We start from the raw sequence: 104,257 nt of genomic DNA on the forward strand, positions 1-104,257 counted from the left end.
AGAATTTAAATACACATTTCCCCGAGGATGATATATAAGATTTTATTTTATTTATTTTAGAGAGCGAGCGAGCCCGCGAGTTGGGGGAGGGGCCGAGGGACAAGCAGACTCTCCACTGAGTGCGGAGCCTGACACGGGGCTCAGCTCTGGGCTCCTCCATCCCAGGGACACGGAGATCATGACCTGAGCCAAAACCAAGAGTCAGATGCTTAGCTGACTGAGCCTCCCAGGTGCCCCTGGGTGACGATAGGTAAACAGGATGATAAGACAAATAGCAAGTCACAGAGAAAAGATGTTCAGTATCATCAGTCCTTAGGGAAATGCAAATCAAAACCAAAATAAGATACCACACGGCTAGAATAAGAAAGAAAGAAAAGAACACAGATCGATGAGGGTGTAGAGAAATTGGAGCCCCTGTACTTTGCCGGACGGATATAAAATGGTGCTGCTGCTGTGGGAAACAGTCTGACAGTTTCTCAAAAGAAGTTAAACATAGAGTTACTACACAACCTAGCAATTCTAAAAGAATGGAAAATGGACGTTCGTACAAAACGTTCATACAAAAATGTATCCAATACTCATAGCAGCCTTATTCCTGTTCCGATGAACAGATCAAGAAAATGGACTCTATCCACACGATGGATTATTGTTCAACCATAAAAAGGAATGAAGCACTGATTCATGCCTTAAAGGGGACAAACCTTGAAAACCTTACACTAAGCACATACTGTGTGATTCCATTTAAGTGAAATGTCCAGAATGGGTAGATCTACAGAGACAAAAAATAGATGAATGGAGGAGTGCCTGGGTGGCTCAGTGGGTTAAAGCCTCTGCCTTCGGCTCAGGTCGTGATCCCAGGGTCCTGGGATCGAGCCCCGCATCGGGCTCTCTGCTCAGCGAGAAGCCTCCTCCCCGTCTCTCTCTGCCTGCCTCTCTGCCTACTTGTGATCTCTGTCTGTCAAATAAATAAAATCTTGAAAAAAAATAGATTAATGGTTGCCAGGATGGGTGGGGGGAGTGGGGAATGAGGAGTGGCTGCTAATAGGATGACTTGTATCTAGAATACACAAAGAACTCTCGTAACTCAATAGGTAAAGGTTCCTTCTTGGGGTGGTGAAATGTTCTGTAATTAGTGGTGATGATTGTGCAACTTTATGAATATATTAAAAACCACTGAATGGGGCGCCTGGCTGGCTCAGTCGGAAGAGCATTTGACTCTTGATCTTGGGGTTGTGATTTTGAGCTCCATGTGGGGGGGTAGAGATTACTTGAAATTTTAAAAAAATCCTTAAAAACCACTGACTTGTACACTTATTTTTAAATGGCAAAGTTTTGGGCACCTGGGTGGCTCAGTCAGTTGAGCGGCTGCCTTCAGCTCAGGTCATGATCTCAGGGTCCTGGGATTGAGCCCCACATCGGGCTCTCCGCTCAGTGCTGAGTCCGCTTCTTCCTCTGCCTCTGTGATCTCTCTTGATTTCGCTCTCTCTAATAAATAAATAAATAAAATCTTTAAAATGGCAAAGTTTATGGTAGGTGAATTCTATCTTAAGGGGCGTCTGGGTGGCGCAGCGGGTTAAAGCCTCTGCCTTCGACCCAGGTCATGATCTCAGGGTCCTGGGATCAAGCCCCGCATCAGGCTCTGTGCTCAGCGGGAAGCCTGCTTCCTCCTCTCTCTGCTGCCTCTCTGCCTGCTTGTGATCTCTGTCTGTCAAATAAATAAATAAAATCTTAAAAAAAAAAAAGAGAGAGAGAGAGAGAAAGAAAATCAAAAAGGAAGTGGCTCAGTCCCTTAGGCATCCGAAGCTTGGTCAGGGCTCGGGTCTTGATCTCAAGGTTGTGAGTTCAAGCCCCACAATGGCCTCCACACTGGGTGTGGAACCTACTTTAAAAAACGAAAGAAAAAAAAAGAAAAGAAAAATAGGAGTTGAAACTGTGTGTGTGTGTGTGTGTGTGCGCCTGTGTGTGTAAAATCCGAAAGGACACACAACCAAACTCCGAACAGTGGTTATTTCTAAAAGAATAAGGTTTTCATGTTTCTGTATTGCCTGAATTTTTTTTTAACAATGAGGATGTATAACTTACGTAAGTTTAGAAAATAAAAATAATTAAAAACACAACAGAATAGAGGAACTTGTATTTGTTTCTGGGAAAGTGGGAACCCCTTCAGATTCTCCCTGTGTTGTGAGGAAGTCCTGTTTAGCTCGCAAGGCCCCTTCTAGTGTCATGGTCCGTGGGCTGATTTTGCAGACACATTATCTCTCATCTGCTGGTAGGTGGCTGCAGTGTGAGAAGTTGCATCCTGATACTTAGATAATATCAGGTAGTCTTTTTCAAATTCAGCTAAAATCAGATAATTCAGGCTGGCTGCTTTGATCCTCTGTATGACAGTTACGGTTTGTATCTAATCAAATTCTTTTGTGTCCTTCTGAAACTACAAAAAAAGAATACACATTTAAAAATTCAGACACAGGGGTGCCTGGGTGGCTCAGTGGGTTAAAGCCTATGCCCTCAGCTCAGGTCGTGATCCCAGGGTCCTGGGATTGAGCCCCACATCCGGCTCTCTGCTCAGCGGGGATCCTGCTTCCTCCTCTCTCTCTCTCTGCCTGCCTCTTTGCCTGCTTGTGATCTCTGTCAAATCAATAAATAAAATCTTTTAAAAAATAATTCAGACACCACAGGAATGTGTAAAGTAAAAGGATGAACACTCTCTTTTAATATCCACCCCCCCCACACGCATACCCTAAATCTCAAAAATAACCACCGGCAACAATTTGGAGCTATACCTTCTTCGTGACAGAAAAAAAATTGTTAGTTCTAGTAATCAACCATACAGGTTGAACCTGTTTGGAGAAACTGTTAATTATCTCGCCACAGAACATCCAACTAGAATTAATAGTCAAATTGGCCCCTTCCAGAGTGAAGGTTTTCCTTTGGACTGTCTTCAAAATTTAAATTCTTTTTTTTTATGGTTTTATTTATTTATTTGACAGACAGAGATCACAAGTAGGCAGAGAGGCAGGCAGAGAGAGAGGAGGAAGCAGGCTCCCCACTGAACAGAAAGCCCGACGCGGGGCTCGATCCCAGGACCCTGGGATGATGACCTGAGCCGAAGGCAGCGGCTTAACCCACTGAGCCACCCAGGCACCCCTTAAATTCTTTTTTTAAAAAGATTTTTATTGGGTGGAGTTATGGACATTGGGGAGGGTATGTGCTTTGGTGAGTGCTGTGAAGTGTGTAAACCTGGCAATTCACAGACCTGTACCCCTGGGGATAACAATATATGTTTATAAAAATAAAAAATTAAAAAAAGATTTTTATTTATTTATTGGACAGAGAGAGAGATTACAAGTCGGCAGAGAGACAGGCGGGATGGGTGGGAGCAGGCTCCCTGCTGAGCAGAGCCTGGAGCAGGACTCGATTCCAGGACCCTGAGAGAGATTATGACCTGAGCCAAAGGCAGAGGCTTAACCTGCTGAGCCACCCAGGCATCCCAAAATTTAAATTCTTAAATTAGGGTGTAAGTGTATAGAATCTTCAGATGTATCAGTCATAACACCTGGAATAGAAGGAATTCGGGGGGGGCGCCTGGGTGGTTCAGTGGGTTAAAGCCTCTGCCTTCAGCTCAGGTTGTGATTTCAGGGTCCTGGGATCGAGGCCCACATCAGGCTCTCTGGGAGCCTGCTTTCCCCTCTCTCTCTGCCTGCCTCTCTGCCTACTTGTGATCTCTGTCAAATAAATAAAAAGAAATCTTTTAAAAATATAAAAAATATTTTTTTTAAAAAAAAAGGAATGCAGGAAATGATCTCAAGGTCACCACTGCTTGGGTTGTAGCTTAGCTTATGCTTCAGTAGGCAAACGCGCTCATTTACATATTTATCAGATTCTGGTTTTCAGCTTAAAAGAACAGAAGAATGGTTTTTTTCCCCTTCTCCTTGAGGACTGTAAGGTTGAGGAAGCTATAAAAGCGTAAGGAGGCCCCCAAGGATTCTAGGGTGTCATGGCTCCAGGTTGGAGAGAGAAGGTGACTTCGCTGAGGAGCCGGGGTGCAGAGATCTCAGGCTGGGGCCCGGTGGGGAAGTGCTGAGGCAAGATTTTCCTTACACACACACACACACATACACACACACACACACTTCATTAGTCCTGGGCCCTCATCAACCGTCACTTCTCCGAGGACCCACTCAGGTCTCTCTAGTCCGTGTGTTCAAATCCCCACCAGTTCCCATAGGAACAATTTACAACCACGACAGCTCTTTCTTCCTTCACTCTCCTGCCTCTAGAGAAGGTTCTACCTCCTGGGGAATTCCAAATTAACCTCAAGAAACCTGAGCATGTCTCTCTTAGGCTTTCAAAACTCAGAGGAGTGCCCCTTTTGCATACACAAGATCACGTCCAAGTTTATCGGCATGGCTTTCAAGGGCCTCACTGTCTCTCCGGACTCTGTGCTCCAACTTAGCTAGCCAATGACTCATCAGGGTTTAAACAGACCAAGTATCTAGAGAGGATTCTATGAAACTCAGAGCGTCGGCCATACTGCCAGCCCGTCTTGAGGAAATGGGCTTCAGTAGGTGCTTTCTGCTTGATGTTATCTCGCCTGCGTCAAATGAACAGTATGAAACCGACTGTGCTGGGGCGCCTGGCTGGCTCAGTTAGTGGAGTGTGTGCGACTTTTGACCTTGGGGGTGTGAGTTTGAGACCCACGCTGGGTGTAGAGATTAGTTAAAAATAAAATTACTTAAAAATTTTTAAAAATAAAATAAATAAAAGGAAAAGAAACTGCTGGTGCTGGCATGGCAAAGAGACAGCTGGCCATCCCCAAGGTCAGTGCTCAGGGTGAAGGTCGCCTCAGATAGATTTAACCCAAGAGATGCCAGCTCTCTTTGGGATGGCTTGATTGTTCCACTTACCTAACAGTTCCAGTGTTCCATGGAAGCGGACTCAAACATATCATCTCATGGCGGAGTGACAAATGAGACTCTCAACTGGGAGGTTCTGGAGAATCTGTGCATCTAAGATGCTCTCAGCATCCTGGATGGCTCAGGTCTTTTGTGTCCTTTGTCAGGTACAATGATTTCAGTTATGCCTTAGTTTTCTAAGTGTTCATCTGAAAACAATGAGGATTTTCTCTTGCTCCACTCAAGAGAGGAAACAAGACTGTGTGTCCAGTCATCTCTCGTCTTCATCACTGCTCATCCCCTGGCCCGAGCGACCATCCGCTTGTGCCTAGACTTTGTGGCAGTCCCCTAAATGGTCCCTCTGCTTCTAAGTTTGTCTCTGCTATAGTCTGCTCTCCACACCGTAGCCAGAGAGATCCTTTAAAAATATAGACCAGATCATTTTATTCTCTTGCTCAAAACCCTCCAGCTTCTGTTCTGAAGGGAGCCAACTGATTGCTAACCTGCCACCAACTTATTATTTAATTTCATACATTAAGTTAAATCTATTATTTAATTTGGGCCTCCACTTTCAACTCCCCAACCTCTCTTTCTTGGACAATACAGCTTTTTGCTCCGAAGAGTCTAGACCCTGGAAAGCAAAAGCCTCTTCATTGTCTTTAGCAGCAAGAGGAGCCCCAAGCAGTCACTCATCAGTAAATATTTGCTGACTACATATTTGTCTACTAGGCTCCACGCACTGTTCTAGGTACTGGGGATACAGCAGTGAATAGCGACGACAAATAATAAAGCTGTCCTGGCAGAGTTTATATTGTAATAGGGAAGATGGACAATAACCCAGGTGGATAAGTAAATTGGATAGTATAAGTAGAAGCCCACAAGTGCTAAGGAGCAAAATTAAAAGGAGATGATGCAGGAATGAGCCATGAGGCTTTCTTGGGAAAGCCAAGCAAAAGAATGGCAAGTGAAAAGGCCCTGAGGCAGAGGTATGATGGAATGAGCAGAGAGCCACGACAGCAGTGTAGTTGAAAAGGAGTGAGCAAGAGGGGGACTGAGTTTCAGAGAGACAGTGAGATGACTGATAGGTTAAGGCTTTCTGGGCTACAGTGAGAACTCTGGCTCGTATTTTGAGTGAAATGGAGCAGCACTGGAGGGTTTTGGTCTATATTTTTAAAGGATCTCTCTGGCTGCGGTGTGGAGAGCAGACTATAGCAGAGACAAGCTTAGAAGCAGAGGGACCATTTAGGGGACTGCCACAAAGTCTAGGCACAAGCGGATGGTCGCTCGGGCCAGGGGATGAGCAGTGATGAAGACGAGAGATGGCTGGACACACAGTCTTGTTTCCTCTCTTGAGTGGAGCAAGAGAAAATCCTCATTGTTTTCAGATGAACACTTAGAAAAATACAGAAACTGGAGGACGCAGAGGGGACGGGCCAGAGAAGGGCGCAGACATACAGAGAGATGGATGCCGTGAGACGGAACCGTGAGGTCTATGAACGAGGCGTGGGATGGCTTGGAGGGCTAAGGCCTTAGTTCCAGTGCGGCCATGCTGAGCCCTTTCCCTTGTGGTGCTTAAATGAATTCAAGGTTGCATGACGTAAGGGCGTGGCAGCGGGGAGCCTCTGAGCTTGCTTGGGGACCAGGGGGCTCCCGGCTGATGTAGATGGCAGCGGGAAAAGCAAGCCGGGGCGTCCCCCGTACCCCACGGCCCCCAGCCCACCAGCCCCGACTGCCTACGAACCCAGGACAAACCAGGGCAAGGTTCTCTTTTCAGATCCACCCCGAGGACTTGCTGGTGCAAAGCAGCTGGTTGCCATCCACAGCAGCCTGCTAGCCGCGGCTCCCCACCCACCACTTCCTCCTGGGTAAGTGATATAGGCCACTTTGGTCAGGATGGTTCTCTTTCCCCTGCTTCCCACCTGCCAGGAAGTTAGAGGGAGAAGCGACCCGTCGAAGGAGACTGGGCCGGGGGGGGGGTGTCACAAAGTCCCCGAGGGCCCCAGAGTGGGTGGGGCTGGGAGGCCACCCCCCTATTCCGTGGCTCTTGTGATCTCATGGCTAGGGGCACCAGGGCATTCTAAAGTTCTAGAAACTCTACTTGGGATTTTCTGAGGGAGGGCTGAGCTGCATGCACCACAGGCAGGGGTGCTCTGCCAGATGGCTCTCTTGAGTACTCACGGGCAGGCCATGGAGCTGACGGAAAGCAAACAAATACATTTGTCTGAAGGGTATCACGAAGCCCTTAGAAAAACCCAAATACCACCAGGTCTTCCAGGTGGCTGCAAGAGAGCCCCTTCTCCACCTCTTCAACAAAGGCTGAAGAAGGTTGTCCTCCGGCGCCGACCTCAGCCCAACTTTCCACATACTCCAAATTTCTCAGCAAAGAGAACTCGGCCGAGCTGGGGTGAAACGTCCAGCCTGTGGGAACCAGCTACTGCCAAGGGAACAGGGTCCTAAACACAAACCAGCCTCTGGCCACCTCACCCCCAACCTTGGAAGTTCTTCGTTACCTGGGGCCAGCTCAAATCTCACTCGACAACTTTCTTTAGCTTCATGCCCTGCTTTCCTCCCCACAGTCTCCACCAGCCTTTGCCTGGACCGTGCATTCCCCTCGCCGCGAACCGAAACCGTCCCGAAACCGTCCCAGCCCGGAGGCCTCCGGCCAACTTTTGTGCCATCCTTTAGGATACCTTGGGTTAGAAGTGTTGTCCTAGGGGCCTGGGGAGCGCAGTCAGGTAAGTTCCGACTCTCGGTTTCAGCCCCGGTCATGACCTTGGAGTCATGGTCTTGGGATGGTGACCTGGGGGTGGTGAGAGGGAGCCCAGCGTCAGGCTCCGCACTCGGCAGGGAGTCTGCTCGGGAACCTGTCTCTCCCCCTCCCTCTGCCCCTCCTTTCTCTCTCTCAAGTAAGTAAATAAATAAATAAGTGAAAATCTTTTGAAAACAATAGTAACAAAATTTCAGATTTGAAAGGACTCTCAAATATCACCTAATTCAACTTTGGCCTACTGCACTCAAGTCCCTGATGTCATGCTTCCTAGTAAATCTTCGACCAGGTTCTCCTGCCAGCCCTCCAGAGTCAGGATGCTCACGACTTCCCAAGGAGGTCCACTGCGTCTCCGTCAGCTCTGCTCATAGGAAAATGCTTTCTTGTATTACATGTGAGCTTGCCTCTCTGTGACTTCCATGCTTTAGACCTGGTTCTCTCCAGCTGAAACGCCCGCGACAAATTCGTTCTCTTTCCCCTCTGGAAGCCTCTTCAGAAGTGTGGATGCAGCTTATCAGTCTCTCTTCCAGGCTGAACAAGTATATCTAATATTCCCCTTAAGACAAAGTCTCAAGTCCTCTGACCATCCCAGGAGGAACACCTGTTAAAGCGATCCTCCTAAAATCGGGTGCCTTGAAATAAATGCAACGAAGATACTCAAGGAAATACTTTTTTTTTTTTTTAAGATTTTATTTATTTATTTGACAGACAGAGACCACAACTAGGCAGAGAGGCAGGCAGAGAGAGAGGGGGAAGTGTAAAGTTTTTTTCCGGCGAGATAACCACCACACCAGGCAAAGCGGGTGCAAGGCAAGATTTATTAAAAACACTCTCGGGCGAAGTTTCAGGGCTCAGGGGAAGGGGAGCCGGGAAAGTTGCACCGGGAGGAGGTGGGCACCCTCGGGCGAGGTCCCGCGACTCTGGAAAGCAGAGTGGGGGAAGTCGCGCCCAAGGCAGGGAGGAGGGGGCTTTTAGGGGGTCTCGGGGAAAGCTCAGGGGTCTTTTGGCAAGTTTCCCTTATTCGGATATCCCGCTGCTCATCGGGATCCCATTGGTCCACAGGAGCCCGGGGCGGGGGGTCTCAGGGTCCTGCTTGGGCCTTTGTTCTCCTGTCCGAGCTCAGGTCTTGTGGCGGGAACTTTCTGCCCCTTCCTGCCAGCCCAACAGGAAGCAGGCTCCCCGCTGAGCAGAGAGCCCGATGTGGGGCTTGATCCCAGGACCCTGAGATCATGACCTGAGCCGAAGGCAGAGGCTTTAACCCACTGAGCCACCCAGGCGCCCCTCAAGGAAATACTTTAATTAAAAAAGGGAAAAATAGGGACATGTGTGTGGCTCAGTCCGTTAAGCATCTGCCTTCGGCTCAAGTTATTATCCCAGGATCCTGGGATCGAGCCCCGCAGAGGGCTCCCTGCTCAGTGGAGAGCCTGCTTCTCCCTCTCCTCCTGCCTGCTACTCTCCCTGCTTGTTCTATCTCTCTCTGTGTCGAGTAAATAAACAAAATCTTTTTTTTAAAAGGTTTTATTTATTTTGACACAGAGAGACACAGAGAGAGGGAACACAGCAAGGGAGAGGGAGAAGCAGGCTTCCTGCTGAGCAGAGCGCCCAACGCAGGGCTGGAACCCAGGACCCTGGGATCATGACCTGAGCCAAAGGCAGACGCCCAACAACTGAGGCCCAAATAAAATCTTTTAAAAAATATAAAAGGAAAAAATAAATTGAATATCTAACAATAATAAGAAGTTGGTTATACCAGTTAAGTAAACCCGTTTTATGAAATACTACTCAGCCTTTAGCAAAATATGGTAGATTGACATGTACTGGCACAGAAAGATTGTCATGCGGATGTGAGGAGGAGAAAAGCAAATTACTGGTGTGTGTCACATCTTTTTTTTATTATTATTAAGATTTTATTTATTTGAGAGAGCACAGAGGTGAGCTCCAAATATCAAGGCATCAATCTCTCACCTTATCACATTCTTTCCACATATTCATTCAACAAAGTTCCCTACGGCCTTCTCTGCACCAGAGCCCAAGCTGGGCGTTGAGCTCCTGGAATCTAGTGAGGTGTGGTCCTAGGTATGAGGACCTCACAGATGTCAGAGAAAATCTAGTGTGATAATTGCTAAAACAAGGAAATTTCAGGGTTATAGGGTCACAGGGGAGGGATTTCCTGAAGTCTTAAAGATAATGGGCTTTGTTGGGCATGAAGCGTTGTTGAGTAATTAACAGTGACTGGTGCAAAGGCCCTGAGGCAGAGAGAACTGTGCTGTGTTCTGTCCATCCCATACCCTACTCTACCCTAGTCCAAGTCGCCACCATCCTCTGCCACAGCATTCCTTTCCTGTCTGTTCTTGATATAGCAGCCAGAGTGATCTTTCAAAACCACAAATACAACCATGCCACCTCCCTGCTTAAAACCAATCCTGTGACTTCCCCTTTCTCTTAGGAAAAAAATTACAAAATTCCTTCACATGGCCCATTGGATCTTTTTAAAAAAAATATTTTACTTATTTATTTGATAGAACGAATACATGAGAGAGAGAGAGAGAGAGAGAGAGAGAAAGGGTGTAGACAAGCAGCAGGGGAGGCAGAGGAGAAGAAGCAGGTTCTCTGCTGAGCCCAATGGAGGGCTCGATCCTAGGACTCTGGGATCATGACCTGAGCTGAAGGCAGATGTCTTTACTGACTGAGCCACCCAGGCATCCCAACCTTGGGGGATCAGATCTTCCATCTAATCCATCAGGAAATCTGTTGGTTCCAGAATTCCCCAAATATGAGCACTTATCATTATCTCCGACGCAACCAAGTCACCATGGTCTCTCCCCTGGGTTTTTGCCAACCCAGTCCACTCTCACCCCAGCCAGAGTGACCATGTAACCCTTCTGGTCTCAACCATCCCATGGCTCCCGTCTTACCCAGAGCCAAAGCTGAAGGCCCTACCATTGTCCAGGGGCCCTGCACACCCGGCCTTTCTTTGCCACTGTGATGTCACCTCCTCCTCCCTCACCCCGTTGTCACCAGCCACACTGGTCTCCACCCAACTCACAAGGCTTGCTCATCTTGGGGCCTTTGCCATGGGTGCTTTTCTGCCAAGAATGCTGTTTTGCCAGGTTATGCCATGAGTGCCTTCCTCAGCACCTTCCAAATCACCTTCTCACTCTTTATCTCCCTCTCCGAACCTTCCATTCTCTGAGCTCTGCCATCACTCTGAGTCTCTCTCTGTCCTGCGTCTCTCTTGTTATTAGCAGTAACTCAGTATGGCTTCTCACATTTACCCCAAAGGCAAAGATGAAACTTCCTGCCCCATAAGGTGATGGAAGATGGTTAATAGTGTGAGGGGCCGTGAACATGGGTGTCAGTTCTGAAGTTTCCCAAGGTACAGCCTATTGCTGGCAGCCCCACAGAGCAAGCCCAGGGGAGGTGGGATTGGGAGCTGAGGCTGTGCCTGGCCTGGGTCTGGCTCAGGGTCGGGGGCCGGCGATAGGAACACTGACCTGGATGTTGGGCCAGGGTGGTGGGGGGCTGAGACCAATGGGGAATATTTTTTTTTTTTTTGTTATTTGTGGAGAGATTTTTTAATAAAAATTCACTTCTTTAATAGTTAAAACTCTAGACTACCAATGTCATCTGTTTTGTCAAATGCATCTACCTAAACATTTTTTTAATATAATTTTTTATTTTTTATAAACATATATTTTTATCCCCAGGGGTACAGGTCTGTGAATCACCAGGTTTACACACTTCACAGCACTCACCAAAACACACACCCTCCCCAATGTCCATAATCCCACCCCCCTCTCCCAAACCCCCTCCCCCCAACAACCCTCAGTTTGTTCTGTGAGATTAAGAGTCACTTATGGTTTGTCTCCCTCCCAATCCCATCTTCTTTCATTTATTCTTCTCATACCCAATGGGGAATATTTTGACCTCTGGGGTTTTACTGCAGAGTAAAGTCAGATTACATCAGTCCTACAAAGACCTGTAAGGTGCTATGTCCTGTGCCATCTTCACCAATCTTGTGACGCACCTGTATGACCTCATTCCGTTCAGTTCTCTCCACTCAATGTGTACCAGTCATCCTGGCTGCCTTGTTGCTCCTAGAATGCCCCAGGTATATTCCTGCCTCAGGGCCTTTGCACTTGCCATTCTCTGCCTGAAACACTCTTTCCCAGATATCTGCATGCCATTCTTCCCTTTATTCAGATCTTTACTTCAAAGTCACATCCACATACCGGATTTCCTTTCCTCCCTCTCTGCAGACTTCATCACTCCCTCCTCGGTATCTGTTCCCAACTAATCATTGATCTTACGCATTGCGATCTCTTTCCGTTAGTATGTCAGCTCCGTGAGGACAGGGACTTCTGCCTGGAATTCACTGTGACAGCTTCAGTATCTAGTGCACCAAAGTTTTCAATAAATAGGGGGCACCTGGGTGGTTCAGTCCATAAAATGTCCAACTCCTGGTTTCAGCTCAGGTCATGATCTCAGGGTCATGTGATCAAACCCCACGTCAGGCTCCACATTCAGCACAGAGTCTGCTTCAGATTCTTTCTCCCTCCTCCTCTGCCCCTCCCTGCCTGTGCTCTCTGTCAAATACATAAAATCTTTTTTAAAAAAGTTTTCAATAGGTATTTATGAATGATCCCAGCGGGGGTGTTGACATCTATTAATGATGGATTATTTTCACCCATTATGTCATTTCTTACTAGAAATACTAGGAATGATCCCGTTTTTGTTTTAAAAAGTTAAGAAGTATAAGCAAGAAGACAGCACACAGCCCCACTTGACCTGGAGGGGTGACAGGGCGCCCCCTGGAGTTCAGTGCGAGGTAGTGGCTCCCCTCACACCTTGAAGGAAAATGTCTAAAATTCACCCTACTAAGTGTTGCGAACACCTTCTCTCTGAGAGGAGGGATTTCGAGTTATTTAACTTTATTCCTTTTTACTAAGCTACATTTTGTGATTTTTCTCCAATGACAGCATAATGATTGTGTAATAAGTTTTTTGGCTTAGTCTACAGAGTATGCAACTCTTTGATTTCAGGATTGTAAGTTCGAGCCCCACTTTGAGTGCAGAGATTACTTAAAAATAAAGACTTTAGAAAAATTAAAAAATAGAAATAAAATAAAATGTTTTTTAAGTGCACTAAACAAAAAAAAAGAAAATGTTTACTAAACTAATTGAAGTATTTTCAGTATACTAGAAAAACACTGAGTGTATAGTTTACCACAATTTAAAAACTCTTTAAAGTGTGCTGAACCTGGGGCACCTGATTGGCTCAGTCAATAGAGCATACAGCTCCTGACCTTGGGGTTGTGAGTTTGAGCTCCACGTTGGGTGTTGAGATGACTTAAAAATAAAATCTTAGGGGCACCTGGGTGGCTCAGTGGGTTAAAGCCTCTGCTTTCAGCTCTGGTCATGATCCCAGGTTCCTGGGATCGAGCCCAACATCTGGCTCTCTGTTCAGCAGGAAGCCTGCTTCCCTCTCTCTCTCTCTGCCTGCCTCTCTGCCTACTTATGATCTCTGTCTGTCAAATAAATAAAATCTTTTAAAAAATAAAATAAAATCTTAAAAAATAAAAACATAAAGTGTACTGAACCTTAAAGTGTAGTGTTATAACTGGAAACTATCATAATGCGAAAAAACTAACGAGCATTAGCCCCATTGCTTTTGTTGTATGTGAAAACCAAATGAAAGGCTCCATTCAAACCGTCTTATTCTTTAAAACCTCTCTCCTTCGTCTGCTTTCCCACCTCCAGGTCTGTACTCTTGCCATCTCTGACCCGTAAGTTTTAACCCAAGCCATAAACGTGGTTCACTGGCTCTCTCAGTGAAAAACAAGAACAAGATAAAAGGAATGCTTTCAGATGCTCATGACACAGTCACAAGGATCAACCTCGAGAGGCACAAGCGTCTGCTGTCTGCTCAGGTCATGATCCCGGGGTCCTGGGACTGAGCCCGGAACTGGGCTCCCTGCTAGCAGGGAGTCTGCTTCTCCCTCTCCCTCTGCAGCTCCCCCTGCTTGTGCTCTCTTGCTTGCTCTCTCTTCCTCTCTGTCAAATAAATAAATAAAATCTTGAAAAAAAAATCCAAACTGTCATAAATGCCAAGAGGAGAAAGTTCAAAGAACAAAGAGAGCATATTAACAGGGGCACCTGATCTAATCACATTCTGACCCAGGTGAGGTGACTACACATGTAAGCAGAGTGTTTTCATTTTACCCTTAGTAATAAGATCGGTCACAGGTACAATGTACTGAACACTTGATTTTTTTTTTTAAGATTTTATTTATTTGACAGAGAGAGATCACAAGTAGGCAGAGAGGCAGGCAGAGAGGGGGGGAAGCAGGCTCCCCGCCAAGCAGAGAGAGCCTGATGTGGGGCTCCATCCCAGGACCCTGAGATCATGACCTGAGCCGAAGGCAGAGGCTTTAACCCACTGAACCACCCAGGTGCCCCCTACACTGAACATTTTACAAAGAAGGTTTCATAGTGGAGATTTTCATATGATCCTTATACCAGATCCTAAGCCGAGATGACCCTCATTTTACAGAAGGGGAAACTAAGATGTACAAAGGTTGTATCTCTTCTTTAAGGGCAGACAGCTCACTGACAGCTAATCCAACGTTCAGAAAAAATCCAGAGGTCTCTTGCTTCCATATATCTTGTTTTTTCATTATTTCGTTTACCTTTTAGTATTTTTAATTCTGAAATATAGCATCTTTTCCTTTTTTAAAAAATGTTGACATGCACTTTACAAAAAGAGCATGGGAGGGGCGCCTGGGTGGCTCAGTGGATTAAGCCGCTGCCTTCGGCTCGGGTCATGATCTCAGGGTCCTGGGATCCAGTCCCGCATCGGGCTCTCTGCTTGGCAGGGAGCCTGCTTCCCTCTCTCTCTCTCTCTCTGCCTGCCTCTCCATCTACTTGTGATTTCTCTCTGTCAAATAAATAAATAAATCTTTAAAAAAAAAAAAAAAACAAAAACAAAAAAAAAAAAAAAAAAAGAGCATGGGAAAAATAGATGTGCATGGTTTAAAGAACATCATGCAACTACACCCCGGACAAAGAACAGAAAACAGAACCCTAGGCCCCCTTCCCCAGAGATAATCCCTATGCTAAATTTTGTTAATCATCCACACTCTTACTCTTTTTTTTTTAATTTTTAATTTTTTAACATATAATGTAGTATTAGCCCCAGGGGTACAGGTCTGTGAATCGCCAGGTTTACACACTTCACAGCACTCACCATAGCACATACCTTCCATAATCCAACCACCCTCTCCCTACCCACCCCCACCCCGGCAACCCTCAGTTTGTTTTGTGAGATTAAGAGTCTCTTATGGTTTGTCTCCCTCCCGATCCCAACTCTCTTACTCTTAAAAACGTTTTTTTTTTTAAATCATTTTGCATCTCTTATCAATATATTATTGCTTTGCCTGGTGTTAAACTTTGTATAAATGGCATCTTAGTTTATGGATTCTTCTGCAACGGGCTTCTTGCTCCCAACATTTTATCTTTGAGATTATCCATATTGATGATGTCTAGACCTATCATTCATTTTCACAGATAAACAATGTCCCATTGGGTAGTTATACAATGATTTGTTTATATTTATATATTTATATTTATATTTTATATTTTATATTTATAATGCGTTCCCTGTTAACAGACACACGGAAGACCACTGTTCTGGTCTTCCAGTCTTCTTTTTCTTTAGGAAGACAAAGGGACTTGTTTTTATTTTTTTTTAAAAATTCCAAGATGTTATAAGTTTTGTGAATTTAAATTCCAGCCCCTACTACATCCACACTAACAGTGGTGTACAATACTAGGTTCTGTCATTTATGTTAAGCTTACCAACGGCCAGGAACCATGTTAGGAGCTTCACACATATTTTAAAAATTTAATTCTCATTAAACACTCCATCTGGTGTCTATCATTATCTTCAGGTGAAAGGACTATTTTATAGGTACTGAAAGTGGGGTTCCTAAAGGTTAGACAATTCGCCCAAGGTCATTAGGAGAGCCTAGACTGCAACTCAGTCTAATTTTAATGTTTGAGTTTCTTCCAGTTTACTCCATGCCTTCACACTGTACTGGAGAATAATAAAAGCTAAATGTAATGACTTACGAGAAGAGCTATAAGTATCTCCTATATTTTTACATTTTTTAAAAGATTTTATTTATTTATTTGACAGAGAGAGAGATCACAAGTAGGCAGAGAGGCAGGCAGAGAGAGAGGAGGAAGCAGGCTCCCTGCTGAGCAGAGAGCCCGATGCAGGGCTCGATCCCAGGACCCTGAGATCATGACTTGAGCCGAAAGCAGAGTCTTAACCCACTGAGCCAACCAGGTGCCCCATTTTTACATTTTTAATTGTGGTAAAATACACATAACATAAAATTTACCGTCTTACCTCTTTTAAGTGTATAGTTCAGTAGTGTTCATTCCTCACATTGTTGTGTAATCAATCTCCAGAGCTCCTACATTCTTGCACGTGTCTCCCGAGGCACCTTTGCAGGAGTTTCTCTAGGGCATGTTTTATGGCTAGAACTGACCGGGGGTGGGTTTGCACATGTCTGATTTAATCAGTTAAAGCCAAGCTCTTTTACAAAATGGTTGTACCAATTTATAGTCTCATAGGCAGGTTGTTGTTGTTTTAAGTATGTAATGCACTTAAATAGCAGGGAGCCTGCATCTCCCTCTGCCTGCTGCTCCCCTTGCTTGTGCTCATTAGCTCTCTCTCTCTGACAAATATATAAGTAAAATCTTTTTTAAAAATTAAAAAAAAAAAAAAAAGGGCACCTGGGTGACTCAGTGGGTTAAAGCCTCTGCCTTCGGCTCAGGTCGTGATCCCAGGATCCTGGGATCGAGCCCCGCATCGGGCTCTCTGCTTAGCAGGGAACCTGCTTCCTCCTCTCTCTCTGTCTGCCTCTCGGCCTACTTGTGATCTCTGTCTGTTAAATAAATAAAATCTTTAAAAAAATTTTTTCAAAAAAATTTAAGGTCCAAATGTTAAAGGAACAAGAAGATAATTCAGTGAAGAATCTCCCATCCAAAATCACCTCATTCCCTCCCCAGAGGCAATCAATTCACCAGTTTCTCGTGATTCTCCTCCCAGAAATATGCCACTGCATACATTTCCTCCTTTTACAACAAATAATAGTATCCTATAAATACTGCTCAGAAGTTTGCTTGTTTCTCTTAACAAACATCATAGATGATATAACCTGGTGGTCTTTGGAACAGATTTGCTTGGATTCATATCCAGCTCCATTCTAAACTGGCTATGACCTTGAGTGGGTCATTTAATCTCTCTGTGCATTATATTCCTTATCTGTAAAACATGGAAAGAATCCTAACTCAAAGGTTTTTGTAAGAACTAAGTTAGTTAATATACTAAAGCATTTAGAAAGATACCTCTTAGAATTGTAACTATTATCAATATAATTATATCAATGTTTTCTCCTTCTGTTTTAGAGTTGCTTGGGTAGTCTATTATATAAATGTACCACGATTTATTTTAATCACAATTGATAAACATTTAAGTTCTTTCCAGTATGTTAATATTACAAGCAGCACAGAAATAACAAAACAAAATAAAAGAACTCTATCATTTCCCACTCACAGCTCCTGAGTACATCTGGAGGATAAAGTCCTAGAACTGGAACTGCTGAGTCAAAGGTGTTATATAAAGTTGTGTTCTTAATAGACATTGGCAAATTGCTCTCAATGGACACATTACAGATTATCATATATACTGACTTAAAGATCTCTAGCCACTTTAGAACAGAACAAGATAAGCCACTTTGTTGCCCAGAAGTCAACTGATGCCCGAGAGGGAAAGTGACTCAGAGTTAGTGGTGGACTTAAGAGTCTTAGAGGACTTTAAGATCTTATTCTTTAAGCGTCATTTCGACCCCCCAGTGCGGGGCTGGCACTCAGACCCCGAGGTCAAGAGGCCCATGTTCTTCGGACTGAACCTGCCAGGCGCCCCTGAGACTCGGAATTCTCTGAAGCCCATTTTAACATTTCATTATTTTGTGGCTAGTGCTTGCTTGCTTCAGGGTAGTAGCTTCCTATCGAATTTCTCATTATTTCCGAATTTTTCCCTGGGCTGTTTTCCTGTCCCGGGCTGGTCCCGTGACCCCCGGACCACTGCGACCTGCGTGAGCTCTGCCAAGGGACCGATCTGCCCCAGCTTCGGAATCGCGGCCCCTGGGCAACGGTCTCCGGGGGAGCAAAGTCCCGCCGGCCGCGGCCCGGAGAGCGTTTAACCGGCCGCGGGCAGCGGGCCGCGGCGCCGGCGGGGAGGGTCCCCGGGACCTCCCGCTGTAACTGCCCTGCGGACGGGAGGAAGCCCGCCTCTCGGGGGCGGAGTCCTCATTGGGCGGCGCGGCTGTCAATCACCGGGACCCTAAGCAGCGGAGCCGGCGGCCCCGCCCCCGGGACGGCGAGGAGCGCGCGGCGCGGCGGGAGTGCGGCGGCGCGGGCCGGGCGGGCGCGGCGGGGACGTCTGCGGTCGGCGGTGGCCGGCGCGGGGAGGAGGGCCGCGCTCCGCTGCGCTCCGTGTCCCCCCGCACCGGCAGGCGCCATGGCGGAGGCCGCGGGCACCGGCGCCGGCGGAGAGGCGGCGGCCGCGGCCGGCGCGGGCCCCGCGGGCTTGTCCCCGGGCCGGGGCTTCGCGAGCTACCGGCCCTTCGAGCCCCAGGCGCTGGGCCTGAGCCCGAGCTGGCGGCTGACGGGCTTCTCCGGCATGAAGGGCTGAGGCTGCAAGGTCCCCCAGGAGACGCTGCTCAAGCTCCTGGCGGGACTGACGCGGCCCGACGTGCGGCCGGCGCGGGGCCCGGGCCCGGGCCTGGGCCTGGGGGCGGCCCGCGAAGAGCCGGCGCAGGAGGGAGGCCTGGCGGCCGGGGCCGAGCCCAGCGCCCCGTCTCCGGCCCTGGGCATTGGGATGGACTCGTGCGTCGTCCCGCTGAGGCACGGGGGCCTGTCGCTGGTGCAGACCACGGACTTCTTTTACCCCCTGGTGGAGGATCCCTACATGATGGGGCGCATAGCCTGCGCCAACGTGCTGAGCGACCTGTACGCCATGGGCATCACCGAGTGTGACAACATGCTGATGCTGCTCAGCGTCAGCCAGAGCATGACGGACGAGGAGCGGGAGAAGGTCACGCCGCTGCTGATCCGGGGCTTCCGCGACGCCGCCGAGGAGGGAGGCACCGCCGTGACCGGGGGGCAGACGGTGGTAAACCCTTGGGTTATCGTCGGGGGGGTTGCCACTGTGGTGTGCCAGCCCAGCGAGCTCATCATGCCCGACAGCGCGGTCGTGGGGGACGTGCTCGTGCTGACCAAACCCTTAGGAACGCAGGTCGCGGTCAACGCCCACCAGTGGCTGGACAGCCCCGAGCGATGGAGTAAAGTCAGTATGGTGGTGTCCAGGGAGGAGGTGGAGCTGGCCTACCAGGAGGCCATGTTCAGCATGGCGACGCTGAACAGGACGGCCGCCGCCTTGATGCACACGTTTAACGCGCACGCGGCCACCGATGTCACCGGCTTCGGCATCCTGGGACACTCTCAGAACCTGGCCAAGCAGCAGAGAAACGAGGTGTCGTTTGTGATTCATAATCTGCCCATTATTGCCAAGATGGCAGCCATCAGCAAGGCCAGCGGGCGCTTCGGGCTCCTTCAGGGGACCTCGGCGGAAACCTCCGGGGGATTGCTGATTTGTCTGCCAAGAGAACAGGCAGCTCGCTTTTGCTCCGAAATCAAATCTTCCAAGTACGGAGAGGGCCACCAGGCATGGATCGTCGGGATTGTGGAGAAGGGAAACCGGACAGCCCGGATCATTGACAAGCCTCGAGTTATTGAGGTCCTACCTCGGGGGGCTACTGCTACTGCTCTGGCTCCTGACAATTCCAGTGCCGCCTCTGAGCCGAGTTCATGAGATGGAATAGCACAAGCTGTTTGGACCTTAGAGCCTTTGTACACAATCATGAACAATTCTCAGAACTTTATTTTAAGAAGAAATTTCCAAAGAAGGCCTCCTGCACAGTAGTTCCAGTGGCCCTTTCGAGGTCATTTGAATCCGCCCATCATAAGCTGCACATTCCAAGGCCAGAAGTAACATTTTGGACTTCAGGGGGGAGGTTTGTTCATCTCATATGTGGAAGAAAAGCAGAAAAACCTCTGTTAGTTCTTTCCAAGAGCAAGATAAAGCTATTCTGGTTTGAGGGATTTTTTTTTTTTTTCTTTCTTGGCACTGGGTTGATTCATGCCTGCACAGGGAGTGAGGTTATTTGTTAGAATTACATACACACCAAAAAAAAAAAAAAAAAAAGTAAATTGCAAAATTATTTAGATCAGAAGCAAATAAGTTTGGACCAATACTGTTGATAAATCTAAATTGTTAAGAGAGATCTTACATTGCATTGTCAAATTCTTCATTAGATTTTTCTGAAGTACTGGCTCTTTCCTGCTTTGGACAAGAATTGAGCAGCTTGTCCAATGACTGGGAAAGGAGGACCTGCGACCATCTCATTTGGTCTCTGTTAATGACGTCTCTCTCTCTAAACCCCTTTAAGGACTGGGAGAGGCAGAACAAGCCCCAGAGCCCAAACCTTGGTGGTCATTAAGATATTCAATCTTGTGTTGAAAATTCCTGGTGATTTAATCAATAAAGTAATTTTTAGCGAAATAAATAAAAAGGACTTTGTGGAAAAATTCTTGTGGCTAATGTTTGGATTCTTGGAATTCTGACTCTTTTACAGTCTTACAAAATGAACCAATTGATATATTTAGAGTCTGGCAAGTGGCGAGCGCAAATGTTTTCCCGGATTCTGGACACAGGATTTAACACCTAGATTTAGGTTTGCACCCCTCTCCCTGTGTTGATAGCAAAGGACTCAAAACGGGCATAAAACCCAAGGGCTAGCAGATGGGAGAGGAAAAGAAAGGGCCCAACACTTCTTGGAAGATTTGGGTAAGTGACTTAGCAGAAGAGAGGAAGCCAAAGGAAATTCCTTCAGAGTTGGGGAATACTAACAGGAAGCAAGATGTGCTTTGGAGGTACTAACGGGTCAAGGGTGGGGGTAAAGACAGATACTGTTTGAAAGCTTCTATACAGGGTAATTATAATTAGATCTCTGAAGTTCACAAACCTGTCCCCCATGTCACATAACCAGATGACTGCCTCTTACGTCTGTTGGTAAAGGGAGGTTTAGTTTCTAGAAAATGAATTTTAAAAATACTACAAAGCTGGGGACACCATAGTAAAGGACAGGGGACCAAAAATAAAAATAAAGACTGAAAGAGACTGTCCCAGCCCGCTTACCCCCCTTAAAAACACTGTCTGGGAAGTTTATACTGCCTTTGCTTCTCTGGAGAAAAATGTGCCCAGAAATAAAGACCTATATGAACATTCGGTGAGCCCCCAGCGAAAATCCCTGTGCCAGGAAGCCTCCCGGTTGAACAGTTTCACTTCGGCACATTCTTTTCAATGCCCCATACTTTTTTTTTTTTTTTTAAGATATTTATATGACAGAGATCACAAGTAGGCAAAGAGGCAATCAGATAGAGTGAGGGGGAAGCAAGCTCCCTGCTGAGCAGAGAGCCCAATGCAGGGCTCTATCCCAAGACCCTGGGATCATGACCTGAGCCAAAGTCAGAGGCTTTAACCCACTGAGCCACCCAGGTGCCCCTCCATGCCCCATTCTTAAATATAAGCGGTCAAGGATCACCAGACATTTGAGGTAAGCCTCTAACTTGAAAACAAGTCAAAGAAAGCAAAAAACTCAGTAAAGAGATAAAACAGGGAGTAGAAGAAGAAAAAAAGAGGTAAAGAAGATAGTGTTCATAAAAAGATAATGAGAACGAAGCATTTAGAATATAAAATTTAGGGATGCCTGGGTGGCTCAGTTGGTTAAGCGGCTGCCTTCAGCTCAGGTCATGATCCCAGCGTCCTGGGATCGAGTCCCACATCGGGCTCCTTGCTCAGCAGGGAGTCTGCTTCTCCCTCTGCCTCTGCCTGCCATTCTGTCTGCCTGTGTTCACGCTCTCTCTCTCTCTCTGACAAATAAATAAAAAAAAAATCTTTAAAAAAAAAAAAAAAAAGAATATAAAATTTAAAGTTTTCAAAATTCAGTACAATACTTAGAAGACAAATTTGAAGAAATTTATCAGAAAGTAGAACAACAACAAAAAGATGCACAATAGAAGGAAAAAAATATGGAAATTAGAGGAAAGCCCAGAGGTTCAACATCTAGGAGGAATTCCAAAGAGATAATAAAGGAAATGGAAGGAAAAAATACATGAAATGATATAAGAAAATTTTCTAAAATTTAAAAAAGTTGTAGATACCACATATCTCCTGACTTCCCAGCATAGTGAATGAAAAATGACATACATTAATTTTTATTAAATTATAAAATACCAGTGATAAAGAGAAATGCTTTATATGTGTGTGTATATATTTTTCTTTGAACTGCCAACAGTTCAAAGAAACTGTTGCAGGTTTTTTTGCATTTTGCAAATGAGGAAGTTGAGGTGCAAAGAGATTAAGAAATTTATCCAAAATTGCACAGGCCAACTGCTAGGCAGTGTAAGTCCAGAGTCCATTCTTCTTCTTCTTCTTCAAGATTTTACTTTTTAAATAAACTCCATACCCAGCGTGGGACTCATATTTATGATGGCGAGATCAAGAGTTGCATGCTCCTTGGGCGCCTGGGTGGCTCAGTGGGTTAAGCCTCTGCCTTCAGCTCGGGTCATGATCTCAGGGTCCTGGGATCCAGCTCCACATCGAGCTCTCTGCTCAGGGGAGAGCTCGCTTCCTCCTCTCTCTCTGCCTGCCTCTCTGCCTACTTGTGATCTCTCTCTTAAATGAATAAATAAAATCTTTAAAAAAAAAAAAGAGTTGCACGCTCCACTGACTGAGCCAGCCAGATGCCCCCATTATGCTCTCCTCAAACTATCTGGGGAGGAGAAGAGCACATAGAAAGTTCTGGCAATAAGAATGGTATCAGATTTCTCAACAGGGAAAGGGAAGCTAAAAGATAATGAGGTAATCTCTTCAAAATCCTGAGGGTAAATTATTTTCTCTGTATAATTCCATACCCAGCCACATCTTACCAATAAGCAGAATAAAGATATTTTTAGACATGCAAAGTATAAGTGGTTTCATCCCACACACTCTTTCTCAAGAAACTACTAGACAATGTGCTCGAGGAAAATAAGGGGGCAAACTGGGAAAGAGGAAACTGAGGTTCAGGAAACCCAAGCCAGCACAGGAGAAGGTGAAGGAAGGTTTCAAGGTAACAGCTCCACAGCAAGTCTAGAGAGCGAGCAGACTGGAACAGGCACATCGCTCAGGAAGAGAAGCCTGAAGGCTCCCAGGAAAGGAAAATGGGCCTGTTTGAGCACTGATACTTTTGATTTTGTGAAAAATTACACTGGAAGGTTAATGGAAGATGTAAAAAGAATCAGTGACAATTAAATAGAAAACTAGCAAATGAAAAAAAAGAGGCAGTTATCAACTCAACAAAAAATAAAACTTTGTGTGACGAATGAAATGTAATCATATATAGTATTCAGCAATGAATATTTACATAGTTGTAAATACTATCTAACTACAACAATAAATCAATTTTAAAAATTCAATCAGCTTTTCTCCTACTCAAAGTTCTGAAATCACTTTCCATACAATCCCTGCTACGTATGTCCAGCCTCATTTCATGGCACTCGCCTTCCCTCTCTCACTAAACTCTAGCCCATTAGCCTTCCTGTGGAGCTCCAAACAAACAGATATCCTTTGTACTCCGCAGCTCCCTTTATCTGGAGTCTCCCTCAGGCTCTCTACCTGGCAGGCTCACCCTCAACCCCATCTCAGCTAAAATTAAACCTCATAAAATCTTCTCTGACATCAGCCAACACCTACCAAATCTCCAACTCTTCACATCATTTATTGGCTTCACAGCTCTAACCCTAATCTGTAATTACCTTGAGAATGTGTTAGTTTACTTTCTAAGTGTCCCTTTCTGCTAGTATGTAAGCTCCAAGATGGCAGGGGATGTTCCCTACCCCCAGTACCTAGAACACCATCTGGTCCATAGTTAGTACTCGGGATATATTGAATAAATGAGTGAGAGAGTGGATCCCAAGATGGGCTGGATCCCAAGATGCTGGGATCATGACCTGAGCCAAGGCCCAGGCTTTAACCCACTGAGCCACCCAGGCGCCCCTTTCCTTGCTCTTGATGTCTCCTAGCGGTGGAGAATGGTATGACCAATCTCTCAAGGCTTTGGAGAAGAAATTTAGGCCTCAGTTCTGTTTGTCCACATACACAGCTCTGTAACTGGTTGGAGTGGACCGTACAAAAGGGGAGGAAAATGAGGGAAGCGTCCCTGGCCGGCGTCCTCTTAGTTAACCTAGAAAGAGTTAGGGGTTGACAGCAAGATAGGCATCCATCTTTTTCTTGGGGAGAAGCTGGGCAGCAAAACAGAGGCAGCAGGTGGTGAAGGGGACAGGACCTCAGGTAGAAATCAGAACAGAATCACAGATAGAAGTAAGGAAGGTGATGGAAGAAAAGAGAAAGAAAAGGAAAAGGAAGCCAAAGGCAGAAAAGAAAAAGGAGAGGACATTGAAGATAAAGGAAGAGAAAGAAGATGAAGAGACAGGACAGAAGGATAGAAGAAAAGGCAGTAGCAAGGTCACCTAAGCACATACCCAAAATATTGAGCTGCCTCTTTTACACTCTTGTGGGGGTAGGGAGATTTCTTTCACTTGTTGAGGAGCACTGGGGGGGTGCTGGTGAGCTTCAGCATTCACCTTTCTCAGATAAGTCTCTGGGCCTCAGCTTCTTCATCTGTAAAACAGGCACAGCCATACCCACCTACTGCAGAGAAGTCATGGAGGGGATCCCATGAGACACGGTGTTATAAATCAGTATTTATTAGATCTATTCAAGTATCAGGCCCTGGAGAAACAAAAGCCTGACACTGCTTCTGTTTCTCAGGAGACTCAGTCTAAAAGGAGACACCCATCATCCCAAAATCAAGACCAAGAATGCTAAGTGCCATAAGGACTAGAGTGGATTAAGTACTATAGAAGGTCAAATATTTCCTTTTTGGAGGAAGTTTAGGAAAGCTTCCCAGAGGAGGTGGCTTCAAAGCAGGCCTCTGCAGAATGAGTAGAATTTGGGTTTGGATATGCAGAGAAGGGGGAGTGGGCATTCAGTATATGAGCAAAATTAGGGAGGAGGAGAGTGGGGATCATCTGGCTGGATTTCAGCATGGGTTTAGGAAAATAAGACTGGATACATAGACTGGGGAAGGACTTCTCACTTTCTTTTTCTTAAGTAAGCTCTACACACAAAGTGGGGCTTGAACTTATGACCCTGAGATCGGGAGTCACATGCTCTACTGACTGAGCCAGCCAGGTGCCCTAACAAGGGCTCCTAAAGGTGTTAGGGATTCCCCAGCCTGAATGGGCGAATCTAGAGATTTCTCAAAGCCTCTGTCATGACTCCCCCTGAAAAACTTAGTAAGAACAAATATTTTTAATTATAGCGCATCATTCCTGCCATCCCCCAGTTCAAAACCAACAAGGTCAATGGCCCTACCTCCAATAAGAACAGCACTGTGATACAAACTAAATACACATTGTCCCAGCCCTGCCAGCACACACCTGAAGGGTCATCGGAGGCCAGCTAGGCCAGAGCCCCATTACATAGATAGGGAAACTGTGACTCAGAGAAAAGAAACAATCTTCCCAAGGACATTTGTGCTTGGGTTCCCAATCACCTGACCCTTAGTTTGCCAGGTTCCCCTACCCCAACACCACCCACTCAGCTTATGGGTCTCTGCTACTTTGTTCTCCAATCACCACAACCTCCCCCACTCTAGGGTTTCTCAAAAGCTGTCCTGGGATCAGTTGCTCATGGTTGGCTCCAGTGGTGAAGGCAGCCAAACTCTTGCATAGCAGAAGGACAGCGTGTACATGCTTATGTTTACTTGTCCCAGCCTGCCCATCCTGTCATTAAACATTTATTAGGAAATAATAGTTGGAAAATAACTGGGAAAACATCTTTGGTCGAAAAGACTAGAGCACCCAGTTCCTAAAGGGATACGCTTGTAAAGGCTAATCACAAATGTGAACCAAAAGCCAAGAGCAAGCACATTGAGGCCCTTACTAAAGCAGGGAGGTTGGGTTGCTAAAATTTGTCTGAGGAGAATGCAGAAAAGTGAACGGATGTGGGGATGAGGGTACAGAAAAAGTCTGCATGAAGGGTCCAGATCATGGGGCCAATTGTAAGTTTGGGTCTGTTCCCTCTCTAACATGAGGGTCTTCCCCACCCCTCCAACAATGTGCTGTGCTGGAGCTGGGTTTGCTTGGTCTTCCAAGGACAATGCCATGGAGTAAAAAACTGGGATGTTCTCCGGGATGCTTGACAAAAACTTAACAAACCAGTCAAGAGCCCTAAGGAGGAAGGCAGAGGCAGGCCCACAGAGAGTGTCTCCTCCTTCCTGTCAATCACCAAGGACCATCTGACCTGTGAGCTCTACAAGTCCTGGTTCCTGACTTCAAAAATCTGAGTTGCAGAGGACTCCTGAGAAAGCTGTGTTTTGCATTCCAGTAAAAGACCTTGGATTCTTGTCTGGAGAAGTTAGCAAATATCACGGTAGATGCTATGGAAAGTACTTTCAGTTCCCAGATTGAGAGGCAGCTCAATGTTCTGAACTTCAGACCTGTATGTCCATCTGCCTGCAAGACATCATCTAGATGTTCTAGGGCCATCTTAGACTCAACAGACCCTGAACTGAATTCATTATCTTCCCTCCCACCCCAACTCTTGGATCTTCTGTGTCTTCATTTCAGCAAATGACAAAATTATCCATCCATTTACTCAAGCCAGAAACCCAGGAGTTACCCAGGACTCCCTCTTTTCTCCCAACTCCCATATCCAACTTCCATGTTGCCTAATCCAACAGCAACTTCTGTGCCCTCTTCTTATCCTGCAGCTCAATAGCATCCAAATCAGATGTCCATTCATTTTGCAACACTTTCCTCTCAGCCTCTATGAAACCACACTCTCAATTTCCGTGTCATCTCACCTGCCTCTTCTCTTTTGGTCAACTACTAAACATTAATCTAATCTTAGTCTTAGTCTAGTCTATCTAGATTCTTGTAGTAGTCATTCTTCTCCAAGTCCACGACTTTAAGCACTGTCTGATGACGGAAACTACCCACTGTGAATCTCTAGCTCTCGTCTTTCCTCTAAACCTTCATCTCATAAATCCACCTGCCAAATTGATATGTAGCTTCAATGAGCTTTGTACTAAACCAAACTCCTGATGCCATGTGTGTTCAATCCTGAACCTCACTTTTCTCATCCCGTATGTGTCACCCCCACTCACCATGTTGCTCAACACTCAACACTTATAAGCCAAAAATTAAACAAAAAAACAACTTGTAAGCCAGATTTGATTCTATCCTTTCGCCCACACCTCTAATTCAAAATCAACAAAGCCTATAGATCTACCTCCAAAAATATCTCCCCAGTACACTCACTTCTCTCCATCTTCATTCACCATCGGTCTGTCCCAGAGTCAACATCGTCTTTCCCTTGGACAATTGCAGTAACTCCTTTCCTTGCTTCTGCCCTGGACCTCCTCCAATTCATTCTTAACACAGCTGCCAGAGGGCTCATAAACACAAAATACGATCATATAACTCCCCTGCCAAAGCCCTTCAAATGGTTTCCAAAATACTTAAAATGAAAAATAAAATATGAAATAAAATTCATGGTTGATCAATCTGATTTTGCCTCTTGTCACGTCCCTAATATCACATCCAACGACTCTCCCCCTTGCTCACTACATTCCCGACACACTGGAATTCCTTTTGTCTTTAGAACATGCCAAGACTTTCCTGCTTTAAGCACTGGTGCTCCCTCTACCTAGATCTCTATACCCCTTGATTTTTGCTCAGATTAAATGTTGCTTTCTCAAAGCCAAGTAACAGAAAACCCAACCAAAAGTGGTTTGACCCACAGATTTATTTTCTTACATGACCAAAGTCTTAAATTAGGACCTTTCTGGAAAATAAGCGTCGCAACGATGTTATCAAGGATCCAGGTCCTTTCTAACTTCCTGTCAACCAATCCCAGTTTGTGGGCTAGCCTCCTCACAAAGATTCGGTCACATACTAATATCTAAAGGTAGACACATCCTGTGCTTTTTTAACAAAAGAACTCAGAACCTTTCCCAGAAGTCTCCAACAGACTTCCCAACTTCGCATTGTCAAGAACTAGGCCATATACTCACCCATAGACTGATCAGGCCAGGCAATGGGGCCACATGATCAATCAAGGAGAGGAGGGTGAACACCAGAATAAAATCACTCTTGTGCAAGAATGCAGGAGATAGTTGAGCTGGTAACCAACAATGCTTGATCTTCCCTGTACCATGCAATCTAACGCTGTCCCCACCTTTCAGTGTTTAAATAATTTCTTCCATAGTATTTCTCATCATCTGAGGCATTATAATGTAGGGGTTAATAACACAGGCTCTGAAACCAAATTGCCTAGAATGGAAAGCTGGCTACCGCCTTATTAGCTGTTGAGTTAAATTCCTCAATCTCTCCGTTTCCTTACCTGTAAAATGAGGAAGAGGACGACACAATCCTCACTTTTGTAAGAATTAAATAGGTAAAATGCTTAGAATGGTCACCCTAGCTCCTAAACCCTGGAGACATCTCTGTGTCCTTCTAATAAATTCCCCTTTCTAACTTGAACTCGCCCTCTCTGGGGTTGCAGAGGGCCCCGCTCTCTCCCCCGCTCCGTCAGTTCTCTTTGGCGCCATCTGGCGCCCACAAGAGAAGAGACGCGCCTGCGCCCTCTCCGCCCCGTGTCCATTGTCTCTTGGTGGCCGAATCTGGTCTCTGTACCTTTAAGATGCTCGGCCGAGACCGAGGAATCCAAGGCCGTGGGCGTAAAGGGCGGGCTGCGCTAAAGTCCACTTCATTAATTGGCCTTTCCTGAGGCTCCGCCCCGGAAGCAGTCGTGAACCCCTGTGATTGGCCAGGAGCGCCGGAGGCGGGGCTCGTGCTCGGCGCGGTGGTGCTCGCGGTGCATCCCGAGCGCGGCGCCGTGGGCGGTATGTCTCGGGCGAATGGGGACGCGCGTGGGGGCACGGAGGGGGACGGCGCTGCGGCTACCGGCCCCTTCGGCTTCAGTCCGGAGCCCACGCTCGAGGACATGTAAGCCGTCCCTACCCAGGCTGGGGAGGTCGCATTGGGGAGGGTCCCTCCACGTGGTCTGGAAGGAGGCGAGCGGCTCTGCTGGGGTCCCGGCGCGGCCGGTCTCGGGAGAGTCCCGTAACCTCCTAATCTGCACATGGGACGTAGTGACGCGCACCAGAGGCGGGGGAACCGGTGACGCCCGGTGAGTAGTATTAGAACCGGCCCTGGGCAAATTGGGCTGCTGCTTCCGATGCTGCTTCTGCCCGGCCTCTGCCCTCCAGGAGCGGGTGGTGGGGCGAGCGCAGATGTCGGAGCTGGAAGGTGGGTGATACTATGTTTGCTGCAGGAAGTCAAGGAGGGCTTCTCGGGGGAAGTGTCCCTGGAGCTGCACTTCGGAAAATTCGATATGCAGGGAGGGGATGTTCCCGGGGGAGGGAACTGGGGAAGCAGCAGTGGAAGGCGCAGTAGCGGAAGAGCGGGTGTTGTCAGTTTTCCGTAGAGTTGAGGCCTGCGCAGCGCACCCCCTCTTTATCGATGAGAAGTCCAGGTCCCGAAGAAGAATGCTTGCTTGAGGCCATCCAAAGAATTCGTTGCAGAACCCGATACCTATGTCCCCGTTGCATATCACCGAGACGCCCGCCTGCGCTTCGCGTCTTCTCTTGGGTTCTCGAACCCACCACCAGGACCTCCACTTCTTTCTTCTATTCCAGCCGCCGCCTCCATGCTGAGTTTGCTGCTGAACGAGACTGGGGCCAGTTCCACCAGCCTCGGAACCTCCTCCTGGCCTTGGTGGGGGAAGTGGGGGAGCTGGCAGAACTCTTGTGAGTAGATGAAGTCTTCTTGGATTAGTCTGTGTGTTGCGGGGGAGGGGAACATTTATCTGATCATTAAGTATCCATGCTGGGCTCCGTACCCGCGGATAGGGATGACTCATCTGCCTCTGCCCTCTTGGGGCATCCAGTCTTCTGGGAAAGAAAGGTGTGAAAACAGCAAGTCAGGTCCAGGTCATAAGGCTGATGGTGGCGGCCTCTGGGCTGCAAAGGAGGGTATTTTCCGGAAGACCTCCCAGGGCATTCCAGCCTTGAGAATCATTGGCAAAGGTGGTGAAGTGGGAAAGGGCAAGTTGAATTCAGGGAGATTCTGAAAGTCCTTCGGGGTAAGCTTTTCAAGGACGAGCAAGGATATTGTATCCGTTTTGTGGCCTGCCATGTCCCACAGGCCTGGGGTGCCACAGTAGGTATCTACAGAACGAGTGATGGGGCTGTGGAAGAGAGGGGAGCCAATACGAACTCAGAGCGACAGAGCTGAAGTTAGGAAGGGATGGAGTTTGGACAGAAGACCTGAGCAGATTCGACTGGTAGAAAGATCCCTTTCTGCAGGGTGAATTGGGTCACCAAGAGAATTGGGGCAGGGGAAACCCATGAGGAGGCTGATACCGATCAGGCAAGAGGTGGTCAGTCAGGTCTAGACCAGGGTATTCTCTTTGGGGATGGAGACCTGAGAGCACAGAGATAGGTGTGAGGGCAAGCCATTCATTCATTACAGATGAATGAGCATCAGCGCTGTGCTAGGACTTCTAGAATGAAGCCCTGAACAAGATGGACATGGTTCCTGGGGCGCGTGGCTGGCCCAGTCAGTGGAACATGCAAGTCTTGATCCCAGGGTTGTGGGTGTAGAGAGGACTTAAAAATAAAATCTTCGGGGGGAAAAAAGGCATGGTTCTTGCCTTCACAGTACAAGGAGACTAACAATAAATAAACTTTTTTTTTTTTTTTAACATCTATTTATTAGAGAAAGCGAGCAGGAGGATGGGGAGAGGGGGAGAGAGAATCTTTTTTTTTTTTTACAAAGATTTTGTTTATTTGACAGACAGAGATCACAAGTAGGCAGAGAGGCAGGCAGAGAGAGAGGAAGCAGACTCCCCGCTGAGCAGAGAGCCTGATGTGGGGCTTGATCCCAGGACCCTGGGATCATGACCTGAGCCAAAAGTAGAGGCTTTAACCCACTGAACCACCCAGGCGTGCCATGGGAGAGAGAATCTTAAGCAGGCTTCACCACCAATACAGAGCTTAACACAGGGTTTGATCTCCCCACCCTGAGATCGTGACCTGAGCTGAAATCAAGAGTCCACACTTAACTGACTAAGCCACCCAGGCACCCCTCAACTAATTTTAAAAGGTCAGGAATTGTAATAAATTCTATGACGAAAATAACACAAGGTGATGAGAAAGAAAGTGACAGAAGGAGAAGGCTTTTCCGAGGAGGGGACATCTGTGCCGAGACCTGAAGAATGGGAAGGAGCAGCCATGGGAAGGATCTGCGGGGAGCAGGGAGAAGAGCATTTAAAGCAGAGGAAGCAGTTACGTGCAAAGGCCCTGTGACAGTTTGACCCATTAGCCAGACAGAATAAGCCAGAGTGGCTTTCTGTGAGGAGAAAGGGGGAGGGGGTGGATAATGACTTTGAAGAGAGAGCTCATGTGGACCTATACAGCATGGCCGGGGGTTTGGATTTTATTCTAAGTACAGTTGGGGGGATTATAGCAACAGATGGACAAAATGTAATTTGTGGGTTTAAAAGGTGGTACTGGGCAAGAGTAGAAGGTGAGTTAGGCAGCTTTCAGAGTGGTCCAGTTCTGGGGCTTAGTCTGGAGTCACAGTGGCTAGGGCTGGGGAGAAGTAGAATTGGGTCTTAACAAATGACATGTTCTCTTGGCCAGTCCTCAGCTCAGGTTGGGACACAGAGGTCTGGATGAATTACCTGCGGGCTCTTCTTCCCGCCCCGACTCTGCCTAGGGCCCAGGTGGGTTGAGTTGGAGGAACTTCCTAAGATGTAGGAATGCATTGCTGCAAGGACTGGGGTGCTCCTGAGAGGCGGAGCCCATCATCTTAGCTAGCATCTGTGTTTGTGTCTACCTCTGTTTTCTGCCCCCAGTCAGTGGAAGCCCGATGAAGAGCCTGGCCCCCAAGCCTGGCCCCCCAGGGAACGGGCAGCCCTTCAGGAGGAGCTTAGTGACGTCCTCATCTACCTGGTAGCGTTAGCAGCCCGCTGCCATGTGGATCTGCCCCGAGCGGTGCTCTCCAAGATGGAACTCAACCGCCGGCGCTACCCAGCACATCTGTCCCGCGGCTCTGCCCTCAAGTATACAGACTTGCCCCATGGGGCTACCTCTGAAGACCAAGCTGTCGGGGCTGGAGACCGTGACCGTGAGTCCACAGGCCAGGCCTCAACCTAGAAACATGGGCACAGGACTTTGCAACCCAGCATGGCATCTGAGAAGCAGAGTATGGCCTGGCCATGGAAATTTGTTCTAGTCCTTTCCTAATGGATCAGGGACCTGCGGACTTCCTAAGGCCTGCGGCCCAAACACCTCCAGACAGCCTCCTGTTATTTTTTTCGCTCATTAAAAGTTTTGGTTAGCAACTTCTAGATTCTTCCTGGAGTGACTGGGGAGGCTCTATCTCAGCAGGTACTAGAGAGAGGCACCAGGGATGCCTCTGAGCCCAGCTGCCGTGTTTCTCTAGGGTACCTCCCACCTACAGGGCAGAGAGATCAGATTTCCAGCAAGATCCTGGTGTGGGGTCATGCGATTCCCTTACCCCTTCCGGACCTCTACGGGGACTGGAATCCGTATGTAGTGTTGGATAAGGGCCCCGATTCTGGAGCCAGGCTGTCTGGGTTCAGATGCTGTACTTGGATACTTACGAGCTGGATGATGTTCATCAAATTACTTCATCTTTCTGCCTTGGTTTCCTCATCTAAAATGAAAATGATGGTGTCTACCTTATAGGGTTGTAAGGTCTAAGTTATTTTTAAACGTAGCGCTTAGGACAGTGCCTGACACATAGGAGGGACTTTCTCAGTGTGTGGTTCTCTGTTTGCTTTTTCAACTCAGAACTTTCAGGGGCCCCGAGCAGGAAGTGTCAACAGTTTAGAGGGGCCTGGGCCTAAAACCCATCCTTGCCTATCAGGACCCCAAGGCTGTGAGAGCCCAATGCCCCTCTCCCTGGGCCTCCTCACAAATTGGGGTCAAGTGCCGGATGTGGGGAACAGAGATCCCTCTCCCCTTGGAGAGGGCCTCTTGCCTCCTCCCCTGTCCTCTCAAGGCCAGTTTCCACTGGGATGACAGTGTGGGGTGTGTATGATTTACCCCATGTGAGACCTCAGGCACATCACTTCCCTTCTGGGGATACCCATGGCCTCCCGTACACTGTGGAGGGATGCTGGGAGGAAAAACCCTCAAACGACGTTTGCCACCCCGTGAGTCTGTTTCCACATCAGTGAAATGAGGCATTCCTCCCTACCGGCCTCACTGCTATTAACCAGCTCAGTCCCTTTTAACCAGGGACCTCTTGCTTCCCGGGGAAAACAGCCCGGACTGGAACTGCTCCAGCGTTGTATCCGCAGACCAGCTTTCCTGTCCCCACTGGGGACGGCAGGAGGTGATCCCTGCCGGTCTCTTACCGAGTGCTTCCCAGCAGTCAGGTCCCCTCTCTCCAGTGTGACCAGCTTCTCGTCCCTTCCACCATGCCGGCCAACCGCATGCACGCAGAGCAGACTCGGGTGTCCCCCCTCCGACAGACACACCCCACATGGGTTGTCTACACCCATCCACGGGCTTCCTCCTCCTCCGGTCTGTACCGCACCCACCCCCCCCCCCACCCCCCCGCCACCTTCCCGGAACTGCAGCGTCGGGGGTCACAGAGCTGACCCCCCGTGAGACCCCCTCCACACGCCCAGACAGGACGCTCGGTTTCCTTTCTAGCTGCGGCTGCTCCGTCGGCCCCTCGGGTGCCGTCCTCCAGAGGCGTCCGGTGCCCCCCGGACCCGGTGCCCCGAGCCGCGGTCTCCAGGGCTCCGACTCCCGCCTTGACCTCACACCCCGCGCGCGCAGTGCGGGGCGTGACGCGGCCGCCGCCTCCACGGTCCTCCGCAGACTGAAGTCCGGTGCTGCTCCCCGACAGCGCGGCGGCCGGAACGCGCTGTGTCTGTGCAGCCAGGAGGGCGCCCCGCACATCAAGTCGGGGAACCCCTCGGGGCTCCCGGCCCCACTTCGCTCAGAGGCCACAAGCGAGGGTGACGCGCCCGCGTTCCTCCTCCCGCGCCCGCAGCTCACTCGCACGCACGGCGGGGCAGGGACCGAACACTTTATTCACTAACAAGGGTCGGGGTGTAGGAGCGAGGGGTGGCCTGGTCCCGGGTCCCGCGTCGCGCACGCTCCCGGCCCCCCGCCAGCCCCGGGTGCTGAGCCGCGGCCGTCCTGCCCGGTGCCGCCCCGCGCAGGGTCCCCGCGCCCCCCGCGCCGACGCCCGCAGCCCCGCGGCGCCGGCAACGGCGGCTCAGCTGCCCTCGCACTCCGGGCAGCGCTCGGTGGCCGCGGCGGCCGCGGCGCCCGGCGGAAGCTTGAAGTCCCGGCCGCAGCCCGCGCAGATGTAGAGGCGGCGCCGCAGGTGCGCGCGGCGGTGGCGGATGAAGTGCGAACTGAGGCGGAAGCGCCGGCCGCACTCCGCGCACGGGTAGGGCCGCTCGCCGGTGTGCGTGCGCGCGTGCTCCGCCAGGTTGGAGCGGTGGCCGAAGCGGCGGCCGCACACGGCGCAGCGGTGCGGCTTCTCGCCCGTGTGCACGCGGCGGTGCTTGGCCAGCGCCGAGCTCTGCGCGAAGCGCGTGCCGCAGTCGGCGCATGCGTACGGCCGCTCGCCCGTGTGCGTGCGCCGGTGGCGCGCCAGGCACGAGCTGCCCCCGAAGGCGCGTCCGCAGTCCGGGCACGCGTACGGCTTCTCGCCCGTGTGCACGCGCAGGTGCTGGGCGTAGTTGGAGCTCTGCGCGAAGCGGCGGCCGCAGTGCGCGCACGCGTACGGCTTCTCGCCCGTGTGGCGCCGCCGGTGCTGCCGCAGGTTCGACGCCGCCGAGAAGCGCTTGTCGCACTCGGGGCACTCGTAGGGCCGCTCGCCCGTGTGCGTGCGGCCGTGTTTGGTCAGCGCCGACTTCTGCGAGAAGCGCCGGCCGCACTCGGTGCACGCGAAGGGCCGCTCGCCCGTGTGCGTGCGCGCGTGCTTGGCCAGCGTGGAGCGGCGCGCGAAGGCGCGGCCGCAGTCGGGGCACGCGTGTGGGCGCGCCGGGTCGGCCGACGGCGCGGGCGCCTCGCTCGTCCGGACCTGCGGGGAGAGGGGGGACGCGTCAGCCCCGACTGCCGGGCCCGCGCGCGGGAGCCGGAGCCGGAGCCGGAGCCGGGGCGTGCGCGCGCGGCAGCCTCCCCGACCCCGTGGGCGAACCGGGCGAAGCGGCGGCGCGCGCCCCGGGGCGGTTGTGCCCTTCCCGGGAGACGGAAGGTTAACGCGTGCACCGGCCTGGCGTCGGCCCGCAGTTCGTTCCCAGTCGACTTGTGCAGTGACCGCGTACCCCGTGCCCGGCCCGGGGTAGGCAATGGGGATTCGCCATCGAATTTAAAAAATCTGCTTCAGGAAAAGTGGCCGAGGAGCGGCCGCACATTTACACGGACCAGCGAGCCCTGCGGGGAGGCCGCCTGCGGGGTCCAGGACGGCTTGGGAAGGGCAGAGGCTCGAGGGCGAGGGTGGGGGGAGAGGGGGTCCTGGACGGCATCGCTCGGCTTAGGGCCACGTAACAGGCAGGAGACCGGAGCCAGCAGAGAGGTCAGGTGGCTTGGAAGCGGGATCTGAGCCACCAGACTCACTTTAAAAGTCACCCTCGGGGTCTCGCGTGGAGAAGGGAAAGGAGGCGAGAGGGCAGAAGCGGAGCCCAGAGCGGCCACCGGTTCCGCAGCCGTCTCCGAAGAGAAGACTGGCTCCGACCGAGGGCACAGGTGGAAAGTGAAGGCGGGCGATCGGCTTCTGGATATTTCCGCGGTGTGGGACCCCGGATCGGATAACAGAGCGGAGAGGGGGCGTCACGAAAGAGGGGAGTCCAAGTGACTCCAGGGGGGTTGAGTTTGGCCACTGCAAAGGTAAAACGGCCGTCTTCAGAGACGAGGGCAGTGGGGAAGCAAGGTGGTAGATGAGATCTACTTGGGAGCACATCTGCGGCTCTGGACACATCTGGAGCTGAAAGAGGCCTGCGCTTAGGGATGTTGATTGAGAAGCTGTCAGCCTATTAGTGGTCTTTGAAGCGGAGTCTGGATGAGACCCCCACAGGAATGGGCAGAGAATCTCGGGGAGCAAGACGGGCAGCCAGCAGTCAGGGAGGCAGGAGAGCCAGGAGGGCAGAGTGTCTTAGAAGCCAGGCCGGGACAGAGTCCGGGCCCTTTAATAAACTTTTCAGAACAAGCACCTATCATTTTTTACGTGGAGAAGAAAGCAAGGCCTGAAATGGAAAATTTTGAAAATGAGCCAGTTTCATGAGGTCTGAGCCTTTAGAGATAAAATCTAAAAAAGAAAAGAAGTGCTTTGTAAGAGGCAGGGGAAGAGAAAACATTTTGTACCAACAGCAGAGTGAAAAGGAATATTGGGGGCACGTTGCTCCCTTGTCAGAAAAGAGAATGCTCGTCCCAGTGGAAATGATACACTGAACACCTACCGTGAACCAGACAGGCACATTAATTCAAAACCAAATGAAGGGGCACCTGGGTGGCTCAGTGGGTTAAAGCCTCTGCCTTCAGCTCAGGTCATGGTCCCTGTGGTCCTGGGATCGAGCCCCGCATCGGGCTCTCTGTTCAGCAAGGAGCCTGCTTCCTCCTCTCTCTCTGCCTGCCTCTCTGCCTACTTGTGATCTCTGTCTGTCAAATAAAATCTTAAAAAAAAAAAAAAAATGCCTGGCACAGATTAAGGACAAGAAAGTGTTCGCTTCTCCCCATATTCAGTCTCCACAAAGCAGTTAGTACTGTTCTCATTTTATAGATCAGGAAACTGTTAAGAGAGGGTGAGTGACAAGGAACAGTAAGGCTCTTTTCTTTCTGACGTTGCAAGCAGGGCAACTTCAAGCCTTTCAAGATCCTTTGTAAAAAAGGCAGCTTTTCTGTAACCAACTCAGAAACTGGAAAGTAAGGCAGTTTGGGAAATTAGTGACCAGCCGTGGGAACTCTTGTTTAAACAGTATACATAAAGATGAACAGTGATAACATTACCTCTGTAAGGCTTTGACAACGCTATTTTATGTGCATTATCGTATTAGAGCTTCCTGTCACCTCCTTGAATAGGGTGTTATCTTTTGATAGTTGAGAAAACAAAGGCTCATTGAGTTACATTCAAAAGCCAGGGGGAGATGTGCCTGACTCTAGAGCAATCACCCTTACCCTGTAGGCTACACGACTTCCCCACCTAGAACAGCCAAGATGCGACAGAGGCTGGACTCCAAGTCCTGGGTGCCATCCAAGAGGGATTCAAGGTTAAAATACAACTTGATACTTTAAATCAAGAAACTCCCCACAGCAGGTTTGGCACAGTCTGAATTCAAGGTCATACTTTCCAATCTTGCCCTGGTTTTGACATCTATTGGATTTATTTCAACATGTCAGCCACTGTGGTGAGTATATTTACATTTTTCTGGCCCATTTTTCTTTTGCATCCGTCTGTAAGATGACTTTGACGAGCCTGCGGGCTTCCTTATGCTGGGTTCACTGCCTTATGAGAAAGGAATTCTTCACATGAGTAGCCTTTGTATCTCTAGCTTCAAGAAGAGGGGCCTTGGATGCCTCCTGGGAATTTTTTTTTTTTTTTAAGTAATCTCTACACTCAACGTGGGGCTCTAACACATGACCCTCAAACACATGAGATCAAGAGTCACATGCTCTACCAACTGAGCCAGCCAGGAACCCTCCAGGAAGAATCTTGGTGAGACAGGCAGGGTCGAGCTCATTAAGACTCCGGGCAAGTCACTCCCTTCCCCTGCCTCAGTGTCCCAAGGAAGGCAAGGTAGGCTAGGGGAGATAAAAATTTCCCAGCTTGGGCGCCTGGGTGGCTCAGTGGGTTGAAGCCGCTGCTTTCGGCTCGGGTCACGGTCTCAGGGTCCTGGGATCGAGTCCCGCAACGGGCTCTCTGCTCAGCAGGGAGCCTGCTTCCCCCACCCCTCTCTCTGCCTGCCTCTCCATCTGCTTGTGATCTGTCAAATAAATAAATAAAATCTTTAAAAAAAAAAATTTTCCCAACTTGAAGCATGCAAACCTCAAGAGGCAAGAGGACTCTAGGTGTTACGTGGGGAAACTATTTTCTTATAATCATTATGTGTCCATTTTCATGGACTTTAGAAAAAACAATAGATCACAGGAAATCCATAATTCCATCGATGTTATTGTGTAGAAGAAGGCAGGTTTATTTAACAAAACGATGTGAATCTATCTGATGAAAAGCTTTAAATAAAGGAGCGCAACAGGTGGGCAATGTACATGTCACTGAAGCTTGGCAAATACCTGGCTAGGGGATCATTAAAGGCCCTTCTGTGTCTTAAATTCTACAGCTAGTAGACTTCATCATTAGGATGGTATTTGCACTATCATGAGAGGTGCTATGAGTATATAATCAATGTTCTATCATAACGGGAAAATCCAAGTATTTGAAGTTTGTGATTTTGTCTTCCTGCTTATACTTTTGTTTGTTTGCTTAGGGTTTTTTTTGTTTGTTTGTTTGTTTGTTTGTTCTTTAAATCAGGGCAAACATATCTGTTTCCCCCAGCCATTACTTTCCTAAATTAAGAACAACAGCTGCCATCACTGATGATTCACTATGTGCCACGAACTGTGCTAAGGGCTTTTCATCCATGTTCTCGTTTTAAACTCTCACAACCCTTTGGGTTAGGTACTATCTGCTCCATTTTTGAATGAGGAAATAAGACCCACCAATAAAGCGATGACCCAAGGCCCTACCACTAATCAATGGCAGAGCCAGGGTTGGCACTGAGAGTCTGTCCTTGTCCAAAATACCTATTCTCTTAGCCATGATGCAATTCTCTCTCACTGACAAGTTGGAGATCACCTACACAGCTTGTCTCCCTGCCCTAGGCTCTTTTAGCAGTCAGGATCTCATCTCCCCTTCTTGGTACAAAGCATAAAATAATGACCCTATTCTCTTGCTCCTAGCTACAGGAATTGTGGTCCACAGGTCAGCAACATCAGCATCACCTAGGAATTTGCTAGAAATGCAGAATCTCAAGGCCAACCCCAAACCTATAGAATCAAAACCTTCATTTTTAACAAAATCACCAGGTGATTTGTATGCATGTTAAAAGTGAAGAAACCTGATCAAGAAGAGGGTTACTGCTGGAGAAAGCAGGTAGAAAGGGGGAAGAGGGCTTTACAGGCTGAAAGACCACATGGGCAAAGTCTTAGAGACGAGAAAGGGTCGGGTATGTTTGAAGTCAGGGCATGGGGTGGGGACTGAGTGATTAGAGATAGCCAGGATGGGGGGTCAGAGGGTGAGGAGCTTTGAATGCCAGGCTTAGGAGCTGAGACTTTAGTCTGAAGGAAACCGGAAACCACTCAAGGGTTTAAGCAAAAAGAGGCAGGATTGGATGTGCTCAGAGCCCTCTGAGAAAATCTCTTCTACTCATTAAAGATAGACTAGATTTTGATAGGCAGCGAGAGGGTTCTCCAGGCCCTGAGTGCGGCATAATTAAGGTCTATTCTGGACGATGAGTGGCCATGGGACTGTGTGATAGCAAGAAGTCACAGAATGTCAGCCTTGGAAAGAGCTTCCAAGATCACCATTTTTGAAAACTGAGTCTCGGGGAGACCACACAGCAAGTTAATGAGCTATGCGGTGGGTACAGCGCTAAATACTGGTCGGGTGTCTGTGTGCCATCATCAGTCCCAAACCCAGTAACCCAGATGATACTTCTCAGGCTGGTATTCGAGGACCTTAACTTTCATTACTCCTCTTTACAGAGGAGAAAGCTAAGGCCAAGCTGGTAAATGACAGAATTAGGATTTGAACCCATGCTTTTCATGGCTACATGACACCCTTTGGAGTCTAGCCCTCCATACCTTCGATGACTAGACATGCCTCCTCCCCACCTCCAGCCAGCTCAGTCGGGGTTCCCAGATATCCCCTTCTCTCCATCTCCACTGCCATCACGACCTTAGAGCAGGCTGTCAGCGCTCCCTGGCCTGGTCTTCCCCATAGCAGCCAGTGATTCTTCTCAATAGAAAATCCAGTCATGTCCCTCTCCCGATTTGATGATCTAAATTCCTATGCTGGCTTCCAATGCCATTTTACTCACTGTTTCCCCCCCGACTTCTCTGGCCTCATCTCCGCTGAACCTCTGCGTTCGCTATTCCTCCTCCTGGAATGCCCCTTCTCCTTCTGCGTTTGCCAGATCACCACGGTGTCTTCAAACACCAAGTCAAAAGTCACCTTCATGAAGCCTCCCCCCAGTCCTCTGTCTAGGGCTTCAGTCTGATTGCTCTGTTCACTCCCAACCCTGGGGTTCAGCCCAGAAGGTTCTTTGATAAAAACAAGTTGAAAAATCTCCAGAAGGATGACCTCGTGCAATGTCCTGAACCACAAGAAGAAGGACTATCAGCAGTAAATTTCTACATAGTGTTTATTATGCACCAGACACGGTTCTAACTCTTCTCAAGTACTAACTCATTTAGTCCTCACAACCTCAAGAAGTAGATGCTGTTATGGTTTCCCTTTTACAAAGAGGAAACTGAGCCACAAAGAGGGGAAGAAACCTATCCAAGGCCACACAGCTGGGAGCTGATGGAGTTGGAAGTCTACCTAAGCTCTGGAGTCTGGGTTCTTTTTTTTTTTTAAACATTTTATTTATTTATTTTTTTTAAGATTTTATTTATCTGACAGAGAGAGATCACAAGTAGGCAGAGAGGCAGGCAGAGACAGAGGAAGAAGCAGGCTCCCCGCTGAGCAGAGAGCCCGATGTGGGGCTCGATCCCAGGACTCTGGGATCATGACCTGAGCCGAAGGCAGAGGCTTAACCCGCTGAGTCACCCAGGCGCCCCAACATTTTATTTTTTTAAGTAATCTTCACACCCACCATGGGACTCAAACCCACAACCCCAAGATTAAAAGTCAGGTGTTCTACCGACTGAGCCAGCCACGTGCCCCTGGAGTCTGGGTTCTTAACTTACACGCCAAAGGTGAGATCAGGGGATCCATAGAGCCAGAAGAGGCAGGATGCGCTAGGATGACAGGCCAAGGAGGCCTCAGGAACACGGAATTCAACTGTTACTTGGACTGCAATTGGTCGCCAAAGCCGGCCCCCTTCCCCTAGGGCCCACCATGCCCACTAGGGGGCAGCAGAACCGTCTTTCCCAGAGAACGGGCCCCTCGCAGGAAGAAATCGGAGGGAGCCTGGGCCCACATACCCCGCCCAACAGGAGTCCTCCAGGTGGACAGAGGGCTCCTCGGGCAGGGGGGTGAGTCTTATACGGTTCTGGGAGGTGAAAACATGCCAGGTAGCATTTAGGATCTCCCAAAGGGAAATCTAACTCATATTCAGATCTCCTTAAAACTCCTCTCTCTAAACCTTCAAAACCCTCGGGATAAAGCCCAGAGGAACGGTCCCACCCAGCCTGCCAACCACCTTACTCTCACCCTGCGCCCCACGACTGAACCACCCGCCTCCACTTCTCCCAGTGCCCCACCCACTTCCCTGAGCGATGACTAGGGCCATTCCTTCTAAATCTCAGATCCCCACTGGTCTCAGCTAAGCCGCCCCTTTACTGACTTTGAGACCTTGGGCCAGTCACCAAACGGTCCAGTTTCCAGGGCCTCAGTTTCCTCACCTGTAAAAGGGAACAAATACTACCTACATTCCAGATCTGCAGTGCTTAGAACAGTGTCTGATGCATAGCAAATGCTACTGAGGGTCACTCGGTGCTGCTGTTGTTGCCTTCCTAACCCCCTGCCCCCACCCCGAAGCGGGCAGTCCCCAGCTCTGGGCCTCCATGCCTCCCGTGCCTGCACCCATCACACGGGGTTGCAGCCGCGTGGTTATTCATCAGTCCCATGCCGCTAGACATCAAGCTCCACAGGGAACCAAGGACAGCTAGCACAGTACGTGTGACATCTGTGTGACGGCATTATGGACAGGAGGGGAGAAGGATGAGCCACCAACCCTGAGATTCCTCGTCTTAGACTCAGAGGAAAGTAGGGGCTGGATCGCTGGTTTCTCCGGGGAAGGCTGGGCCTGACCAGATTTAAGGGGGACCAAGCCCCCAGGGGTGGGACACGTACCTCCTTGTTGTCCATGGGGATCTTGAGTTTCACCACCTCATACTTCTCCTCACCCTCATCTTCCTCACCCTTCACCAGCAGCACCATCTCCTCTTGCATTTCTTCCTCTTCCTCTTCCTCTGTCTGCTGTTCACCAGGCATCTTGGCGTCCTAGGGGGAGGCGCTGGGTCAAAAGCTCAGGACTTGCATCGCCCCCACCACCACCCTGCCCCCCGCCCCATGGCCCTGACCCCAGCAAGGCGGTGGAGGGTTTGGCTTCGCCCGCCCTGCACTGCCCCCTTCCCTCCACCCCAGGCCCAGCTCCGAAGACACTCGTTCTCCCCACTCATCCCGGCATTCAAGGCCCTGAGTAGTTCGAATCTCCAGCCCCGGCAAGTCGCCACCCTCCCCGCGCTGAGTCACTCCCCGGCGCCCGGGCCAGCGGCCCAGAGCTCCAGGGCACGGGCTGGGGGCGGGATCGGGGCGGAGACCCCGGGGGGTGCGCACTCACCAGCCGCAGATTCCGCGCTCGCGCAGCCCCTGGCCAGGGCGCCGGGCGGTTGGGCACTCGGCGAGGCCGCGGCTCCGGGGGCGGGGCGGGGCGGGGCCTCGCGAACGGCCGCTCATTGGCCAGGTCTCCTAATCCCGCCCCCGAGGGGGAGGGGCCCAGAGGACCCAGGCGTCCGGCCAGAACTGCCCCAAGAGGGTGGCGAGCCCAGGTCTGGCGCCCCTCGCTGTACCCCAACTCCCAGGAACCCCCGGGCCGCCCCTCCCGGCGTCCAAGGTCCTCGCAGACCAGATGTAACCCACCTTCAAGGCCCGTCCCCCGTGGCCGCGTCGGAGGTCTCCGCTGCGGCCGGGCGCTCCTGCTCCGCCCAAAATAGGCCACGTGCGCTCCCGCCCCGGCCTGGGCCTCTCGCTGGCGCCCCGCCTGGAGGGCGGACCCTGTTGCCTGCTCACCTCTTCGCTTCCCTCTGTTTTCCTCCCATTTTTTCTCCTTTCCCGGCGTCGCCTTCCCAGTCTCCGTGCCTGGGGGATGTGTTGCCCCTTTTGAATATGTACGTCCCAAAGCAGCCACCCAAGCTACCGCCGCTACTTACTGGGCGGTGTGCCTACTCCGCGCCAGCATTAGGCTAAACGTTTTACACACCTGATCTTTGATCCTCTAAGGGTGGGTCCATTTTACAGATGAGCTAAAGGAACTTGAGGGAGATAAAACAGATTTGCTTAAGTTACACAGTGAGGGTTGTCATAGCATTCCTGACAACTGATGGCTAAGTGGAAAATTGGTAGCCCAAATCCAGTAGCTCCAGTAGATCCAGTCCACGGAAGTATCTTGTTTGGCCTTCAGGTTATTTTTACTTTTAAAAATACGTTTTAGGGGCGCCTGGGTGGCTCAGTGGTTAAGCCTCTGCCTTCGGCTCAGGTCATGATCTCAGGGTCCTGGGATCGAGCCCCGCATCGGGCTCTCTGCTCAGCAGGGAGCCTGCTTCTCCCTCTCTCTCTGCCTGCCTCTCTGCCTGCCTCTCTGCCTGCCTCTCTGCCTACTTGTGATCTCTCTCTATGTCAGATAAATAAAATCTTTTTTAAAAAGAGATCAGGAGGGACGCCTGGGTGGCTCAGTTGGTTAAGCGGCTGCCTTCAGCTCAGGTCATGATCCCAGCGTCTTGGGATCTAGTCCCACATCTGGCTCCTTGCTAAGCAGGGAGCCTGCTTCTCCCTCTGCCTCTGCCTGCCACTCTGTCTGCATGTGCACACGCTCTCTAAATATTTTTAAAGTTTCGTTTTTAAAAAATAGTGGTCTTTTACACATTTTAATTTCCCACACTTAAATATTGGGATATTTTGTATAAAGATCTGTATTTTCCACTTCTCTTGAAAAAGGTACCCAATTCTTCCATTTTATGAATGGGGCACCTAAGATTCAGAAAGGAAAGAGGAATAACATTCAGTAAGTGCTTGCGATCCTTATGTCTATTTATAACAGCCCTGTGGAGATCAATAATATTGTCTTCCGGGGCCCCTGGGTGGCTCAGATGGTTATGCCTCTACCTTCCTCTCTGGTCGTGATCCCAGGGTTCTGAGATCGAGTCCTGCATCTGGCTCCCTACTCAGTGGGGAGCCTGCTTCTCCCTCTCCCTCTGCTGTTCCCCTTGCTTGTGCTCTCTGTTTCTGTCAAGTAAATAAATGGAATCATTTTTTTTAAGGATTTTATTTATTTATTTGACAGACAGAGATCACAAGCAGGCAGAGAGGCAGGCAGAGAGAAAGGAAGGCTCCCCGCCGAGCAGTGATCCTGATGCGGGCTCGATCCAGGATCCTGGAATCATGACCTGAGCCGAAGGCAGAGGCCTTAACCCACTGAGATACCCAGGTGCCCCTAAATGAAATCTTTAAAAAATAATAATAATATTGTCTCCCTCTGACAAATGAACTAAAGCTTAGAGAACTTAAGTAATTTGTTTGAAGTCACAAAGCTGGTAAGTAGCAGATTCCAAAGCTCATGATCTTTCTGTTGCACCAGCACCAAATTATCTTTCAGACATGAAATTACATGAAGAAATTGGTGGCAGAGCCACTTCTCAAACCTCAGTCTCAGTCTTCAGAGGCCAGGGCATAATTTGGATGTTGGGATGACATCTGGTCAAACTTTTGCTCTTCCTCAGAGCCAGGAAAAAGGGGCAGATGACTGGATACTCACACTCAAGATCTCCACTCCGGTTGTGTGGGCCCTCCTATGTGCCTGGTACCATCCTAGGTATTGGAGATGCCTAGATGGAGTAGTGAACAGAACAGACAACAAGCTTGGCAGCTACAGCACTTTTAAGAGTGTAAAAATGTAAACAAGTAAATCAACAAGGTATCTGCAGATAATGTAATTAATAGGGCAAGTTGATACGATAGAGGGGGTATGGTTAGGGGCTTTCTTATTTATTTATTTAGGAGAAGGAGAGAGAGAGAGTCAGGGGAAGGAGGGAGAGGGAAAAGGAGAGAAACTGAGGCAGACCCTTCGCTGAGCATGGAGCCCGACGCTAGGCTCGATCTCAAGACCCTGAGATCATGATCTGAACTGAAATCAGGAGTCAGACGCTTAACCAACTGAGCCACCCAGGCGCCCCTTGGAGGCTTCTTTCATGTGTGTAGGGAAGGCATCTCAGAAAATAATACTTGAGATGAATCTGGAATGATGAGAAAGGATTAGGCATTTGAAAATCTGGAGGAAAAGTGTTCTAGACAAAACTGCAAAGGCCATGGGGCACCTGCATGGCTCAGTGGGTTAAGCCTCTGCCTTCCACTCAAGTCATGGTCTCAGGGCCCTGGGGTGGAGCCCCACACTGGGCTCTCTGCTCAGCGGGGAGCCTGCTTCCTCCTCTCTCTCTACCTGCCTCTGTGCCTACTCGTGATCTCTCTCTCTCTCTCTGCCAAATAAATAAAGCCTTTAAAATTAAAAAAAAAAACAAAAAACAAAAAACCTGCAAAGGCCTAAGGTGAGAATAAGCTTGGCATATTTGAGGAACAGAAAGGAGGTTTGTGCGGCCGGAGCCAAGTGAGTTAGTAAGGGGAAGTGTAACGAGAGATGGATGAGATGTGGGAAGGGACCAGGTTATGCCTGGAACCCCAGTCCTAGCAAAAGGCTTGCCCTGATTTAATCAGTGAGAAAACTCAGCCGGGAACAGTGAAAAGTCACCCCTGGAAGGGTGTCCTGCCAGAGGAGGGCTTTGGAATAGATGCTTGGAAAAGAAAAGGACTTCTGTCCACTTGTTCTACAAACATGTGCAAGTATATACCTGAACTCAGACTCAGTTTCTGTTCTTGAGAATCTCATAGTCTAGCAAAAAAGATTGCAATTAAAATACATATTTTATATGAATAAATATAAATATGTATGTATGGAAGGAAAAGCAGTAGGCCTATAAATGTTCTGGCAGATCTTAAGATGAGTGAATGACAATAATCCCTTGGGAAGGGAGTGGTCATGGGGCGGGCTTCTCTGAGGAGAGAAATGTGAAGGACCTTCAAAGATGAGTGGGAGTTTGCCATATTGACAAGGAGGCAGCAGCTTGTGGGACGGTAAACTCTCGTGAAGACCATAACATGGTCCAAGGACACTGAGAACCAGAGTATTTAGTGAGGCCTATTGTGTTCCCGGCTCCTGCTGGGCCATTTCACTGTTTGAGTTCAGATCCGTTAGAACCTTCCTTCAGTTCTTGAATGCCCAAGGACTTGGGAGCAACCTCTTCTCTCTGCTAGACGCCTCCCGCTCCTATACCACCCCTTACTCCTCCTTTCTTGGCTTAGTCCAAGTCATCCGTGGGGTAAACATAGCTGCCACTTCTTTGGAGAGGCCCTAGGATCAGGCAGGACTCCCTTCCGTAGCGTTCTTCCTGCATAGCCCTTGCTACACTTGTAGTTATTTGGCCAACGTCTGTCTTCTGCATAGAAGCTGAGGCCAGAGACTGTGCCCCCTCGGCCCCCCGCAGCCCGCACGCAGCCGGTAACCATCCTCAAGCCGTTCCCCGTGCTTCGGGTGTTCAGAAGAAGGAGATTCTAACTCGGGCTGGAGGTCCAGGGAGGGCTCCGGGGAGCAAGCAGTGCTTGAAGTGGTCTGACTTGGAGAGCTGAACGGGCCGGGGTGGGGCGGCGGAGGGACTGAGCATCCCAAGGGAAAGAAGCGATAACCAGGAGGCACAGGGCTGAAACCACACCAACGCAAGACCCTGAATGCCAACTGGATGCCAAGGGGTTGCGTTTTCCAGAGGAGACAGACGGAGCTCGACAGGGTTTCGAATAGGGAGCGACACACGCAGATTAATTTTACGAAGATCGCTGCAGGATCGAGGGCGGGGAAACACGGAAACCGGCCGCGGCGACCTGCCAGGCGCCCCCGAAGGCCTCCGTTCAGGCCTGTGGTGCGTGCGCCCCTGAGGACCGAGGGCGCCGAGGACCCCAGGCCCGAACGCCGCGTTCCGAGCGCGCAGAGCTCGGCGGGGGCGGGGAGCGCAGCGGGCCGCGCAGCGGGCGGCCTCCGCGGCTTCTGGGGCGGCCGGGCCGTGGCTAAGATCTCGCGAGAGCTTCGGTGCGCGGACCGCACGGAGAGCAGCCCCGACGCCCAGCGCGTGAAGTTGCGGGCGGGCTTGCACTTCGTGCCTTAGATGCGTGAACGATCCGCGTCCCTGGCCAGTCGGGTCGGTTCCTCCTTCCTTCCTTCCCGACTGGCGCCCTCCTCGGAAAAAGCTGGGGAGTGGGTCTTGCTCGGGATGACGCAGGGTCGCTGGGAAAATAGGGCTGCTTTCTCCGGGACAGAAAGAGGCAGCCCCTTTGCCCTCCTTTTGGACGAAGCAAATGACCTGCTTCTCGCAAAAAAAAAAAAAAAAAAAAAAAAAAAAAAAAAAAAGGGTGTCAGGGAGGCGGGGTGTCCCCGTAGGCAGAGCCTCAGTGGGGCGACCTCCGCGCCGGAACTAGACCGCCCCCCGCGTTTCTCCCTCCCCCACCTGTCGCCATAGCAACGGCGCTCCCCGGTCGACTCCTCCCCCCACTCCCACCCCCCTCCACCCCCCGGGGCGCCGAGGGTTTTTCCTTTTAGGGGTCGCGCTCGACGTTGTGACGTAGGGGCGCCTGTGGACAGCCAGAACGCAGGTCTGGGGCATCCGCTGACAGCCCCGGTGGCCGTTTATTCCAACCCGCTGGAAAGCGGCTGACTCTTCCAGCGGCTCGAAGCGGGCAGGGGACCCTCACGAGTCTGCCCATGGCTTCAGGCGTGGTGAGGCTCTGCCACCGTCCCCTACCCCTCCCCGCACACACACACAAGCAGAGTCCACGCTTCAGACAAGAAAGTTTATTGGCGAGGAGATACACGGAGACGTGGCTGTCCCGCCTTGGAGCTTCCCTGGCCTCTCCTCCCTCCAGTCCTGCCCTCACCCAGCCGCTTTGTCTCTGCTGCCATCCACCGGGACCTGGGCTTGGCATCGAGTGTAGGACTGCTCCTCCTGCTGTTTCTGGTCTATTCGGCCAGCGTCCAGGTGTGAGGGCTGGTTGGGGTTCTCCAGGGCAGGAAGGTCTGGGCTGTCCAACAGCACCCTTCCTGGCTAAGACCGTGTCTAGTGGCCGGAGACTGCATACTGCAATCCACTTAGCAATACTCTTCCCATCAGAAGGTTCAAGATGCCCCCTGCCTATCACCCCCAAACTCCTGAAGTCTCACTGCTGTGGCTCATAAAGTCAAAACAACCCTGTTTGGTGCTGGCCAGGGTGCTGGTCACCTAGAGGCAAAGTTGGGTGGGATCAATTCTTAACAGGTTAAGAGGCAGCAGAATTCAGTTTTTTAGGGCCCTCAGGCTAAGGCCAGTTTATTCATTCAATAAGTATTGAGTGCCTACACTATTCAGAATATGAGGCAGTGTTCTAGAAGCTGGGGGTATAGACCATACCGTCAAGGTCCTGACTGAGCCCAGCCAGGACAGTTTCCTGAGCTTCAAGGTCATTGTCTCCAATCTCTATTTCTATCTATTCACTCCTTTCTCCCACTTCCTCCCCTCCTCCTCCCTCCCACCACCTCCCCGGCCCTTTAGTCTCTGCTTCAGCAGCAGACACCCTCCCTTTGGTCTCCTGGGCTTCCACCTTCCCTGGACCCCATCACTCCAGTCCCGTGGGCGGCTCCTCCTTGAGGGGCCTTGCCCGACCATCCCCTGTCCCAAAGGGCCTCAGAACCAAGTGCCCACGCTGGTGCTTGATGCGGGCAGAACTGTCCCCAAAACCTTTGCCACACTCTGCGCATTTATATGGCTTCTCCCCGGTGTGTGTTCGCCTGTGTTTGACCAGATCTGAGCTCCGGGGGAATTCCTTCCCACAGAAGCCACACACATGGGGCTGGCTGGGTCCGGAGGGCTGGGCTCGGGCTCGGGGTCGAGGGGCTGTGGGGGCCGGGCCAGGGGGGTTGTGTGGCCTCAGGAGAGTGGATGGTGGGTGTGGCCGAGCCCGTTCACCACGGTGGGTACGGAGGTGCTTGACTCGGGCTGAGCTGTCAGCAAAACCCTTGCCGCACTCGGGACAGAGGTAGGGCTTCTCCCCTGTGTGCACGCGATGGTGTTTCACTAGGTCCGAGCTTCGGCGGAAGCCCTTGCCACACTCAGGGCACTTGTGGGGCTTGTCCCCTGCCAGTGGTGGGGGAGGCTCCCCAGCTTGGGGCCCCCCGGGCTCTGGCTCCAAGCCAGGCAGGCCAAACGGCCCATCACCTGAATGTGAAGGGCTTCGAGGTGTCAGCGGGGGGCTCGTGCCAAGGGGCGGTGGGGGTGGGCTTGAGCTGGGGGGTGGGCTGGGTATCAGGGGGGCCAGGGGGTAGCCTGGGAAGCTGAAATCCTGGGGCTCCATGTGAGTGAGGCGGTGGCGGAGAAGGGTAGAGCTGAGGCTGAAGGTGCGGTCACATTCTGGGCAGGCGTGAGGCCTCTCCCCACTGTGGGTGCGGAGGTGTTTGACCCGGGCAGAGCTGTCAGCGAAGCCCTTGCCACACTCAGGGCACAGGTAGGGCTTCTCTCCTGTGTGCACCCGCAGGTGCTTCACCAGGTCTGAGCCCCGGGCAAACTCCTTTCCACACACGTCACAGCCAAAGGGTTTGGGCCCCAAGTGACTGCGCTGGTGGCTCAGAAGGCTGCAGCTGAGCACAAATCTTTTGCCACAATCGGTGCAGATATACGGCTTGTCCTGGGCCCTGGGTCCCTGGGTGGCTGCCGTGGCCGCTCGAGAAGGCTGCCGTCTGGGCACCACGGGCCGGGGAGGCTGCTCCCCCCGGTGTGTCCGCTGGTGCTTTATGCGAGCAGAACTGTCACCAAAGCCCTTGCCACAGATGCCACACTTGTAGGGCTTCTCACCCGTATGTGTCCGCTGGTGTTTCACCAGGTCAGAACTCTGCCGGAAGCTCTTGCCACACTCGCCGCAGATTGTGGGGCGTTCACCAGCTGGGATCCTGGACCGAGGAATCTTTGGGGGGCCTTGGGCTGGTGGTCGGGCTCTGTAGGACTTCTCACCACTATGAGTTCGCTGATGTTTTATACGGGCAGAGCTATCCCCAAAGCCCTTGCCACAGACCCCACACTTGTAGGGCTTCTCCCCTGTATGGGTCCGCTGGTGTTTTACCAGATCTGACATCTGCCGAAAACTCTTGCCACACTCACCACACACAGCAGCCCGATCACTAGCCTGGCCCCAACGTGGCTCTCCCAGGAGCCGGGGACCTCTGTCCCGAGCCTGAGGTTTTCCTGGTCCCTCTCTCTGGACCCACAAGTCATCCCAGGTCTGGATGCCTTCAGGTTTGAGAGAGGCATTTCCTACTTCATGACCTGGGGCCAAATCTTCCTCTTCCTTGAACCCCAAGTCATCCTCCTGTGGGGTATGTTCAAACTCATCCGGCTGAGAAATCTCCACATTCTCACTCCCTATACCTGGGGAAAGAAAAGGGACCAATAGACCCTGCCCTTTGGCTCAGCCCCTATCTTTGATATCAATTTCCCCAGCAAGGCTTCCTTGACAATCTGCGGTCACAGGATGCTTTCCCTCTCTCTCCTCTGAACTTCTGCAACACTTATTATTGCTGCCTCTCCTTAACAATGGTAATGTCCTTAACGTGTGCCAGTCACCGAACTAGGCACCCCTGAATCCTTGCAAACAATGCTACGAGATAATATGGTTACTACTCCGTTTTTATAGACAGGAAGACTCGGAGAATTTAAGTTACTTGCTCAAGGTTATAAAGGTTAGAAAGTAGCAAAGCCACGTTTCTAACTCAGTTCTGTCTAATTCCCAAGCCTGTATTAACCACATTATACTGTCTCTATTTGGAAAACCTAGTATTTGCTATTTCTATTATATCTTCTTCTATTACCCCATCCTGTAATTTATTACTTCAATCATCTTGCGTGCACCTGAGAGGACCCAGACCCATGCCTGTCCCTCAAAATGCATAGGGCTGGTAGGAGAGAGACGATGAAGCACCAATAATTAGAATTGTGGGCTCGGAATAACTGCTGTCACGGGAGAGAGAGGAACTAAGGAGACAGGGCGACGCTTTCACAACAAAAGAAAAGAGTAAACCATGGAGAGGAATGGAAGATAAAGCTGGAGAGGGATGTTGGGACTCGATTAAGCACGTAAGGCCTAGATCGAACACTAGGCTTTTGATTAGCAGGCAGACGGGAGCTAGGGAAGGTTTCTGAGAAGGGAAACAGGATTAAACCTAGACTTGATCAACGTGGCCGCTGAGTGCACCGCTCAAGAGAACAGGGATGTGGGGAGGCAGTTGCGACGGTCAGGATGAGATCGAACGAGGCCTGAAGTGGGGCAGAGGCAGTGAGGCTGGGGATGCTCGTCGAGGAGCCGGGAGAGCCCTTGAGACGGAGCCCCTCACGGTCTGGCGCACAGGAGGTGCTCAGAAACGTCGGCTCCTGGACCTCGGCTCTTGTCCCCCTCCCCCTCCCCCTGGAAGCACAGTTCAAGTCCGATTTTTCTGGGTCTCGGCCAGACACAGCCCAGCCCCCGGAGTCCCCTCCCGGCCTTGACCTGCCGCTGGCGGCGCACCCGCCCCGGCCCTCACCTGTGCGGGCGCCTCGCAGCTGCTCCCTCTCCTCTGCGCCCCGGAGATCCGGGCCCCAGGGCTCCACCGCGCGCTCCATCGCCCGCACACCGCCCTGCGCAAGGGGACAGACAATCCCGCGGTCACACAGCCATGTGCGGCCCGCGGCGCCCTGCCGCTGCCCTCTGCCGGCCACCGCGCGCCCCGGGCAGCGGCCGGGTCCGAGGTGCGGGGCGCGGCTCCCGGGGACCCCCGCCCGCGCCGCCGGCCGCCCCTGCACCTGCTGCTCCTTCCGGCCCGCAGCGCCCCCTCCGCCTCCCGGGCGCCTCCGGCCGTGTCACCCCAACACCCTCGCGGGCTCCCGGGCCGGGCTCCGCCGCCCGAGCCGCCGGCGGCCCCGGGATGCGGGCTCCGCGCCAAACGGGGAGGGGGCTCGGAGCCAGGCGTCCCGGGGGCGGCCGCCGGGGGCGGGGACGGGAAGCGGAAGCGCCGGTCCTCGCGGAGCCGCTCTAGGACCTGGGCGGGGCCGCGCGCCTGCGGGGCCGCCCGCGTCCTCCGGAGCTCGGTGGCCGGCGGGAGCCCGCGAGCCGCGGACGGGGCTACTCTAAGCCGCGGACGGCGGCCCGAACTCGGTGGTATTAACTCTGTACCTCCTGGGCTGGACCGGCGGGCGGGCCGGAGACGCCGCCTAAGGGTCGCTGGGCCGGGCCCCCGGCGCCGACCTCCGGGGCTGGCCGACGGCGCCGGCCACCCCGGCCCGGAGACACAAAGAGAGATCCGAGGACTGACCCGGGGAGAGGCCGGGGCAGAGACCGCGCCAAACAAAGGGCGGCGGCGGGCGGCGGAGACCCCAGACGGGGCGGGGGCGGGGCGCCGAGACGCAGGAAACAAAGCGGGGCCGGTCCGAGGGGCCGCGGGCCGGGGGCGGAGTGGGGAGTGGGGAGGGGCCGGGCTAGGGCCGACCGAGGCCCGAGCGGCCGCCGGGGGATGGAGGCGGGCTCCAGAGACTCGGCGGCGAGACGGTCGCGGAGCGGAGACCCTGAGCCAGAGACCCCTAAAGTCGCAGCCTAAGAGCCCCGAGTCAGAGGGGACACAAAGGCAGAGAGGGGGAGACTGCGACGGCCTAAAAATACAGGAGCAAGAGACTGGCCGCCGGAGACAAAGGGATGTAGAAACCTGAGAGATAGGTATGAAGCGCAGTCGCAGAAACTGTAAGAAATCGAAGGGAATCCGGAGAGAAGCAGGCCAAGAGGCAGAGGAACAAAAGACAGTGAAACAGGCGGAGACAAAGAGATAGGGACACAAAGAAAGAGCCCTCGGGGAGACTAGGGGACAGGTCAACAGACCTACAGAGGCCAAACCCAGGGAGAACCTAAAAACATTAAACCCTGATTCCCAGCTTGGTGCAGCCACCGGCTGCCGGCTGCCATGGCTGGGTCTGTGTTCCCCGGTATCTGCGCTCTGAGCAAGCTTGCCTTTGGGGAAGAGGGGAGTGCCTGGAAGTGTCCCTTGATGATCTGATGATAGGGAGGGGTGACTGAGGTTTGTATTATTAATTCACATTTAATTAGCACCTTAATGCTAAGCCCAGAGTGTGGGACAAAGAGATGAAACACATGTAAGATTTGTCCTTGGATGGTTCCATGTGGTAAGCACACCAATCATGAAAAAGAAAGAATTGTGAGGGGCGTCTGGGTGGCTCAGATGGTGAAGCGTCTGCCTTGGGCTCAGGTCATGATCTCCAGGTCCTGGGATCAAGCCTCCTGTTGGGTTCCCAGCTCAGGGGGGGTCGGGGGGGAGTCTGCTTCTCCTATTCCCTCTGCCTCTCCCCTGCTTGTGCTCTCTCTCTCTCCATCTGTGTCTACCTCTCTCAAATGAATAATAATAAAAGAATTGTGAGGGCACGAGAGAGTTCCATGTACTGCTACGAGATAGTGTGGGAGAGCAGGGAGAATTCTAGGCTGTGGGAATGAGTCTGCATGGTTCTGGGTGCCTGGTGTGCATGGATGTTAGACACTGACCGAAACCAGAACCACAAATCAATCAGCACATACTTAGGGATCACCAACCAATATCTAGACACGGTCTACGCGCTGAAAATACTAAGGAACTCAGGAAGCTCTTGGTCCAGTAGAATATGGAGATGTTCGGGTGATAAGCCAGATTCTCTACCAACCTGATGAGAAAAATATGATGGGAGTGGAGAGAGATGTCGAGTTGGTGGCTGTGGACTCTGTCTTTAAGGCCATTCCTGCAGTCTGATTCCTGACCTTGTCATTTTTTACTGTTTGACCCTGGGGAGATTTCTTCTGTTTCCTAACCTGTAAAATGGGGATGATAATAGCCAACTTGAGTGGTTAGGAATTCACATGTGTTCTATGTATAAAGTGCTTAGCCAAAAATATTAGCTTTTACTCTTTTGGCTGGAGCAACCAAGAAAGAAACTGGCATTTTTTCAGCTAAACCTTTCAGAACAGCTCGGATTTCTGCCAAGTCCAGAGCAGGTTGAAGCGGGGTTTGAATGAACTCCAGGCAGAGGGAATGAAATGAACCCTGCCTACACACTAATTGAAAACCTACTATGTGCCAGAAGTTTGAGATCCAAAGATGGTTAAGACCTATTCTCCGAGAGAAAGACAGAATAGTTGTGTTTTAATGTGTCATGAGTTCACATAATTGGAAAGCAGTGGAAATTGAAGATAGAACAGTACGTTTATTCATTTGTTCCACAAACATTTCCTGGAGCCCCAACAGGTGCCAGGCACTTGAGCTGGAAAACAGAGATAAGAGGGTACCAAACGACAGAGAGCTAGCCCCTCGTGGAGGAACCTTCCCCTGAAGTGTGGCCAGCCCGCACGCCACACTCCTCACAGAGCTACCTTTGACTTTGGGAAGAGAAAGCGTGGAGTTATTGGGTCCAAAGGTGCAGAAGCCCCCATCTAGAGATCTAGAGACCCCCCATCTAGAGATGCCTGCTGGAAATATAAGGTTGGTGGCAAGATGAAAAAGAACTAATCCAGATGATTAAATGCGAAGATGTCTATCTACTATATATTCCTCCATAGGACTCTCAAGGTAGGATTTTACTCTGAACAGGCCCCAAAACTTACTGCATGAATGAATGGACATAATTCACTGGAGTAGTAAGTGTGTAAATGGAATATTGTGCCCCCCGAAATTCATGTTATCTCTACAAGCCAAGAGCCTTTTCTTTTTCTTTTTTTAAAGATTTTTAAAAATTTATTTATTTGACAGACAGAGATCGCAAGTAGGCAGACAGGCAGGCAGAGAGAGAGGAGGAAACAGGCTCCCTGCTCAGCAGAGAGCCTGACTCGGGGCTCGATCTCAGGACCCTGGGATCATGACTTGAGCCTAAGGCAGAGGCTTTAATCCAGTGAGCCACCCAGGTGCTCCCAAGAGCCTTTTCTGTAGGGCAATTTGTTAACAGGCACAAACGCCTCAAATACGTGACTTCCTTTGACTCAGTAATTCCTCTTACAGAAAGGCCTAAGGAAACCATCGGACAAGTACACAATGATGGCTCCACAAACATGACCAACCCAGGCCAGCATTGTTCATCAACTGAGTAAAATCGGAGTCAATCCAAGTACCAACACCTATAGAAATGATAATGCAGGTGACCAACAGATACATGAAAAGATGCTCAACATCCCTGATCATCAGGGAAATGCAAATCTAAACTACAATGAAGGGCGCCTGGATGGCTCAGTGGATTAAAGCCTCTGCCTTTAGCGCAGGTCATGATCTCAGGGATCTAGGGTCCATGATCCCAGGGCCCTGGGATCGAGCCCCAGGGCTTGATCAGGCTCTCTGCTCAGCAGGGAGCCTGCTTCCCCCTTTCTCTCTCTTCCTACTTGTGATCGCTGTCTGTCAAATAAATAAACAAATAAAATATAAAACAAACAAACTACGAGGAGGTTTCCCCTCACACCTGTCAGAATGGCAGAAATCAACTGTACAAGAAACAGTTCTTGACGAGGATGCAGAGAAGAGGGAACCCTCGTGTACTGTTGGTGGGAAGGCAAACTGGTACCACCACTGTGGAAAACAGTATGGAGGTTCCTCAAGAGGTTAAAAATAGAGCTACCCTACAACCCAGCAATCGCATTACCAGGGATTTACCCAAAGAATACAACAACATTAGTTCAAAGGGATACATGCACCCTGACTTTCATAGCAGCGTTATCTACAATAGCCAAATCATGGAAGCAGCTCTGTCCCAGCTGGATCCAGGGATCATAACCTGAGCCAAAGGCAGATACTTGACTGAGCCACCCAGGAACCCCTGTAAATGAAGTCTCTTTAAAAATAAATTAACAATGGGGCACCTGGGTGGTTCAGTTGGTTATGCTTTGGCTCGGGTGATGATCCTGGGGTCCTGGAATGAAGCCCCGCGTTGGGCTCCCTGCTCCCCGGGGAGTCTGCTTCTCCCTCTCCCACTCCCATTGCTTGTGCTCCCTCTCTTGCTGTGTCTCTCTGTCAAATAAATAAATAAGCTCTTTATTTTATTTTTTAAAAATATTTTATTTATTTATTTGACAGAGATCACAAGTAGGCAGAGAGGCAGGCAGAGAGAGAGAGAGGAGGAAGCAGGCTCCCCACAGAGCAGAGAGCCCGATGCGGGGCTCGATCCCAGCACCCTGGGATCATGACCTGAGCTGAAGGCAGAGGCTTTAACCCACTGAGCCACCCAGGCGCCCCTAAATAAGCTCTTTAAATAAAGAAAGGAAGGAAGAAAGAAAACCATACGAGAAAATACATTTATAGGGACATATTTATAGGGGGAAAAAGTCTTCATCTAAGTTCCCCCACCTGCACAGTTTAAACCAGTGCTGGTCAAGGGTCCATCATACTTGTGTCCCCCAGAGGGGAGGAGCTCCGTGTTTTAATTAAGACCTTAGGCCTGCTCAGCTTGATAAGAAATACAGGAGGAAGGGCTGCGGTGGAGTGGGGAGGGTCATAATTATCCCTTCCCTTGGCTTCTCCAAGTCCTCTGTTTATCTCCTTGTTGCACGACATTTTTAGCACCCGCGCTCTGTGGCACTTACGGGTGGCTGTCTCCGTCTCCCCAGAGGGCCAAAACTCTGAGTCCCTGTTTGGATCCTCAGCATGGAGCAGTCACTAGGTTTGGGATGGTGACACTGTCATAGCCCTCCGCTCAAGTCATGCTCGCAGTAACTAGCATTCTGTGGGAGCTCCTCCTCACAGTGGCTTTATGTGGTCATGTGGCCTTTCGTCTGCAGAGATCACAGGTGTCTCTTCTTATAAGGACACCAGACCTATGGGATCAGGGGTCCCTACAACTTCATTTAACCTCAATTACCTTCTTCTTTTTTAGATTTTATTTATTTATTTATTTGACAGAGAACGCGAGAGAGGGAACACAAGCAGGGGGAGTGGGAGAGAGAGAAGCTGGCTTCCCGTTGAGCAGGGAGCCAGATGCAGGACTCGATCCCAGGACCCTGGGATCATGACCGGAGCTGAAGGCAGACGCTTAACAACTGACCTACCCAGGTGCCCCCTCAATTATCTTCTTAAAGGCCCTCTTTCCAAGTCACATTGAGGGTTAGAGCTCCAGCATATGAATTTGGGACTGGGGCATGGGGGGAGACACATAACTGAGCCCACAACAGTGGGTAACAGGAAAATAATAAGTAGAACCACAAGGAGTGGAGAAAGAAATGAGGTTGGAGCAGCAGACACGATGGAGCTCAAGCCAGGCCTTCGAGGCCCTAGGAGGAGACTAGCCTTAGAGGTTCAGAGAGGTGACTCAGTTCATAAAGGTTAAAGCCTGCAGTTCATAAGGGGCTCATGTATACAGCTGATCGGACTCCAAAGCTCATGTCATTCAAAACTACTCGGGAGTCCTGAAAACCAGGTGGAAATGTGTGTATTTCATTCTACCAGGAGAAAAATGGAGTTTAGAGAGGCAGTGACTCACCCAAGGTCCCATAATAAGTGGGAGAACTGAGGTTTGCAGAGCTTTCTGCCTCCAAAGCATGCTTCCTTTTACATGTTTTGCTAGCCTTGGGCCATGACCAACTTCATTCACTCATTACTTCATGCACACATTCATCTAGGACATTACTTCCCCACACCTGCTTTGTGGTAGGCCCAGGGCAAGACCCTGAGGATGTAGAAATGAAGAGAGGACATGGTCCATGACCTCAGAAAGCTCAGCCAGCAGAAAAGATAGCCAGATGAACAAATGCTAGCATTGGGGAGAGGTCTGTGGAAGGTGTTAGAGAGTTTGGAGGAGGGAAAACAACTGTTCCTGGCATAACTGGGCAAGATTTCCTAGAGGAGCAAAAAGAGATCTTGGAACCAAACCCTTGAAAGATCTGGAAGAGCAGAAGGAAAAGCTCAGTGTGGACAGAGTGAGGGAGGTGGGCGCTCTCCAAGGAGGAGTGAGGGACGGTTGATGAGGTCAGATGTGGAAAGCTCTGGCTGCCAGGCCAGAACTCGGAGTTAATTCTGAAATTACCGGGAAGGCCCTGAAGGAGCTACATCAGGGGAATGCCTTGGCCAGGATTCTAATGGAAGGTGTCTCTGGCAGTGGTGTCCAAAGACTTGAAGTCCTTTGAAGATTCAGTTGCGCAGGGGTGCCTGGGTGGCTCAGTGCATTAAGCCTCTGCCTTCAGCTCAGGTCATGGTCTCAGTGTCCTGGGATCGAGCCCCATATTGGGCTCTCTGCTCAGCGGGGAGCCTGCTTCCCGCCAACTCTCTGCCTGCCTCTCTGCCTACTTGTGATCTCTCTCTCTCTGTGTGTCAAATAAATAATTTAAAAACCTTAAAAAAAAAAAGAATCAGTTGCACAAAGGGGTGTCTGAGGGCTCAGCGGTTAAGTGTCTGCCTTTAGCTTATGTCATGATCTCAAGGTCCTGGGATCAAGCCCCAAGGTGAGCTCCCTGCTTAGCTGGGGGTCTGCTTCTCTCCCTCTGCCCCTCTCCTTTCCCATCCTCCCCTGTTCACATGTAGAGTGCTCTCTCTTTCCCCAAAGGAATAAATAAAATCTTAAAAAAAAAAAATCAATTGCATGAAAAAAAGAAAAAGAATCAGTTGCCCGAGCTAGTAAGGGAAATTGATGGCCCCCTCCATCTCTAATCCTTTTATGACTTTTGGTCCACTTAGACCCTGGGAACTTTTTTTTTTTTTTAACCATCCCAGTCCAAGCCTTCATCTCACTTGTTAGAGACACCAATCTGCTTCCTTCCTCTCTGCCTACACCCCTCCCTCCCACCAGGGTGATGGGGCTACAGTAGAGGCTCGGAATAAGGGTGTGCAGAGAACTGAGGTGCCGAAGCCTCCCATGGGGGGAGAGCCAAAGGGATCCAGGAAGTGAGAACTCCAGGTATTCTTGGTCTTGGCTTTCCCCACCCGTTTGAGCATCTCGGCTTCCTACACTGCCCGCCCCCTCATTTGCCACACTCAACTTCCTGCCCCACCAGAGGAAGTGGGGAGAGACAACAGGTGCAGCGACAGCCAGCAGGGTCATGGTGAGTCCTCCTGCCCCAGAATACAGGCATCTCTGCCCTCAGCCCCCAACCCCCAAAGTAGCCAGGCTCAGGTCAAGCCACAGTAGGCTGACTTCTCTCCCGCAAGGGCAGGTTATCCTGCGGGCCCTGCCTGCCGCTCCCAGCAGCCTCATACTGTGTGCCCTCCCACCAACAGGACAAGGAGTATGTGGGGTTCGCCGCCCTCCCCAACCAGCTGCACCGCAAGTCCGTCAAGAAGGGTTTTGACTTCACACTCATGGTAGCAGGTCTGATGGGTTTTGGACAGGGGACCAGTGGTGGGGCCTGGGAGTGGGCTTCCTCCAGAGACCCGGGCTATCCGCTCCCCTGACCAGGTGGGAGGGTCTGTCTTGTCTACAGGGGAGTCAGGCCTGGGAAAATCCACCCTCATCAACAGCCTGTTTCTCACCAATCTCTACGAGGACCGGCAACTGCCAGAGGCCAGTGGTAAGACCCTCCTGTCCTCCCCAGGGACTCTGTCTCTCCCACCCCCAGGCTGTGCTCTCTTTCTCTTCATTTGGCTCTTCCCCTGACCTTCTGGGGACTTGGGCAGCTCGTTGCTTTTCTCTGAGACTCCCCTGAAAAATGGGTGATTCTGAGAAGGGAAAAATGAAAATTTGTGATTTTCACAAATTTTTCAGGAAGATCTAAAAACTGTGATTCTGAGAAGGGACATCAGTCCCGGCTCAGACCCTTACCCGGCCCCCTGGCCTCTCCCCATCCCCACAGCTCGCTTGACACAAACGCTGACCATTGAGCGCCGGGGTGTGGAGATCGAGGAGGGGGGTATTAAGGTGAAGCTGACGGTGGTGGACACACCTGGCTTTGGGGACTCCGTGGATTGCTCAGACTGGTGAGGAGCCGGGGAAGGAGCGGGGACCAAGCTGCCTGATGTGGCTGCTCTGTGAAGACTCCAGGGCTGGTCCGCTCTGCCCTTGCCCTTTCCAGAAGGCGGGGGCTGCCACTGGGGGCCACGTGGCCCGGAGTGCCCGTGCTTCCCACATCGGCCTACACCCCGCTGATCTCTCCGATGTCTTTGGTTGGAGCCCAAGACCCTAGTGCCCACCCCCATAGTCCTGGCTTCCTTGCCCCTTCCTGGCCCTGCAGCCGCTCTTCTCTGACTGGACTCCCTCGCCCCACACCCCAGCTGGCAGCCTGTGGTGCGCTACATCGAGGAGCAATTCGAGCAGTATCTGAGGGATGAGAGCGGCCTGAACCGGAAGAACATTCAGGATTCCCGTGTTCACTGCTGCCTCTACTTCATCTCCCCCTTTGGCCGAGGGTCTGGGGGACACCCTGGGGGGTGGGGGTATTTGGGGAGGGGCATGGAGGGTTTCTGTGGCCTAAGGCTGAGCCCTGACCGATCTCTCCATGCAGGCTCCGGCCCCTAGACGTGGCCTTCCTCCGGGCAGTGCACGAAAAGGTCAACATCATCCCGGTCATTGGCAAAGCAGATGCCCTGATGCCGAAGGAAACCCAGGCCCTCAAGCAGAAGGTATGTCTGGTGACCTCTGGTTGCTTTGCCCCCATGTGAAGCCAGAAGTCATTATCACATCTGAGCTCGGCTTTGACTTCTTTGATCTTGGGATTGCCTTTGGGAAGCCTAACAGGTCAAGCTACACTGTGGGAGAAAGTTTCCAAGGAAGGCTGAAGGAGCAGTGTCCCTGGAGGCCCGAATACAATCCCCAGACTGGATACTTGGCTAAGGCCTATTTGAGGGTGGCAGCAAAGACTTAATGACTCCTGACATCCCTCCAGCCCTGGGAGAATGACTCGCCTTGTGACTTCAGAGGCCCCTCCCACTCTTTCTGCTTAGGCCTCTCTGTCCAGGGCCTTTGGTGTCTCCCTCATCTTACAATCTTTCCAGGCCTCAGTCATCCCTGTTAGGGTGTCTTTGTCTCTTTTTCACCATCTATATCTCTCTCATTGTCTGAGATTTATTTTTAAGATTATTTCTTATTTTTATTTATTTTTTTAAGTAGGCTCCATGCCGAGCGTGGAGCCCAACACGGAGCTTGAACTCACGACCCTGAGATGAAGGCGTGAGCTGAAAGCAAGCGGGATGCTTAACCCACTGAGCCAACCAAGCGCCCCAAGATTTTAAGTCATCTCTGCACCCAATGTGGGGCTCAAACTCAGAACCCTGAGATCAAGAGTCACAAGCTCTACTGACTGAGCCTGCCAGGCGCCCCTCTGAGATTTTGGTTTGGGGCATCCTGTATGTTACCATCTCTTTCATGTCTTCCTCTCTGTCTCTGACCACGGGGAACCTGTGTCTCACTGGGTCCAGCCAAGCAATGTCTGCAGCTCACCGCCTCTCTGTTTCTCACCGCCTGTGCATGTCTGCTTCTAGATCCGGGACCAGCTGAAAGAGGAGGAAATCAACATCTACCAGTTCCCTGATTGTGACTCTGATGAGGATGAAGACTTCAAGAGGCAGGATGCAGAAATGAAGGTGCAGAGGCAGAGGAGGAAGGCTCAAAGAAGCGAGGGAGGCGGATGTGGAGGTGGAGGCTGACAATAAAGTGTCCGCGGGGTGTGTGTGGGGGGTGGCGTGTTCTAACGGTGATCCCTGACTCCTGCCTTCCAGGAAAGCATCCCTTTCGCAGTGGTTGGTTCCTGTGAGGTTGTGAGAGACGGCGGGACCCGTCCGGTGAGGGGACGTCGCTACTCCTGGGGTACCGTGGAGGGTGAGTATGGTGGGCGCGACTTGTGAGGCCAACAGGGAGCCCAGAACGCCTCTGAGTCAACCGCACCCAACACATGAAGTCGGGAGTCCTAAGAGCCAAAAGAGGGGTCCTCGGACTTCAAACCCTCACCTAGAGCGGGGGTCAGGACTCGGGGCAGACCCGACCCCGGCCAGTAGGGCTGGACTCAAAGCTTCCTGACGCTCGCCGGTCCGCCCCGCAGTGGAGAACCCACATCACTGCGACTTCCTGAACCTGCGACGGATGCTGGTGCAGACCCACCTGCAGGACCTGAAGGAGGTGACCCACGATCTGCTCTACGAGGGCTACCGGGCCCGCTGCCTGCAGAGCCTGGCCCGGCCTGGGGCTCGTGATCGCGCCAGTCGTAGGTGAGAGCCCGACCTGAGTCCCAGGGGCTCCCAAGTTCCGGCCCTCACAGTCCCGGACCGGCCTTCACCCCCCAGACCACTCTCCCAGAATCCTTCCCCGCCCACGTTGCTTACGCCTCCTAGACCCCAACCTCGCCCCACGCCCCGCCCCGCTCCTGCGACCCACAGCGGAGTGTCCCGCCCTTGATTCCCTGTTCCTTCCCCCCGCCCCCCGCCCCTAGTAAGCTCTCCCGCCAGAGCGCCACAGAGATCCCGCTGCCCATGCTGCCTCTGGCAGACACCGAGAAGTTGATCCGCGAGAAAGACGAAGAGGTGAGCAAGGATCTCTCTTCCCCCCTTCCCCCAAGGCCCCAAGTCCTCTTCGAAGTCCCTCTCTGGCCTCCCCGACCCCACGCCCACCATCTTGCCCCCGTACAGCTGCGCCGCATGCAAGAGATGCTGGAGAAGATGCAGGCCCAGATGCAGCAGAGCCAGACTCCCGGAGAGCAGTCGGACGCTCTCTGAGGACCCCGCCCCGCCCCGCCCCACCTCGGCTCCGCCTTCAGCCGGTCTCCTGACCAATCCTGGAGCCCCAGCCCGAGAGGCCCGCCCCGGCAGGCGGCTCGCGGGCGGGCGGATTTGCCCAGTCCCCAGTCTGTAGCCCCGCCTTTGGCCCCGCCCCAACCCCCCCGCCCCGCCCCTGGCCCCTCCCCGCCGCTTTTCAATCAAGTTGTGACTTCAGTAAAGCAATTTCAGGGATGGGGTGGCTCAGGCTGTCCCGTGTGGGACCCTTAATTTCGGCTCAGGTCACGACCTCAGGGTCCGGGATCTAGCGGCCCTGGGCTCCCTGTTCAGCGGGGAGTCTGCTAGATATTTTCTCTCTCTCTCCCTCCCTCTGCACCGCCCCCCCCCCGCCTTGCTCGCGCGCTTTCTCTAATAAATCGGTAGATCTTAAATAATACAAAATAAAAGCAGTTTCCCTGAGGCCACGCGAGTCTTCCTTTCCCAGCGGGAGTAAGTGGCGGGTGCAGCGGGTGGAACGGAGCCGCCCCACCCAGACCTCTGGGCCACGAATCATTCACTCGTTGGGCGCTGGCTTCCTGCCGGGCGGTATTTCAGCCCCGCTGTCCCCCCGGAGCCCCCCGCCCACAAACTCACTGAAGGCGCCACCGCTAAGAAACAGAGACCAGTTTAGTTTTATTAGAGTCGGGATCGGGTGGCTGCAAGGCATTGGCCAGCGGAGGCCTAACAGGGTCCCCTACTCCTGGTCCTTGGCGTCACCATGCGTGATGACGTAGCAGATGTTCTTGTAGTCTACGTTGCCTCCCACGTCGGGGGGGAAGGCTGCCCACATGTTCCTGATCTGGGGAAAGATGTAGGGGCGACTCCGACGGGTTCTGTCTGCTGCCCTCCCCCTTCCCTCTGCTTCCCCCGGGCCCCCTCCCCCCTCCCCTGCTCACCTCTTCCTGGGAGAAGCGGTCACACTGCGTGGTGAGCAATTCCTCCAGGCTGGAGAGAGGGGACATACGGGGAGTTGAGATCGGGCTTCGTGGTTCCTCTCCACTCCCTCCCACCTCATCTGGTCGCCATTCCTAGTACCAGCTTGAAAACCGAAGTCACGCTAGATCCCTCACTGGTCTTCCAAAGAGTCTGGCCTCCGAGTGTTTGCTCTTCCCCTCCTATATGTGCTGTGAAGATGTAATCCTATTGCCCATTTCCACGGTCCTAATTTTTCCCGTAGCCCCTCCATCATACCTAACATCTGGTAAGAATTTAAGGAGGCTTGGGCACCTGGGTTAAGTCTGCTAAGCAGCTGCCTTCGGCCCAAGTCATGATCCTGGGATCCTGGGATCCTGGGACGGAGCCCAGCTCAGCAGGGAGCATGCTTCTCCCTTTCTCCCTATCCCCACTGCCCCCATGCTCGCTCGCTCTCAAACAAATAACATCTAAAACAAAACCAAAAACAAACAAACAAAAACTTAAAAAAAAAAAAAAGAATTTAAGGAGGCTTTGTGGGCCAGAGAAGCTGGAGGGGTCACTTACAACTGCTTCTTGATGGTGCCCTTCCCCTCAGGGTCCAGGACCTTGAAGGCGCCAGTGATCACATCCTCAGGGTCGGCACCTGGAGGATCAGAAGACACAGGGTCTGTCCCTGAAAGGTCTGGGGAGAGGCAGCGGGGGGCTCAGACCCTGGACACCTCATTCACCTTTGAGCTTCTCCCCAAACATGGTCAGGAAGACGGTGAAGTTGATGGGACCACTGGCTTCCTTCATCATGGCGTCTAGCTCCTCATTCTTCACATTGAGGCGCCCTGGAGCAGGGTGGGGGAAGCTGGCGTGGGCTCCCATGGCCAAGGGTTGATCCTTCCCATAAATTCAGATCATCCCACCCATTTTTCGTCTGGGTGGACTGAGGCCCAGCGTGGAGCCCGCAGGGCTGAAACCCAAGGCTTCTGAATTCCCGGTACTCGGAAGCCTTGAATCTTTACAGGTGGGATAAGGGGCTCACCCATGGCTGCGAAGGTGTCCCGCAGATCCTCCTTGTCAATAATGCCATCCCGGTTCTGGTCGATTACCGTGAAGGCCTGTGGAAGGCAGGGGCAAGGAGAGGTTAGGTGCCCCGTGGCCAGGCTTCAGCATCTTTACCCCCGGCAGATCAGATTCTGGTCCCCAGCCAGCTGTTCCCTTGCATGCCAAATGCGGAGGGGAGCAAGGAGTTCTAAGCCCTTCCCCTCCCCCCAAACAGGTGCACATTCCAGGGAGGCAGTATTGGGGGGAGGGGCGGCAGGGGGTCAGTCTTCAGTCTCCCTTCTCCCCTTACTCACCTCCTTGAACTCCTGGATCTGAGTCTGGTCAAACATGGAGAAGACATTGGAGCTTCCGCCTTCTGCCACTGCCCTTCTCTTGGCCTTCTTGGGTGCCTGGGGTTGGGGTGGGGGTGAGGAGTGGGCAAAGCGGTCCATGAGCTAATGCCTCCTCCTCTTTGGAGGCAACGGATTAGATTCAGGGTTCTTTGAGTTGAGTCATTTTTTAAAAGCAACGCTTCTGGCTTTAGGCTTTCCCCGCCTTATGACCTCTTTGCTGAGGGGACATGCTTTGGTGCAACCCCACATTCGTATCCTCCATCCTTCTCAACAAGTGGGACTCAACAAATCCCCTTCTCAGTGCCCTGAGCTTGCCTTCTCTGAGTCCCAGACTCGCTGTGTGACCCTGATCTACTCACTCAGCCTGTCTGAATCTCTGCTGTTATTAATAAAATGGGAGTTGGAATCCTTGCCTGACTGATCCCAGAGGGTTTTAGGAAGGGGGGTGCAGGAAGCTATGGAGCATGCATTGAGAGGGATGGGTCTCCTGTGTGTGGAGAGTCTGGGCAGATGATCCTTGGCAGACTTAAGCAGATTTAGACCATGGTTCTGTATGCTCCTCGTTAACAATGCCAAGAAAGAGAGGATTCATCTGTTTCCTCTTACTGGACTGGGAATTGGCTACTTTCTTTTAAAAAGTGAGGCTGCCTTGAGGTCAGAGGGATCCGGGTAGGGGCTGGGGGATTCTTACCATGTCTTCAGTCTCCTGGGGGCAAGGCTGTGGCTCTGGCTGGAAAGGAGCAGAGTCCGCCTGTGCCTGTCCCTCTGGGGTTATATAGTCCTGCCCCAGGGAGCCCTCAACATACCAGGGTAACCTTAGCCTTGTGGGTGCCCACCCCAGTTACCAAAATAGCCCAGCTCAGGGCCTCTCCTTTCTTGGAGGGCCGGCAGCAGCTGGAGCCCAGGAAGGGGGGAGGGAGTGGGTCTCGGGACGCAGGTCTCCCCAGGACCTGGGCAGGAAAGGGTGTTCTCTTTCCCAAAAGGGGGCTCAAATGTGCCAGAGTGCAGAGAGGAGCCAAAGTGAGGTACGGTACTGGGAGAATGGTCGAACAGGCCCCTGCACCCCTGAGTGGGATGAGTCCATATTTATTTATTTATCTATTTATTTATTTATTTATGTCTAAAACACTCCTTGTTTTGCAATTAACATTTTTCTGTTTCCATGTATTTGTATTTTTTTAAAAACAGATTTTTATTTTTAGGTCATCTCTTCACCCAGTGTGGGGCTCAAACTTACAACCCAGAAATCAAGAATTGCATGCTCTAACCAACTGAGCCAGCCAGGCACTCTATCCAGATTGAAAGCCAGCAAAATTACTGAGGACTTAGAGTATGCCAGGCACTGGGCTGTGCTTCATGGGTGCCCCTTGGCAAGCACAGCTCCCACTCCCATTGCGGGAGTTCACAGTCAAGTGTATGTGTGTGGGGTGCTGGTAGAATTGAAAGGGAGACAGCGGTCTGGGGAAGCTGAGGAATCAAGACGGTCTTCTCTATCCCCTCTGGTGGAGGCAGGGAGAATGTTTCGAGAAAAGATGCCAAGTATGGAAGGACTTGGGAGAAAGAGGCTAGACTGCCCGGAGCAGAGAGCCTGCACTGTGATCCTGGGCTTGGTGCTTCAGCTCCCGGGGCCCTGTTTTCCCCATCCCACAGAACTTGTGGCTAGGAACGCTATTTGGAAACAATTGCATGAAATATAGTCATTCCAATTAATACTTATGCTTTGCCTTGGTGCAGGTACAGCCTAGCTGTGGAGACAAGATAAAGGGAGAAAATGACATAATAGCCGATTAGGAGCACAGAAGTACAGGGCCCCTGTGTGGGAGGAGGCGATGACTTCATGAAGGCCAGGAGAAGTGAGTCAGGTCAAAGTGGAAGGGCAGGCATACTAAGCGGAGACACAGATGGACAAAGCCCTAGAGGAGTGAAAAAACAGGTCGCCAGAACGGTGTTGGGACTGGAGCAGAGCGTGTAAGCTGGAGACTGGGAGGGCTGAGGACTGAGACCTTGGCAACCTTGGAAAAGTTTGAAACAGGAGAACACAATCTAACATGCATCTATAATCATTTCCTTGGATCCTATTGGGAAATTTGGAACTCAGAGGAGGTCAGAGCACCAAGAGGGACACTAGTTGGTCACCTCCTCCCAGTCGGGATGGCCAGTGGTTCCTTTCTCTCCCTTCTGGGCAGGAACCACCCCGGCTGACTGTGTGGCGTTGAGGTACCCTCGCCCACGGAAACAGTGGTGAGGAAACCCCAGGAGGCCAAGGTTGGCAAGCACACCCATCTCCTCCTTCTCTTGCTCCCTCTAGGACCCAGTGTCCTGAGGAAGGTGCCTCCTCCCTTTGCCCTCCTCCAGGCTCATGCCGATGTCTCTAAGACATTTTCTTTTCTGGGCACTGGGGCTCAGCCACCTGTTGCCTCTAAGAAAAGAGAAGGAGCCACCCTAAACTTAGCGGCTGCCCTTGGCCTCCTACACTGGCTCCTCCCTGCATCAATCGACAGCTGTCTCACCTTATATGGTTACCATGGGGGTCTAGGCCCAGGGAGGAGCCCACTTAATCCTGGGTTCTGCGAGGGGAGATAAGCTCCAAAGAGGGGAAGGGAGGAAGTGCTCAGGTCAAATGGATCAAATGGAAAGGGAGGAAATTGAGGAGAAGCAGATCAGGAGCTGTATATCTAACCCAGACACTGAATGGAAATACCCAGGATCTGGGTCTGAGCTGGGAGTGAGTAGCCTAAGAGAACTCAGAAACCAAGGAGGACCTGGGACATTGGGAGCTAGGCCTGACTGAACTTTCAGGAGGTGGACCCTTTATGGAAATTGGGGACCTCTAACCCTGAGGCTCAAAGAGATGGGGGTCAGAGAGAAGAGGGACTCCTAAAGTCAGGACTCTGTGTTTGTCTTGTATGGTAGCCTGGGGGCTCATGAGATTGGGGTCTGCATCTCAGCAGAAAATGAGAGTATAAAGAGGTGTGGCGGTGATGGGAGAGGAGTTGATGGGTCCCCGATCCCCCAAAGAATAAGAACACAGATACAGGAGTTCATGGTTTGGGGTCTAGGATCCCCACTACGATGTGGGGGTGGGGGGCATTGAGAGGATGAGGTCCAAGGAATTAGAGCCTGGATTCTGGGGAGGAGCTGAGATAGATTGGGGGGGGGGGCTGCTGAGGAGAGGAACTTAGGGCTTGGGATTCCTATAGGAAACGGAGGATCCAGGGAAATGGGACGCTTAGGGGATGTGGGGGCTCTGGTTATAGTCGTCTGGGCTTTGAATGTTGAGGCTGCTTGCGGGCCTAGAGGAAAATTAGAGACAACGTGAAGGTCGAGGGTCCTTGATCAGGCCAGTGGATCTCTGATGGGACGTCACACAGCACCAGAGTGAGGCGGCTCTGGATGCAGAATGGGAGCCCGGGGGCGCTTGGCTGGTTCAGTCGGTAGGGCTTGCGGCTCTCCATCCCGGGGTGAGTTCAAGCCCCACCGCGCTCGCTGGGGAGAGAGAGAATGGCAGCCCCAAGAGGACTCAAGCCAAGCAGCGCGGCCTCCTTATTGGCTAAGGGCTGCTCGAAGGTCCGCGGCCCCCGCCTGCTCTCGGCGCTGTCCCCAACTGTCACCTCCTCCTGCGCCTGTCCCCGGCTGTCACCGATGTCCCTGGGCTGGCACCGCCTGCTGGCCGCGCCGCGACCCTCTGGAGGCTGCCATTGGCTGAGACCGCCGTCTATCTTCCCTCTCTGCCGCGTAAGCGAGGGAATGCGCTCATTGGCTGACGAAGCAAATTCATAGCAAACCTGGCCCGCCCCCCCAGCTGTCATTCCTTCCTGACCTTCTTGGGAGACCCGAAGCATTCCGCAGCTCTTCCTATTGACTGCGGTTGCTGTCTGTCACCGCCCCGATTCACCGCTGTCGGTCAACTTGCCCTCCTCCGACTCCCGCTTTTCATTGGCTCCCTTTTTACTGTTTCCAGCGGCCGCTCCCGCCTCCTCCCGCGGTCACTCACCCTCTAGCCACTTTCATTGGCCAGAAGGTTCAGCTTCCCGCTTTTCGATTAGTTATCCCTTTGGTTCCGCCTCCTCCTGCCTTCGCTCGCCCTCTCATTGGTCTTCTAGCCCTGCCCTCCATTTCCTCTTTCCAAATTACCCAGCCCCTTCCCACCGCCAACCCCACCCACCCTTCCAACCATTGGCAGAAACCCAGTTCCCTCTCTCCTATTATTCGTCCGAACCCTCTGACGAGGCGGGAGGAAAAAAAGGAGCGCGATGGGACTGCGCGCGCGCAGGCGTGAAACGCCGAAACGCCGGCCGCTTCGCCGGCTCCGGGGCATGTGCGCAGGCGCGAGGTCGGCCGCTCGCCTGAAGCAGGAGGGAGGGGGCGGCCGCGAGAGAGCGCGAGGGGTGAGAGGGCGCGAGCGGGACCCCCGCGCCGGGCGCCCCGGGACCCCTGCCACGCCTCCGCGCGCCCGGCGGCGGCCCGCGCGCCGCCCCCGCCCCCGTCCCCGCCGCGCGCCGGGCCGCGCCCTTCTCCTTCTCCCCTTCCTCGGCGGGCGGCGCGCGGCGGCCTGAGGGGCGGCGCCTTCTGCGGCCGCCCCGGCGAGGGGATGTGAGGGTAGGCCCGCGGCCATGGACACCGGCCCGGCGCCCCTGGTGGCCCCGCCGCGCCGTCATGGCGCCCCCCCGCCGGCCCCCTCGCCGCCGCCCCGCGGCTCCCGGGCCGGACCCATCGTGGTGGTGGCCCCGGGGCCGCCAGTGACCACGGCCACTTCGGCCCCGGTCAGCCTGGTGCCCCCCGGGGAGGCGCGGCCCGCCTGGGCCCCGGAGCCCCCGCAGACGTCGGCCCCGGCCCCGGCCCCGGCCTCGACCGCCGCCAGCAGCACGGTAGTGGTGCTGACGCTGGAGGCCTCACCCGAAGCCGCGAGGGCGCCGGTCTCCCCCGGCCCAGAACCCCCGGTGCCCGCGGCGGTGGCCGGAACCGAGACGTCCGTGGCTTTGGGCCCGGGGGCTGACTCTCCGAAGACGGAAGAGGCTAGACCCTCCCCCGGCCCTGGACCGGGGACCCCCAGCCGGACCCCCAGCCGGACCCCTTCCAGAACGGCTCCTGGGGCTCTGATCGCCAAACCCCCGCTTGCCCCCAAGCCGGGAGCCACAGCTGCCCCGGGAGTGACTGCGCGGGTTGCAGCAGGGACCGCGGGACAGGTGACAAGTGGACATGGAGCTGCAGCAGCGACATCAGCATCCACCGCACAGGCTCCAGAGGACCCCTCGGGGCCTGGCCCGGGCGCGTCCGGGACGTGTGAGGCTCTGGTAGCTGTCGTGACGGTCACCCCGGCTCCGGAGCCCGCTGAAAACTCTCAGGACCTAGGCTCCACGTCCAGCCTGGGGCCGGGCATCTCTGGGCCTCGAGGGCAGGCCCCGGACACTCTGAGCTACTTGGACTCTGTGAGCCTCATGTCTGGGACCTTGGAGTCCTTGGCGGATGATGTGAGCTCCATGGGCTCAGACTCGGAGATAAACGGGCTGGCCCTGCGCAAGACGGACAAGTATGGCTTCCTCGGGGGCAGCCAGTATTCGGGCAGTCTGTGAGTACCCGGTGGGCGTCCAGTGGGACTGCTTCGGGGGAGCAGAGGTTGGGGAGGAGGAAATGACACGCCTTGCCCAGACTCTGGCGGCCCGGCCTCCTTTGAGGCTGCAGGGGAGCGGCTCCAGCGGAGGAGTGAGGTGCTCCGCGTTCCCGCTCGAGCCCGGAGCATCCTGAGGTTCCGATGGCGCTTGCGTGTTGGAGTTTCAGACCAGGTGCCGGGAGTTGGGGGTTGCAGCTGGGCTTCGAGTGTGTCCGGTGCTCTTGAGCTGGCTCTTGCCTATTTCCGTGCCTCGGTTTCCTTCTCTGTAAAGTGAAAGGTTGAATGACACCGCACCTGAGGTCATCCCAGGTGCTAGATGCAGAACTCCAGCTATGGGCCGGATAGTCTGGAAAGCTGGCTGGGCAGGGTTGTGGCGGAGCTCGCTGGTGCCTGAGGGGAAAGGAGGGGTGCAGGCATCTCCCCGCCCCGTAGCCCTAGGTCTGATGGGGCCGTGCGATGGGGAAGTCGTGGATGGAGGGGAGACCCTGAAGGCAGGGCTCTTGTGCAGCACAGAGAAGGGCGGTCTTGTGTTCTTACTTAAGGAAAGGGGTTGGGGGAGCCTCTTCCCCATTTCCTCATCTCCGCGGCCCGGCTTACTCTTTCCTAGTTCCCTCCAGGGGCCTGAGTCACTCCTGATGGAGGAGTGTGATCGCCTCTGACTTCTTCCTTCCCTCTCTCTGGATCCGGCGCATTGTTCCTGTAGCCCTTCACCTGCTGGTCCGGTCAGCCTCCAGCACCGCCCGAGCACCCCGCTGCCAGACCTGTGCTGGGCGCTAGGGATGGAATAGTTGTTTCAAGGTGCTCATCATCCAGGGGGAGAAACACATACTTCAGGAGTTGGTTTCAGTACGTGTTAGGGTTAGCCTAGAGATCATCACAGGATTTTCTGAACATCTAGGGAAGGGACCCACTCAGAAGTCCGCTGAGGCTGGTGGGAATGCAGAAGAATGAAGAGGATTTAGTTGTGTATGTGCGTGTTGGGGTGGGGGGCACCTGCCTGCGGTTGGGGGAAGCACTTGGGAGGATAATCTAAGCATGTTTTATAATCCCCAAAATAGAAAATCTTTGAGCATCAACCTTCATGGTCTTAGGAAGGCACCGAAGTTTGACCTTGGTGTTTTCCCATGCACAGAGGGGGCATTGTTGTACCCAATTTATAGGTGAAGAAACAGGATGGAAGTAGTTGAGTGAATTACCCCACTCACATCTGGATCTGTGTGATGGGCTTCTTGTCAGTACTATGCTGCCCTAGGGAGCTTGGATTGAATTGGATTTTAGTGAGCCCCCCCTTGTGTGCTAGGCACCGTGCTGGTTGCTCTTTCTATGCTTTGTAATTTTGTCCCTCTAAAATCTATCATCAGGGCACCTGGGTGGCTCAGTCGGTTAAGCATCTGCCTTCAGCTTGGGTCATGATCCCAGGGTCCTGGGATTGAGTCCCACATCAGGCTCCCTGCTCAGCCAGGAGCCTGCTTCTCCCTCTGCCTGCTGCTCCCCCTGCCTGTGCTCTCTCTCATGCTCTCTCTGTGTCAAATAAATAAAAATCTTTTAAAAAATAAAATAAAATCTATCATCTGGGCTGGAGGAATATATTTCTGAGGCAAGACTGACTGAGGTACATGTTACCCTAAAAGCTTGTCGCTCCCCACTGGACACAGGATAAAGTCCCAAGTGCTCTATTTTGCAGATAGGCTCCTTAGTATCTGGCTTTGCCAGCCGTTCTGGTCTTCTCTCTCACGACTGCTTACCACGTACTTAGTCCTGCGGTCCTGTTGGACAGCGGGCTGTAGTCTCTCCCCTCCTATTCCGGCTTCCGCACCTGCCAGGAACGCCTTTCTCCCCCTTCTTGCCTTAGTATGTCCTGTTTAGTCCTTCATGGCTTATAACTCGATGTCTCCTCCTCCAGGAAGCCGTTTCTGGTATCCATTGCTCCTACTTCAGTCGGTGTCTCTTCTGTGCAATTTTTCTCATTGCCTTTCCCATACTCCATTGTAATTATCTGCCTTGCAAGCTTGTGACCTTCTTGAGGGCAGGAAAGATATTATCTTATTCTTCTGATCCTTAGCAGGGTTTGGAACTGACTTTGGATGGAAATTAATGAGAGGTGTTTAAGGGGCTCCTAAGACAAAAGAAACTAGTATTTAATGAGCCCTCCCATTTACCAGTCCTTTATATAGTTTCTCAGTAATCCTCTCATAACTTTGTGATGTAGGTGGCGACATCCCTTTTTTATAGAAGAGGAAGAGACTCAGGTAATCACTTGCCAAGATTCCCCAACTTCTAATGGACGGACCTGGGATTTGAGCTCAGGTCTGTCTGGAAACTCCAGCTCGCTCTTCCATTCCACTCACCTCCTGGTGCTGGCTCCTACAAGTAACTGTTTCAAGGCTCATGGGGCATCTTGAGTGTGAGGCTGTGACAGAGCAGTGGGCAAACTGTGGAGGGAAAACTTCCTGTACTTGGGAATCGAGGGTGATTTCAGGAAGGAGGAGGTAGAGGGGATTGTAGATGGCCAAGGAGATCACAGGAGTCTGACGGGAGGAGACTCAGATAGTTGCTTCTAAGGAGCAGAGAAATATATTTGTTCTCGATTTTATTTTGTGGATAATTATTGTTGTTACTGAGCACTTGCTGTTTGCTACCTCGTATGACCTCCATCTTACAAATGCCGAAATTGAGGCTCAGAATTCGGTGACTTGCCCAAGGTCACACAAGGAATGAGTGGTAAAGCTAGAACCTGGACCCAGGTCTCATGCAAAGTGTGGTTTTTAAATATTCTGTATCCTACCCCCCAAACTTGTATGTGCCATAAGCAGGATTTGAACACACCCAGCATGTATATAGATCCACCATGAGAGCTCAACCTTTGTATAGAGATTCCTTCCAAAGAGAAGTCCTTTCTGTGTGGTGAGCAAGGCTCTTGGATGGCTAAGCGGCCAGATGTCCTGATGGCTTGGTAGCTCACAAAATGCTTTTGCATCCAGTCTCTCATTTGAAACCGGGGAGGTGGCCTGCTTCGGTTCTGCCAGCAGTCCCTGCTTTACACGACTCCTTCTGACCCCTTCCATGTTCCCTTCATCCTGCAGAGAGAGCTCCATTCCCGTAGATGTGGCTCGGCAGCGGGAGCTCAAATGGCTGGAGATGTTCAGTAACTGGGATAAGTGGCTGTCACGGCGTTTCCAGAAGGTTTGGAAGGCTGAGTGGTGGGCAGGCCAATGGGGCTGGTTGTGGAGAGGTCTGGGAGGGCTCATGTGCTCCGGGGAAGCCGTGTTCTTGCTCTCTAGACTACACTGGGGGCAGGTGGTGCTTGGGCCTGGGGGGAGGAGCAGCTTTGCTAATAGAAGGCCAGGCCAGGTCCAGTGGAGTCCAGCCAATGGGATGTGTGAGGGGTGTGCCAGGAAGCCTGAGGACTGCTGGGGAAAGCCTGGAGGCTCTGCCAGCCCCTGGAGCTGCTGCCCTGCCCGCCGTTCTGTCTTAGGTGAAGCTGCGCTGCCGGAAGGGGATCCCCTCTTCCCTCAGAGCCAAGGCCTGGCAGTACCTGTCCAATAGCAAGGAACTCCTGGAGCAGAACCCTGGCAAGTTTGAGGTGTGTCCAGGGTATGGGGATGTGACATGGTGTGAAGGGTATCATCAGTCCCCCAGATCCTGAGATCATCCCTGCTGTCGCGTTGCAGGAGCTGGAACGGGCGCCTGGGGACCCGAAGTGGCTGGATGTGATTGAGAAGGACCTGCACCGCCAGTTCCCTTTCCATGAGATGTTTGCTGCTCGAGGGGGGCATGGGTAAGATGGCCGGACCGCGTGCGTCAGTCAGCAAGCATTGGTAGAGGGCTCCAGTGGATACAGGGCTGGGTTGGAAGTGGTTCTTGCTCTCCAGGGCTTGTAGGAGAGCGGCGCTTAACGGGCCGAGTGTCAGGCCATACTGAAGGAAACGTCCTGGGAGGAAGATTCTGACTTGGAATCTTGGGGGACTGCTGGAGGCGGGACAGGAGGGCACAACAACATACCGAAGAGGTCGCATTTGCACTGGGTTTTGAAGGACAGATGGGAGCAGAGCAGGGGCAGGTTTGTCGTGGCTGGGGGTTTCTGTCTGGGGTGTGCAGTTGGGTAGAGCTGAGGCTGGAGAAGCAGTTTAGGGCCAGGTCACCAAAGGCCCTTAACGTGCCAGGCACTTGTACTTCTGTTGTATCTACTAGGCTTCCCCGAGATGTGTATATATCAGTCCTTCGTAGTATGCAAGATGGTATCAAGTGGTTCTCAAGTGGACTTTCTTCTTTAGTTGGTTCATCTTTTCAGCAGATACTTAACTCCTGCTGTCTGCCAGGCACTGGTCTAGCCACAGATGACAGCAGTTAACAAGAGACAAAAACTCCTGCCCCTATGCAGCTTACTACATTTTAGCGGGGATAGACAATACATAAGGAAGCCAAAGAAAAAGTATGTTGCATGTGAAATGGTGGTAAGTATGAAAGAGGAGTTTAAAACCAGAATCGGGAATGGAGAATGAGAATGGAGATGGAGTTACAAGTGACCGGATCTGTGTTTTAAAAGGATCATTCTGACTGCTGTGCTGAGAATAGAATATAAGGGGACAAGGACAGAAGCAGAGAGACCCGTTAGGAGGCCATTTCTGTAATCCAGTAGTGATATATAGTAGTGATATATAGACTAGAATGGTAGCTGTGGAACTGTGAGGAGAAGGTATATATTCTGAAGGTAGAGCCAGAAGGATTTGCCAGCGGATTGGATGCGGAGTGAGAGGGAGCGAGCGAGAGAGTACAATTCAGGCTGACTCGGAAGGTTTGGGGCCTGAGAAACAAGAAAAATGGAATTTTATATATTGATGTGGATGGGGAAGATGGGGGAAAAGAAGTTTGAGGGGTACGTCAGGAGCTCAGTTATGGAATATGAGGCTTGGAATGCTGATTTGATGTCCAGATGGAGATGCCGAGTAAGTCGGATGGACGTCTGCCGCATCCAGGTCGGGGACTTGGGGAGAAGTTTAAAGTGGAGGTGAGCTGGAGATTGTCCGCTTCCAGATGGGACTAAGTCTCACCCATAGGACTGGATGAGATCATCAGAGCAGCAAGTGTAGATATAAAAGGAAGCTCAAAGACTGAGGCCTGCAGCTCCAGCATTTTCTGGAATGGGAAGATGAGAACGAACCAATGAGGGAAACTCGAAACAAACTGGAGAGGTAGAAGGAAAACCAGGGCCGTGTGATTTCTGGAAGCGAACTGAAGAGGGGTTTCAGGTCCGGCTGCTTGAAATCCTGCTGATGAGTCCAGTCAACTCAAGTCTGCAGATTGATCTCGGGACTCAGCACAGTGGAGGTCATTGGTGACCCTGATAAGAGCCGTTTTGTGCGGGGCAGTGGGTTAAAGCCTGACTGCAGAACGGGAGGAGAGAGCTTGATGGCAGCGAGTCTGTCCCCTGAAGTGTTGCTGAGTGGGTAAGGAGGGAAATGATGTGGTGTTTGGAGGCGCGGGGGGGCAAGAGACATTTTTTTTTTTAAGCAGGAGGAAATAACAGATGTTGGTAAGCCAAGGGGAATGATCTAATAGGGAGAGGAAATCTGATGGTGCGGGAGAGGTGGGAGCTGGCTGGGGTGATGGCCCGTGTAGGTGAGAGCGGATGGGCAGCGGCGCCCAAGAGGAAAGGCTGCGTTTGGCCAGGATCACAGACAGCTCCCCCAGAGCCACGGGGGAGGAAACAGGGACACGTGCAGGAGGCAGGTGAGGGAAGCACGGGAGCTTGTGGGCACTTCGTGTCCCTGGAATAGGTATTAGAGAGAATAACTAGTGCGTCCAACCGGTCCTTTCACGGATGCCGTTGCAAAGCGGAGAAAAGATACGAAGTGAAAAAGAGCGGGGGGTATGCAAACAAAGCACAAATGAAGATCACACTTCAGTGACTACATTTTGGGATAGAAGAGGTCATTTTTATGTTTTTCTGGGTAAGAAATGAGGGTTTGTGCTACGGAATGGCTGCGGAGGCTGAAGGAACAGGCACAAATGAAATTCAAGAGGTGAGATTTGGTGATGAGCCACTGGAACTGATGAAGGCCTCTCTTTTCCAATGTGGGGCTGACAGAACGGATCCCCAGACGCAGTGACGGCGCACCTTCAAGAGGAGCGGGGTCGAGGGCAGGGACTTGATCCTTTTGGTCGCAGAGACCAGAGAAAGGTCTGACGCACAGCTGGCTTCCCAGGCCTTCTCCAAGAACCAGGGCCCACTGGACACAGTGGTGGGGACCTGATTCAGTCCAGTGAGGCAGATGAGGCGGGCCCTGCCCTGGGAAAGCCCCTGCCCTGGGGTGCTAAAAGCATTCAGACAGTGTGACAGGAGGGCCGATGGCTGCAGGCAGTGGAAGCTTCCCCAAGAAGGTGACCTTGAAGGTCTACAGGATGGTGGCAGATGAAGAAGGGAGAGAGAGCACAGCCTGTGCGGGGGAACGGGTAGGGAGCAGGTGGGGTGTGCAGGCAGGGTGTGAGGCTGCAGCCTGGAATGCTTTGGTCATGGTCGGAGTCTTTGGCTTCATCTCGATGGGCAGCACTCGGAGCATCAGTGGAGGCCTGTGGTGGCAAAGCTGTGAGGTTAATCTGGAAGTGGGTCTAGGCAGGGTCTGGAATGGGGCTGGGCAGGGAGAGCAGGCTTGGTTTGGGGCAGAGAGCCCCCAGCCCCTGGGATCGCCCTCATCGTCTTCCCCGATGCCCGCAGGCAGCAGGACCTGTACCGAATCCTGAAGGCCTACACCATCTACCGGCCCGATGAGGGCTACTGCCAGGCCCAGGCCCCTGTGGCCGCCGTGCTGCTCATGCATATGCCCGCGGAGGTCAGCATCCCCTGGTCCTGGGAGGGGAGGGCCCGGGAGGACCTGGCCTGCAGCGGCGACCGGGGAGCACTCTCCTCCGTTTCTCAGGCCCCATCTCTCCCCCGCTTGCTCTTGCCCTCCTCAGCAAGCTTTCTGGTGCCTGGTGCAGATCTGTGACAAGTACCTCCCCGGCTACTACAGCGCAGGGCTGGTGAGTGTGCAAAGGCTCGGGCGCCCCAGGCCGCGGGGAGGTCCTTGTCCTGCGCATTTGTCCTCCGCCCTGCGCCTCTCCCACTGAAGTGAGGATCTCCTCCCAGCGACAGGGCTGCCCTGAGGGGGTCCCCGTAGACCCCCTCATGGCTTCTCCCACCCGCAGGAGGCCATTCAGCTGGACGGAGAGATCTTTTTTGCGCTGTTGCGCCGGGCCTCCCCACTGGCGCACCGGCACCTGCGGCGGCAGCGCATCGACCCCGTGCTCTACATGACCGAGTGGTTCATGTGCATCTTCGCCCGCACCCTGCCCTGGGCGTCCGTGCTGCGTGTTTGGGACATGTTCTTCTGTGAAGGTACTTCTGCACCCGCTCAGCCCACGGCAGGGCCTGGGGTTTCCACAGTGGCTGCCAGAGAGGGGCGTGCTGCCGGGAGGTACGCCGGGGCCTTGGCTTCCCTGTATGTGGTGTGGGGGCCGGAGAAACTGGGGCCCGGTCTTGGCTCTGCCATCAGCCCGAAGTCTACTCCCTCCCGGGAACCTGAAACCCAAGGCAGCTCCTTTCCCTCCGTGGGGCCTCCATTTCCTCATCTGTGAGGACGGCAGTAAGCTGGGCACAGGGGGCTGCGGTTCCAGCCCTGATCACTTGTGCTCTCTTTTTCTGCCTTCCCAGGCGTCAAGATCATCTTCCGGGTGGCCCTGGTGCTGCTGAGGCACACGCTGGGCTCAGTGGAGAAGCTTCGCTCCTGTCAGGGCATGTACGAGACCATGGAGCAGCTGCGCAACCTGCCCCAGCAGTGCATGCAGGAGGACTTCCTGGTGCACGAGGTAGGCCACAGGCCACGGCGGCCCAAGGCCACGGCGGCCCAAGGCCACAGCACCTGCTTCTGCCTGCCCCCGCCCTCCCCTTCCCCTTCCCCTGCATCCTGCTACCCAGTCCTTCTCCGTCTAGGTGACCACCCTCCCAGTGACGGAAGCACTGATTGAGCGAGAGAACACGGCCCAGCTCAAGAAGTGGCGGGAAACCCGGGGCGAGCTGCAGTATCGGCCCTCTCGGCGACTACATGGCTCCCGGGCCATCCATGAGGAGCGGCGGCGACAGCAGCCACCCCTGGGCCCCTCTTCCAGCCTTCTGAGCCTCCCTGGCCTCAAGAGCCGAGGTTCCCGGGCAGCTGGGGGGGCCCCCTCTCCACCCCCTCCTGCCCGCCGGGCCAGTGTGGGGCCTGCCCCAGGGCCTGTGGTCACCGCTGAGGGACTGCATCCATCCCTTCCTTCGCCTACTGGCAACAGCACCCCACTGGGTTCCAGCAAGGAGACTCGAAAGCAGGAGAAGGAGCGGCAGAAACAGGAGAAGGAACGGGAGAGGGAGCGGCAGAAGCAGGAGAAGGAACGGGAGAGGCAGGAGAAGGAGCGCCAGAAGCGGGAAAGAGAGCAGGAGAAGGAGCAACAGAAGCAGGAGAAGGAGCGCCAGAAGCAGGAGAAGAAGGCCCAAGGCAGGAAGCTCTCGCTGCGTCGAAAGGCAGATGGGCCCCCGGCCCCCCAGGATGGTGGGGACAGGTCCTCGGCATCTGAGGCCCGGCAGGATGCTTACTTCTGACCTGTCTTAGGGCTGGACTGCATGGCCCCCCTCTTCCTTGGTCAAGAGCAGGCCCGGCCTGGGGCAGCCGTGAACAAGTCTGGAGCCCTCACCTCCAGTTGGGCCCGGCTGGGGTCTCTGTCAGTCCTGCCCCAGTTCCCTCTGGGGTCCGTCCCAGGTGCAGTCCTGATGGGCGGTTTGTCACCTCGGAGGTGACTTGGCAGTGGGAATCAGCAGTTTTCAGATTTACACCAGTTGCTCCCCTTATCCGTGCGTGGAGCTGGGTTCCTTTTCCCCTTCTTCAGCTGTGCCAGTCCCCTCTTCCTGCCTGGGGCCAAGGCTCTCCTCGCCCTCCTTCTGGACATCTCTGTTGTAATTATGTACAGAGGACCTGGGGGGTCCAGGGTGGGTGTGTTCTCTGTCTTCTGTCCTTGAGTTCTCCTTCCCCAGTGTTCTTGCACTCACTTATTTAAAGGGACACGTGCTGGAGCAGGACATGCCCCCCCCCCCCACCTGCCATCCTGGCTCTTTCCTCTCACCCACCTTCCTGTGTGTTCTCCGGCTTCTCCTGCTCTGTCTCCGCCAGGGTCCCCACCTTTCGCCTTGTTTCCCTCCAGCCCCTATCTGGGGAAGGGGTCTTCCCTGGAGCTCCAGGGGGTGGAACCCAATGTTTACATTCTCTTCTGTCTCTGCTCCCACCCTGTGCGGCGCTTTGAGGAATCAGAAAAGAACCTGCTGTTGTACCTGGGCTTGTCTCCTGCTTTGTTATTTGACGATGGGGGGCAGAGTAAGGACTGGACAGGGGGTGGAAAACAGTGGAGTAAGCGGGATCTGGGTGTCGACTGCAGCAGTTGGCTGGTCTTGGCAGGTAGGTACCTCTTGGCCTTTGGTCCATCTTTCAGTCCCTCATCAACAGCTCTTGAGCTCCGGCTCCTCCTCTGCCTGGGATCTGTTGCTTCCATTGTTACTGGCCTGGGGCCTTCCACGCACGACCTGCAGCACCCGGATCTCCTTCCCGAAGTGCTCGTGCAACTCCTGGAAGCTGGAGGGGGTACTGAGTGTGGCTACAAAGCCACAGCCCTCTGGGGGTGAGCTGGGCTCTTGGCCAGCTGCCTGGCAGAGCTCCCGGTACTGGGCCTCCAGGGTGGGTAGGAGCGCCACCAGCTGCCTGCAGCTCGCCCCAGCCAGCGCCCACAGCCAGGCTCCCAGCTCTTCCTGATTTTCTGCTGCCAGCTTGTAGGCCCGTCCACCTGTGCCCTCAACCCTGGGGGTCAGGATGGTAAAGGCATGGGGTTCTGTGGCCCCAAGGCGTGGCTCCACCTGGCAGTTTTCCAAGAGAATGAGGCCCAGGGGTGTGTGGTCCGCTTGGTTCTCCAGGTAGAAGAGGAGGTTTCCGCGGAGGACGAACCAGCGGCGTTGGTAGCTGGTGTTTCGGGCTCCCTTCTTTAGCAAAATGCCCTCCCGGTCTGGAGCCTGTGCTCTGCAGCCACGGAAGAAACTGAGCACGGACTTCTGGTGCAGTTTCATGGTAATCCGATCTGAGAGTCAACCCTGGGGCGGCAGAGAAGAGAGGTGGTCCTGGCCCAGTGGGATTTAAGACTGTCCGCCAGAGGTCGCGGTCTTGCCCCCACGGCACTGGGACCCACACCTCCCACCTCCAGCTCTGCCCCTCGGGCCAGTTTGCAAACTGGGCAGGGGCCGCTCGCCTGGGCTCCCGTCTACCTGCGGCTGCGGTCTGAGAGGCACTGGTGCCCTTTTGTAGGCCTACCTGAGGTCAGGGCACAAGAGACGTCTGGCCTGAGTACCGGGCACAGGTATCCCCGTCACCTTTCCGGCGACTCCCCACCCCGCAAGGCAGGAACTGGCCCGGGGGCAGGCGTGGGGGGAAGGACTCCCCCTGGGTCCTAAAGAGAGCGGAGTTCCGCCCACGCCCCCAGAGCCATCCGGGGCCGCCGCGGGGAGAAGAGCGAGGCCGAACCTCGGAGTGGGAGTGGACAGAACTGGGCCCTGGGAGGACAGGCAGGGTTCCCAAAGAGATGGCGAGGGGCGCAAAGCTCTGGGCCAGCCCTGGGGAAGGGGGACAACCCTGGAAAGGGAAACGGGCCGAAACCCACGGTCCCATTTCGGTCCCGTCATGGCCCCGGGCGCCCCTTTAAGCAGAGCGCGCCCCCATTTCTCCCCAGAGCCTGTAACTGCTGTAGGAGGGAGCCGAAACCGCATCCGGCCAGCCCTGTCGTCGGACCGGGGTCCAGGCGTGCAGGCGGCCCCCGTCGCCGCCACTGTCGCCCCCCGCGGCGCACGTCACGCTGGGGAGGGCGGAGCCGCCTTCCCCGCTCCGGGCGCACTTCCGCCCGCTCCTCCGCTAGTCTCTCCCACGGGTGCAGCCACTTCCGGCTTCCGCGGCGCAGCCACTTCCGGCTTCCGGGCGCCCTCGCATTCTCTTCCGGGTGATGGCGGCCGGTGCCCCGGACGTGCCCCTGGCGAAGGCCTCTCTCTTTCTTTCCGCGCCGCCTCCCGCGGATCCCTAGGTGAGCGCGCGCCGGTGGGGCCCCGCGAATCCCCGCGCTCCTGCCGCCCCCTGACTTGTATGGCGAGCCCGGACAGTTGCGGGTCACCGCGCCGAGTTGGGAGGAGGGCGCGGCCCGGGCCCGCGGGCTCTGAGGGAGCTGGAGGCGCGGGGGCGGTGTAGCCCGCGGGCCCGGTCGCCCCAGGCCTGCGAGGGCCAGGACGGGGTGCGGGGGGGGCTCTGTCCTTTGGCCTCGGGCGGGGTTGCCCGTGGGAAGCGCCTCCGCGCGCCCGCCTCGGGCCGGGCTCCAGCAGCTCCTGCGGACCAAGTGCCGCGGCCTCGGGGCCGCCGGCTTCTCTCCCGGCGCCTGACTCTGGGCCGCGTCCGCCCCAGGCCGGATCGGATGCCAGCAGGTGACTCCGTCGGCCGGGCGTCCGGAGCCGAGCGGCCTCTCCCAGCTGCCTTGGTCCGCGCCTTCCTCCTCGGGGCGCTAGGGCAGGCCCGTGTGCCGTCATGCCGAAGAGGAAAGTGACCTTCCACGGCGTCGGAGACGAGGACGACGACGCCCGTGTCCCCAGGAAGAAGGTGAGGCCGGGCTGCGGCGGCGTGGGGAGGAGTGTCGGGAGGGCCGGGTGCGTCGGGAGAGTTTCCAGTGTGAGGCTCTGAGGACAAACCTCGCCGGAGCATCCCGGGGGAGCCAGTGACCTGCGCGTCCTGACCCGTGTCCTGACCCGTGTCCTGACCCGCGTCCTGACCCGTGTCCTGACTCGCGTCCTGACCCGTGTCCTGACCCGCCGGCCCCTCTCGCAGCTGGCGGATCCGGGGACCGGGGCAGGGGGGCCTGGGAGCCGCTTCAAAGACAAGCACTCCCTGGACAGCGACGAGGAGGACGACGCCGAGCGGCCCAGCAAGTACGACATCCTGGCTTCGGAGGATGTGGAGGGTGAGCTCAGCCCAACCCCTGATGCCACCGGAGGAACACGCAGGGCTTCAGGGGGTGCGGGGCACGGAGCGCTTTTTGTCCTGCTTGCTCAGTGTGGGACGCCTGTGTCTTGGGCGCAGGTCAGGAAGCGGCCACACTCCCCAGTGAGGGGGGTGTGCGGATCACACCCTTCAACCTGCAGGAAGAGATGGAGGAAGGCCACTTTGATGCCGATGGCAACTACTTCCTGAACCGGGATGCTCAGATCCGGGACAGCTGGCTGGACAACATCGACTGGGTGTGGCCCAGGGTTGACCTGGCTGGGGGTCTGGAGGCAGACAGTGCTGGGCTGAGGCCCCGCTCACGGTTTGTTGGAGATAACACCCCCCCTCCCGTTTTCCTCTCCTAGGTGAAGATCAGGGAGCGGCCACCTGATCAGCGCCCGCCGTCAGACTCCGAGGAGGAGGACGGCCTGGGCCAGACACCAATGAGCGCCCAGGCTCTCCTGGAGGGCCTTCTGGAGCTGCTGTTGCCAAGAGAGACAGTGGCTGGAGCGCTGAGGCGTCTGGGGGCCCGAGGAGGGGGCGGCAAAGGGGGCGGCAAGGGGGCTGGGCGGCCTAGTTCCCCCCAGCGCCTGGATCGCCTGTCTGGGCTGGCTGACCAGATGGTGGCCCGGGGCAACCTTGGTGTCTATCAGGAGACAAGGGAACGGTTGGCCATGCGGCTGAAGGGGTTGGGGTCCCAGACTCAGGCACCCCCTGAGCCCACACCACCCCCCTCTCTGGACATGTTTGCTGACGAAGTGGCCGAGGGGGAGCTGGAGACTCCGACTCCTACCCAGAAGGGAGGTAAGGCTGGAAGGTGGGGGAGGGGTGGTGGGGGCAGGGAGCAGGGCGCCAGCCACCCAGACGGCCCCGCCTGTTATTTTAGAAGCAGAGTTGCCAGGAGATGGTCTGGTGGACGTCATGTGGGAGTACAAATGGGAGAACACGGGGGATGCTGAGCTGTACGGCCCCTTCACCAGCTCCCAGATGCAGGTGAGCCCCTTGCTCCTTCGCTCCCCCGACCCCCGCCACCCAGGTCAGGCCTTTCTCAGCTCCGCGCTCTCTCCCTGCAGACCTGGGTGAACGGAGGCTACTTCGCGGACGGCGTTTATTGCCGGAAGCTGGACCCTCCCGGTGGACAGTTCTACAACTCCAAACGCATTGACTTTGACCTCTATACCTGAGCTGGCCAAGGGCCCAGCTTGGTGTCCCCTTCTCTCCTGGACTCTCTGGAGGAGGCCCCGGCTGCCTCAGGCAGTGAGGATTTGGGGGCCACTTTTCAGTCAATTTTCCTTTTCCAATAAAAGCCTTTAGTTGTACATCAGGGCCTTGGCTGTGCTGCTGACCGGAAGCTGAGGCCCTTCGCAGCCCCTTTGGACTCGCCTCATGACTGTTTCCCGAGTTCCTTCTTGGGAGTTTCTGGTCACCTGAACCACCTCACCTTTGTTTACCGCTCCTGGGGCGAGTGGACTCTGCTCACCGGAAAAAACCCCTTTGTTCACATGCTGTTTTCCAGTATTTCCGGAGCAGGCTTCCTCTCTTGCTGCTCTTCGGCCTTCGGCTTTTAGAACCCCCGAGTCTGTCTTTGCAGCCATTATAAGGTAGAGCGCCAGGAGTGAAGATTTTAGGCCTCCAAGGGCTAGGACATTTGTCGGGGATGAGTAGGAAGCCTGGTACACACTGGTCCCCCAGGGGTCTCAAGCTCCTCAGAGGAAGGGGGAACTCCGGGCCACCTGGGCCAACACTTGATCGGACACAAAAAAGAGCAGTGCCTCCCTCGAGCTCAGAGCAAAGCAGGGGGCTGGCCCAGACCCACTGGGCTTCTTTCCTAGGCCTTTCGTGGCACTTTTGAGGCCCTGAAGCTTCCATTTCCTGGGCTCCCACAAGTGTGCCTGGTTTGAAGCTAGTGCCTTGAGGGAACTGAGCTAACTAGGGGCTGATCCCCTTCAGGAATTGAGATTCCGGGGCGTGGAGTCAGGAAGGAGACAAGCAGGTGTCATTGGACCCAGCACCCCAGCCTCTCACCCGTGCTGCCACATGCCTCTTCTCGCACCAGCTGAGGTTGAAACTTCCCTGTTCATTGGAGTCTCGGGGGAGCTGTAAGATTACTCCTCAGATTCTAAATGAATCGGGCTGGGTAGTGGCTAGGTGGTCGGGGCTTCTGAAAGCTCCCAGGGGGTTCCAGTGTGCAGACAGGTGGAGAAGCGCCAGACTCCCGTGCCTCGGTTTGCCTAGAACAAGGAAGGGGCAGCTTCCCAGATCCTGCGGTGGTGGCAGAGCTGAGCACGTGTGGCCGGGCCGCGCTGGCATGTGGCGCAGGCTTGCTGAGCCCCAGAGCCCCAGGTGGAAGGGGCCAGGCTGGGAAGCAGGAAGACGAGGACGGCCCGGGGAGAGTCAGGGCTCGTGTGAGGGCTCCAGCTTCATCTAATAACAGGGTCCACGCTAGTGCCGGCCCAGACTTGGTGTTCATTGACTCCAAGATGCCTTGGCCTGTGGTAAGTCTTAAGAGAGAAACCCCTGCCAGTTACCTTTATATGATGTCATTGATTAAAAGGTGCGTCTTGATTTCAGAAACGTTCAGAAGTGAAAAGCAAAAGACCGGTCACTTTTATAACCCCAGGATCTCTGACTTGTGGGAGGGGCTTAGTGTTTGGTGAACAGATGAAGGCCAAGGGCATGGTGCTCTTGGAGGACCACTGGACAGACCTATCCAGTGACCTATCTTCACCGTTGGTTTGAGGGTTGGTTTTTTGTTTGTTTTTGTTTTGTTCTGTTTTTTGTTTTGTTTTGTTTTATTTTTGAAAAGAGAGCCAGCTGGGCAGGGAGGGGTAAAGTGAAGAGAGAGCATCTAAAGCAGGCTCCATGCCCAGTGCAGAGCCTGATGCAGAGCCCGACATGGAACTTGACCTCAGCACCCTGAGCTCATGACCTGAGCGGAAATGAAGAGTCAGACGTTTAACCCACTGAGCCACCCAGGATGCCCCAACCTTCCAGATGATGCTGTGTGTAGGCAGAACAGTGGTCCCCCAAAGATGTCCGTATCCTCAAGAGAATCTGAATATGGGACCTACTGTGGCAAAAGAGACTTTGTAGGTGCTTAAATCAGTGACTGAGTTGGGGGACGGGTTACTCTGGATTATTGAGGTGGGTGGGCCCAGTGTCATCACAAGGGTCCTACAAAGCCGAAGAGAGTCGGGAGGGTCGAAGAGAGGGAGGTGAGGGCATTAAACAGCTGCTGGATTTGGAGATGGAAGACTGGGCCATATGCCAAAGCATGTGTGGCTGTGGAAGCTGGCAAAGGCGTGAAAAGTCTCCCCAGGGCCACCACAAAAGGCAGCCCTCCTGTGGGTCTGAACCCGGTGGGAACCACTGTGGACTTCTGACCTCTAGAATCCTAATGAAGTCTGTCTTTCAAGCCACTGAATTTATGCTTGTTATAGCTGTAGTCGGAAACTACATTCCCCATCTAGCTGAATGCCCTCCCCTCCCACGAACGGCCCTAAGTCCTCTCTCCGGGTGGCCTTGTCTCTGTTTCAAGCCCTTATCCGCGCTTAACTCTCTTGCTCTTCTTTTTTAAAAGATTTTATTTATTTGATAGAGAGAGAGATCACAAGAGAGGCAGGCAGAGAAAGAGGGAGAAACAAAACAGGCTCCCAGCTGAGCAGAGAGCCTGATGCGGGGCTCGATCCCAGGACTCTGAGAGCATGACCTGAGCCGAAGGCAGAGGCTTTAACCCACGGAGCCCCCCAGGCGCCTCGCCCTTGCCCTTCCTTAAACAATGTGTACACGTCTGCGTAATGTAATTTTTCTTAAGCCTTCTATACAACACAGTGGTGTTGCAGATTTACAGAAAACGTACAAAATAGCACAGTGAGCTCAGCCGGTTTCCCTCATTAACCTCTTTCACTGGTACCTTTGTTGTAATGAACCAACATGATTACTTTGACCAACCACTTTGTTGAGATGTAACGCACCCACTTGAAGTGTACAATTAAGTGTTTTTTTTTTTTCCAGTATATCCTTAGGGTTGTAAGACATCACTACAATCCAAATTTAGAATATTTTTGTCGACCCTCGAAGAAACCCCACCCATCAGCAGCCCCCCCTTCCTCTCCATCCCCCATCCTCCAGCCACCCCCATCCCCCGCAACCACTAGTCTTCCTGTCTCTGCAGAGTTGCCTATTGTGGCCATTTCATACAAACGGACGCCTAAACATGTGGTCTCCTGCCTTCTGCGTCTGCTTCTACTTGGCCCGTTTTTGAGATTCGTTTGTGTAACACGTAACAGTACTCCATGCTTTTTTTTTTATTGAATACTGTCCCGCCGTATGGATGTATACTATATTACCATTAACTAAACCTCACACTTTCTTTGGATTTTACTCATTTTCCCCTAATGCCCCTTGTCTGTTTCAGAATCTCTTCTGGGATTCTCCCTCACATGCAATTGTCAGGTCTCCTTGAACTCTGGTCTGACAGTATCTTAGACTTGTTTTTGCTGACTCGGACAGTTCTGAGAAGCCTTGACTAGGTATTTTGTAAAATATTTCTCAAATGTAGGCTTTTTCTGTCTGGTATTTTCTCATGCTTAGATATGGGTTATGGGTTTTGGGAAGGAAGACCGTGGAGGTGAAGTCCCCCCCCCCCCCCGGTTACTGAAAACTTGTATTGGCTCCGTTTCCCTCAAGATAAATTTCAACAGGGGCGCCTGGGTGGCTCAGTTGGTTGAGCGGCTGCCTTCGGCTCGGGTCATGATCCCAGCATTCTGGGATCGAGTCCCACATCGGGCTCCTTGCTCGGCGGGGAGCCTGCTTCTCCCTCTGCCTCTGCTGCCACTCTGCCTGCCTGTGCTTTCTCTCTCTCTGGCAAATAAATAAATAAAATCTTAAAAAAAAAAAAAAAAAAGATAAATTTCAACAAGTCGAAGTTGACGGAGAAGGCCTCGGGCCGGCTCGAGCCCTCCGGCTCCACGTCCGCCTTTGCGTGTCCGTCCCGTCCCGTCCCGTCCCTGACGGCAAGCCCCAGCCTCCTCCCAGAACGAGGCCTTTTCATTTCTCCAGGCCTGCGCAGGGATGCCTTTCTCTCTTCTTTTATCCGGGAAAGACCAGTTAATACACGTGTGTTGTATCAGGTCCAAAGCCTCCTTCCCCTACAAGGCTTCCTAACCCACTCCCCATCCCCCGGTTGGTCAGCGTTTCTTCCACTGGGCCCAACAGCGTAGATGCCCGACGCCACACCCGGGACAGTTCTTCCTGGTCTGTTTCCACCAGTTAGCTTGAGACTGGAGATCAGTCCTGACGAATGAATAGGGAACGGGCCAAGTCTTTCCTGGTCCTGCGTGGGACACTCCCCTCTCGAGCAAGACCAGAAACTTGAGGCTAATGGGGTTATTTGTTGTCCCCGAAGGGGTGAGCTATGACCTGGCAGTGTACAGGTATCTAGATCCAAGAGTCTCAGGGAACAAGGCCGAGGGGTCAGTAAGGTCATTCTTCCTGGGGTGTCCCCGGGGCCATTGGCAAAATTTCCAGGGGGGCTCAAGTTCAAACCCGCAGATGTCATCACTGTACTGATGACATGAGAACCTCTGAAATGCACCCTTTTGTCTTTGGTAGACCATTTTCCAGGAGTGGGAGAAGGCGAGTCTGGGCTCAGAGTGTCACGGTCTGTCCTGGGCATCTGTGGGGTCTTGAGGGAGACAAAGACCACGGAGGATGGCCAAAAGGAGTTAAAATAAGCGAAGAGTCAGGCTCCACAAAGCCCATGGAGTTGGGTGGGGGGGCTCAATGCCTTTGATCCATCTGTCACCCTTTCCAGACCCCCCTGGCAAGCTTGAAGCCTCCTCGGCAGGCAGGGTCACTGAATGCCAGGCTCCCAGGCAGTGGCAGGCCTGGGCCCAAGCAGCTGGCCTTCCGTTCTGTTACTCCCAAGAACCAAGCTAAAGTCCTAGAGATGCCCAGCCCCTCTAGACACTCAAGCCCAGGGTAGATTTGGAAGCAAACATTCTGCACGAGGCCCAAGTGTGGATGTTTCTTCCAGTCAGTAGCCACTTCTGAACTGCACCCGGAGGCCAGGCCTGCCCCTTGGTCCTTTTGGGCCATTCCGCAGGTTCAAGGGTATGCTTTTCCATGGGAGGTGCTGTGCCCCCATCCCCAGACGGCTTTAGCCCCCTCCAAGGGGCCATCCCAGCACACATCTCCCTCTGGCCAGTGAAGGCTGCTGCTACCCTGTCCCCACCAGGTCCCCTGTTCTCCAGGAGGCTGGCTTGGGTCCCCCCCACCTGCGTAAACACAGCGTGCGACAAGCCCGTACAACCCACAGCAGACGCTTGTGCTGCCTGAGATTTGCTTGGGCAGCGTCTGGTTTTCCTGTCCTGATGCTATTATTCTTGCTTTTGGTTTCCGATCTCCGCCGACCATGGATCTCTGCCCTGCAGCCCCAGGGCTGGCAGCTCCAATGCCCTGTTTTGGACACATTTCTCTGTCTTAACCTCTTAGGCTTAAACACAGTGTTGGCTTTCCCAAGGCTTGAAATTCGATCACTAAACCTATCTGTATTTGGAAGGGAAGAAAGAATTTTCTTGACTACCTACTACAAGTTTCCTCCATTTTGCTGATGAGAAAAATGAGGCTCATAGAGGTGAAGTAAAGTGACTATCTAACGTCACGCAGCCTGAAAGTGGTAAAGCCAGCATGTGAACCTGGGTCTGTGGGATCCTAAAGTCTAGCCAGAAAATTTGGTGAAATGCCTGTTGTTTTCCTTTTTTTTTTTTTTTTAAGGATTTTATTTATTTACTTGAGAGAGAGAGAGAGCATGAGAGGGGAGAAGGTCAGAGGGAGAAGCAGGCTTCCTGCTGAGCAGGGAGCCTGAGGCAGGGGCCGATCCTAGGACCCTGGGATCATGCCCTGAGCTGAAGGCAGAAGTTTAACCACTGAGCCACCCAAGCGCTCCTTTAAACTTGTTTTTAATCAATATCTTTTGAAGGGTCAAAGTTTTAAATTTTGATGAAGTTTAATTTTTTATTGTTCTTTCTTACAGTTTGTGGCTTTTTGTGTCCTATTCAAGAAATCTCAGAATCCCCCAAATTTCCTGTATCTTCATTAAGTCTTATAGTTTCAGCTCTGACATCAGGTCTATGATCCATTCATTTTAACTTTTTTTAAATTAATTTTCAAAGATTTTATTTATTTATTTGACAGAGATCACAAGCAGGCAAAGAGACAGGCAGAGAGAGAGGGGGAAGCAGGCTCCCTGCTGAGCAGAGAGCCCAATATGGGGCTCGATGCGGGGCTTGATCCCAGGACCCTGGGATCATGACCTGAGCTGAAGGCAGAGGCTTTAACCCACTGAGCCACCCAGGCGCCCCCATTCATGTTAACTTTTGTATACACTTTTTTTTTTTTTTGCTTGTGGGTAGCCAGTTGTGTCTGTACTTTTTGTAGAAAAGATTATCCTTTCTGCTGTTGAAAAATTGCCGTGCCACCTTTGCAAAACATCAACTGACCACATATATGTTCATCTATTTCCGGATTACAGATTTTATCCTATTGATTGGAATTTTTTAAAGATTTTATTTATTTGAGAGAGAGAACACAAGCAAGGGTGAAGATGTAGAGAGAGAGAAGGAGAAGCAGATCCCTGCTGAGCAGGGAGCCCGATGTGGAGCCCGATCCCAGGACCCTCGGATCATGACCTAAGCTGAAGGCAGACTTTTGACTGAGCCACGTAGGTACATGCTCTCCCCTTTTCTCTCTCTCTTTTCTAATGTAGGCTCCACACACAGGGCTTGAACTCACAACCCTGACATCAAGACCAGAGCTGAGATCAAGAGTCAGATGTTCAACCGACTGAGATACCCCTGCACCCCTATTCCATCGATTTCAATGGTTATCTCCATACTAATACCATACAGTCTTTTTTCTCCTTCATTAAAAAAAAAATCTCTAAGCCCAACATGGGGCTCAAACTCATGGCCCTAAGATCAAGAATTGCATAGTCTACTGACTGAGCCAGCCAGGTGCCCTCCAATACCGTACTGTCTTGATAACTAGCTTTAGAGTGAGTCCATCAAGTAGTGAACATCCTCTAACTTTTTTTTTCCCCAATTGTTTTGGCTAGTCTAGGTCCTTTGGCATTTCTATGCAGATTTTAGAATCAGCTTGTCAATTTCTCAAAAAATGTTTTTGGAGGGGCGCCTGGTTGGCTCAGTGGGTTAAAGCCTCTGCCTTCGGTTCAGGTCATGATCTCAGGGTCCTGGGATCGAGCCCCGCATCCTCTCTGCTCAGAGGGGAGTCTGCTTCCTCCTCTCTCTCTGCCTGCCTCTCTGTCTACTTGTGATCTCTCTCCATCAAATAAATAAAATAAACAAAATCTTTTAAAAAAATGTTTTTGGAGTTTGATATGAATAATGTTAAATCTATGTAGAATTACTACATTTACCAAGGGAACCATCTGTACCTGGAATTTTTTTTGTAGGAATTTTTTCCCCTGAATATTTCCATTTATTATCTGCAGTATATGGGAAATGTAAAAGAATTCAATAGGTTTTATCAAGTTCACCAGCAAAGCAATGATGAGAAACTTGAGAGAGAATCCTTTCTGTTTCCAAATATTTTGAAAGTTGGCTTCTGTAAAACAACAACAACAACAACAAAACATTTTATGATGAAACAGTATTTCTGGGAATGAAAGAGAAAAATAAAAGCATTATTTTTGGAATGGGCACAGACCTCTAGGCAGGTTTCCTCTCAGTGCCTAGAGGTCTGTGCCCATTCCAAAAATAATGCTTTTATTTTAGGCACAGAGCTCCAATTAATTTAATGGGAAGATTTAACTACAAATTCAATTTCATTAATTATATGTGGGGCTATTTAAGTTTTCTATTTCTTCTTGAGTTAGCTTTGGCAGTTGCTGTTTTTAAGGAATCTGTCCATTTCATCTATATGATTGAAATTTACTGGCACAAAGTTGTTCTTGGAGTTACTTTCTTAATTTCATTTTTGGTCTGTTGCCCTTTGAATGTGTCATTCTACTGATTTCCATTGTTTAAGACAAGAAGTTCGTGTAGATCAGTATCAATGCTTCTGTGCACATAATGAGTCATTTTCATTACTGCTTTTATTGTTTTCTCTTTCAGTGGTTTGACTATGATGTGCTGACTCTGTCGACTGTGATGTGACTGGCTCTTCATATTCTTCCTATGTGGCATTCACTGCACTTCTTAGATGTGTAGATTAGTTTTTCATCAAATTTGGAAAGTTTTTGGCCATTGTTTCTCTCTTTTTTCTCCTTTTCCCTGATAAAGTACTCTATGAGTTCTCGTGATGATGTATTCTGTGACAAAATGGTTAAGATTTTGGTTTCCTAGACACAGAGTCCCAGATTTCAATTCCAGCTCCACCAGTTATGAGTTGTGTGAATCTGGACACATGGCTTCGAGACTCGTGACTTTGAGTCTTAATTTATGTTTACTGCTTTATTATAAAGAGTATTATAAAGAATACAGGTAACCGGGGCACCTGGGTGGCTCAGTGGGTTAAGCCTCTCCCTTTGGCTCAGGTCATGATCCATGATCCCCACATCGGGCTCTCTGCTCAGCAGGGAGCCTGCTTCCCCCTCTCTGCCTGCCTCTCTGCCTACTTGTGATCTCTCTGTCAAATAAATAAATAAAATCTTTAGGAAAAAAAAAATACAGACAACCAGATGAGCAGCCAGATGAAGAAGTACACAGGATGGAGTCTGGAAGGGTCCCAAGCTCAGGAGTTTTGGGTCTCATGAAAATGGGGTGTGCTACCCTCCCAGTATGTGGAACTCTAGTGGAACACAACTTGGAAGCTCTACAATTTTTTCCTCAAGTATCTTTTTCTGCTCTCTCTTTTCCTTTCCTACTGGGACTCCTATTATTCTTATGCTGGTAAACCTGATGTCATTACACAGATTTCTGAGTAAGGACTCATTTCTTCTTCCCTTTGCCCCTCTGCAGGTTGGATAGCTTCTATCGACCCATCTTCATGTTCATTGCTTCGGTCATCTGTCAGCTCAGATCTGTAGTTGAGCTCCTCTAGTGAATTTTTTTTAAGATTTTATTTTTTAAGTAATCTCTATCAACATGGGACTCAAACTTACAACCCTGAGATCAAGAGTCATTGTGCTCTACTCCCTGATCAGTAAGGTGCTCCTCTACTGAATTTTAAATTTCAGTTATTATTACACTTTTCAACTCTGGAATTTATTTATTTGTTTGTTTGTTTATTTTTAAGATTTTATTTATTTATTTGACAGAGATCACAAGTAGGTGGAGGGGCAGGCAGAGAGAGAGAGAGAGGAGGAGGAATCAGGCTCCCTGCTGAGCAGAGAGCCCGACTCGGGGCTTGATCTCAGGACCCTGGGATCATGACCTGAGCCGAAGGCAGAGGCTTTAACCCACTGATCCACCCAGGCGCTCCTATTTATTTTTTATTGTTATTTTAACTTTTTTTTTTAAGATTTTCTTTTTCAGTAACCTCTACATCCAACGTGGGGCTTTATCTTACAACCCTGAGATCAAGAGGTGCGCACTCCAACAACCGAGTCAGACAGACCCGCCTCCCTTGTAACCATTTTTTAAGTGTATAATTCAATAGCATTAAGTACATGTACAATTCATTTCTCAACAAAAACTCCATTAACCAACATCTCATTCCTCCCTTCCCCCAGCTCCTGATAACCTCTGTTTTATTTCTGTCTCTGTGTATGAATTTTCATACTAGGTATCTCCTATAAGTGGAGTCATACAATATTTTTCCGTTTGGGGTCACCTGGGTGGCTCAGTCGGGTCAGCAGCCCACTCATGATTTTGGATCAAGTCATAATCTTAGGGTCATTAGATCAAGGCCCATGTTGGGTTCCATGCTGGGTGTGGAACCTGCTTAACATTCTCCTTCCCTCTTTCCCTCCCCTCCCTCCCTTAAAAAATAAAAATAAAAAAGCCCAAACCCAGTATTTTTCCTTATGCATCCAGATTCTTTCAATTAGCATGTTTGGAAGGCTCATCCATAATGTAGCACATATCAGTACTTCATTCCTTTAAAAAAAAAAAAATCTGGAGCGTCTGGGGGGCTCAGTCCGTTAAGCGGCCAACTCTTGATTCCAGCTCAGGTCATCGCCTCAGTTAGGGTTACGAGATCGAGCCCTGCGTTGGGCTCCCCGCACAGTGAGTCTGTTTGTCCCCCTCTCCCTAGGATCCTTCCCCACTCTCTCTCAAAAAAATATTTTTTCTAAGCTCTTATCAAGATTATTTATTTTGTTGTCACACTTTCCTTTGAGTCTTTTTATTTTAGTTCTTTGAGCATATTTTATAATAGCTGTTCCAAAGTCTTTGTCTGCTAACTGCAACATCTGGGCCCCGGCAGAGACAGATTAGAGTACTTGCTTTTCCTGCGTTTAGACTGGATTCTGATGCCCTCTACAGGTGGTTGTTGTCACTGGCTTTTGTTTGTTTCTTTGTTTAACAATTGCCAGGGGCCAAATCAGTGAATCTGCTTCCCCCAGGGTGGGTGGCCACTGCTGTGTCTGCCCCATTTAAAATAATTCTTGTTTTTATTCTTAAGCTCGGATTCCTAGGAATGCCCCTGTGTCTGTGCAGCTTCAGGTCCGCTCATTTTTTTTTTCAAGGTTTTATTTATTCATTTGACAGAAAGAGAGAGCCCAAGCAGGGGGAGCAGCAGAGTGAGAGGGAGACACAGACTCCAGGCTGAGTGGGGAGCCCAAAAGGGGGGTTGGTCCTATGACCCTGGGATCATGACTTGAGCCAAAGGCAGACGGTTAACCCACTGAGCCGCCCACCCTGAGCCAGTGAGAATTCTGTCCTCTGACAATGATCTATATGTGCGTGGGAGAGGACAAAGTTCGGGCCATTTTCAGGTTGACCCCAGCTTTCCTCCCCCGCCCCCCGCACGCAGCCCCAGGGTTAGGCCTGCAAATGCCCACAGCCTCAGCAGGGAGCATGCTTGCCTCCACCCCAACCCCAAGTCAGGCTAAGAGCGCTGTGGGCTGTCACTGTCCCCACTCACTTGCCACTGAGCCGGCGGCTTCCTCCGGCGACATCACCGGGTGTGGCCATCGTCCACATGTCCAAATCAAAGAAACCCCCTGCAGCAGGGAAGCTTCCAGTCCTCAAAGCCCACCCCCCGACCCCCAACCTTGCCAGAGCCTCTGCGACTCCCACGCTGGGAAGCGAGACTCCCCCTGTTCTAACTCAAAGTTGAGTGGGTTTCAAGCCGGTTCGCTTCTCAGATTGTGGTCGGCCTTTGGTGGATCTCAGAGCCCTGAACGGGCTGTTTGGTTTGCCTTGTGCAGCATTAGAGCTGCTGCCGGCGAGAGGATCTGCTGACCTCCCCACTCAACCGTAGGTGGAAAGGTCCTCCTTTAAATATTTTGAACTCTGTTCTGGGAAATCGTTCTGTTCCTCGTCCAAAAAGTTTGGAGGGTCTTAATGGCTTGGAAACAGTCTGACCCTTTCAAGGTTTGCCTTTACATGTTAGACAGGACCAGAATAGCTTTGGTCTAGGGTGAATTTGGCCCCATTGCCGTGGCAATGACCTTCTGAGTCCTCTACTAGACACCTGTGCATTTGGTGATCTTTTCGCTCTGGCTGGTGGGACCACGAGCTCCTTCCACCGCACGCAGACCCTGGGGATTGTTTAACCCCCTTGGTGCTCACCTGAAGGTGTGTGGCAACCTCTGCCCGGGGCCTAGCGTCCCTCTCTGCCCTGGGGATTCTCCCCGTGGAACGTGGTCTCCTCACCCCAGGGAGACCGCTGGCGTCTGTTTGAGTTCCCTCTTCCTGGGCTACAGCCCGGAAATTCTCTCCAGGCAGGGAGCCAAGGAAGCCATATGGCTCTCTATCCTGCACTGCCTGTTGTCCAGGGACTGAAAGTTCTTTTTCTTGTTTAAGATGTGAAAATGTTGGGGTTTGGGAGCAAATGGTCAGGAGAGAATTCTTAAGGTAACTCTGGTGCAAAAAAAAGGTGGTTTTAAAGAAGATGTGGTCCATATACACTATGGAGTATGATGCCTCCATCAGAAAGGACGAATACCCAACTTTTGTAGCAACATGGACGGGACTGGAAGAGATTCTGCTGAGTGAAATAAGTCAAGCAGAGAGAGTCAATTATATGGTTTCACTTACTTGTGGAGCATAAGCAATAACAAAGGACATTGGGTGAAGGACAGCAGAAGTGAGGTGGGGGACATTGGAGGGGTCGACAAACCATGAGAGACTGTGGACTCCGAGAAACCAACAAACAAACTGAGGGTTTTGGAGGGGAGGGAGTGGGGGAGGGGCAGAGGGAGCCACCCCAGGGAGCTTGGTGGTGGTTATTGCATGGAGCACCCGGTTTGGTGCATAAACTATGAATCTTGGGGCAACTGACTTAGTGGGTTAATCCTCTGTCTTCGGCTCAGGGCATGATCTCAGAGTAGTGGGACCGAGCCGAGCTACACATCAGGCTCTCTGCTCATCAGGGAGCCTGCTTCCCACCCCCGCCCCACCTCTGCCTGCCCCTCTACCTGTGATCTCTCTCTGTCAAATAAATAAATAAATAGTCTTTAAAAAAAATAGACAATGAGGGGTGCCTGGGTGGCTCAGTGGGTTAAAGCCTCTGCCTTCATGATCCCAGGGTCCTGGGATCGAGCCCCGCATCAGGCTCTCTTCTCAGTGGGGAGCTTGCTTCCTCCTCTCTCTCTGCCTGCCTCTCTGCCTGCTTGTGATCTCTCTCTGTCTAATAAATAAATAAAATCTTTAAAAAGAAATAGACAATGAATCTTGGAACACTGAAAAAATAAAATTCTAAAAAATAAAATTTTTTTAAAAGGTGGTTTTATTAAAGCATGGGGATAGAACCCGTGGGCCGAAAGAGCTCACTAGGGTTGTGAGGAAGGACTGATTATAGACTTTCAGGTTGGAAGGGGGTTAGAAGTTGCTATGGAATTTGGAAGCAAGGTTTCCGGGACCTTGAGGGGATAGCTGTTGTTAGAAAAAGGTCATTTATGACTGTCTAGTAAAATCTTAGTCCTGAGACCCTTCAGATGTCTACTGGTGGGTCATATGCTTGGAAGACGATTGCTACCGTGTATCTCGGGGAGTAGAGATAAAGGAAATTTCCAAAGGAATTTTTTACATGTTAAAAGAGACTTACAGGATCCTGGAGGTCAGGCTAATGTTAAGCCAATGCTGCCTTTTGCCCTTAGCAAGGTGTTAGCATCAAAGACGTTGAGTTCCCGGAGGAAGTTCCCCCCGCCTGTCGCAGAGACTTGTCAATGGGCAGTGGGTTGTAAGGAAATGGAATATTTTTCTTTTGCCGCTGTTCTCCACATCAGGTATATCTGGGCCCCGTTTCTTCATTCTGATCAGAAGCCCCGGTCAGGCTTTTTGGTCGCACTAGGCTGCGCCCCAGTATCCGTGGTCGCGGGCAGCCTCTGGTTTTCCGCAAATGAACCCAAAGTTCTCCGTGGAGGTCAGCAGAGGGCGCTGTTCTCCGTGTTCTTGAGCCCGCGAGCGCGCGGGGCACGGCCGGCCGGGCCGAGCAGGTGGAGCGAAGAGCCCGGCGCGGGGACCTGGGAGCCTCCGGCCGCCGGCTCGCCCAGCGCGCAGCCTGGGTACCGGACATCAGCAGGAGCGCGCCGGGTCCGGACTTGCCAGTCTACCAAGCACTGTAACGTGCGCCTAGACTCGAGGCTGACTTTTACGCACAGGACGGATTCAGGACGCACATACTCATCACCTGATGACAAAGGTGCTCCGTGGTACACGGCTGGCTGTGTATGCACATGCTATGCACGTTAGAACACCGGCTGAGCGGGGCTCTTACTGTCCAGGTATCAACCTAGCACTACCTGGAAATTGGGGCTTTCTGGAGTTGGTGTTTGGTTTTTGTTTTGGGGGGTTTTGGGGGGGTCTGGTCTTTTTGTTTTGTTTTGTTTTTAAGATTTTCTTTTTAAGGACTCTCTATACCCAACGTGGGGCTCGAACTTACAGCCCTGAGATCAAGAGTCACACGTTCCACTGGCCAGGCCAGTCCGTGTCCAGAGGAGTTTCCTGAAGGATAGGCCGGAGTGACTAGCATACCCACCATACCCGAGGGATGTCTTGGGACAGGGGCTCTTAGTCGCTTCCTGCATTCCCCTCCCCCCACCGCTCCTCTGGAGACCATCAGTTTGTTCTCTGTATCTAAGAGTCTGTTTTTGGGGGCACCTGGGTGGCTCAGTGGGTTAAGCCTCTGCCTTCGGCTCAGGTCATGGTCTCAGGGTCCTGGGATCAAGCCCCGCATCGGGCTCTCTGCTCAGCAAGGAGCCTGCTTCCCCCTCTCTCTCTGCCTGCCTCTCTGCCCACTTGTGATCTCTGTCTGTCAAATAAATGAATAAAATCTTTAAGAAAATAGATTAATGCTTGCCAGGATGGGTGGGGGGAGTGGGGAATGAGGAGTGGCTGCTAATAGGAGTGACTTGTATCTAGAATACACAAAGAACTCTCGTAACTCAATAGGTAACCTCTGACCCTCCCCCTGCTTGTGCTCACTCTCTTTCTCTCTCTCAAATAAATAATTAAAATCTTAAAAAAAAAAAAAAAAGAAGAAGAAGAAGAAGAAAGAGAAAGCAATCCCCAGGCTCCTGGCTGGCTCCATCGGTTAAGCATCTGACTCTTTGTTTTGGCTCAGGTTCTGCTCTCAGAGTCTGAGGATCAGGCCCCGCGCTGGGGCGTCGGACTCTGCGTTCAGTGCGGGTCTGCGTCTCCCTCTCCGTCTGCTCCTTCTCATTGTTCGTGCTCTCTCCCTCTCTCTGCCAAATGAATACATAAAATCTTAAAAAAACACATACACACAAACCAATTCTAGAGACTTGACTACAAGGACTCCATGTGGAGGCGGGGATGGTTGAAAGAACCCACAAGGAATGTGGAAGCACTCAGGAGCCAGCAACAAGGGACAGGAGTGTTGGGGAAGGGGCGGAATGCTGTCGCTGAAACCAGGGAAAAGCTGGAGATGCGGAGGAGGGCTAAAATCCTGATCACCAGTTCCAGAGAGAGAGAGAGAGAGTGATAGAGTGTGTGTGTGTGTGTGTGTGTGTGTGTGTGTGTGGTGGAGAACTCCGTGCCAGAAACGGGGACAGAGACCAAATATATAGTCTTATGATAAGCCCCACTATCACAAGGGACCACCTGACAGATGCTAGACAAGCGTGTGGAGATGAAGCCACTGCCAGAGGTGCGACCCACATTAGGAAGGGAGCAAGGAAGAACCGTCCTGACGCCTTTGCTCTGCCTCTCCCTCGGCTCTCCAGCCCGTCCTCCCTTTAGCCACGCCCAAGGGGAAGCCGAGTGCAAAGGAACCTTCAAGTCATGGAGCAGAGCAGAGGATGGATCTGGGGTGGCAGGTAGATCACAACCAGCTCAGGGCAACAAGCCCCAAGGCTTCCACCCCTTACCAGCTGTGTGTCCTGAGGCAAGTTACTTAACCTCTCTGAGCCACTATGGTTCTCTCTGCAGTTGGAGTAGTACCCATCTCACACGTCAGTGCTGGGCTCTTCTCTTCGCACTCACTCTTGAGGTGAACCTGTCTACACTCATGGCTTTAAACACCATCCAGGGGATTGTGGGGGGCTTAGTCACTGGGCATCTGTCTTTGGCTCAGGTCATGATCCGAGGGTCCTGGGATCAAGCCCCACCTCGGGCTCCCTGCTCATCGGGGAGCCTGCTTCTCCTCTGCCTGCCATTCCCCCGGTTTGTGTGCTCTGTCTCTCTCTCTGTCCAATAAATACACAAAATCTAACAACAACAACAAAAAACCCCACACCATCCAAATGTTGATGTCCCCCAAATTTACGTCTTCAGTGGAGACCCCCTCTGTGAGCTTCAGAACTGCTCACTTGGTACCCCCACGTGGCTGTCTACTAGGGCTTCCCAGGCTTAAGCTGCCCCCAGATAAACCCTTATCTTCCTCCCCAAACCAGCTCAACCCCAGCCTCCCCATATCAGAAAATGCAATTCCATCGCTACGGTCTGTCCGGCCAAAGCCCTGGTGTTGTCCTCGCTCTCTCTTGCACACCCACATCCCGTCTGTTAAACAACTGCTGGTTCCACCTCAAAAGATGTTTGACACCTGCCCACGTCTCTCCGCGTCTCCCATCACCCTGGCGCGGACCTGGTGGTCTCCGACCTGGCCAGGTCCAGGAGCGTCCGTACGGGTCTCCTGCTCCCCCCTCCCCTCCATGTCCCCCCAGATTCCCTGTAGCAGCCAGAGCAGAAGTCCTTAAGTCCCCTCACAGGACATGGCCATTTCCCTCCACCCTCTGCCTGTGGTGTGCTCTGCTGAAGCCACCGGCCTCCTCGAGGTTCTCAGAGAACACCAAGCGTGACCCATTTTAACAAGGGCCTTGGGGCACTTGGGTGGCTCAGTCAGTGAAGCGTCCGACTCCTGATTTCAGCTCAGGTCATGATCTCAGGGTCGTGAAATCGAGCCCTGCGTGGGGCTCTGTGCTCAGTGTGGAGCCTGCTTGGGACTCTCTCTCTCTCTCTCTCTCTGCCCCTGCCCACATGTCCTAGAAAGTGGGGGCAGGCAGGAAAACTGAGGCCCAGAAATGAAATGTGCCCAGGAGTACACAGTTAGTGACCGGCAGAGTCACCTTCCAGCCCGTTTGTCTGTCTCCAGGCCCCAGACCCTCTCTCGTGACTGACACATTGTCCACCCGCCATTACAGCCGTGACATCAGCTGGCATGAGGTACGGTCTCTCATGAGAACTAATTTTAGAAGTGGGTTCTGGACTCCTCAGAGGAACTAACTACCATGTTTCTCCTTTTTGACGGTAAATTGTCCCCTCCGGGCTTAGCCCCAAGAAGCTCCACGTCAAATGTCAACTTGGTCCCTCTATTAGCCCTTTATTAGGCTTGGATTTTTTTTCTCTCATTTTTATTTTAACTCATCATCTATGTTCTTTTTTTTAAAAAATAGAGACAAAATGGACATACAACATTGTATCAGTTTGAGGTATATAGCAGAATGTGTTTGTAGCAATAGAGTGGATTCATATTGGCAGATCACCACAATAGTCCACTGAAAATATATTGTGACACAGTTGTTTTTTTTTTTCTTGTGATGAGAACGAGTATCTCTCTACTCTGCAGCCAACTTTCCAATAAACAGCCCCGCGTTATGCAGTGGAGTCCTCACACTCTGCATTACATCCCAGGGCTTCCTATTTCACACACGGAAGGTTGTACCTCTGGCCCCTTCCCCCATTTGCCCAAGGTCTTCCTCACCCCCCGCTGACCTGCGCCTGTCCGTTCCCTGTATCCGTGAATTCATTTTTTGGTTTTGTCTTGTGTTAGAGTCCAAACAAGAGTGAGTGGGACCGAGCGAGACCAAGACAGCATTTGTCTTTCTTGGACTTACTTCACTTAGCATAATGCCCGCGAGGTCCAGCCATGCGGTCACAGACGGCAAGATTTCATTCGTTTTGATGGCTGAATAGTATTCCAGTGTGTGTGTGTGTGTGTGTGTGTGTGAGTGTGTGTGAGTGTCTGTGTGTGAGTGTGTGTGTCTTTTCTATTCCCCCACTGATGGACCCTTAGCCTGCTCCCATGCCTTGCCGATTATAAACAGCCCTGCAAGAAACATGGTAGTGTGGATACCTTTTCAAATCAGTGTCTTCATTTTCTTCAGATAAATACCAGAAGTAGAGTTGCTAAATCATGATCTTTCTCTTTTTAAGCTTTTGAGAAATGTCTGTACTGGTTTCCATGGTGGCGTCATGAATTTACATTCCCACCAACGGCACACAGCTCCCTCCCTTCTCCACAGGCTCGCCGACACTTTCTCTTTCCTTCCTCCTCTCTTCCTTCCTTCCTTCCTTTCTCCTCCTCCTCCTCCTCCTCCCCCTCCTCCTCTTCTTTCTCTCTTGTCTGCCTTCTTTCCTTCTTCCTTTCTCTCTCTCCTTCCATCTTTCTTTCTTTTTTACGATAGCCACTCGAACAGGTGTAAGGTCCTATTTCATAGCTCTCATTGTGGTTTTGACTTGCATTTCCCTGATGATTCGTGATGTTGAGCACTTTTTCATGAATCTGCTGGCCATCTCTATGTCTTTTTCAGGAAAATGTTTATTCAAATGCTCTGCCCACCCAACTGGCTCCACACCCAACGTGGGGCTCAAATTCACCACCCTGAGATCAAGAGTTGCACGCTCTACGGAGCCAGCCAGTCACCCCTGCTGTGGCCATTTTTAAAAAATGATTTTATTTATTTACTTGAGAGAGAAAGAGAGTGAGAGATAGAACATGAGCTGTAGTGAGAGGAAGAAGCAGGTTCCCTGCTCGCAGAGAGCCCAGTGCAGAGCTCAATCCCAGGACCCCGGGATCATGACCCAAGCCAAAGGCAGAGGCTTCACTCACCAAGCCACCCGTGCACCGCCCCTCCTCTGCCCATCTTTAATCAAATTGTTTTTGTTTTGTTTTTGCTATCGAGTTGTATGAGTTCTTTATATACTGGGGGCATTAATCCCTTATCAGATATGTGATTTGCAAAAACTTTATCCCACTGGGTAGGTTGCTTTTTCATTTTGCCAGCGGCTCCTTGCCATTCAGAAGCTTTTCGGTTCTGCTTTTTGACGTCATCGCACTTGTTTATTTTTGCTTTTGTAGTCAAATCCAAAAAAAAACCTTTGCCAAGATCCATATCAAGTTTACCCTCTATATTTTCTTCTAAGAGCTTTATGATTTCAGGTCTTATGTCCAAATATTTCATCCATTTGGAGTTGATTTTTGTGTATGGTGTAAGATCAGGGTCTGTTTTCTTTCTTTTCAATTGCTGCCCAGTTCCCCCAGACCACTTATTGAGGAGACTAGCCTTTCTTCATTTGTATAGTCTGGATTCTTCGTCATGAGTTAACTGACCATATATGTGTGGGTTTACTTCTAGGCTCTCTATTCTGTTCAGTTGGTCTGTGTGTCTGTTTTTATACTAATATGCTAATACCATACTTGATCACTACAGTTTTGCAATATAGTTTGAAATAGGAATCATGATGGGATGATGCCTCCAACTTTGTTCTTTCTCAAGGTGGCTTTGGCTCTTTGGGGTCTTTTGTGGTTCCATACAAATTTTAGAATTCTTTGTCCTATTTCTGTGAAAAGGCCATTGGAATTTTTCTATGTGATTAAATTGATTATGGAGTCTGTAGATTATGTTGGTCGGTATGGACATTTTAACAATATTAATTCTTCCAATTCATGAGCATGGAGTTGTGTTTTTTTTCCATTTATTTGTATCCTCTTCGGTTTCTTTCATCATTGTCTTATAGTTTTCAGTGTAGAGGTCTTTATCTACTGGTTAAATCAATCCTAGGCATTTTACTCTTTTTGATGCAATTATAAATTGTTCTCTTAATTTCTCATTCTGATAATTCACTGTTAGTGAACAGAAACGCAATTGACAGGGCACTTGGATGGCTCAGTGGGTTAAAGCCTCTGCCTTCGGCTCAGGTCATGATCCCGGGATCCTGGGATCATGCCCCGCATCGGGCTCTCTGCTCGGTGAGGAGTCTGCTCCCCCGACCTCCGCCTGCCTCTCTGCCTACTTACCATCTCTCTGTCAAATAAATAAATAAATAAATAATCTTAAAAGAAAAAAAGGAAAGAAACGCAATGGACTTTCGTATATTGATTTTGTATGCTGCAAATTTACTGAATTCCTTTATTAGTTCTAACAGTTTTTTGGTGGTCTTAATATTTTCTATATATAATATCATGACATCTGCTAATAGAAAGTTTTATCTCTTCCTTTCTGACTTAAATACCTTTTAAATTTTTTACTTATTTTATTTTTATTTAAATGTCTTTTTTTTTTTTTGCCTAATTGCTCCATCTAGAATTTCCAATAGTATGTTAAATAAAGGTGGTGAAAACGGACATTCTTACCTTGTTCATGACCTCAGAGGAAAAGCTTTTAGCTTTTTACCATTGAGTATGATGCTATCTGTGGGCTCGCCATATATGGCCTTTATGATGTTGAGATATTATGTTCTATGTTCACTGTGTTGAGAGGTTTTTTTAGTCATAAATGTTGAATTTTGCCAAATGCATTTTCTGCATTTATTGAAATGATCATATAATCTTTACCCTTCATTTTGTTAATGTGGTATCATATGGATCGATTCACAGATGTTGAGTCACCCTTGCATCTCTGGAATAAATCCCACTTAATGACGGCTTATGAACCTTTTAATGTATTGTTGAATATTTTGTTGTGAATTTTTTTGTCTATGTCCATCAGGGATATTGGTCTATAATTTTCTTTTCTTGTAGTCTCTTTGTCTGATTTTGATATCACGGTAACTTTCGCTCTATAAAATGAGTTCAGACGTATTCCCTCCTTTTCTATTTTTGGAAGAGTTTGAGAACAATTTGTATTAATTCTTTAAATGTTCGGTAGAATTCATGAGTGAAAGCATCTGGTCCAGGACTTTTGTTTGTTGGGAGATTTTTGGTCACTGATTCAATCTCCTTCCAGTGATGAGTCTGTCAGATAT

General features: G+C 51.9%; 9 protein-coding genes and 1 long non-coding RNA gene across 13 annotated transcripts; 6 read left to right on the forward strand and 4 right to left on the reverse strand.

Annotated features, from left to right (window-relative positions):
- Positions 1-6,668: 6,668 nt before the first annotated feature.
- On the forward strand, positions 6,669-7,946 carry LOC106003858. Its single transcript, XR_001176593.2, has 3 exons — positions 6,669-6,760; positions 7,472-7,630; positions 7,860-7,946. It is a non-coding gene; the product is annotated as an uncharacterized LOC106003858 (long non-coding RNA).
- Positions 7,947-18,142: 10,196 nt separating this feature from the next.
- Positions 18,143-20,018, forward strand: SEPHS2 (selenophosphate synthetase 2). Its single transcript, XM_004773880.2, has one exon. It carries the CDS (start codon positions 18,253-18,255, stop codon positions 19,603-19,605), a length of 1,353 nt encoding a protein of 450 aa, XP_004773937.2. The 5' UTR covers positions 18,143-18,252; the 3' UTR covers positions 19,606-20,018.
- An 8,716-nt stretch (positions 20,019-28,734) lies between these two features.
- DCTPP1 (dCTP pyrophosphatase 1) lies at positions 28,735-32,313 on the forward strand. Its single transcript, XM_004773883.3, has 3 exons — positions 28,735-28,910; positions 29,603-29,713; positions 31,825-32,313. Exons 1-3 carry the CDS (start codon positions 28,810-28,812, stop codon positions 32,123-32,125), a joined length of 513 nt encoding a protein of 170 aa, XP_004773940.1. The 5' UTR covers positions 28,735-28,809; the 3' UTR covers positions 32,126-32,313.
- Positions 32,314-34,022: 1,709 nt separating this feature from the next.
- Positions 34,023-42,942, reverse strand: ZNF771 (zinc finger protein 771). 3 transcript variants are annotated; one of them, XM_045072526.1, is made up of 3 exons: positions 42,822-42,942; positions 42,033-42,182; positions 34,023-35,045 (listed from the first exon to the last, which is right to left on the reverse strand). In XM_045072526.1, exons 2-3 carry the CDS (start codon positions 42,171-42,173, stop codon positions 34,230-34,232), a joined length of 957 nt encoding a protein of 318 aa, XP_044928461.1. In that variant the 5' UTR covers positions 42,174-42,182; positions 42,822-42,942; the 3' UTR covers positions 34,023-34,229. The 3 variants fall into 3 exon arrangements, with proteins under 3 accessions (XP_044928461.1, XP_044928459.1, XP_044928458.1); XM_045072524.1 differs by lacking the exon at positions 42,822-42,942 and adding an exon at positions 42,523-42,812; XM_045072523.1 differs by lacking the exon at positions 42,822-42,942 and adding an exon at positions 42,263-42,496.
- A 4,890-nt stretch (positions 42,943-47,832) lies between these two features.
- ZNF48 (zinc finger protein 48) lies at positions 47,833-52,302 on the reverse strand. Of its 2 annotated transcripts, none has more exons than XM_045072528.1 (3): positions 52,224-52,302; positions 51,595-51,688; positions 47,833-50,446 (listed from the first exon to the last, which is right to left on the reverse strand). In XM_045072528.1, exons 2-3 carry the CDS (start codon positions 51,671-51,673, stop codon positions 48,645-48,647), a joined length of 1,881 nt encoding a protein of 626 aa, XP_044928463.1. In that variant the 5' UTR covers positions 51,674-51,688; positions 52,224-52,302; the 3' UTR covers positions 47,833-48,644. The 2 variants fall into 2 exon arrangements, with proteins under 2 accessions (XP_044928463.1, XP_044928462.1); XM_045072527.1 differs by lacking the exon at positions 52,224-52,302 and adding an exon at positions 51,854-52,036.
- Positions 52,303-58,905: 6,603 nt separating this feature from the next.
- On the forward strand, positions 58,906-63,148 carry SEPTIN1 (septin 1). The gene is made up of 11 exons (XM_004773889.3): positions 58,906-59,090; positions 59,266-59,356; positions 59,469-59,555; positions 59,838-59,961; positions 60,256-60,390; positions 60,486-60,603; positions 61,462-61,563; positions 61,699-61,798; positions 62,019-62,184; positions 62,406-62,496; positions 62,602-63,148. The coding sequence occupies exons 1-11, from the start codon at positions 59,088-59,090 to the stop codon at positions 62,686-62,688; spliced, it is 1,104 nt and encodes a 367-aa protein (XP_004773946.1). The 5' UTR covers positions 58,906-59,087; the 3' UTR covers positions 62,689-63,148.
- Positions 63,149-63,336: 188 nt separating this feature from the next.
- MYLPF (myosin light chain, phosphorylatable, fast skeletal muscle) lies at positions 63,337-65,854 on the reverse strand. The gene is made up of 7 exons (XM_004773891.3): positions 65,719-65,854; positions 64,989-65,084; positions 64,673-64,748; positions 64,371-64,475; positions 64,207-64,285; positions 63,624-63,672; positions 63,337-63,526 (listed from the first exon to the last, which is right to left on the reverse strand). Exons 1-7 carry the CDS (start codon positions 65,719-65,721, stop codon positions 63,422-63,424), a joined length of 513 nt encoding a protein of 170 aa, XP_004773948.2. The 5' UTR covers positions 65,722-65,854; the 3' UTR covers positions 63,337-63,421.
- Positions 65,855-69,304: 3,450 nt separating this feature from the next.
- Positions 69,305-79,979, forward strand: TBC1D10B (TBC1 domain family member 10B). Its single transcript, XM_004774033.2, has 9 exons — positions 69,305-70,596; positions 73,722-73,821; positions 74,114-74,221; positions 74,310-74,416; positions 77,354-77,468; positions 77,593-77,658; positions 77,824-78,013; positions 78,329-78,483; positions 78,608-79,979. Exons 1-9 carry the CDS (start codon positions 69,641-69,643, stop codon positions 79,250-79,252), a joined length of 2,442 nt encoding a protein of 813 aa, XP_004774090.2. The 5' UTR covers positions 69,305-69,640; the 3' UTR covers positions 79,253-79,979.
- Positions 79,968-81,546, reverse strand: LOC101692699 (sesquipedalian-1). The gene is made up of 2 exons (XM_004773892.3): positions 81,000-81,546; positions 79,968-80,782 (listed from the first exon to the last, which is right to left on the reverse strand). Exon 2 carries the CDS (start codon positions 80,756-80,758, stop codon positions 80,141-80,143), a length of 618 nt encoding a protein of 205 aa, XP_004773949.1. The 5' UTR covers positions 80,759-80,782; positions 81,000-81,546; the 3' UTR covers positions 79,968-80,140.
- Positions 81,547-81,630: 84 nt separating this feature from the next.
- CD2BP2 (CD2 cytoplasmic tail binding protein 2) lies at positions 81,631-84,022 on the forward strand. Its single transcript, XM_004773893.3, has 7 exons — positions 81,631-81,759; positions 82,131-82,322; positions 82,548-82,680; positions 82,800-82,957; positions 83,069-83,507; positions 83,590-83,696; positions 83,777-84,022. The coding sequence occupies exons 2-7, from the start codon at positions 82,251-82,253 to the stop codon at positions 83,885-83,887; spliced, it is 1,020 nt and encodes a 339-aa protein (XP_004773950.1). The 5' UTR covers positions 81,631-81,759; positions 82,131-82,250; the 3' UTR covers positions 83,888-84,022.
- Positions 84,023-104,257: the final 20,235 nt, after the last annotated feature.

The sequence above is a fragment of the Mustela putorius genome, unplaced genomic scaffold (genome assembly GCF_011764305.1).
Source record: "Mustela putorius furo isolate JIRA1106 unplaced genomic scaffold, ASM1176430v1.1 tig00004039_pilon_pilon_pilon, whole genome shotgun sequence".
NCBI classification, from domain to species: Eukaryota; Metazoa; Chordata; class Mammalia; order Carnivora; family Mustelidae; genus Mustela; species Mustela putorius.

Coding starts and splice junctions, on each gene's coding strand:
- DCTPP1 (XM_004773883.3), top strand. CDS start 28,810: ATGTCTCGGGCGAATGGGGACGCGCGTGGGGGCACGGAGGGGGACGGC. Junction 28,911..29,602: donor GAGCCCACGCTCGAGGACAT/GTAAGCCGTCCC, acceptor CTTCTATTCCAG/CCGCCGCCTCCATGCTGAGT. Junction 29,714..31,824: donor GGGGAGCTGGCAGAACTCTT/GTGAGTAGATGA, acceptor TTCTGCCCCCAG/TCAGTGGAAGCCCGATGAAG.
- ZNF771 (XM_045072523.1), bottom strand. CDS start 42,361: ATGAGTGGGGAGAACGAGTGTCTTCGGAGCTGGGCCTGGGGTGGAGGG. Junction 42,183..42,262: donor CCCTCCACCGCCTTGCTGGG/GTCAGGGCCATG, acceptor GCCTCCCCCTAG/GACGCCAAGATGCCTGGTGA. Junction 35,046..42,032: donor TCCCCATGGACAACAAGGAG/GTACGTGTCCCA, acceptor CTCTCCCCGCAG/GTCCGGACGAGCGAGGCGCC.
- ZNF48 (XM_045072528.1), bottom strand. CDS start 51,673: ATGGAGCGCGCGGTGGAGCCCTGGGGCCCGGATCTCCGGGGCGCAGAG. Junction 50,447..51,594: donor GCTGCGAGGCGCCCGCACAG/GTGAGGGCCGGG, acceptor TTCTTTCCCCAG/GTATAGGGAGTGAGAATGTG.
- SEPTIN1 (XM_004773889.3), top strand. Junction 60,391..60,485: donor ATCTCCCCCTTTGGCCGAGG/GTCTGGGGGACA, acceptor CTCTCCATGCAG/GCTCCGGCCCCTAGACGTGG. Junction 61,564..61,698: donor GGCAGGATGCAGAAATGAAG/GTGCAGAGGCAG, acceptor CCTGCCTTCCAG/GAAAGCATCCCTTTCGCAGT.
- MYLPF (XM_004773891.3), bottom strand. Junction 64,286..64,370: donor GTTTGGGGAGAAGCTCAAAG/GTGAATGAGGTG, acceptor CTGATCCTCCAG/GTGCCGACCCTGAGGATGTG. Junction 63,527..63,623: donor ACCGCTTCTCCCAGGAAGAG/GTGAGCAGGGGA, acceptor ATCTTTCCCCAG/ATCAGGAACATGTGGGCAGC.
- TBC1D10B (XM_004774033.2), top strand. CDS start 69,641: ATGGACACCGGCCCGGCGCCCCTGGTGGCCCCGCCGCGCCGTCATGGC. Junction 70,597..73,721: donor AGCCAGTATTCGGGCAGTCT/GTGAGTACCCGG, acceptor TTCATCCTGCAG/AGAGAGCTCCATTCCCGTAG. Junction 77,469..77,592: donor TCATGCATATGCCCGCGGAG/GTCAGCATCCCC, acceptor TGCCCTCCTCAG/CAAGCTTTCTGGTGCCTGGT.
- LOC101692699 (XM_004773892.3), bottom strand. CDS start 80,758: ATGAAACTGCACCAGAAGTCCGTGCTCAGTTTCTTCCGTGGCTGCAGA.
- CD2BP2 (XM_004773893.3), top strand. CDS start 82,251: ATGCCGAAGAGGAAAGTGACCTTCCACGGCGTCGGAGACGAGGACGAC. Junction 82,958..83,068: donor GGCTGGACAACATCGACTGG/GTGTGGCCCAGG, acceptor TTCCTCTCCTAG/GTGAAGATCAGGGAGCGGCC. Junction 83,508..83,589: donor GACTCCTACCCAGAAGGGAG/GTAAGGCTGGAA, acceptor CTGTTATTTTAG/AAGCAGAGTTGCCAGGAGAT.